Source organism: Equus przewalskii, chromosome 9, assembly GCF_037783145.1.
Source record: "Equus przewalskii isolate Varuska chromosome 9, EquPr2, whole genome shotgun sequence".
Taxonomy (NCBI): Eukaryota; Metazoa; Chordata; class Mammalia; order Perissodactyla; family Equidae; genus Equus; species Equus przewalskii.
Window position 1 is genome coordinate 68905789 of NC_091839.1, and position 144179 is coordinate 69049967.

General features: G+C 37.8%; 2 long non-coding RNA genes across 9 annotated transcripts; both read left to right on the forward strand.

Annotated features, from left to right (window-relative positions):
- The first annotated feature begins 20648 nt into the window (after positions 1–20648).
- LOC103556482 (uncharacterized) lies at positions 20649–82160 on the forward strand. 8 transcript variants are annotated; one of them, XR_011522055.1, is made up of 7 exons: positions 42682–43400; positions 54233–54372; positions 54967–55073; positions 64381–64430; positions 76025–76863; positions 77401–77530; positions 80428–82160. It is a non-coding gene; the product is annotated as an uncharacterized lncRNA (long non-coding RNA). The 8 variants fall into 8 exon arrangements; XR_011522058.1 differs by lacking the exon at positions 80428–82160 and adding an exon at positions 49130–49333 and having other exon boundaries at positions 43065–43400; positions 54236–54372; positions 77401–79249; XR_546222.2 differs by lacking the exon at positions 80428–82160 and having other exon boundaries at positions 77401–79249.
- Positions 27967–28500, forward strand: LOC139073392 (uncharacterized). The gene is made up of 2 exons (XR_011522063.1): positions 27967–28105; positions 28300–28500. It is a non-coding gene; the product is annotated as an uncharacterized lncRNA (long non-coding RNA).
- Positions 82161–144179: the final 62019 nt, after the last annotated feature.

A 144179-nucleotide genomic window follows, 5' to 3' on the forward strand; every position in this document is an offset into this window, starting at 1 on the left:
ACCCCACCAAATTCCTATGTTGAAACTGAATCCCCAAAATGAGGGTATTTGGAGGTGGGGCCTTCAGGAGATGATTCGGTCATGACCGTGGAGCCCTCGTAAGTGAGACTAGTGCCTTTATAAAAAAGACCCTAGAGGACCCCCTCGTCCCTTCCACTATGTGAGGTTACAGCAAAAAGACAGCCATCTATGAACCAGAAAGTGGATCCACCCCAGATATCAAATCTGCCGGCACCTTGATCTTGGCCTTCCAGCTTCCAGAACTATGAGAAATAAATTTCTGTTGTTTATAACCACCCAGTCTATGGTATTCTGTTATAGCAGCCTGAGCTGACTAAGGCATGAACCCTGATTTGTAGCTGTCCCTTTGCATATTATTCCTGCTATGGTATTTTCAAAATAAGTAGTGGTTTATGGCTTTAAAACAATGGGAATGTCCTATGTTAATTTGACAGTCTGAAAGAACAGAAGACGTTTGTATCAACTATTTTCGTTAAGTATCCCTGGCTAGTTGTTACAGTTTTGAGCATTCAGAAAGAGTGAAATAAATATGTTCGAATTGACAGACAAGTGCTGTCCTTCAGGAGAAACTGGGTCAGCAATGCAGCACTTCCAGAATTAAGAAAGAGGAAGGGAGCTGACATCTATTGAGCAGTGTAATCTGATATCTCATTTAATTGTCACCCTGCATCATCTTCTTGTTGAACCCCAATCCTCCTACTTTCTTTCTGTCTTCCTTCCTACCGTCCTTCCTCCCACCCTTCTCTTCTCTCTCTCTCCTTCCTTCTTTCCTAACCCATGGTAATTATGCTAATTAGATCCCAAATGGGCCCTGGAAAATTATAGAGGAGAAGCCCTGAAGCATGAGGACAGGGAAGGTATCCTTTAGGAAATGCCAAATGAAAGAGTCTACATGGACCACAACTTTTTCAGAAATTTCAGAGACAGTTGGAGTGAATGGGAGTTTCTCTGGATGCAAATATTTTTAATGTTCCGTGCAACCTACAAAAGCTGTTTTCTTGGATTTCTGAGTATATTTAATTGACCTTTATGTTTGGAGTTAGAGGAAACATGTTCACTGCTGTCTCCAGGTCCCTCCTGGACATAAGAGGAGAGGATCTCTCTTCTCTCCCAGACAGGAGTGTGGCAAAGAACACATCCTGCTTCTCTCCAGGCTTGGCTCACCCCTCAAGAGGGAGGCCCACTTTGCTTCTGCTCTCCTGTTCTATACGTGATGCCAGGGGCTGCATGACCTAATCTCCTTGTTTCGGGTTGTCCTATACCTCGGTGCGTGCATTAAGCTAACATACTGCAGAGGGGCACTCTGTACCCCTGCTAGTTATGTTCTTCAGAACTTGAGATCCTTACTGATGTTTTGTCTACTCATCTACTCAGTGTGCCCACAGGCTAAGAAAGATGCATTTAAAGTCATCCACCACCATTCAAATTTTAGTGATTTCTTTGTGTTCCCTTCAGTTTTTGTTTTCTATATATTGATACTGTGTTCTTTGGTTCATCAGTGTTCACAGTAGTTTTATGCTTGTAGATTGTACTCATGAATGTTATATAAAGACAGTCTTTGGACTTTTAATAACTATTAACTTCACACTGTTAAATACTGTTATCAGAACCATAACTCTAAGTTTCCTATGTCTGGTATGTTTGCCCGTTTTTAGTTTAAATATTTTAAAATTATTTTTCACAGATTTAGCTCCTATTTAACATATAGTTAAAAAAATTTTTGTGGTTGCAAATGAAAAGTTTTTTCTTTTAATAGAGCATTTTATCCTATTTTTTAAACAGTTGCGTCAGATGTGCTCTTCTGCCATCTTCTATGTTATCAACTCTTAATCTTCTCTTGCTATTTCTTTTTATTAAATTTTAATCTTTAGTTATATAGTTTGTGCTATCTTTTGTCCATTCAGCCAAATTTAAAATATATTGCCTATTTTTAGTTCTACTAAGGATTGCACAATTTTAAATAATATATTTAAACTATGTCTCTTATTTTCTATAATTTCACAAGTGAAATACACTGATGATCCTTTGAGAAATCAGGAAAAGTAGTTGCCTTTTGCTATCAACTTTTCCTTACTCAATTCTTACTTTTTGTTTTCTGAAATTTTTGTTTCAGTTTGTATCTCATCAAATTAATATTATCTTTTTGCACTATATATGTTCTGCTTTAAGAATTATAAATGTGGCATTAGATTTCTTTTTCCTTGTAAGGAAGATTGTCCCTGAGCTAACATCTGTTGCCAGCCTTCCTCTATTTTATATGTGGGATGCTGGCACAGCATGGCTTGATGAGTGGTGCTATGTCCACGTTCAGGATCCAAACCGGCAAAACCCTGGGCCACTGAAGCAGAGCGCCTGAGCTTAACCACTCGGCTATGGAGCCAGCCCCTTTTGTGTTATTATCATTTTTTTTTTTGCAGGGAAATATTTGTCCTGAGCTAACATCTGTTGCCAGTCTTCCTCTATGTTTTCCCTCTCCAAAGCCCCAGTGTGTGGTCGTATATCATAGTTGTAAGTCCTTCTAGTTCTTCTACATGAGCCTCCACCATAGCATGGCAACTGACAGACAAGTGGTGTGTTTCTGTGACTGGGAGCTGAACCCAGGTTGCTGAAGTGGTGAGAGTGCTGAACTTTAATCACTAGGCTATCAGAGCTGGCTCTGTTTTCATTGTATTTTAAAAATTCAGGGGGCTGGCCCTGTGGCCGAGTGGTTAAGTTTGTGTGCTCTGCTTCAGCAGCCCCAGGTTTTGCCGGTTCAGATCCTGGGCACGGACCTAGCACTGCTCATCAGGCCATGCTGAGGTGGTGTCCCACATAGCAGAGCCAGAAGGACCTACAACTAGAATATATAACTGTGTACTGGGGGGTTTAGAGGAGAAGAAGAAAAAAAAAGAAAATGGAAAATTGCCTACAGATGTTAGTTCAGGTGCCAATCTTTTAAAAAAAAAATCCAGCTTCAAAAATCAAAAAAAAAATTTCATGTTCAGTGTGGCTTTATCTAGGGAAATATGTTAAATTTGTGGTGAAAGAGGTTTTGCATCTTTTTCTGCTGAGTATCTCAGGACTATCATTTATCTGACTTTACATTTTTATTTTTATTCCTCAATGTGATGGTACTTGGGCCATATACGTGGTATAAATTTGAACTGCAATCCCCTATGAGGGCAGGTCTATGTTTATCAATTCCCATGAGTACAGGAAGACACAGAAGAGTTTTTTGTTTTCACTAGCTGCCAATGAGTGAATTTGCTATAGTCTGTTTTTCACTGTATTTATTTCAGTTTTATGGATAAGGTGTGTTTCTGTACTAACTTCTCCTTCCTCCACGTGGATGCTAAATCCAAACTCTCCAGCAACTATGATTGACAACATTCCTATCTTCATTCTATCCTCAAAAATGCGGTGCCATAAGTTCATCAATTTATTTTTCTGTAATTCAGTTATTTCTAGAAGTTTTTAGTCAATTTAAATTTCTGTCAATTTCTTGTGAACTTGTCTATTATATCTTCAAATGTTTCTGGTAGTTTTCAGCCATCCTACGGTATTTTCATGCATACTAGTTCTCTGAATATTTTATCATCACTATTTTTCCATCGTAGCTATCATATTTTCTCCAATTTCCTCATTTCTGCTTTTTGCAGCATTTTCTGAAGAAAAATCTTCATATCATTGATTTGTTTTTCTGTAGTGTCTGTTTAGATCAGTTTCTAATTAGATTTTATGTCTTTCAGCGTCATTGCCCTTGATTTCTTTTCTTACTTCCTCCATTTCTTTTTTATAAAGTCTACTTATTGGTAAGTTTCCTTAAAAATATGAAGAAGTTATACTCTGTAGTTTTCTTCTGCTACACGGACTATGTCTTCTAAAATACTGCTCATATCTATATTTTCCAATTGGTATTCATTTTCTTCTTGTTCTGTAAAATTTTTGCTCATACCACAAACATTTGCTTCTGCCTTCTCAATTTCATCTTTTTGGATGATTTTAATTTACATGGGTCTGTTAGTTGTCTAAAATAGAATGAATGGAATCTCCTTGATAGTCTTTTCTGCTTTTCTGGAGATTGTTTTTGTTGAAGATATTTGTTCTATGTTTAATTATCTGGTTGCACGAGAGTGACAGAAAGCCAAAATTGTGGTCAATGTGAAAGCTTTGTGCAATGTCTCCTTAAATTTTTTTGTAACTCTTCACCTGACTCCACTGGGCTGGGGATTTTCCTGTCACTGTGAGAGTTATCCTTTAACATCACTTAGCTTTCCACCTTTAGGGTGAGCTAACAATTTTTCTAAGAATTGAATTTATAGTTTTCCCTCAGCTTACAGGCCATATGCCTTATTAACCAACGTGTATTTTTCTCCATGTCTTTAATTCTGGTCTGCTGTCATAAGGCTATCATGCTCCATATCTCACTCTTCTTGATTAGTCTGATGAGAAAAAAAAGGGAATAGGGGGCTTACATCTTTATTGAACAAATTCTCCTCTAGCCCCACTTCCCTTCCCACTTTGCAAAGGGAAAATGGACTGCCTGTCTGCTATTTCTTGACCTTCTTGCAATCCACTCACACTTCCAGCCTGTGCCTTTCCAAGTGTGGTGTGAACCATTGGGCATTTCTTCCATCCTCTCCTTGTAGCACTGTCCTGTGCTCACAAACTAGGGGATTGTATGTCAGCTTCCAGTGTCCAGTTCAATTTGGCCCAAATTATGTTACATATGATAAATATTCCTCAGAGATTGTAATATTATATTGGGACCTGTCTTATTTTCACCTTAGATGAAAATTTATTTTCCAGTTCCCTCTTTGCTTATTTCTATGTGCATTTTTAAAGTGTATTTTCTTTCAAGATGCACTCTCACTCATGGAGCTGGAATAGTAGTTTATTTATACTAGTGGAAACTCAGATTTAAAGGAATCCTCTGTTAAATACGTGAGACCATACGTTCTTGTCACTCTGGGCAAGTCACTTTATCTTTCTAAGCTTTAATGTCCTCAGCTGTAAAATGGGGATAACAATACATGGGTTTTTATCCTTGGGTTGTTGTGAGAATTCAATTAAGTAATAAATACAAATCCAATGATCACATTGCCTCAGTGTTAATGATTGTTGCTGAATAGTAGTATTTCAAAAATTGAGATTTTTCTAATTGGGGGTCTGTTTTTAATGTAAAGCACCATATATATATTTCTTTTTAAAGATTTTCTTTTTCTTTTTTTTCCCAAAGCCCCCTGAGTACATAGTTGTATATATATTATATATATATATATGTTTTTTTTTCATTGTGGGTCCTTTCTAGCTGTGGCATGTGGGATGCCACCTCAGCATGACTTGATGAGCGATGCCATGTCCCCACCCAGGGTCTGAACCAGCAAAACCCTGGGACACCAAAGAGGGGTGTGCAAACTTAACCACTCAGCTATGGGGCCGGCCCCAGGACCCTATATTTTTGAAGAGACAGAAGCACACTTAATTTATTTTAACCAATCATTCTCTATCACCTGGCAAGGTTCGGTGATCACGGGAGAATCCTATCCAAAAAGAAAAGCTGTGAGCTACTGTTCTGAATCTGCAATAAAAAATAACTATCTCTACCAATGGACGTTGGCACAGTCTGGTAATTACAGCATTTCCATCAGGATAAACGGAGGTTAGAAATGAAAGCTACAAAGTAAACAAAGCAAAAAATAAAAAAGGAAAGCTTTGACTTTTGAGCCATGTCATGGCAAATGTACAAAGCAAGCCCAGCCTATTACCAGACAAGAATATAACCAAAAGTAAAAAAAATAGACAATGAATAATTAACATGTTCTATTGACAGTGTCAAAAACACAACACACATAGCCATTTTAGGTAACATATTAGTAAGAAAGATTCCTTTACTGATGGCTTTGAGCTTACATCATTCATTTTTGCCATCTGCAGCCAGAAAAGATTCACATTAACCTCCAAGAACAAAATGTGCCAGACTATGGTTCCTCCTTTAAATCAAGTTTCAGTAAATCTGAAGAGAGGAATGATGGAATTAGATGTTGTTAAGGAACAGTTAATAATTACTTAGGTATTTCTGGCTGAATATTATCCTTAACTCTGTAACCTAAATATTTTTAACTCAGTACTCAGTGACTAAAAATCATGTCATGTTACATTAGAATCCCAATTGCCATGCACTGGAGTGTCTACCCACTTCCCTTATAGAAATTCCAGTCTTCTTCAGTGATCCCTCGCCCAAATATCTTGAAGTCTCTCAGTGCTCAGGAATCAATTCTCTCTCCCTCTCTTTTTTTTTTGCCCGCTGAATAGGAATTCATTTGACCCAGTCCATACCACTTCCTCCCAAAGAGCCGACTGCTCAGTCCTTCTGAATTCTGGAGGTTCCCAATCCACTGTATTCTGGAGCCACTGAGAGTTCCTGAGGTTTCCATGGCCACTGCCTTCCTTGGGGTGATAGTTTAAGTGCCAGGTCTTGATAATGTCATAGACTTCTGGTAGGTTTCATGTCCATCTTCAGGCTCACTGCCACTGAAGCTGGGGTCTTTGAGCCTGCTAAAACAAAAGTTTGGCGGTGACTGAGTCACTAGCTTCCATTAGTTTAGGTGGATCCTCCGAGAAAAGGGAGGATGCTACTTTCTTCAGTCAAGAATTCCCAACACACAGGCACATTAACTTGGGCCCCAAAGCTTACAAATCTAGTGGTGTGAGCCCAACTTGTCCAGAATCAGCATTCTCCACTCACATTCTCATCTCCATCATCCTGTCCTGACATCTCTCCTTGGCTGGCGCTTCCCTTGTCTCATTGTAAATATGTATTGAGTGCTTTCTACGTCCAAGGCACTGCTCAAGCAATGGTAGATAAAACAGAAACAGTTCACCATTTGTTTTAATCATTTTTATCCTCAAAAAGAAGGCATGATACCTTCCAAATCCTTTTCTCCTAGAAGGTTCTTCTACCTCATCCATATTTATGTATTCAAATAGCTCTGTGGGGTCAGCTAGGTAGTGCCTAAGGCCCAATCAATATGTTGCATGAAGAGTTGTACAACTCCAAATATCTACAGATTCTTAGCCCTAGGTCCCTACTCAGTCAAAAACCTCTTGTACACCTGTGGTACACCAAGGACGGGGCCGTGGCTACACGGGGTACAAGCAGTAAGTATACACCTTCTCTATGGTTGTTTTGCTTTTTATTATCACCAAACAACAGGAATTCTAAACAATATCAGAGTTAAAATACTCTTCCCAGAAAAAAATATTTTAGTGGTCTGAAGTTGTCAGCAAACTTTTTCTGTAGAGGGTCAGATGGTAGCTTTTTTAGGCTTTGGGGGACATAAAATCTCCGTTGCAATTTTTCGACCTTGCCATAGTAGAGAGAAAGCAGCAATGGACAGTACATAAATGAATGGGAGTGGCTGTGTTCCAATAAAACTTTATTTACACAAACAGGCAGCAGGCAGGATTTGGCCTGCAGGCCCTAGTTTTTGGTCTAAATTCTAAATAATGGTTGTGTTTATTGATGAGTTGGTCTACATTCTAAATAATTGCTGTGTTTACTGATGAGTTTTAATCATATATGTAAAATTAGCATTTTTTTAACTTATCTTCCAGTAAACGTTGTAGTCTATGTGCAGATTAATTCAGAGAACTCCCAGTTATACAGAGGCTCCAACATAGACTCAACTACAGGGTTTAATTTCTAGAGTAAATTCTTTTTTTTTTTTAAAGATTGGCACCTGAGCTAACACCTGTTGCCAATCTTCATTTTTTTCTTCTTCTCCCCAAATCCCCCAGTACATAGTTGTATATTTTTAGTTGTGGGTCCTTCTAGTGTGGCATGTGGTATGCCACCTTGACATGGCCTGATGAGTGGCGCCTTGTCCACACCCAGGATCTGAACTGGCAAAACCCTGGGCTTCCAAAGCGGAGCCATCAACTTAAACCACTCGGCCATGGGGCTGGTCCCCTAGAGTAAATTCTTAACAGTGAGGAATCGTTTTTTTTTTGAGGAAGGTTAGCCCTGAGCTAACATCTGCTGCCAATCCTGCTCTTTTCTCTGGAGGAAGATTGGCCCTGAGCTAACATCAGTGCACATCTTCCTATACTTTATATGTGGGACACTGCCACAGCATGGCTTGTTAAGCAATGTGTATGTCCGCACCTGGGATCTGAACCCACGAACCCTGGGCGGACAAAGTGGAGTGCAGGAACTTAACTGCTACAACACTGGGCCAGCCCCAATAGTAAGCAATCTGCTGAGTTTGCTTCTGCCTGGTTCCAGTCTCAAACCCCTGTAGTACTATGTATATTTGTGCATCTAGACATAGATTTAAAATAAAGAATGATCACAGTGGTGAAAAGAGAAGGAACAGAAGCTGCGTCAGTTTAATTTTATTATACTATGTCAGAGTTGGCAAACTATGGCTTCTGCAGGCAAGCTAAGAATGATTTTTGCATTTTTTAATATTTGAAAAAAATTCAAAGGGAGAATAATATTTCATAGCATGTGAAAAGTGTATGAAATTCACATTCAATGTCTATAAATAAAGTTTTATTAGAACATAGCCCCATTCATTGGTTTACGCATTGCTACAACAGCAAAACTGAGTAGTCACAATGGAGATCATATGGCCTGCAAAGCCTAGAATATTTATTACCTGGCCCTTCATAGAAAACATTTACCAAACCATTTATGTTCTATGTGACTACTTGGAGTTTAGAGTACAGTATTTTTGTTTGGTAAATGTAAATTTTTATTTATCCATGAGATGTTTTTCAGGTTTTGAATATTTAAAATTGAAAGTTATTCTTCTCTTTTATTTGGTTAAAAACTAAGAAGGAGGGGCTGGCCCCGTGGCCGAGTGGTTAAGTTCGCGCGCTCCGCTGCAGGTGGCCCAGTGTTTCATTGGTTCGAATCCTGGGCGCGGACATGGCACTGCTCATCAGACCACGCTGAGGCAGCGTCCCACATGCCACAACTAGAAGAACCCACAACGAAGAATACACAACTATGTACCGGGGGGCTTTGGGGAGAAAAAGGAAAAAATAAAAATCTTTAATAAAAAAAAAAAAACTAAGAAGGAGTAAAACTGATTAATACTATTGTACATTGTATTAGTCTCCTAGAGCTGCCATAAAATATACTACAGACCAAGTCGCTTAAACAACAGAATTGTATTTTCTCCCTGTTCTGGAGGCTGGAAGTCTAATATCAGAGTGCTGGCAGGTTAGGTTTCTCCTCAGGCCTCACTCCTTGGCTTGCAGATGGCTGCTGTCTTCCTGTGGCCTCCCTCTCATGGTCTTTCCTCTGCACACGCATCGCTGGTGACTCTGTGTGTCCAAATTTCTTCTTCTTAAAAGGACACCAGTCAGATTGGATTAGGGCACATTTAATAGACTTATTTTAACTTCATCACCTCTTTAAAGGTCCTATCTCCAAATACAGTCACATTCTGAGGTTCTCTGTGTTCCAGCTTCAACATATGAATTTGGTGGGGGCGGGGAGAGGGAACGCAGTTCAGCTCATAACATACACGATAAATTAAAAGCATAGTCTTAGCTTTTTAAACCTGAAGGGAAATTGGATTCCACTTGTCCGTTTTACAGATGAGTGAATAAAAATCTTTCCAACGCAAGCCAGCAGCAAATCCACGGGAGCCCAAACCTGAGCTCAATGACTTTTCCATTAAAGTTTGGAGGATTTTTTTTTTGTTTCTTTTACTGGCTGCCATTGAAATAGCAAATTTGCATTATGTCATTATGCTACCTCTAGTAGAAAGTTTCTCATTTTGGTTTTTACACATTATTGTAGATACTTCTATTATCATATTATGCAAACCATCAATTTGGAAAAGTCTCCATCAAAAAAATAAAAACAAAAGGTCTGGCAGCTCAGTTCTTTGGTAGAAATGCTGATAGGAACCTGACAGAAAAAATTTGTACAGGAAGTCAATATTTTTGATTATTTTAAAGGGCTTTGTCCTTCCCGTCTGTCCCCCAAGCTGCCTTTTAAGGAAATAAGATATATTTGGGAGAGCTTAACAAATACTTCTGATTCAGGGAAAAAAATCAGGCATCATGTGTTTTCCATAAAAGAGCAATTTAAGTTCCATTCCAAGAGGATAGAAATATTTGCGAAACAAAAAATGTCATTTTAATTACTAAAATCAAAGAAATTACACAGTGGAAAGATTATTCTTCCCGAAAGAGGAATATTTAAAAGCTGCGGACATTTTTCCTGCAAGTTTCTTTGCAAATTTCCCAATTTCTGAAAGTCAGTTAGTGATCATTCACAAATGAAAAGCACACATTGTTATCTGGGGCGGAGGCCAGACCAGTTTGTTTATAAAGAGGTCAGAACATTTCAAAATGCTTATCACACACATAGGCTCAGGCAGTAGGCAGTGGGATGAAGGGAGGAATTTTCTTATAAAACTACCAGAAAGTGAGCTTGAAAGCATAGCTAAGATTTTTCAGATAAGGAAGAAGCACGTAGTGCCTTTTTTTAAAGGGTTAGGGTGACCCTGATTTTGTAGAAACCTTTTTTTCTCTACAAATGTCTGAGACCCACTCCAGAGTTTTGAATCTGTTAACAGCAGTGGGCAAGGTGTACTTTAAAAACTAAGGCTGACTGGCCCATTTTCCTGCACGTGTGCTCTCCCAGTCTAGCAACATTTTAGACTCTTGGCCTATAATATCTCGGCTACTGGAATTTTGGCCTCAATTTTGTTCTGTTCTCTGTAATCCCTATGCGGATGGTATAAATTAGGGCGGTTAATAAAATTATGGAATACTTTGAAGCACACTAATTAAATTTGCAACAATAGCTGAAGTTTTGATTTTTTTCTTTCTTTTGGAAATAATATCTCGTTGTTGTTTTGAGCTCTCCTTCTTCTAGGGTTTATTTACACTATCCTATTTTCCTGAAGGATTTGCAATTAGTGGCCTGTAGAAAAATGAAAGAAGTTTCTCACTGAAAGGAATTTTAGAGATAATCTAACTAAAGCACGAGTTCTTAGATTTGAGGCAGCTGAGATGTAAAAGATTGAGGTGATGTCCTAATACCACGTGATAAATAGTGGCAGAGTGAACACTTGGATGCACGTCAGATAATTCTTCATCTACTTGTCCCGATGTGCCATGCAAAATATAAAAATTCAGATGTGGTAATGATCTTTAAAAGAAAATATAATAGCAAGTCTTATCAATGGAAGAGCAAAGGTCTTTTTCTTTTACCAGTTTAGTAGCTGTTTTTTCCCTTCTGCAATTTCACTCCTTACTGGATATAGTTTTGATTTTTTCAATGTTTAAGCAAAGAATTAAGAGGACTCATGCTACCATTTTTGTAGTGAGAGGCCAACTGGTTACTCAGACAGGGCTTTGGCAAAGAAAGAAGCTTTAAAGTGGGCATTGCATTCCAGAGATTGATTCGCCAGCTTTCTAGATCCTTAGAATTTTTTATCAGTATACTTTGAGATGATGAATTGTCTTATGAAACTGACACACAATAAACTTACTAGAAACTGATTTATAAAGAAAGTCCAGTGACTGACATGCAGTGAAAATTATAACTACCAAGCAGACAGCGTATTTGTGTTTACTGAACAGCAAACAGAAGAGATGCCAAATTATAATTGAGAGACTGCTCAGAATGATTCAATCAGCATGAGGCAAATTAGACAGGTTTAAATTGTTAGCGTTGGCAGTCTACTGATAACATGATTTTTAACTCAAGCTTATTCACAAATTTTAGTTCACTTGCATAATGAGAAGCCAAGGCACAGAGAAACTTTTTGAAAATGTATTGTGTATGTGATATTAATAGTTAACATACACTTTTATATCTATAAAATAAAAATGACTGTGCATGTAACTAAGCACATTTCCTCAAATTTATGTTACTCCTTGCAACGGCTTTTGACTCTTTACATCTATGTTAAGAAAACATCCATTTTAAAGAAACATTTGGATATGTGTAGTGGTAATACTTCAGATTCCTACCTTAACAGCAGAAGATTACTTTGAGATCTGTTTTACCCACTGTTAGAATGTTGCTCTGAACACTGATTTAATGCTAGGTGTTCAGACTCTCTGTACTGACCTCTAGTAGCCTCCTAAGATAGTCATGTACATTTACCTGGAAGGTCCACTCACTTTAAATGTTCTCTGTCCATCAAAAATCAGTCCCTCACCTCTTTCAAAATTCATCTAAGAGTTCCTTACCTCCTCAGAAAACTCTGCATGATGAATTCTGTCTGATTCTGACTATGCTATTATTTCAGAACTACATTTATTTTTAACTCTATTAATATGCATTTTTTGATTTTAAATGTGCTTTTTGTCCACTTTATTTAATTACTGTGATAGCCAGCCTCCAGAATGGACACAAACATTGCCCCTCCTGATATTCTTGACCTTAGCAGTACCCTGCCACAGTGAATAGGGCTCAAGTGGATAACCAATTGGATATTGTGAAAATGACAGGCCGTGACTTCTGAAGCTAGATCATAGAAAACATAGAAAGTTCCCCCTTGCTCTGTTGCATCACAGAATCTGGGAGAAACCATCTGCCATGTCGTGAGGACACTCAAGAAGATCTATGAAGAGATTCCTATCGTGAGGAATTAGGGCTTCCTGCCAACATCCTTGTAAGAAAGACATCTTGGAAGAGCATCTTCTAGCCCCAGTCAAGCCTTCAGATGATTGTAGTACAAGATAACATCCTGATTGCAACTCATGTGAGATCCTGAGCTAGAACCACCCAGTTAAGCTGCTCTCGTTTTCCTGCAGCAACTTTAAGATAATAAATGTATATTGTTTTAAGCTACTAAGTTTTGCAGTATTGTGTTATGCACTATAAATAACTAGTATAATGATCAATGGTGTTCTAATATTTAAGCTACTTGAGGTCATAAAATTTGCCATTTATTTCCTTTTTTGCACAATCCTTCAGGCATAGGAGAAGCAGCAGAATAGAGATACAAGATTAAAGACAAATGTAATAGAGAAAGGGTGACCTTGCCACTGTGATTTGCTGTCATAGGGTTTTTCTCTGTAAACTTATTGATGGAAGGGACCACAGTTTACTCGTTTTTATATTCTGTAATCTAAACTAGATGAGCAGGTACCATAATCCAATCTTTTTTTTCCTATGACAAATTCTCAATGGTGGAATACTTCTCTGGTAGCCAGAAAAATGTTCACTTTTTTCTTTGTCCCAATTCCCCACATTAGGTAATAGTCTACTGAAGTTTTAGTAAACTGTGTAAAATTATTTTCAATTTCTCTCTCTCCCCCTCTTTCTCTCTCCTCCCCTCCTTCCTTTTTCAAATAACTAGCTGAGGATGGAGAAGAGGAAATTCCTTTGAATATTTTTATTATTGATGAGTAATAGTTTTAAGAATTTATTGCATATATGCCTTTTTTCCCCTATTTAAAATAGGAATAATCTCCTCTTCTGAAAGAAAATTTTAGAGAATTGCCTCAGTTTTTTATCTTTGACTTGTCATTTGACCTAATCAATCACAATACGTCCAAAGGTGGAGTAACCAATGAGGAATTGAAGTATAGAATAGAAATCAGGTTGATTGGACAAAAGATGAATTAGGGAGTTTTAATTTACAGCCATTGCTGGCTTATAATGAACAGTGACAACCATTTTGCAAATCCGAGGGCTGTTTTCATCCATGTAGAAAGGTTGTATTATTTAGAAGGTATATCAGCCAGTGTTCTTCAAAGAAGGAGAACAAGTAGAAAACATACAAATGCAAGTATATTAAGAAGCTTATTTCCAGGAATTGGCTCATGCTCTCATGGGGGCTAGCAAGTTTTTAATCTGTGAGACAGGTCTGTAGGCTGGAGACATCAGGAGCTGATGCTCAGTCTGTAAGTAATTTCTTCTTCCTCGCAGAAACCTCAGTGTTTGCTTTTAAGGCCTTTCAACTGATTGGACAGGCCCACTCACATTATGGAGAATAATCTCCTTTACTTAAAGTCAGCTGACTGTAGGCCCTAACCACATCCACAAAATACCTTCACAACAATACCTAGTTTAGTGTTTGATTGAATAACTGGGTACCATAGCCTAGCCAAGCCGACACATAAAACCATCATGGAAAGTATGAATTTAGAATCAGGCATGCAGGTCCCATCAACTGTAGGAATTAGAAATTTCCTAAACGAGTTTATGTTGGTGACCAAATGCTTCTAAAAACATTCAAAGAAGTCAACTATAAATTGATTTTTGCTGTTGCTGAATTTAAATAATTTTTTTTTTTTAGTGAACTGGTTTGTCTTAGCACCGTGTCTAAAAAGAGGTCCTGTGTCTTAGATTTCCAACTTTTAACATTAAACTTCTGTTTCTCAAAACAAAATGACCAAGGGCCTCTAGCACGTCATCTGAGTGGGAAGAAGAAAGCGGAGATCTGCACAGTCCCTGTGACACCCACATTGTTTTCTTTTTATCTGCTGCAGATTCTCCACTGGTGAAAAGGTTTGGTTTAATTTTAATCGGAAACAGCTGTTTCAGGCAGATGCTCAGAGTTCAAAGACGTTATGTACACAATTATAAAATCTTCCATTTTGAGACAACAGGAGTAAACCAATCTAAGTTTGCCTAAGTGTGCCAATCCAGCATGCCTACAGATTCAAATTATATCCTTGTCTTTTATTTAAGAATCTGCCTAATATAATGCTTCCCGCCAGCTAAGGAAACAACTCTGTCAATTCTCAAGGCCTGGAAAAGCCAGTGTCGGTCCCTGGGGAGTCTGCCTTTTGTCATCTCTCCAGATATGCAAATTGCTTATCTAGGAGCAGAGATGTTTACTCTATCTCCAAATAAATGTTGCTTATCTTTTCCATTAGCAGCATTAACAACAAATATTACTCAGAGTTACTGACCTAATTACATTTTTCAAAGTAAAATTCTTGGCTACCTGTTCTTCCAATAGGCTGCCAAGAGATACTAGAAAGAGTTTCTAACTTCCGCTAACATTTCCAAACCATTTAAAATCCAACTGAGAATTTGAGAATTCTAAGCCCTTGCCCTGCTGGGATGTGAATGTTTGTCACTTGCTAGGCTGATGTGTGGTCACTTAGCTTCTCTCATTTATTAGGACAGAATTGCCTAATGGATTAGGTATTTCTGAAAGGATGAACCAATACTAAAAGTAAATACAAGTGGAAAGGCAATATTTTTATATTGGGTTCTCTCCTCAAATGTAAGTAATTTAGATATGCATAACACAGTTTTTTTTTTTTTAAAGATTGGCACCTGAGCTAACAACTGTTGCCAATCTTCTTTTTTTTTCTGCTTTTTTTTCTCCCCAAATCCACCCAGCACATAGTTGTGTATTTTTTTTTTAGTTGTGGGTCCTCCTAGTTGTGGCATGTGGGATGCCGCCTCAATGTGGCCTGACGAGTGGTGCCATGTCCACCCCCAGGATCCAAACTGGAGAAACCCTGGGCCGTCGAATTGGAATGTGTGAAATTAACCACTCAGCCACAGGGCCGGCCACCTGCATAATACAGTTTTGATAAGCCAACAAGTATTGCAACTTTTAAAACAATCCATTTTAGGAAAAACGTTCAAAATTCTGCATGGGAAATGAGGTCATTTATAATCTTCAAAAAAGTTATATTAATGACCACTGATAAAAGACTGAAAATGGCTGGTTCCAGGCCTGGCGCTGCCACTGATTAGTTAGGAGATCTTGAGGAAGATATTTCATCTCTCTGGGCCTCAATTTCTTCCCCTGCAAAATGGAGAAGTAGGTTGACAGCATCAGCTCCCATACTTGTGGGATTCTTGGGTAACTAAAATTAAAAACAAAAGAAATCGACATTGGGCTGCCAACCTTTTTTTCTGTTTTCTTTTTGCTAAATAAGGGCATCATAAAAATACAGACTTCTGCAATCTACTATCCTCATCACTTTATCAAAGTAGAATTTGGATACCATAAAGTCAGAACAACATGATCTTAGAATAATCAGTCTTTTAAATGGAATAAACCTAGATTAAAGAAAAAAAACCTACATTGTCCCTATTTATCTCATTTCTACATAGACTTATAAAACATTCATAGCAATGTTTTGGAATGACCAGTGAAAATGATCTCCAAGATTTCCTCTCCCTCCCACTCACAGCCTTCAACGTCAAGTGGAGCCTATAATTCTAGAATTGCACATTTATTGATCACTTCCATGTTGGTTTATTTTTTGTTTTCATCTATTTGCAATCCATTTTCCAACATAGATACTTTTACCTACATTTTTATGTAAAGGCACATTTATAGTTCTATAGATAAACCTAAAGATTTATAATAAGTCATTTCTCTTACTTCTCTCAGTAGTTGTGTTTGTATGTGTGAGATGATACTAGCTCTCCACTGTGTGAGACCTTCTTTATCAGGTCATTATCAGAGTGTATGAAGTGCAGGGAATACATTCAAGAAGAGCTGGTGAGATTCTCTTCTGTAAATGTTGTGTTTGACCTTGGGAACACCATGATTTGTTCCCTATGTATAGCTATATAAATAATCTATCTGACATTTTGAGAAATGACATGTTCTTCCTAAGAGCATTTTACAGGCAAATAAAATCTAGGATTTTTTAAATTAAGAATTTTTAGCAAAAGAATATTCACCTTTCCTTGCCCTCTTAAAGTAAGAACAACATGCAAGCTTTAACTTCTTTTTGATAACTAGGTCATACTGATAAACTCCAAATACTGTGACTCTGAGTGCCATTGAAGTGAATAGCGCAGTTTTGCTCCCATACTGAAAGTGCCCACACTACTATGCTATGCTACCATGACTAAGATTCTATGTGGCAGAAATTGTACTAAGTATTTTGCAAGCATTATCTGATGTGATCTTTCCAATAACTGTATTAGGACGTAGACATCTTTGGGGTTCCTTATTCTGCCAACCACAATGACCCAGATTTTTAAAAAATAAAGACACAGACTGAAATAATTTGCACAAAGAAGGTGGAAAAGTCATACTTGAACCCCACTTTTCCCACTTTGTAGAGACCACCGATCTGCCCGTGACTCTATGGCTCTGTCTCCTCTCACAACGTTCCTGTCTCATCCACCTCCTAGTACTCTAACAATGCCATGCCCACAAACATACTCCCAATTTAGAACTTTTAATGCATATCTGGACCCAAACCAGAACATCAAGGCTGTTAGAATTAGGGTTCAAATAAGGAAAAAGCTTTGACTGAAAAGTTTTTCTTCAAGTATAATTTACAATTTTAACACTTGGATTTCATGACACTTTGTGTCTTCTTAGAGGCCTTCTTGCTTGAATTCAGATCTTTGTCCTTAGGAGAGCATCCTTTCTGTGAAGTACCCGGTGATGAGGTCTGCATATGAGGTAAATGTAGTGCCTATGTTATCCATTTGATGGTCTATTATTTTATGTATCTTCTACTTATCTAGTCATACTCTTTAGCTATATTGCACCATAAAGTGAAACAGGGTGAGCACCTCGGAATGGTCCCTCGTGTTTTGCTTATTCCTGTATGACATCAATGTTTAATTTATGATGTTCCTCTACAAAAAGCAATGACAATCATGATAACTGTGATGTTGTGATTCGTAATAAGAATTATATATTTGGTGGTCCCTGTTTCTGGCACAGAGCTACTAAAATCCTTGGAATTCCCTGAGTGACTCAAGCAACAAGGCTGTCTTTCGTTATGTTCATAAGGGAATTTTGCACCATACCTAAGGATGGGGACTTGTTGCTAGGGGAACGAACCACGTGAGTGGAGGGGTGGAACTTGCAGTTCCATTCTCCTGATCTCCTGGGAGGGGAGAGGGGCTGGAGGTTGAATTGATTGCCAGTGGCCAATGATTTAATCAATTATGCCTAAAACTGAAGTCTCCATAAAAACTCAAAAGGACAGGCTTCACAGAGCTTTCAGATTAGTGAATACTGTAGATACGGGGAGAGTGGCATGCCTGGAGAGGGCGTGGAAACTCAGGGTCCTTTCCCCATAAGTTGCCCTATGTGTCTCTTCTCATCTGACTGTTCCTGAGTTTTACCCTTTTATAATAAACTGGTGATACAGTAAGTAAAATGTCTCTCAGAGTTCTGTGAGCCACTCTAGCAAATGAATTGAACCCAAGAAGGAGGTCATTGGAAACTCCAATCTATAGCCACTTGGTCAAAAGCACAGGTGATATACCTGTGCCTGCAACTGCCATCTGAAGGGGGTGGGGGGTAGTCTTGTGGGATAGAGTGCTTACCTTGTGGGACCTGATGCTGTCTCCAGGTAGATAAAGTCAGAATTGAGTTAAATTATAGGACACCCAGCTGGTGTCAGAGAATTGTTTGGTGGTGGTGAGAAAAAAACCTGCATGCTGGAATTGGAGTCAGAATCATTCATTAACTCAAGCTATATGTCATAAATTAACCTTAGTTTAGTAATTGCACAGGCCAGGATCTCTTGAAAACAGATTCTTAGATGAAAATTGGCCTGTGGATGGTTTTTTGATGAGTCCTTTTTGTGACAACGTTTTGAAAGATAAGAGAAGAAGGATTCGGCACCGAGAGAAGCTGAACTGCAATGCAGTTGCAACAGAGACCTCGGCCAACCCCACAGAGAACTCTGCACTTCAGAGATGTTCCAAAGGCAGGAGGGCTGGGCCTTTGTACTCCTGCATCAACTAGTCATTAGATGCAGGCTTTCTTTGGAAGGAGGCAAAACCTTGGGCGCATCTCCTTTCAGCAGAAAGCGTACTTGAGAAGACTTAGCTGACAGCCATCAGCAGATCACACCACGACCAGCAGCCGTGGGAATGAGAGCCTTGGCCCTTAATGAGGCAAGGGAAGTGCACCAAGGCCTTCATTGTAGTGTACCCTGCACTGTGCAGATCCATTTTGCTTTGTAAATAAGTTCACTCCATCTTGGAACAGCTTTTTCTTGCTGTGTTGCAAGGCATAGTGCTCACCATCATTTTTAAGCATTCACTTTCAAGAGGGAACAGTAGGTTTCCTCTGCTGGCCCACAGGGTTTAAGGGAATCTGGGGTTACAAGATTTTTAAGTACATTGACTCTGATGTCCCATCACAAGTTTCAGGGTCCTGTTCCTTCCTAGTTAAGTCCCTGCAGGAATGTTGAGAACTCATCCGTTCTCTGCAACACCCTTATATAAGGCCTGGACCTGATCCTCAGCTTTTTGTGCCTCTGACTACAGAAATGAGTCTCTTTATATGCTTCCAAGGCCTTCTGGTTTTCACACTTCACTTGTATTTTTAATTAATTGCCCTGGACATTTTATTATGTTTTTCCTAACGTCTCAGTCCCTTCTGGCAACAACCATCTAATTCTACCAGCTGTATAATTACTACTTTTTCTGAACCTCTCAAACATCTGAAATATTTCCATTATCAGCTTCTTGCATCCCATCCCAGTTGCACTGTGGCAACACTCCAGAGACACTCTGAACTCCACCTAATATCGGTGATAGATCCTCATTGCTGCTGGGTGGAAGTTGATTCCGCTCCAAAATCCCGTTTTAGAACAGACTCCTACAGCCAACTCTCTTAGATGAGTTTTCCAGGCAATAGGCTCTGATAGAGGTTTAAGTGCAGGAAAAACGACTCTCAAGGAAAGAGAAACAAGAGTGGGAAGAGGGATACCCAATATGCGATGCAGTGTCTACGGGGGCTCTCAGATGATCCCTAGTTGAGGCAAGTGGGTTTGCGCCCTTGTACCCCAGTATCCAACAATCACTGGATGTGAGCAACATCACCTTGGGTGAAGAAGAGGGCGATTCCTGGGGAGGGACTCAGCTGTGAGCCATCAGTGGGCAATGATCCTAGCAGCGAAGGGATTGAGCACTTTGATCTGGAATGAGAATCTATACTTAGCGACTCAATCACATCTTTCAAAGTAAATTCCTGGCTACCTGCCTTTCGTATAGGCTGCCAAAAGATACTAGAAAGAGTTTCTAACTTCTGCTACCACAATAGCTATTGCAAATAAATTTTTATTTGTAGCCTAGAAATGTTTACATCTATTATCTTCTTCAGACTCTGTCATTTATCTTGCATTCAATAAATATCTAAAAAATAACTAATGAGCACTCATCAAGCAGGATGGGTGATGGGAATACAGCAGTATATCTGACATGCAAGTTCCTTCCCTCATGGAAATTACATTTTTGTGAGGAAGACAGGCAATGAACCACTTATTAATTCATTTAGTTAATATTTGTATTAAGCATCTACTATTTTGATAGATTTTACTCTAAGTACTGAAGAAGTCACAAAGAATAAAACAAAGAATGTGCCCACTCTCAAAGATCTAACGTATTAGTGGAAGAGATGGAAAACTTATAAGTGAGCAAACGAAAGAATAGGATCATTTAGATAGTGACAAATGCTATGGTGAAAATAACACACAGTAATGAGGTGGAAAGTGACAAGGCGTGGACGATGATCAAGAAGGGCATGTCTAAGCAGGTGGCATTTGAAATAAGACCTGAATGATGAGAGCACACCAGTCTCATAAAGGCCAGAGGGATATGTGTTCAAGCATAGGCAACGAGTGAATGCCCTGAGGGGAACAGGAAGAAGCCAACAGAAGCATAGCTAGGCAGAGGGAGGAGGGAAGGTAGATGGGGAGGTTAGAGAAGTGGGCAGGCCGTGGTAAGGAGTTTGGATCTCCTTCTAAGAGCTGGGAAACCACTGGAGAATTTTAAGTAAGTACATGAAGAATCTGATGTAAGTTCTTCAAAAAGATCATTATGACTATTATGAAAAAATTGAATATGAGGGGATGGATGTGGAAGCAGGTCCTCCAATTAGGGGGATATCACAGTAGTCTATTGTAGAGATGTTGGTAACTAGACAGCATAATAAGAGCAGACATGAAAATCCATGAATATTTACTGAATACAGTTTGTAGTTAGGGGTGATTGGCTGGTAGACTGGCCACAGGAGTGAGGGAAAGACAGAAATCAAGGATGATCCCATTTTCATTTGAGCATATAATAGACAAATACATGAGACAAATGAAGTGGTAAGTGCTGTGAAAATGATGTGATAGGGAGTAATAGGAGAAATCTTTCTATGGAGAGAGTATGGTCATGGAGTGCTCTTGGGAAGCTAGTGTCTGAGCAGAGATCTGATGCATGAGAATGAGTTGGCCAGATGAAGATACGGGGCAAGGGTGAACAGTCCAAGGAGGAAAGTCCGGACATCACAGCAAAGGCTTAGTATAAAAGGAGCCCTTTGTGACTGGAGAAATGCTGTGATATGATTGGAGAGGGAAGCAAGAAGCATAAAATAGCTACTGACTACTTTGTTCCTAGACCTGTATTTAAATCAGCAAATGCATTGATTAGATAAAAAGCTATGAGTGGGAACTGCAAGAAGATCAGTATGGCTGGGGGCACAGTGAAGTTTTTACAATTCCCAGTATTTGGCAGAGTTGATTTGTTTTACCACTTATTTCCAAGGGCCACTTAGAGATCTTTTAATTATGCTTCAAGGTTCCGTATGACTGAGTTAATGAAAAATTCATTTGTGGCTTTTAGTTTTAAATTTAGAATTAATTTTCGGCAAGTCTACCAACAATAATAATCTAGAACACATGTCATGTTCAAAACACTCTCTATTTTCAACATTTTTGTAAGACGACACAAACATTATTCTACTCATTTTATCAATGAGTTAAAATGAGTCATAGAGAAGTTTAGGATATTTGGCCAAAATGAATTCCTGATTAATGGAGGAGTGAGGATTAGAATTCAGGTCCCTCATTTCTTAGTGCAGAATCTTTCTAACAGACCCCTTCTCTATAAACGATGAATCATTGCAGAGAACGATGCTTAGCAGAACAAAATTTTGGACTCTTGGTGTGAGCAAGACTACAGGGAGAAGCTGCAGGGGACAGCATTCTGCACAGGAAAGAATGCTTAAAGGCAAAACGGTGAGGAAGAAGCAAGCTGGGAAATTCAAAAACTGAAAAGAGAATATTGCTTAAGCCTTTCTTCTCCCATTTCCAGTCTTTCCCTTTCCTGGAAAATGCCAATTTTTCTAAGATTAAGAAAAAAATTAAACTTCTGGTCTCTCATTCACATCTACTTTACAACTGGGGAAGTTAGTCCTTTTATTACATCTTTCTTTTTATACTTCTATTCGTTTTAACCTTATAGATTGACTTTGGATTTTGTTTAAAAAAACATTTAGATCTTAAGCATCTGACAAGCAGGGACAGGATCATCTGTGCATTCTGTACAGGATACAGTACGTTGGGTGAATACCTAACAAACATTTTCACAAGGCGATTTGGCTTTTTTTAAGAAAAAAAACAACAAGCAATTATCAAAGGACAATGACTACTTACTGTTGGTTCATTAGCTAATAAATGCCTGGCCAAAGAATATAACCATCATACCTGAAGCTGAGTCTCAACACGTTCAAGTGGGTGCACGTGGGTTTGGAAACTCACATTGGTCATAGATTGTGGCTGACTTGACAAAAAGGAGTGTAGACATAGACTAAAGCATGTGCCAACAATGAAACTCAACTCCTCCTGTTTCTCTTGAAGGAAATCTTTAAAAAGCATTAACCTGAAACTCTGTTGAACAATTCTGCATACTTCTGCTATAAGAGCATTAGATCTTTGTGTGTGCATTGGTCTTTCTGGCAGTGAAGGTGTGAGACCCTTACTTCAAAGTGATCCAATGCCTTGAAAAGACGTTATTTGTTCACATGTTAGAAAAGCAACTCGATTCTTCTCAATAGTCTGTTCAGGATAAGTAGTTCTTCCGCAGTATAAACTTTTGTGACATATGGATAATTGTGAAATTCCCTTTAAGTTCTTTAGTTTCTCCATCTGAAACAAAAGAATATATTCCTTCTTCATCTCGACAATCAATTAACTATTACTATGAGGTGAAAGAATCTCAAATTAATAATAACAAAAAAAGATATAACTCAGAAGATTTAGTTCTGAAATTGAATTTTAATAGCATAGGTAAAAAAGCTAGGTGTGTGTTTAAAATATGTTGATTCTAATAATTTGAAATGTTAATGGTAATGACATAATTATTATTATTACATAGTGTATAGTTATATATTTTAATGTCTATTTGATGTGGTTGAAACAAACTCTAAGATGAAAGCCAACGACCTTCCATTTCTTTGCTCTCCTTCCAAACCCTTCTCCACTGATCACAGCTGCTCACCTGACATGCACCTTCACTGGGTGTCCTGAAAAGACACGTTTGAAAATGGCTTTTCTCTGAGGGAAATGAAATTTCACTGTCTATCTCATGCCCCTTTTCCTCTCTCTGCTTCATGAGCGGTAAAATCAGACAGCATGTTTTGTTGTTCCAACACTGTGAAAAATATTCATCCGGTAAACTGAACATTCTTCATATACAAGTTTTTATCAAAGAAAAAGAACGCTTTTTTTGAAGCTGAGTTTTTTTGGGGGAAAAAATCTAAAAGAAGATTCAATACAGATATGCTGAGTAATAATAAAGAAACGATTATCTCTTCGTTCACATCCTTCTGTTACATCGTATGTGCGTTGCACATCTATTTCTTTCTTTACCAGGGTCTGCTTTGAAGACTGATATACTTTGCATAATTCATTCCTGTCAAATAACTATCTCAAAATATACTTTATAAAAAGTAGAAATGAGCTTTGTATATACTGCAGTGACACTCTAGGAAATAGTTTGGAACCTCACTAAGAATATTGTCAGATTTTGAGAGGGATTTGTTCTAGGCGTGACATAAAATGTAAAACCTGAATTTCCTGCACAAACTTGAAACCAAAATGTCGTATAACCTCTCTGTGTTTTGGACCCAACACGTCTCTGTCTATTTGGATAAAAACTATTGAATGCACATTTTTTGGTGAATTGTCAACAGTGAAGCATGAAAACAGATGTGTTTCTGCTATTTGCATTATTAGGGAACTAGAAGCAGCTGTGCTGGGCTGGTGTGCGAGGGAGGTTCTTAGAGAGGCCTTCACACTCTGGGAGTCGGAAAACCTGGCAGTGTAGACCAGGATTTACATCATGTACATCTTCAAACAAGGTCACTGGGGATGGTTCCTGGGCATTGTTCAGGGCCTCAGTCCTTTCTGGAGTTAGTTTTTCTGGTATCAAAGTTTTGTATGGGAATGCATGCTAAAGCTAGGTAAAGTTACTATGGCCTTAATTTGTGTAAAAACAGAAAGGCTATTTCAGAACTGGGCCTTGTCAGAATTTGAGACTCCACCATTTAAAACAGTGACTGTAGTTTATCGCATTTGGGATTAACAAGACAAACTAATGATAGTGCTTCAGTATAGTTCTGCTAAGGCTATCTGGAGAAGCAGGACCAAATATTTCTAGACACAATACACACTGGGGATGAAACCCAGCATGTTTGGTGAAAGAAAAATAAATCAAAGTATAAAAACAGAGTCTTCTTTTAGGCACTTGCTGACCTGACAGTAACCATATGGTAAGGTTTTTGCAATGAATTGATGGTTTTTGCGCAGAAGGGCTATTTTTGGTTCACTTTGGGAAATTTGTCACAGTAGTTCGTTTGTCTCAAGCTGCCTTCTGTAGGAGTCTGGCGTTTGTGTTTGTGTGTGTGTGTTTGTGTGTGGGGTACTTATATATGTGCTTATGTACTCATCCTGCCTTTGTATAGAGCAGAAATTATTCCTTGGCGAAGAGAACAGAGACAAAACGTGAGAAAGATATAACTGGATTTCTCTGCATTGATCTGAAGTTTGAACTGATGTTATGTTGGTGACAAGGGTAAGAAAGATTAAAGTGAAGAGAGTGATATGAGAGGACAGTGACATATTTAACTCTATACAAATTTTCTAAGCACTGCATTTATTAACAGTATCTTGATAAATTTTCTGGAGGGAAGGAATAAGACCAAGAATGAATATGATTATATGGGCTATAAATTATCAGACAAACAACTAAATTCAAAAAAGTACACCTTGAGCTTTCAAATAAAGATGCCGTACTTTCTTTAGGGACCTGTATGAGCACAGCTCAGTGCTGCAGCCTTAGAATGTGCAAGGTAAAGAAGTAGCTGCAGGTGTTTCTAATAAGAAATGAAATTCTGTAGTGTCTTCGCATTTATTTTCACAAACTATCTGTGTGCCGGAATCTCCTAAAACCCTTTGATGTGTTCCCCCTCTTGTTATAGACCTCAAAAGAATCAGATGGTAAAGTAGTTTTAAAAGAAGAAGGAGGAAGAAGAGAAAATTTAGGGATGGGTTCCAAAAAGCCTTGGTTTAAACTCTGAAACTGCTGCCCACACACGCAATCACGGACAGCTACTCAGAGAGTCTTTCTTTCTCAGGTGAAATAGTTTGGATTCTGCAAGTTCAGCTCATGTGTTAATTTTAATTTTCATAACATTCCTTTTTTCTCTATCTCTGTCTGTCTCTCTCTTTTTCTCACTCTCTCTCTTTTCCCTTTTTTTATGGTTTTCAAACCATACTACTACTGGCTTATATTTGACTAAGCTCAGAAAAACTTAGTATGAGAAAATGGTTTAAACATTACAACCATGGAATGGTTATTTGGAATGTCGGTTCAAATGTGCTAGATGTTTGATCAACTATAAAAGAAGTGTTATTTAAAAATTAGCACAAATTTGGTCAAATCCTGTTGGTTTTTAAAGTCCAATTTTCAAAAATAACTATGTCCAGATTGCCCCTCCTGAACATTTTGGACTGATATGGACTGAATGGGAACTCAGGGACCTCCACTCTGCAAGAGCAGGAAGTAATGGCCGATGCCAAGGGAGGGTAAGGAGGCAGCCTCAGACTGTGCTTTCTCCAGTTTGCACCTCCTAGAAGAGAAGGAAATGACAGCAACCTAACCCCACAGCAGGGCCTGCTTGGCTCAACTTCTAAGTTGTTACCTTGCTTCCTCACTTGTGTCCTGCCTTCTTGCCAGACATTTAACCCCCATTTCTTTGGGCTTGATCTAAATCTTGTGTAAGTGCAGAGAAGGCAAAGATAGCAGCAGATCCCAAACCTTGCCCACTCACAACTTCTTTACACTCAGCTGCAAAACTGAGTCCATGGTGTAAAAATCCCTCAACTTACTTTTTCCTAATTCTGATACATTGACTTGCATGCCCACCCACCAGTAGATGTGATCAAGGTCATGGTGACCTCATGTTCAAGGTCAATCTCTCCACTATGCTTATGATTTTCTCTCTTTTTGGAATGGGACCTTACTCCATTGGTTATCACCCCCAACACCTTCAATCCTCTTCTCTTCACCTTTGCCGTTGGTCTATATTGTCAACAAATCTCTCCTAACCTTAAAAAAGCCCAATCTTGACCCTATTTCCTCCTCTTGTTATTGCCCTGTCTTTCTTCTTTCCTTCCGCTGCAAATATCAGAGCAATATTCGCTTACTCTTCTCATCACTTCCCCATTCCCTCTTCAAGCTACTGTAATCTGGCCTCGTTCCCGCCACTTGGAGCAATTCTCTTACACCACTCCGTTGTTTCTCATTTACTTCTCTGACTTTCCTTCTTGGTTTCAGCAGAGGCTTCTTTTCCTCCGCCTTCCTCTAAAATTTTGATGAGCCTCAGATTTTCTTCTTACAATGTAAACTTTATCTGAGAGACATCAATTTTAAGACTTTAATCTTAAAAGCTTTTCGCTAAAGAGTCCTCTAATCGATTTCTCCGGTATAGTCTTCTCCTGAGAGAAAGTATCTTATATTTACCTCTTCTGGATATTTACACCTGGAATTCATACAGGATCTTTCATCTCAATATCTCCCAAATGAAGCTGTCTCCTTTCTCTGCTCCTCGTGTGATTTCCTTGGCTATGCCTTCTCTCTCTCATCCACGCTATTACAACCAAACCACCACCAACTCCTACAGACTTTAAATAGTTCTCGATGTAAATATTTCTCGATGTTGTTTTTACTCTCTCATCATCTCTTACCTGGATTACTATAATAATCTTCTAGCCAGTCTCCCTGTCTCAAAATTTTTGTTCTCTAAATCTATCCTTCATACTGTTATCAGAATGGACTATCAAAAATCAATTTTCTACCACGCTATTCAAACCATAAAATAGACCTATTTGACTTGTATATAAACTTTCCATCATCTGGACTCTGCTACATTTTCACTCCTATTTCCAGTCTCAGTTTGTTCAACCACCACATTTCTCTTGCCTTCATGCCCTTATTTCTGCTGTTTCCTCTAACCGAATCATCCTTCTCTCATATCTTCATCTAACTTTTGCTCACCTTTCAAAGTATCCCTTCTTTACAATGCCTTCCTGACTACCCCTCAAGATCTCCACCCTCCTGGATGGGTATTATTTCTTTTTTTTAAGATTTTTTATTTTTTCCTTTTTCTCCCCAAAGCCCCCCGGTACATAGTTGTATATTCTTAGTTGTGGGTCCTTCTAGTTGTGGCATGTGGGACGCCACCTCAGCGTGGTTCAATGAGCAGTGCCATGTCCGAGCCCAGGATTCGAACCGACGAAACACTGGGCCGCCTGCAGCGGAGCCCGCGAACTTAACCACTCAGCCATGGGGCCAGCCCCCTCCTGGATGGGTATTATTTTTGCTGGTGATTTGGGGCCTCACAGTATCTGCTAAATATTGGAAGCCAGCCAGGTGGCAAAGGTCAGATTAAGGGCGTTTGTTTCTCATCCAAGGCAAATGTTTCAAACAGCTTCTAGGAAGTATCCATTATACTGAGAAGGTGGGATGGGAGAGTAGAACACAGAAACTAGTAAATTAAAAAACAGTAATTTCAGGTTTTAAAATTATGTCCAAAACTTTGGCTTGGTTACTCCCAAATGGAATTGAGTAGGAGCAAAAACATTGGCAACGTATTGAGTTTTTGATGACATTGCGTTGTCAAGGCATCTACGAGCTAAGTTTACAAAGACTTATTGTTCAAGCTGTAAATCAGATCATTCTGTACCAGAAGAAATCATACTGCAAAAGCTCGGCAGCCCTCAAATATACTTCAGAGGTGCCACAGACACAGAAGACAAAGCCATGAGCTCCTTACAGAGAGAAGAATCAGAGGCAATCAGACTGACTATACAAGGAACTTACTCTAAGGTAGGGAATCTTTGCAGTTCTTACCCAAGAGACTCTTGATAATCTCTATGGACAGATGACTGTTTAGTCTTTCCCTTTTTTCCTTGTTTTAAATTAGAGACTTTATGACAGTCATCCTAGTCATATTCCACCATTATAAATTTGGTACGTCGGTGTGTGTGGGGAGGACATATAACTTGTCTTTTATTTTATAGGTTGCCAGATGCTGAATGAGTCTTGGAGAGGGCTTGAATGTGCTCCATGTGTAAGAAATGTGCCACTGATATTTGGTTAGACAAAAGGGTGGACTGTGGGAGAGATGGTTAATTGATCCCCAATACGTGTTCTCTTCATCTGTGGGAATCGAATTTTACCTCTTACAAGGTCATCCAAAATAAAGAGTACATTTTCTAGCTTCTCTTGAGTCTGGTTGTGGTTATGTGATTCAATTCTGGCTTTTAGAGCAGAAATAGTGTGTGTTTCCAGAATTTTCCCTTAACGGGATGTCCTCTCCTTACTCCCTTTGCCTTTTCCAGTTATGGGAAGGAGGGGGTTGGGCCATCAATTGAATACAAGATGGAAGCCACATGTTGTGAACATTAGAGCAATGAAATAGAAGGCGCCTTTGTTTTTGATGCTCATGGAGCTACCATGCAACCCAAGACTCAATTGGTGTCTCTTTCTATCCGAGCACCAAACTTATATGATAACTAATGTAAATTAAATGAAGATACATTTTACAAAAAGAATCTAATATAATTAATTCAGCTTTATTATTAAACCATGTGGTCATTTGGAGAGCTTATGTGTTTTTCAGTTTTTCAAAAGTAGTTCCAAACTTCCCCTGGAATCTGCAACATCAAAGTCATACATGCAGAGTTATTTTTCTCTTCACCCATCTTCATTTTACTTGGAGAGGGGGGTGAGGTGGGATGTGGATTGATGTGAGGCAGAATTAGAGGACAGATGAAAATGAATTTTCAGTTCCCACTCTCCTCTCTTTGGATATGTATTTGTTATGCCTCATTTGCATTGAGATAGTAGGTACTCATATCACTGCATATTTTGGTAAAATTTATGACGGTCAAAATTACCAAGAGATTAACTTTAAGGGAACATAAAAATGATGAAATGTGTAGGTAATTTGAGAGATATAGGGAAAGGGTAGTAGTAAGCACATTTATGAGGGAGCTGGAATAATGAAGGCTGGAATTTCCTTAGCCATGGAAATCTAGAAAATTCTAAGGGCCATTACATTTGAGCCTGGTGGATATATCGCCAGAAAATCGGATATTTCTCTTTTCCTTATCCATGCACTCTCCTTTCCTGGCCTGGGAGGTTATTTTAGATGATCTGGGTGGGCTCTAAATGCCATCACATGTATCCTTCTAAGAGAGAGGAGACGGAGATTTGACACACAGAGAAGATGATGTGAAGACAGAAGCAGAGATTGAAGGGTTGTAGCCATAAGCCAAAGAATGTCAAGGCATGCTGGACGTCACTAGAAGCTGGAAGACTCAAGGAATGGATTTTCCCCAGAGCCTCTGGAAGGAGCATGATCCTGCCCCACCTTTGATTTTGAACTTCTGACCTCTAGAACTGTGAGAGAATAAATTTCTGTTGGTTTAAGTCACCAAGGTTGTGGTAATATCTTGCAGCAGCCGCAGGAAATTAACACAATGGGCAAGTTATAACTGTACAGTATACATTGAATTGGCTTCTTTTACATAAGTGTATATACCAAGTTTACTCACTCATTCACTTTACTCATCCAGCAACTACAGTTGTTTTCTGGTAATTGGCTGTGTGTGTGTGTAGTCATGCTGACTTTGTCTTTTCAGTATTTGAACAGACAGCGTGATGCTATGGTGGCCTTTTCTACGTGCCTCATTCTTTCCTGCTGTTCATGACTTCAGTCTTTCTACTCACTTTCTGTCAAAAAAAATAAAATAAAAAGCTATGACTAAGTTAATTACTTGAAGTAGTTTCATCTATTAGCCCTGTTCTTTGCTGATACATGCAAGCACAATTACTACTCCACCTGGCCTGGCAGTATGACAGACATTTGATGGATGAAAGGTTTTACAGTGTATTTTATTCTTCTAAGCATTGCACAGGCCCTTATTGGGTCATATCCATAACAAATACACCATATGTTTTAAGGAAGGAAATAGCTGAGATTTAGAAGTCAGCAAGCTGGTCTACAGACAAGAGCAGGCAAGGCCTCTGCTGTCATTAACCTATGTTCTACTAGAAGAGAACAAAAAGAGAGGGATGGGTACAAGAGAGGTATGGATAATATTTGACAAGTATTAAACCAAAGTGTTTTTATCCCTCTCCCCCATAAACCATGTTTGATCAGTGAGTCTGTTGGTGTGGCCCATGGAAAAAGGGTGCTGACAAATACCACTTCAGAAAGAAACAAGACACGAGGTCGTGACAGTCTGTGTTACGAAGTAGGCAGCCAGCCTATCGCCATGGCCCAATAGCTTATGGGCAGAAAAAGAGCAAGAAACGATGAGACAGTAATAGGGGACTGAGATAATCAGCCACGGGCTTTTAAGGGAGGAGGGCATGAGGGCTTTGGCCCCACTCCCCATTAGGTCTCTAGGAAGAGCCCAATGAACAGAGTGGCCACACAAAAATGTGGAATGGCCCGCACTGGGTAAGTGGGTGGAGTGGCATAGACGGGCTGAAGCAGAATTTTCCTTTTTTTCCTGAGGCTCTCCCAGGTCCTATGTAACGTAAATGCTGAGTTGGCAGCCTAGTCGCTGGCCAAGCCAAGCAGACTCAACCACAAGCTCATTAGGTATAGATGTTAGCAGTAGACTCCAGCAGAAAGCACAAGGATGGGACTGAGCTAACCACAGCTCACTGATCCAGCCAGGATGCTAACAAAGCAGCATAGGATGGTGGCTAAAGGCACGAGTTATGGAGCAGACTGCCTGGGTACAACTCCTGGCTCTGCTATTCACAGTGTAGTAATTTTGCACAAATAGCATTGCCTTCCTTTGCCTCAGTTTCTCTAATTGTGAAACTACGGTAATAAAAGTATTTACCTTATAACACCGTTGCAAGGATTAAGTTAAGCAATGCTTATAAGCCGCTTAGAACCATGCTGAGATTATAATATTTATTAAAAATGATTGAGTTACCCAAGAACGAGCATGAAGCCAGAGATTCCCCTTTCCATATTGTTTTGGGGTGAGAGAAATCTCTCTCCCTTCTACTCAGGGAAATCAAGGAGTTGAGGAGATACATGTAAAAGATGGCATAATTATACCAAACCGAATCTAAAGTGATATCTAACCAATTGGATCGAATATGTTTTAAAGTGGAATATAATTCAAATAATTTCTTTTTCATTTTTCCTTGCTGCTAGTTGGTGGAATCAGGGACAGGCTCATGGGGAAGACTAGATTAGTTAATAGACTAAGAAAAGAGACTATTTTTCTTTTTTGCCTTTATAAATTATAGTGTAGGTAAATATCTGGCTCTGGGCCTCGGGTAAACAAATGAACGTTTTCTGGTAGTAATGATTTGTAACAAAACCCCAAGTGGGTAAAGTCAGGTATAATGACTGTATAGTAACTATCCCAGCATTGTTCTAAATTGATTACATACGTGGCTTAATTTAAAGTATTTATACTTTACATGTATAAAGTCATGTTTAATAAGAGAACAACAGGACCAGGGAAGAACTCCTTGAGAAGGCAACATTGGGGTTTAAACTTGAAGTTAAGAAAGGGTCAGGCTTACTTATATTTGGAGGAAGAGCTTTTCAGATGGAACAGCAATGCAAAGGTCCCGAGGCCAGAATGAATTGCTGTTGTTTTAGGAATGGAGGGAAAGCCAAAGTGGCCAGAATGATGGAGATCAAGACACATGTCATGGAAAGATTTATAGGGTATGATAGGGAGTCTGGGTTTTATTCTAAAAGGAATGAGAAACCACGGGATGTTTTAAATCAAGGAGTAAGGTGATCTGACATACATTTTTACAAGTCACTTCTTTGCAAGGAAAATGAGTTGTAAGGGGACATAACTGGAAGAGAAGTAGACTATGAGGCAATCTAGACAAGTGAACCTGATAGTTTGGACTAGGACAATGGCAGTGGAGATGGAAAAATGTGGATAGACATAGAATATATTTTGAAGTGGAGCCAACAGTTTCTGCTGATGTATTGTATGTAAAGTTGAGAAATCGAGGACAATTTCTTGATTGTTGGCCCTAGCCTGGATGAATGAAAGCAAATACACTGTACTGGGATCAGGAAGAACCATTTGGGGTTGTGGCCACAGGAAAGGGCAGGCATCAAAGATTCTGCTTTGGACATATTTAGTTCAAGGTGTTTAGTTCATAGCTGAGTGTTGATATCAAATGGACAAGTAGTATGAGTGCGTGTGGAGCTCTGGATGAAGGTCATGGCTTGGGCATATAAAATCAGGTGTCACCAGCCTTACAGAGACATTTAAAACCAGTAGACAAGGAACAATCATTTAGAGAACATAGATAAAGGAGAGGAGAGGGGTTGGAGTCTATTTACGACCAAGCAAAACCTAAAATAAAACACAACAAATAAAGAAAAAATGTTTCTCTAGCCATCTTTCTCTCATGTATTTGTAAATGCACTGGAAAAGTTCATGAAGAACACAAGTGTAACTTGTAACACTGATTCTGTGATGGATGTGGCATTGGAGGTGATTGAAGGAAAATATTTTCTTTTTGCTGTATGCATTTCTGTATTGTTTGAAGATGCCTCACTTGAATATACTAATCATTTCTTTTGTCATTAAAACAAAACACTTGGAAACCATCATAGGTAATACATGTCCATTATAAACAATGTAGAAAATGATACCAAGCCCAAAAAATAAAGGAAAAATCATTCATAACCATATCTCAAAAGTAATCACTTAACATTTCAGCATATGGACTTTTCCTTATGTAAATATATTTGAATGTAGACCCTTAAATATTGTATTTTTGTATTTAGAGGTAGAATCTTAAGTACTTTATTTTCAGTTTTTCACAGAAAATGTTTTCCAGAGTTCGTGTTATTAATCTCCGTTCTAACTCACGGCAATTTTCTTCAACTTCCATGTTTTGATACCACTTATATCTCTAACCCAGACTTTAATCCTGTGAACCATCCCCCTCCGTCCTTTGCCACCACGTAACTTCACTTGGGTATTTTCTAGGAAGCCCGGATTCAATGGATCAGACTTGAAATTTATCAGTTTCTACAATCTCCACATTCTGAGTTTTGGTAAATGGCACTGTTACCTACCAAACTAGAATTTTGGGGCGAGTTCTCATCCTTGATCTGTCTCATTCCCTTGTTCTACATACCTAAGTAGTTACCATGTTCTGCAGATTCTACATCCTGTGTGACTCTCAAATCTGAATTCAACTGTCCTCATTGCCACTGCTTCAGTGCAAGCCTTGAAATATTTTTTAATTGTATGACAGCTGTTTAATTCTTTTCTTATCCTGCTATAACCTAATTGTTTTAGAAAAGTAAATCTGATTATTGTCGCTCCATTATTCAAAGGTCCACACTGACCACCCGTTGCCCTCTGTACGCAAGTTGGACTCCATCCTATGGCACACAAGTCATTTCATGATGGGGCTCCTCTGCCTTTCGTGCCTTGTCTCTCATCATGTTCCTCCTTGCACCTTCAACCCTAGACTCACAAATGTACCTGCAGTTCCCAGAACATATTCCAGCCCCAAATTTGCCTATAGTTCTTGATAGAATACCTGGCACCAAATAGTCATTCCATACATACTTATTGAATACAAGAATATAAGCTTAAGGAGGCTCTCAGAGCTTATAGTGTGGACATGTGAAATGGTGGATTGTGTAGATGAGAAATTCACATGAAAAGGGAGCTGTATCCAAAGGATTCAGAAGAAGGAAGGAATATTTGAAATCACAGAGGTGCAGTGTCCAGAGATTCATATTCTATTCCCATGCTGCCCTACAGAGACGTAATGGGAGCTAAGTAGATTATTTTAAACTTTCTAGCAGCCATATTAGAAAATGAAAAGAAACAGGTAACAGTAATTTTACTAAGATAACCCATTTAAGCCAACATTTTCATTTCAATGTGTAACTGATATTAAAATAATTAAGATATTTTACATTCCTTTTTCATAATAATTGCTTGGACTCCAATGGAATACAGCACATTTCAATATAGAGTAGTCACATTTCTAGGGCTCCATAGTCACACGCAGATAGTGGCTACTGTTGTGGACAGCACAAGTCTAACATCTACAGAGAGGAAGGAGGGGAAAAGTTATCACTGGGGTAAGACAGCATGTGTCCAGAAGTTCAAGTTTGAAGGATTTAGGGACACTGTATTTCACAACCTGTGGGTGAGACTAAAATGAATCAGAGAAGTTGAAAATATCGATGAGAGTAAAAGATAGGAAGAAACTTTATGGTGAAGAGTGACAGTAATAATCCTGACATGGAAATGGGAAATCCAGAACTGGTAGTTGTGTTACTATGGTACAAGAAAACAAAATACAGCTCCTCCAGATAGGTTATCAAAAAGTTTATGTATTTAGACTTTGCCAAAGGCTGAGTGACTTTTCTGTTTTTTCTGGTTTACTTTTTGTCACCTCCGTGGAAAAAATTTACCATTTCAGAGGTTCTTATAATTTCTTATATATTTAATGGCATTTCTCATTTGTCGGAACTCAAAATCCAAAGTAGTGGTTTCCATTTTTGTCACCTTGACTTATGAGTGAGTCAAAATCTCCAAAATAGTACAGGGTGGCAGCGATCACTAAGCAGGACCTGATGACAGTACCTCTCTCTCCCTCAGTAAATAGGCTGTGAGCTCAGAGCACAATGCGGAACCCTGGCACCTTTCTGCGATAAAGACACTAATTATAGTGAGGTGGGGCGCTGTTCGTTTACATCCTCTGCTACTTCTGAAGAAACAGGAGCAACGATGTGTCAGAACCGATAAGAGGCGCTCAGAAACAGGTTGCCTGGTTTTTCTCCATAGGGAGTACACATCTGTGACTGAAGCCATGTTAGACTTCTTGGGAAAAACTCAAGACACAATCTTTATAGAGGAATTTCTTTTTCTTTTTTTTGCTTTTAAAGATTGGCACCTGAGCTAACAACTGTTGCCAATCTTTTTTTTTTTTCCCCTGCTTTTTCTCCCCAAATATCCCAAGTACACAGTTGTATATTTTAGTTGTGGGTCCTTCTAGTTGGGGCATGTGGGATGTCGCCTCAATGTGGCCTAATGAACAGTGCCATGTCCGCGCCCAGGATCCAAACCGGCGAAACCCTGGGCCGCGGAAACGGAGTGCGCAAACTTAACCACTCGGCCACGGGGCCAGCCCAGAGGAATTTCTTATAATTAGATTCTCTATTCGTAAATAAATACTGCACCTGAGTCTCATTATTACTATTATTATTTTCTGGTGGAATGTTTTCACTCTTGGAAGGGTAGTTTACAGATTGTTACAAGTGGAAAAGAAAAAGAAAAAAATGCAAAACATTACACTAAAAGCAGCAAATTTTTTTTACACATTAAATCATTTGGTTATTTGAACAATGTCCTAGTTTTCACCATATCTGTAAGATCTGATGATTTAATATGCAACAACCATCAGCAAATATTCCGCTTCTATAACAGTCTTTTCTTACTCAGTTCCTCCTAATTATATCTGAGATCCCACAAGGATAAACTTTTGTACTATTATTTAGCTTTTCTGATTTTGACCTTCAGTAAGCATGTAATGAGTTTGTTGATGTATCTTTCAATAAGGAAGCTCAATTTTCTTGATTAATTTTAGTGCAATTTTTTTCTATCAAGTTGTATGTGTTTTAAAATTTAGCACTAAAAAAAGAGCAAAACTTAATTTTGATCACAAACAGCAAAAGATTGATTCATATAGGCCATAGAAACTTGGCTACAGAACTAGGCTTTAGAATCTAGTTATTCAAATGATGAACATAGCTTCATGACCTGTATTTGGTCCATGTTTACCCCGCTGCCAGTGAGGGAAGGTGGGGCAGAGAGTGGGTGAACAAGCTGGGCTGTGATTTGTGGGGGAGAGGGGCGCTGGGTGTGTGGGTGAAGAAAGTCTATAGCTCTTGCACAAACAATGGCTTTTGAGCATCACAGGCAAAACTGTAGCTATTTGTTGCAAGAAAATATTTGCCATTACTGCTTTTGTTTCAGGTTAAACAATATTTTAGATACACTTTTTAAAAAAGACATATAGTTGTTTATTGAAACTAGTAATGTTAATTCGGCTTAAAAAAATCTCAAAACAGTTTTCACTTTGTTTTCTTCTTTAACAAACCCATGCTTCCCACTTAATCCTAAATTGGAGCCTCTTCATTACAATTTTTAAACGGTCTAATTCACGACAGTTCGCGGTAAGATCTTAAAGTTAACGGTGGTGAATCTCTGTGCCATTGGTCACTCTTGAATGGTCTCACTCAGCTCACTGGGAATCATTCCTCAGGAGGAAGAGTGCCCGACAGTCAAACGTCTCCAACCCCAGTCAGGCTTCAGGGAGAGAGGACTTTCTCACCAAGAAAACCCTTGGGAAGCCCTATTTTAAAGTCTGCTTCCATCACTTTGAAACTTCAAATTGACCATGAGCCATCCGCTAATGATCTTATACAGCCGAGGCATTTATTTTATTTGGAGAACTGTTTCCCTTGCTTCTTCTAATTTATTTTCTGGAAATATCTTCCATACAACCAGGAACAAACAATTTGGCAAGAGGGAATTGTCCAAGTCAGTCCATGATAATGGAGGAAAGGAGTTTAGATAATTTACATTTGACCAGGTTTTATTTTTACCTAAAGGAAAAGAAAAATATTACTTTTTTTGTTTTGTTTTACTTTTGCTCTTTTAAAGACAAAAATATAGAGGGAATCTGAGGGATTAATACTCCAGGTGTGTTTAAGACAGCTAATTACTGCATTTGGTTAGTCACTCTGTAGATACTAAAAGCACAAATCCGATATATAATAAGACTCTAAAAAGAAGGAATAATAATTAAGGAAAAAATGTAAAATTAATTGATAATACTGAAACCAGCTACAGTTTGGGTATGTTTTATAAAGCTGTCTTTAAAAAAGGAGGGGAGTTATTGCCATGGCCAAAAGAAAAAATTATAGTCAGAGGTTGATGTTCAAAGTTAATAGCACATATAATGTTAAACTCTGAAGTAAGCTTCACAGTCAAGTTGTTAAAGAAAATGACTCAGTCTTCGTGTCTGGGGTAGTCAGTGGCCTGTAGCAATCTGTAAGGATGAGAGAGAAAAAGGAGCAGGATTAACGTGTCACTCTCCCATGCTACCAGACCATGAGACCCGCAAATCCCAAGAAAGAGGGAGACTCATACAAGGTCACTTGGGATTAGGCATGCAAACTAATGGCCTTACTCATTGTTCCAAGGGGTCCTGTGATTGGGCTTGAAGCCAACACACTTCAGCCAGCAAAGTCTTTCAATTAGGTACAGTCTTAATGCCAAGTCTCTCAGTGAGAGCATGTGAAAGGGCTCCTTTTGACTTTTGATCAAATCCATTTAATATCTTTGCCATGGGACCCTGAAAATCGCCATTTAAAAATATGTCTGGAATGCCTCATACCTGGGAACTAATAGTAGGTACTTGTTCTTACTATAGAGATTATGACTGATGCGTTCACAATACTCTCAAGTAACTGGCTTCAAATATTCCTATGGACCACGGTGGAAACAGAAAATTCATTTTCACTTGCCAGCAGTGGTAGGCTGTGAGCTTTTTTAGGGCAGGACCTTGTCTTATACCTCCAAACAGGTGCAGAGCCTGCTACATGGTAGACACTTAATTGATGTTTTCTTGATTGGATGGATGAATTCAACAGCAGTTTTGTCTACTGAGGTTTCACACAAATAGGTGGTTTACCATTTGGAAGACCCCTTTCTACCCTATTTTCCCAGTTACCCATGATGAGACCTGAAATGTTTGTCCTTTTAGGACAGAAGAAGGGCTTTTGACACTGAGAAATCCAGCCCAATGGCAGCGTGCCTGCTTTTGGAGGTTGTTTAATCCCTCCTGCTTGGAATGCTCATTTGTTCTGCAAAGTGAAATCTGCTGGCTTGGCTGTGATCACAGAACTACAGAGAAGGGCTTTTGCTTCAGGCCCCTTTATTTTCTTTTCGAGTGTGAGAAAAACAAGGTTAGACTAACACGCAGTGCTGGATACTTGGTTTTCAGATCTTACTTGTCTTTTCTGTTGAATTTTTTGGTGACGATAATAAAATCACTCACAATCCATAATAACGATTCATCCTTGTTCCCTTTAAGAGGGATGTTCCCATGATTTCAACTCGGCTAAGATGGACACAATAAGTGGACACAGTGAACCCAAAAGCAAGAGAGTTAGGACAGACTCTGGTGAATTCCGTGGCCTGTGCACAGGATCATCTGTCTAATCTGCTAAGCTCCCCTACATGGAGCAAAGCATATCTTCAGAGGAAGGAATTGAAATTGTTTTTTTCCTGAAGAGAAATGCAGGAATTTATGACATATTGAACACTTAAATTTTAACCATGAGGGCTCTGAGAATGGAAACTGTAAAAATATACTTTTACAAATTTAAACAACATTTCCAAACTCAAATGCCTATAGCAACTAAAAAGATATCAAAAATCTGTGAAGTGGGCCAAATGGTGAGGCAGAGACTGTGAGGGAGTGGTAAATTTGTGCATATTTCAAAGTTGTTCTAATTCTTGAAAACACACACACATACATACTCACACACACGCACATCTACATAAACAGATACGCACAGAGTTACACACCTTGAGCTTAACATGTCAGTGCCTATATGTAGCCCTTCGGCCATTATTTTTTAATAATTTTTTTATTGAAGTCATTTTGGTTGGTAATATTGTGTAAATTTCAGGTGTACGTTATTATACTTCAGCTTCTGTAGAGACTGCCTCAGGTTCACCATCAATAATCTAGTTTTTATCTGTTACCATACATATGTGCCCCTATACCCCATTTTCGCCCCCAACTCCCTTCTCCTCTGGTAACCACCAATCTATGTGTTTGTTTGTTTATCTTCCATATATTAGAGAAATCATATGGTATTGGTCTTTCTCTGTCTGACTTATTTTGCTTAGCATAACACTCTTGAGGTCCATCCATGTTGTCACAAATGACATGATTTCATCGTTTTTTGTGGCTCAGTAGTATTCCCTTGTATATACACACCGCATCTTCTTTATCCATTCATCTGTTCATGGGCACTTGGGTTGCTTCCAAGTCTTGGCTATTGTGAATAATGCTGCAATGAACATAGCGGTGAATATATCTTTTTGAATTAGTGATTTCATGTTCTTTGGATAAATACCCAGCAGTGAAATAGCTGGATCATATGGTATTTCTATTTTTAATTTTTTGAGAAATCTCTATAGTGGCTGCACCAGTTTACATTCTCACCAGCAGGGTAGGAGGATTCTCTTTTCTCCACATCCTCTCCACCACTTCTTATTTCTTGTCTTTTTAATAATAACCATTCTGATGGGTGTGAGGAGATATCTCATGGTAGTTTTGATTTGCATTTCTCTAACAACTAGCGGTATTGAACATCTTTTCCTGTGCCTGTTGGCCATCTGTATATCTTCTTTGGAAAAATGTCTGTTCATATCCTCTGCCCATTTTTGAATTGCATTGTTCTTCTTTTTGATGTTGAGTTGTATGAGTTCTTTATATATTTTGGAAATTAATCACTTGTTGGATATATGATTTACAAATATTTTCTCCCAGTTGTTGGATTGTCTTTTCATTTTGTTCATGGTTTCCTTTGCTGTGCAGAAGATTTTTAGTCTGATGTAGTCCCATTTGTTCACTTTTTCTTTTGTTTCTTTTGCTTGAGGAGACATAGTATTCAAAAAATGCTGCTAAGACATGTCAAAGAGCACACTGCCTGTGTTTTCTTCAAGGATTTTTATGGTTTCAGGTCTTACATTCAAGTCTTTAACCCATTTTGAGTTAATTTTTGTGTGTAGTATAAGATAATGGTCTCCTTTCATTCCTTTGCACATAGCTGTCCAGTTTTCCCAACATCATTTATTGAAGAAATTTTCCTTTCTCCAGTGTATGTTCTTGGCAACTTCGTGAAAGATTAGCTGTCCATAGATGTGTGGTTTCATTTCTGGGCTCTCAGTTCTGTTCCATTGATCTATGTGTCTGTTTTGCTGACTCCGGCCATTATTTTTAACCCATGAATTCTACCCTGGTCTTTGGTTTAGTTTGTCCAAGTTAGAATAATTTTTCTAAGTAAGAGTCAAGCCTGGATCTGCTTCTTGTCATGTGAAATTTTTAAAAAGATGTGATTTCAAATGAATTAAAGATTCAGACCTGTGGAGGCTAATTCCTTCTAATTCCTTCCTAATTCACCAAAAACTCAGTCCACCTCCATGACCTATTAAGGTCTTAGACATGACCTTTATTCAGTACTCCTCTCTTAGAGTTCCCCCTAGAGGTGAGAGTCTGCTACTAACAGGCCCACTGCGGCCATCCCTGTCTTCTCAGAGAAGACCAGATCAATATGCAGAAACAGGAGTGGCACTGGGGTTATTGCTAAGAAAATAATAATCAAAAGGAAAATAACAGCAATATTTATATGAATTTCTTCCTCATGTCTTGTGCTCTAAATAAATATTTAGGGCATACTATATGCAAAGAATTCTGATAGGTGTTCTGGAGAATACTGAAATCACCAATAACATAATGCTTTTCTCTTGGGAAAACTAAAAATACACAGAAAGTAATGTTCTTTGTGCCTTTCTGACATCTTGAAATTCTCTTTCACTAATTTTTCTACTATATTCTTCTTTTTTTTTTTTTTTGGAGGAAGATTATCCCTGAGCTAACATCTGCTGCCAATCCTCCTCTTTTTGCTGAGGAAGACTGGCCCTGAGCTAACATCTGTGCCCATCTTCCTCTACTTTATATGTGGGACACCTGCCATAGCATGGCTTGATAAGTGGTGCATATGTCCGCCCCCGGGATCCGAACTGGCAAACGGGGCTGCTGAAGCAGAACGTGGAAATATAACCGCTGTGCTACCGGCCCAGCCCCTACTGTATTCTTCTTAGGTAATGATTTTCTTCAGAATTCTTTTCAACCCCTCATCTTTTTTTGCTTTACTTTATGTACTCCCATTGATTCTTCTGGTTTCAAGCCACCTATTTTCTGAAGATTACCACCTTTATGTCTCTAGACTGGACTTTTCTTTGAGTAACACATTCATGCTTTCATTTTTCTGCTAAAATTCTTCACTAGACAGTTTAAGTCACTTCAAATTCAACCCACTCAAATGATAATTCAAGGCTGTAAGTATTTAGTGCCAAATGAGCATTATCACCTGCAAAGGCTATGAATTTAGAACATCACTGTGGGCTGAGGATGTCTGAGAAAGTCTCAGAGGAAGAGATTGACTTGGGCAGAACTTAGAACAAGAGGTTGTTTGTGAGCGACAGTGTAAACAAAATCAGGAGCACATCTATCACTGTTTCTTTCCACAGAGACTTTTTCTGCTGTTCTACTTTCAAGGTCCAAGCCCAGTGTGACCTCTATTACAACCCAAATTTAAAAAAAAAAAAAGAGAGAGAGGGAAAAGTTGCCTCATGGTGATCTCTTTCTCTTTCTTTATGCGCTTTTTTCCTTTCCAGTTGCAGAGATTGGAGACTGGAGACTGGATAAGCAAAGACGGATCCAGCCGCATTTTGCTCCCAATAGAAATATACATATTTTCTCAAATATTTGTGGATTCCTCTACCCCTGAAAACCAAAAAGGGCAATCTTGAAGCCTGGTTTAGGGTTGGTTCTTAAATACCAGACATTTTTTTTTAATTCATTTTGCATCCACTTAAGAGTGTAGATCTGGCCTTGCCTTTGTCCCAGCCAAGGATTTGAACGCAAGCTGTGAAACTCACGACATTGCCCTGCAGTCTCCTAAAAGGACTGCCTACTTTCCATTCCCTCCCTTGCGGTGGCACTTCCAGCTTAAGTAACTCTCAGCCCAACAGGAGTTTGCACCGTCCCATCAGGCAAGCTCTTTCCATGCTTACTTCACAATAAAATAGATGCTTTCTTCGTTTTATCTTATGCAGTGTTGCTATTTACAAGGAACACGGAGAGGCTTTTCTGTTCCCTGAGTAATCACAGTAGTTGCTTTTCTTGTACAGAATGGTAGTTAATTAAGAGCATGATTTTTTTCAATGTATAACTAGATACACCATAAAAAGCATAGCTATGTGAAACTTTTTCACGAGAAAGAAGTCTCCTTTTTACTGTGATAGCCTCAGGGGTGAGAGAAGTTATACTGTGACAGCTTACAAAAAAGGCAATACAGTTGTGAAAATTCAATCAAAAACAATAGGCTCCATTGAGTTCTAACATCCTGTGGCTTTTTTCTCCTATGCTGACAGTTACAGGATATTTAATTTTTTTTTTTTTTTTTTTTTTTGTAGCCTTTGACTAGAAAATTGTCCATTTGCAAGGCAGGTAAATGCCTTCAAACATTTATCAACCAATGTCATGAAAGAGATCTTTTATAATGGCTTCTATTGGAGTTAATTGGGCTGCATTATGTATCGTGACTTGTTTGCCATAATACTGGCTTTGTTCTTAATTGAAATGCTCTTTGATGAGTGTGTTTAATGAAGGGCTATGTATTTTCTTTTGTAATTCCAAAAGTCACAAAAAATTTAGTCCAGATGAATGAATGAATAAGCATTTGAAGAAAAAGAGAAAATTGCTCAATTTTCAGTAATTTACAAGCTGGTGCTTGCATTGGGAATTAGTAACTAATTCTTTTTGCTTTTAAAGGTAGAACAAGACAATAATGCACTTGGCTTAAATTTGGGGGGAGTAGTCATTTGACTTTTGGGAATGGATCCCACAGAGATGAGAGAGTTCCTGCTCCACTGGAGCTTCAACAGAGTGATGGGCAGGCATAGACTAAGTACTAGCACGACGTGTTTCAGAGTTCGGGATAGAGATTTGGTTATAATAGTTTCCTCTCCACTCCCTCCCTCAGTCAATCGCTTAGTCCCCTACACTTCTTTTTAGAAACAACAACGGCAACAAGAGTATCTCTCTTTAAACCCTCTCCCTCTGAAAAATAGGATTATCCAAGAATCCTAGGAACTCACTTATTCCAAAGGAAGTGAATATGAGGATTTGTCCTGATTCCAACACCAAGCCAAGAGAGAACTGTGCCGGATTAGCCCCCTCCTGCCATTGCTTCTCCCTGGCACATAAGGTAAGGACTCAGCCTGCGCAGCTTGCTGGGCAGTGCTTGTGTACTGTTGCTGAGTATTCTTGCTGATATATACGCATAGCAGGCCATAGAGATACCCAGCATTGTGTGCTAATGTTAGAGCTCTTTTTGGTTCATATTGCTGTGCTCAGCTACTGTTCCTGAAAGCACATAAATGGGAGAAGGAATTATAAGCATATAAAACAGTAAGTGTACAGGCTCAGATGCAGGAGCAGTATGATTGTTTAGCTAGAGAAAAATACTGGGAAGCTACATGATTTGAAAAACACTGGACAACTACATGATTTTTTAACAGCAGTCAAATTTGGTCTGAGATTATGGATGATTTTATTTTCCTTATACTGTTTTCAACTTTCTTAGCATTCTGCAATGAAACCACATTATGTTATTATTTTAAAATGTTTTAAATACCCAAGAGAGTAAACTATCAGTGATGTTGGAAAAAAGTTGAATCTAGGAGTAATATTATTTTAAAAATGGTATGAAATAGTACTCAAGCTGGAAAATAGAAGGGAAGGGAGAAAATGAATTCCAGGTGGTATCTAAACACTGGTGTAAGAATCTAGGTCTACAGTGGAGGGGTCTTGGCTTGAGTGCTGGCAGAGGCTTAATCCTTCACTCTCCATCTTCTTTCGAGACTTTTCTCTTTGTTTTTGGTTTTCTGCAGTTGAACATGATATGCCTGAGTATAACTTTTTTGTATTCATCCTGCTTGGTGTTTTCTGAGCTTCTTGGATCTCCGCTTTGGTGTCTGTCATTAATTTTGGAAAATTCTCTATTATTTCTTCAAATATTTCTTTTGGTCTCTTCTCTAGTGTTCAAATTACATATACATTGCATTTTTTTTGAAATTGCCATACTGTTCTTCATTGCTGTCTTGTATTTTTTTTCTTTCCTTTTCTCTTTGCATTTCAATTCGGGATGTTTCTATTGACTTATCTTTAAGTTCATTGATTCTTTCTTTTTTTTTCTTTTTTGCTGAGGACGATTAGCCCTGAGCTAACATCTGTTGCCAATCCTCCTCCACTTTATAAGCCACCACATCATGACTGATGAGTGGTGTAGGTCCGTACCCAGGATCCAAACTCGTGAACCCGGCCCACTGAAGCGGAGCACACCAAACCCAACCACTACGCCATGGGACTGATTCCAGCTCACTGATTCTTTTCTCAACTACATCCTGGTATATTGATGGGTCCATCAAAGACATTCTTTATTTCTATTATAGTGTTTATGATTTTTAGAATTTTCTTTCAATTTTTTTTCTTAGAGTTTCCATCTTTCTGCTTATGTTGCCAAGCTGTTTTTGCATGCTGCCTGCTTTTTCCATGAAAGCTTTTTAACATGTTAACCAGAGTTATTTTAAATTCCCTCTCTGATAATTCCAAAGTCTATGACATATCTGCATCTGGGTCAGATGCATCCTTGTCTCTTTAAACTATTTTTCCTTGCATTTTAGCACGTCTTGTAATTTTTGGGGGGGAAGCTATAATGCATTGGATAACAAGAATTGAAGTAAACAGTCTTTTAGTATGAGATTTTATCTGCTAGGAGTTAGTTTGGGCCACGTTTAATGTTTGCTGTAACCATAGATGCCAGGGACTTCAAACTCTTCTAGGGTTCTTGACTTTGTCTCTCTTGTTGACTTTGGGCTTCCCTAAGAACTTCTCCTTAGATAGAGTCTGTGTCTTTCAGCTCTTTATCCTGTAATCCACTGCTATTACATGGGAGCCTTGTTTGTGTGGTGGCAATATGTGGGGAGGGAAAGCATTCTATAATCTTACGAATAATTCTCAGTCGTTTAGTGGGCCTGACTCCCTGGGATGTGATCTTCATAAGTGCTTCTTCACCTTTTTCATCTTCTTATATGAGACAGGAAGGTTAGACGGAATAGGAGTTAGGGAAAATGGCCTTTCCGCACTTTGGATAAGGTTCTAGTAAAGTCTTTTCCTTTGGAAGTAGGCCTTTGTTATGGAGAACACTTTGGAGCTCTGCACCTATTTCAAACCGATGCCTTTCTCCACCCCCTGCCAGAGCCACAAGGGGACTTTCTTGACTTTTTACAAAAAGAAACTGGTGGGATTTCTGGAAGTAGAACCCATGAAAGATGTGGGTGATGTCCCCAAGACTGTGCCCCTAAAGTTTTTCACTCTCATGCTAGCCACCCTCAGTCTCCAGTAATTCACCAAAACTACCATTCAAGTGTTCCTATTAGTTTTTGGTTCCAGGGGCTTCCTCCCCAGGTAAACGTATCTTAGCTGTGACTTTCTGGATTCTCCTGTTTTACCAGACTTGCAGGGGGTGGGGGGGGCAGTTTGCCTTGTTACTTCAATCCTCTGATGGGTTCAAGAAAAGTCATTGATTTTCAGTTTGTTCAGTTTTTTGGTTGTAAGAACAGATTCAAAATTTTAAACATGTCAGAGCTGAAAACAGAAGTCTTCTCCTCTTCTTAATCCTTCACAATCAATAAATCAAAGATTGCTGGTTTTATCTCCTAACTATCTCTTGAATTCATCCCTCCTTTTTATTCCCACGGCTATTGCGTTCCTTCAGGCTTTTTTGTCTCCAACTTAGATCGTTTTAGAAACATTGTAAGTCATTCCTGTGGCCTTAGATCCCTTCAAATTATGGCTAGCACACATTGTAGTTTTGCAGGGACAGTCCCAGTTTATGCCTATTTTCTGAGTGGGATGATCATAGTGCTCCTTTTTCGGTCTCAAAGTGTGCCAATTTGACAACAATTATCCGTCACCCTACCCTGAATCAGTCTTGCCCTGAATCCACTTCTGTCCCCAAACAATCTTCCTAAAATTTAAATATCATCATATCCCTTTCTTGTATAAAACTCTTGAATTTCTTTTCTCAATCCTTAATCTTAATGCCTTATTTTACAAGAGCGTCCAAGGTCCTTCATGACTTGATTTGCCTTTTTTGGCTAGTTTTTATCATGCCTTTCTCAACTCCTTAAAGTTGAAGATCTAGCAATATAGAGCTACTTGGTGTTCCCCAAACACAGCATGTTGTTTTAAACACTGCTACCTTTGCTCTGAAACCATCTGAGACCCATTCATCCCCCTGCCAGCCCTTCCCACCTATCTTTCCCAATGGTGGTTGTTATAAATCGTGGTTAATTAGTCATCAGGCATTTATAGTTACGTATCATTATAATCATGGTTTTTCAGGCTCTCTCACACATATACAAACACTACACTACAAAAACATACCACAAACACTAGATTATAAACTCCTCAAGAGCAGAAAACAGATCCTAATCATTTGAATTCTTAACGTCTAGCATAATAGATGCTCAGTGAGGTAGGTGGTACTCAGGAGTCACTCTGTTGAGTTTGCTTAGGAGACAGGAAAGCAATGAACAGTTCTAGTTAGTAGCAAGGGTACACTCAAATTAATGTCATGGATTTATATAGAATAAGGGTCCCTTAGACCTATGATTTTTTTTCAGGAGAATTTACAAGGCTAACTTTCTATAATTCTGAGACATTAAATAATTAAAGATGTAAAGAGCAGGGCATTCAATGATTTAAAAGAAGCAACAAAGAATAATGGGAATAGTAAAAAAATTCATCATTTACCTCTTGGCCCTTTCCTGTTTAGAATTCTGTATTTCCTTGGAATTCCATGCTGGCTTCTGGTACACGGCATGTTCCTTTTTTCTTCCCAATCTCAGCCCACTTTTGGAATCTCTGCTCTCACTTTACACAAACAACTACTGCCTAGCCATCCCCTTGAGCCTAAAGTTGAACACATCAGCTGCATGGTTAGCACTTTTGGAGTATGGCCAGAGGAAGTGGCCTATGCCGGGAACATGAAATGCTGTGGTCCCTGGAACTTGGAGTGTGCTCTGGAAGGGAAAACACAAACATATTGCTTGACCCTATAGATACCCCATCCCCTTGGGAGAAGGGTAGCTGAAAGAGAGCCCAATGGGGTCCTCTAATGGTTAGTGCTCAGAGTAGGGGTTCCTCCTGCCAGGGTCTAAGAGTGGTACTGAGGTGAGGACTATATTGGAAATGGCAGAGGATAGAATGTGCTATCATTATGCAAACAGATTTTTAACAGAGTAAGAGGTGAGAAAATGTTTTGGGGAGCTATAAAGTCTGCACTTAATAGAATGGGGCCCTATAGGACAGAGTGGAAGGACATAGACAAAAGCTATGGGTAGAAGTAAATATAAATTACAGGTGATTGCTAGCTCATCATCTCATTTCCTCCATCTCTGTCTTTCCTGGCTCCCTATGGCTGGGTATATTGGTTTCCTTACCTTAACACAAACTCACTCCCCTTTCTTAAATAAATCTTTTCCTTGCTGATCACAATAGGCTTTGGAATAAGAAATTTCTAGACTCAAGTCCTTCTTCCATTAATGATTTATGTAGTCTTCAGTATTTTGGGTGGCAAGCTCTCATTTCTCGTAAACCTAAGAAGATTAAGATGGATTATCAGAATAGTTTGAGGAGAGCAGAATTTCAAAAACAGGACACCTCCAAGTGTAACCAAATATATATCATAATTTCCCATTGTGTGCTTCAGTGTATAGAGCCTATTTTTGTCAAGAAACTTTCAGTTGCCAAAGACTTTATTGGTTCAATCTCCTGGAAGTCCAGAGAAAGAATTTATTTCAGCCATAGCTGATTTCTCAAATAATTTACCTGTTATCTGCTTTTTTTTCACCTATCACAAACTTCTCCAGAAGCAGGTGCTGAGATGGAGCGCAGCATGCAAGCTGTTTATTAGGGATTAACACTTGTGAAGGGAAAGGCAGAGGGAGAAGCAGAACCATGATGCAGGCCCTGCAAAACCTTGGCCTACCCCTTGGACGGTTCTGTATTAAGTGTTGACCCTGAGGTCTTTCCCAAGATAAGCCAAAATGGCCAGGTTTTATAGTTGACCTTGCTCAGTCACTACTGTAGGCTGAGCCAGCAAGGGCATGAGCTCAGGTGAGGCAGCTCTCCATAGATGAAGCAGAATCTGAAGAAGCTGACAGCTGGAGGCCATCTGCTGCCCAGACTCTCTGTAGCTGGGCAGTCAGTCCTTCCTTGAAAAGAAACCTAGGTGGCACATCTCCATGTCTACTTCACCATCGTTGACTATGCTTTTTCCCCCTATATGCTGGCTTTATTTTGAAGATTTTCCAAAGTTATGGCAAGAGTGTTCACCTGAAGATTCAGATTTCTGTTTTAGCAGCTTGGTATCCTTAGAGGAAGAGTCTCCTTTACAAAAGTTCCAGTTATTGTCCTGAGATTGCATGTTACTCATTTGGCTTGGAGTCAGGACCCCACTTCCAGAGCTAGGGTGCAAGGTTAGCCCCGCCTAAACTGCATGGGCTGAGAGCAAGAGTGGAGAGGTTCCCCAAAGTCGCATCATGGCACTGCTACCAAATAAAGTGTGCTGGGAAGTGGGAACTGATGTCTCCTACCCTGCTGGAGGCCCCAGTACTCATGCACTCTGGAGCCTTTTCCAGGTCCCCAAGGAATTGTGGGACTGCACTTAATTGTAGGTAGAAGATCTCAAAGTACATTACGAACATTCACAGAGACCATCTTTATTTTGGAAGACATGACCTTGAATTCTCTATAAATAAAGGAATCCATAATACTGTAGTGTGCTGATTACTAAAACTTCTCTTCTCCCTTTCTACCAATTCTACCAATTTTCTGAAGCACAGTTTGCTTTTCTTTTATTTGTAATAGAGAATAACCATAGTATTTTGCAACATATTGAATGGAAAACTAGCACAAGAACACAGCAACAAAGAGCCTTTCATGCTGCGAGGGAGAGTATTCCTGCTGGCATGGAGAACCTCCACCAGTGGACTGCTAAGCTCTGAAAATAAAGAGACTTCTATGTTCAGAAATACTGGACACATCTAAAATAGTGTCAGTTTAGTGTGTGTGGTATGTATATATACAATTTGCTTGTGTGTCTATATGTGTATGTATGAATCCTTTATTTAAACCTCTTTGGTTGTGTTTCTGGAAGATTGCTCTACTTTGGAGTACTGAGTCTGTTTCTCTTAAATAGGAGAAACCAGGGCTTATATTGAAGGGGCAAAGATTAATGCAACCACACCACTTATTATGTATTGAAATATTTTTCTACTGGTTGGGATATGGTCTAATAGAAAGTGTGATAAGCACTAAAATTAATTAATGAATTCCACCACTGTGATTCCAAGATTTTTTTCAGTTTGGGCACTAGAGCACAGAACTGGGAGCCCTGCTGAACAGATCCTGTTATACATTTTAGGTGTTTAGGAATTTCTTTTGGGTTCAAATGTCCTCGGCAGGAAGAAGGGAAACCCATGCACCCGCACTGAGGAGAAACTTGGTAATGGATGAGGAGTTTGGGAGAAGCCTGGGGCGCAGGCAGCACAAGCGGGGCTTCACTTTCAGGTTGTGGTAGTGATCACTCAGGTACCATTGGAAACTTTGCTTTATTGTAAAAATTTCCCATGGGAGGTACTGACCATCCCTGCACAGTGTGAGGAAGTTTCTGAGAAGGGGATCTTCCTGGGATCTTATTTAAAGGTCAAAGAATGTGTAATGCAAGATGTGACAGTGAGGGCTTCCTCTCTGACCACTCCCCACTGCCTGTGGCCAGTTCTCCCAATGGAGAAACATCAGGATATCCTGCCCCCGCCCCGTCTGCTCCTGCAGCTCTTCCAAGCACGGGAACTTGCTGAGCCTAGCAGTAATTGCCATTTGTTTCTGTTTTTCTCTTCTTTCCCCTCCTGCATCTGTCCTGCTTATTAACTGTTCTTCAACTAGTTGTCTGCACATCAGCACCAGTTGTTTCCTAACCGGACTTTGAAGGGAAGCAACCATTCTGCCCTTCTTGGGTGGAACAAAGCAGACAAAATATGCAGATTCTTAACTCAGGTAACTAGAACCGGCCAATAACCACCCTCCCTGTCCCCTATTCCTGCCTCCCCTTTGTTTTAATAGACTTTATTATTATTTAGGTATGGTAAGGCCAACAGATCAGGAGACAACAGCCATTGAAAATATAGTTTATTATATGCACAGATCACAAGAGACGGAGTACGTGTCACCATGAGAGGCCACAGGGAAGCATGGGGTCAGTCAGGAGACAGAGGGAGAGAAGAGAACTGTAGGCAAGAGTCTTTATCATGGTTTCCAGGGGAAGGAACAGGTGAGGCGGGGTAAGCAGGTTTGGGATTGGCTAAATTGGAATAATTTCAGTCTATGCAGCATAGGGGCTATGCCTATTCTCACATCTGGTCTGCGGTGCTTAGGGCAGGTACATAGTGGCAGAGTGTGAGAGCCTGATAAGGGAGGTTGTTGTGGGTGTAGACTCTGAACTGGATTGCTTGTATTTGAAAAATGTGCCCCTGGGAGGAGGATTCTTCCTGAGGGGGAAGGGAGTGATCAGGTCAAGGTAAGGTGACTCAACCATATCATCACATTGTCTGGAACAAGGTGTGCCTGGCGCAAGGTGTGCTTTTGGCATATGCATCTAGGGCAGACGTTAAAGCATCAAGTTTACAGAAGCTAGAAATATGCTGAATACTCCGTCCCCCCACCCATCCTCTTTGCCTCTCTATTTAACTTCCATGCTCCTGTCAAGAGGCTCACGACAAAGAGCCAGTGCCTTTTGCTATTGGATGATAGGTGGAAAGAGATAGGGAGAGTTGAAATTGAGAAGGGGCGGCAGGCTGAATCTCCACTATCTGGTGCCTCATAGTATCCTTAGTTGCCTTACGACCTGTACTTCAATGGAGATTTTTTGGGGAGAATTTTATATGTAAAATCTCTGCTAAGAAAGGAGCATCATTTAAGCTAGTTATCACATTGTCAACCAAAAATTACACTAATGATTTTAGAATCATTAGAATATCTTGATCAATGATTTTTACTATAAATTTGAACACTTGGTAAGCAAGATATACCAAGTTTAGACAATACATATTTAGAGAATAAAAGAAATTTTTTATAGTCTTGATTTATATATTATAAGTAAAAGCTGTATTATATATTTTATACTATAAAAATTCATAGATATTACAAATTTTATATGAATTTAAATGACCCTACCTTTGTTGCATATGGCATTGACCATTCTTGTTACATCCAACTTTCCAAATTGTGATGCTCTTTCAAAGTCTATTGAAAGTTCTGTCTCCTTCTCACAAACTTGCTCATGATCCTGGCTTGTATTCTTGTCTGTTGTTGCCTTCCCTGGTTTTTATGGTGGAAGGATCACTAATCATTCTTTCCCTCAGTTCCCGGAGCAGTTGTACCTTCCTAGAGATGGGTGCGTCTCCAAATCACTCAGAGGGGTCTCCTCTGAAGTATGTATTCTTAGCACAGCCCCTCACCCAACAGCACATACAAAATGTATCCATCAAGGAGATATTTGAATGTAAAGCAGTGTTTCTTAAAATGTATCAAAGTCACTTGAGGGCAATATTGACTGAAAGCAGAAAAATCTAGTGATTGTCTATCCCTACTTTCTCTTCCAAACTGGGGAACTTGGTACTAAGCAGTGTTCCTTGATAGACTGACCTTGGTCATGTGCTCCAGCATTGATCACACCTACTAATCTAACCCAGATTGTGGCTGATACTGGCCATTGGACTTCTACAATGTTCTCCAAGTCAAAGTTGTTCCTGAATATTCCTGATAGCAAAGCTTCTATGGCTGGGTTTTTATCTTAGGTCTAATCATCCCTCTCCCCTTCTATGCCTCATTCCCCCACATTCTGCATGCTCCGTCATCAGACCTGTCTTAAACTATGTTTCAGTTTTTTGCAATGGTATACAGTGTTGATATTTAGAACTGCTGAAGGATCTCTGCCAGTATAGAAGCCCAGTCTTTGTACATCGTAGATTTCCTAGATGGTGGCAACAAGCTTGTGTCTATACTGCCAAGTATCTCCTCCTGTTATTATTGGGTGGGCCTGCCCTCCACCAACCCAAAATTCAGTGCTAGTGGAGGAGTTTATTCCTAAAACCTGGCCGCTGTCTAAAATTAAGTCTTGCTTTGAGTAATTGGCCATGTCTAGATAATGAGTCATGATCATGTCTACATAATGTGGCTGGGATATATTAAGCATCCCAGCAACATTTGCTCTCCTCTCACACACTTTATACCAAACACATTGGCTTGTTTAGTAGCTATTTGGATTCAGGGCATCACTCCTCCTGTTATATTCAGAAGAGTTGTACCTCTTTCTGTCTACAGCTCATCCTTCCACTTTAACTTTGAATTCTCCCTGCTTTTTGCTCCTCAGAATTCTTACCTGTGATTATTTGATAAATGTCCACCTCCCACACTGACTGCAATTTCTGAGAAGTCCGTGATCTTATTCCATTTTTCATTCCCATTGCATCCCTAGTGCCTGGCAGAATTCCTGGCACATAGGAAGTGCTCAATAAATACCTGTTGAATAAATAGATGAAAATACTAGCGCCCTTGAAAGTGTGGGACTGAATAATGTAAACTCCATCTGAGAATCTACTATTATGTTACTGAGACTCTCATAATATATTTAAATGATGAATGAAGATGCTCTTGGAGAAATATATAACTTAATGTTATGTTAGATTTTATGGGCTTCAGAAGATTAATGTTCAATTTCAGAGCAAAGTACTCTGCATAAAGTTTTAGACCTAGATATAAAAGGACATATCCCTGAATAAAAGTTAAGACCAGCTCTCATTATATAGAACATTCTTAAGCTCATTTTGATGGTCAATAACCACATTCCTATTTAACAATCAGTTTAGATAATTTCCTTCTTTTCATGTTGGAGACAACAGAAGACTCATTCTGGGTGCATTTTGGGATTAGTCCACATCTCCCTCATTTATTATGGAATGTAACTGGTATTTCCTGCTTCCACAAAGAAATTCAAACCCCAATTGATATATCAAGGACTCAAAAGGACAGGGCTGTTTTCTCTCTCTTCATCTGTGGAACAAGGAATCCTTTCCTCTCCCCACAAACAATCCCAAGTAAGACCAGAGGGACTAACAACTTCCATCTCAATTCTGTTTGTTCTATAACAGTACTGTCCAGTGGAAATGTAATGCCAGCCATAAATATGAGCCAAATAAGTAATTTTAAATTTTCTAGTAGCCACATTAAACAAACGATAAGAGAACCAGGTGGAAATAATTTTAGTAATATATTTTATTTAAGTTAAAATACCAAAAGTATGTCTTTTCAACGTATAATCAACATGAAAAGTTATTAATGAGACATTTTACATTCTTTTTCTGTTCTAAGTCTCTGAAATCTGGTGTGCACTTTACACTTATAATACGTCTCAGTTCAGGCTAACCATGTTTTAAGAGCTTAAAGCCATACACGGCTGGCACATTGGGAAGTTGATTTCTAGAATGTGCTTTTGTGCTATAGTTTCCCTTATGGTCCAAAGAGATGTCCCCATTCATTTTCACTGCAGCCACTGGCACCCTAGCGAGAAATGGCAATCTGCTGAAATCTCTGAAGAGTTTTAAGGAGATGTAATAAGTAAGACCTGTCTAATGCTTTGGTTGTGTCCAGGCCCAGCTTACCACAACTGCAGTTGCAGGTTTAGCTCAGTTTTGATACAGTGTAGAAGGGCTCACGCTATTCTCCTTGCATCTATCATTACGTGTCCCTGTCTAGGCTGCAGTGTGGCCCAGGCACACGGGAGGATTCTTTGCCTTTAGGGTTAAACATGGCCAAGGGTGAGCAAGCCAAACTGATGCAGCATCTCAGCACCATAGCTCTTTTCAGAAGCACTCACATTTGTTTTTTTCTGTTTTTCTTACTCGGATAACTCAGAAGATCAGCTGTCATCCTCCCAGGCTGGGTGCCTGCAGATGTTAATGCTTAGAATGATATTGTTAATGAAGTTTCTCACAGAGAGGACCAATGAATTTGTGGAGAATTCATGAACCAACCCTGACTGTCGTGAGAAGTGCGTAAGTTTTCTTACATTGTAATTGGTATGTAGTCAATGAAGATTATTCAGTGAATTCTGGTCATTTCCAGCTTATCTTTGTTAGGGAGTGGTTGATGATAAACCTTAACATAAGAGGATTTTCTTGATTTTCCAACTGTGTTTCTTAGACCTCACGCTTTCGCAGGGCCTGCTGCAGGGACCCCTGGGGCAGGAGAAGTCAGAGAGCGCAGACCAAGGGCGGCAGGCAGCAGAGCTCCAGGCCCTGTCTCTGTCTTCAGCCAGAGAAACTCTGTTTGTTTTTCTTTTAATGCTTCTGGGCAAGATCTAGTAGGGGTAAGTGGTTTCTGTGCCAAATTTTTAGAAAACCACCCTCCTAAGGGAATTGTCTCTGTTTTGGTTCAGTCTGAATCTTCCTCTGTGCTCCCCATATTGCATTTTTATCCTGCCATCTGTGCTGGGATCGCCACTTTTTCCTTGGGGCCTTTACTACTAAGAACTTAGTCTTTGCTTATGCAATTGCTCAAAGAAAAGCCTTTAAGTACCACATCTTTTAAGCTCATTTTTGTTATTTTTATTGTTTTCTGTTTATTAACCTAATTCATGCTTATTGTAGGAAAATGAAAAAGAAAACCAGAGAGAATAAAGAAGAAAATGAAAATCATCCATAATTGCATCACACAGAGATAAATGATGTTAACATTTCCTTCTGAGTTTTAATATGTATGTATCTTAAACTAAATTGGAATTGTACTTTGTGTGGTTTTATGTCTTGTTTTCCTCAGTTAGCATCACATTGTGGTCGTTTCTATTTCATTAAAGCATCATTATTGTTAGCTTTTTAATTCTGAATCCTATATAGGTCTCATAATTTACTTAACCATTCCTCTATTGTTGGAAATGTTGACCATTTCTCATGTTCCTTTATTAAAAATGATGCTTCAACTATCATTCTTGAACAAAAATGATGCTGCAGGGGCTGGCCCTGTGGCTGAGTGGTTAAGTTTGTGCACTCCGCTTTGGTGGCCCAGGGTTTCGCTGGTTTGGATCCTGGGCACAGATATGGCACCGCTCATTGGGCCATGCTGGGGCGGCATCCTGCATGCCTCAGCTGGAAGGACCCACAACTAAAATTACACAGCTATGTACCAGGGGGCTTTGGGGAGAAAAAGGAAAAATAAAATCTTTAAAAAAAAATGATGCTGGGGCCGGCCCGGTGGTGCAGCCGTTAAGTTCACACGTTCCGCTTCTCGCTGGCCTGGGTTTCGCTGGTTTGGATCCTGGGTACGGACATGGCACCGCTTGGCACGCCATGCTGTGGTAGGCATCCCACATATAAAGTAGAGGAAGATGGGCACAGATGTTAGCTCAGGGCCAGGCTTCCTCAGCAAAAAAGAGGAGGACTGGCAGTAGTTAGCTCAGGGCTAATCTTCCTCAAAAAAAAAAAAAAAACCAAGATCATAAAAAAAAAAAAAAATGATGCTTCAATGAACATCCATGCATATAAATATTTAACTACTTCTCTAAATTTATTTTCTAGGAATCGAATTACTAAGTAAATAAACTTTCTAAGTGCTTACTCTATATATGCCTTGAACATTGCCCTCTAATATCAAAACACAGCCCTCCCATAGTACATTGGAGTGCCAATCTAACTGCACTCTTTCTGGCTTCGAGTTAAAACTTCAAAAGAGTCTTTTTCAGTTTGGTTTTTAAAAAATGTATTTGCAGATCATTGATACATGTTACCAAACATTTGTATTTCATTGTCTGGAGAGATCTATCTACCTATCTCTATCTATCTGTCTATCTTTCTATCTATCTATCTATTCTTTTGACCACTTCTGATATGTTGTTTCAATTTTATTCATAATAACATTTTATGTGTTGAGGCTATCAGATCTTGTCCTATCATTTTTATTGTAAATACAAATGACCCATTTTGTCTTTACCTTTTAATTTTATTAATTTTTGGGGGGGTAGCATAGGTTTGGTCATAAGCACTCTTCTAATCTCCATTTATGCTTCCACTGTAAGCAGTTTCATCCCCATACGTGGCTTTAATTACTATCTTTACTATATTGATAACTCACAAACTTACATCTCCAGCCCAGGGAGCCCAAGAAGATATGTTGAAGATATATGTTGGTACAGCTTTTATCTAACAGAATGGAAAGTAAATTGGTAAGAAGGAAGTCCATGAAGTTTTCAAAGACCTTGCATCAATTTGAACTAAAAGAGATGAAGATGGTACAGAATTAAGAGAGGTCTTTGGAACTCCAGAACATGTACATACGTATACATAAGATGTATGCACATCCTTTTGGTTCTGTTTCTCTGGAGAATTCTATTACAGGGGGTATATAATTTGTGTCTTTACTTCATAGATCTTCAATACAGAGGAACTATGTGAGGGGTTGTACCCAAGGAAGCACACTTGAGAAGCCTCATCTGCATCTAGATCTAATTTAGAGAATTTAGGCTTTGAGACTAAGCCTGATGCCACAATGAGAAAAGATTTATCAAGGGTCTTGGAAGGAGGTGAATATATTTTCCATGTGGGAAGAATGTAAATAATTTGGGGCCATACATTATTTGACACTTCCCATTATGAGGTGGAACTATATTTCTTCTCCTTGAATTGGGATGAACTCGTGATTTGCTCATAACCAAGAAGGTGGCAGAAAGGTGATAAAGATTCCACCTTGTTCGTTAGAAGATTCATTTTGGAGCTCTGTGTCATCTTGTAAGAAGTCTGACTGCACTGAGGCTACCATGTTGTGAGGAAGCTTAGCCAATTGACAAAACCAATATGTAAGTTGTCTACCCAATAGCCCCAGCTGAGCTCCCAACTGACAGCATAACCATGAGACATACTGAGTGAAAACACCTCCAGAAGATTCCAGCCTTCAACTGCAGAGGCAACTCCAGCTTCAAAGTCTTCCCAGCAGAGGCCCCAGACATTGCAGAACAATAGCAAGACATGTTTGCTGTGCCCTGTCTGAATTACTGACCCACAAAATCTATGAGCAAAAGAAAATATAAATTTTTTTATGTCACTTAAATTTTAGGCTCATTTGTTACACAGCAATAGTAAATTAAATACTCTTCAAACTTAACATGTCTAAAACCAAACAGATGATTTCAATTTTCCAATCCATCGAAAAGTCTTGTCAATTATACCTTCTACGTTTCTCTTGCTTCCATCAACTTCTCTCCATCTTCACTGCAGCAACCTTCATTCAAACTACAAGACATTCTTGCCTAGATTATTATGGTGTTCTTCTAGCTGATGTCCCACTTTGCACATTGAAGCCAGATCATCCTTTTCAGTATAAAAACCTGCTTATATTTCCCGCCTCCCATTCCTCACCACGACTTCTGCATAAGTCTAATGTTTCCCTTTTATTCTTAAGGTAAAATAAATATTTTTAACTTGAATTATGACATCTTGCATGATCATCACCTACCTCTCCAGCCTTATCTGGTTCCATTCTCTGACCCTTGATCTCTGCATTCCAAATACCCCCTCACCTTTTCTACCTAGCTTCCATGATTACATCTGTAAAAATATCTTTGATTAATGGATTAATTATTTTTTTCTATCTTTCAAATGTTGGATGATTGCTTCAATATTTTCAATATTCTTAGTTCCTCAAATGTACCATGGACCTCCTTTCCTTTCCTTCACCAAAAAGGCTATATATTCTTCATAGAAAGACTAGGGACAGGGCACTGATGGTGCTTAGACTCCAGCCTCCAAGGACGGCTGGCTGTGGTCCAGGAGTTACGGGCGTACATCTAGGGCATAAATGTCCACCAAGCCAGGATCTGCCCAGTGTGGGACAAGTAGAGAAAGAAGGAGAGAAGGACCAGGGGTAGGAAGATGGACGGGGTCAGCTGGTGCCTGCCAGGAGTGACTCCTGCCTTGGCTGTCCACCCCAACCACAGTGTTTGTGCCTTGAGCTGAGAAGGCAGCCCTTGAGACCAGAATCCTTGGGACAGTGGTGATCCAGGACCCTGAGAAAATGGGTGAGAAGAATAACTTTTGCATCTCAGGTCTCTCCCAGAGGACACTAAGATCAGACATCCCATGGTCCTCAAACTCCGGACAGAGATGAGGGATGAGGCCTGAGGCTCTGCCCTTGCTGCCTCCTCGCTATTTGCAATAGGTGTAAATATGAACAATAAATCCTTTGAAAACAAACAAACAAAAAAAAAAAAAAAAAAAAAACTGTTGGCCACACTGACAGCAAGGGTCAAGGGCTGAGGACACTCTTATGAACAACTCCCAGTTCACCAACATCTTTCCTCCTCATCCTTCAGATAGCAGCTCAATCATCGCTTCTCCAAGGAGGCCTTTCCTGAGCGCACAATTTAGAACAAATCTTAGGCTATCATAGCACCATGTACCTCCCTTGAAATATCCTATCATATTTTTAATCTTACATTTATTCTATGATCCTTTAATTTATATTTGATACTTCTCCTCCCCCTAGCTTTCCTATACACACACAAAATTGTAAACTCTGTGAAGGCAAGGGTTCTATCTGTTTTTGCTAATCTTTGTATTTCTAGTGCTTGGAATTCAGTTAGGACTCATAAATACTTACTGAATATATGAATGAAGACAAAAATGCATACAGTGAGCATATAGATCTTTGCTTTGTTAATTTCCTTGATCACTCTGGTGCTTATGATCATGTGAGTTATTCACTTAAAGCTCTCCTAATTGTTGTATATGCATACATGTGTTCAAACCCATATACACATATTTAACCCATTTGGAAGTATTGTGGTGTTTGCAAGATGAAGATACAACCCATAGTTTTTCTAAATATTTAATTATGCCTTGAAACATCATTTGCAGAAAGATATACTTCTTGTCTACTACTTTGAGATTCTTTCTCTAATTAAAACCATGTGTAATAATGTCTTCTAACTGATATTGACCTCTAACTGACTTGAGCTATTAATAGCTCTCACTCTACCCATGGCTTGGTCTCTCCTTGACCATCTTTCTAGGCTTGGCCAAGCAAATCCTCAGCTCTATTTTGCCTTTTATACGTTGCATACCCTTTTATTTGGATCCAGTTTTTGTTTTCAAGGACTTGATACTTCAGAGCCCACCTATACCAGCTATTTGGGGTCCAGATCCTCTTTAGTCCAAGACCACAGAAGGACCTGCCCCACTCACCTTCATGTCAGACACTTAGTCCTACAACCTTAGACTTAGTTATAGTCCAGAAGGAAAGGTTGAGTCACATATAGGAAACCTACTGATCTGTTCAGTCACATTTATAGATTTTTCAAGTTATACCATGTCTGTTTAAGTGAATTTAAATAACCTATATTGTGTAAAAAATCTTTCATGTTATTGAGATATTCACATCTCCAAAGATCCTCATGGTAATCACTCCAAATTCATTGTTTATCCCTCTTCCCATTTCTGATTTTGTATGTTCACCCTACTTTTGGATTATACTCACAAAAGTTTACAATTTTTCTTTAAGGATTCACATCTTGAGTTTGCTTATTAATATTACTGTCTTCTGATTTTCAAATGCTGTATTTCTGGTTTAATATCTAAAATTTTCTTTCCTAGGGTTTATTTTGTATTTTTCCCCTGACTTTTTGGAGTTGAATGTGTAGTGGGTGCATTTACATTCTTTCAGTCTCTTTTCAATATTAAAAACACTATGTATTTTTTAAAGTATATATTTAAAATAGAATTCTTATGTAAGTGCTTCCCTAGACATATCCTATGAGTTTTGATATACAAGGTTTCTATTATTTTAATTTTCAAAATAAACTGTGTTACTATCTTGATATTTATTTTTATCCATATTTTCGTCAGAGAATATTTTAAAACTGGATTCTTTTTTGATTTTGGTAGTTTGTCATTCATTTTTGTGTGTGTGGTTTAATTTTATTGTAGCCAGCTACTTTTGTCTATTCACTCTCAACTTTGGGGAATATATAGTTTTCTTTATGGCCTCATATATGATTAATCCTCGTGCAAGCTTTAATACAGATATGACACCCTAATTCAACTGTATTAAATATTTTATTGCAATTATCTTAGTTTTTAATTTTTTGCGGTTGCGATCAAAGTCTGAGGAAGGATTTAAAAGTCTTCTACCACTTATATTTCTAAGTTTTGGCTTCTTATAATTTGATGCTATATACTCATGTTTGTTGTTATTGTTATAATTTCATTGTGGATTGTGTATTTTTCAACATGTGAAAAAACTCTTTATTGATAAATGCTTTTCCCTTTCTTAAAAGTAATCTCTTGGGACTCGCCCCATGGCTGAGTGGTTAAGTTCGTGCACTCCACTTTGGTGGCCTGGGGTTCATCGGTTCGGATCCTGGGCATGGACCTAGCACTGCTCATCAAGCCATGCTGAGGTGGCGTCCCACATAGCACAACCAGAAAGCCCTACAACTAGGATACATAACTATGTACTGGGGGGCGTTTGGGAGAAGAAAAAAGTGAAGATTGGCGACAGATGTTAGCTCAGGGCAAATATTCCCCAAAAAATCCAAAACTCAGAGTTACTTGAAATAATCTCTTGATTTGATAGTTTTAGATTTATAGAAACATTATAAAGATGATACCCCTAACCCAGTTTCTTCTATTATTAACATTTTACATTACCACGACACATTTGTCACACTACGAAATCAACAGTGGCATGTTACTACTAACTTAATCTTAGAGTTTACCCAGATTTCACAAGTTTTTTCTCTAATTTTTTTTCTCTTCCAAGATCTCACCCAACGTAAGAGATTATATTTAGTTGTTGTGCTCCTGTAATCTTCTCTAGTCTATGACAGTTTCCCCATCTTTCTTTGTTTTTTGTGATCTTGACAGTTTTAAGGAACACTGATCACATATTATGTAGAGTGTCCCTCAAGTGGGGTATGTCTGATGCCTTCCTTATGATTTTGTTGTTAGTGCCAGTTGAACTAATTCTGAGTCCTAGTGATCCTGGGTACAGCAGAGGGGAAATCTGTCCAGTCTTTTTGCACCATCCTCTCACCATCGGGTGCTGTATCAGACAATTCTCCGCTGCTATTCATAAGGTTTTCAAGGCCAGTTTTTTCAGAAGTGGGTGTCCAGGTCCTTCTTCCTAGTCTGTCTTATTCTGGAAGCTCTGCTGAAACTTGTCCACTGTGGGTGACCCTGCTGGTATTTGAAATACTGGCGGTGTAGCATTCAGCGTCACAGCACCACGCAGGCACCACAGTGTGACAACTGACAAATGGGTATGTGGTTCCCTGACCAGGAAATGAACCCGGGCCAACTGTGAGAGTGCTAGATCTTAACCACTAGACCACCTTTCTCCTATTTAGACTGGAGTTATGCATTTTAGGGAAGACCGTCATAGAGGTGAAGGGCCCTTCTTCATTACGTTATATCACAAGCACGTGCCATTGACGTGAGTTATCACTGCTGATGTGGACCTCCATCATGTGGGCTGAAGCAGTTTTTGCCAGCGTTCTCCACTGTAAAGTCACTCCCCCACCTCCCACCTTTCCTGATTTTATTATTTGGAAATAAATCATTAAAAGCATCTACATTTAGAAAAAAGAGTGAGGGTAGATTAAGTCCCACCTCCTAGAAGGGAGATGCCTTTCACATTTAATTATACTTTGAGATTTCCTTTAGTTTTGTATCCAACACCTGAATTTTTGTCTGTCCATCTTTTTTTTTGGTGAGGAAGAGTGGCCCTAAGTTAACATATGTTGCCAATCTTCCTCTTTTTGACTGAGGTAGATTGTTGCTGAGCTAACATCTGTGCCTATCTTCCTCTACTTTATGTGGGATGCTGCCACAGCATGGCTTGACACGTGGTACTAGGTCTGCGTCTGGGACTGGAACCTGTGAACCCTGGGCTCCGGAAACGAACATCTGAACTTAACCACTATGCCAATGGGCTGGTGCCTGTCCATTTTTTTTATTTCTGTTGATCCTATGTCATTTTATTTTTGGTCTCCTGGTTTTATAGTTGGATTTTATTTTACAAGCCAACGTGTGACTCTGTGTTTTGTCAGAGAGGTTTCTAAGGACTTTATCTTTACTGACTGATTCTAACTGGCGCTGCTTGCTTCTAACATGTTTCTCAGAAATGCAGCCCCTGACATAGCTCATCAACCCTGGGAGGGGCAGGGAGCTGCTGTATGTGATGGTGGAGCACTCGACAGTCTTCTCTTTGTTAGCTGAATTCTCTGGATGGGGTCAGCTTTCTTCACATATTGCGAGGAGAAACGGGGCACTTTAAATTCTTTTGACAGAGTGAGTCACTTCTAGCTAGGAATGTGACCTAAAAAGAAATTTCTCATTTTGTAACACCATAATCTTTCTGGTTCAAATTTTAATAGCTACCATTTGTGTGTTTGGAGTTATCCTTAATGCTTTACATATAGCATCTTACTTTACCTTCCTAATGTCCCTAAGAGTAAACTTTGTTCTTCCCATTTTGCATATGATAAACCAAAGGTCAATGAACAGTTGTCATTTGTCCTAGGAAATAGCAAGAGTTTGAAAACAGGCCCATTTTACTTCTAAAACTGTGTTATCTTCTCCTCCACCAAATCCCCCAGATGACAGAAAAATGCCTGACAGCGCATTCCTTCTGCTTCCCACCCCTTTGAGGAGCTCTCCAAAATTTTGCCGTTTATTCACCTAAGGCTCAGAATCAAGTAGGCAATTTTAGTGCTATCTTGCTCCCGTTAAGTGATGCAAAACGCAGTAAGCAGTGGTCTAATACAGAGACACACCACACGGAAGACAAGATGGATTCGCAGGGTAAAATTTTTAGGAGAGAAGAAAGCCCAGTTTAGATGAATTCAACTCAATAAACATTGGATTAGCCCCTGCCATTTGGCGATCCTTGGGGAGATACAAAGATGAATTACAAATTATTTGTACATAAGGAGCTCCCAGATTCTGATAAGTAAACACGATTTGAATTTCGTAAGAATGGGAGTATCCAAAATATGAGACTGTATCATGAAAATAAGGATTACAGTTAGAAGGCTATGTCTTCACTGACATTTAAATGCCAAGCTCTGCCCCTGAGTCAGTGGCTCAGTTGGAAGGAATGGCCTCGAGTGTCATGGGTTTTTTTAGCTAAAAAACTTCTGGTTTCGAAAGACTTAACAAGTTTCATAGACCGTTCAACTTCTTCTTAGGATACAAGTAAGATTTTTTTCAGTTTTAAAATATCTACTTATAAAAATGTTTGTAAAAACATAGACCTTTCAGAAAACTACTAAATATTAGCTTGTCATGTTAATTGATTTCTAATACTATTGTCATAATTTTGCCTACAATGTCTTTGATTTAAAAACATAATACATGTCAGGGAAACAGACTATGTTCTTGGTAGTTTGGTTAGTATTTGCTGAGTATATGCTTACTTGGAAAAATTAAAACTCAGCATGCTGCTTTCCATAACTTAATCTTAAGCACCCAAAGTGTGTTTAAGTCTTAGCCTATAAAATGTGTTTGAAGCTAAAACGTTACAGATTTTTGAAATCAAAACTTTATGTGCAATCTTCTATCTGATATGGAATATTGAACTTCAGATTTCAGTGGGATTATCTTCAAATCTGGTATTTGTTGAAACTGTATTTGTTGAGAAATTAGACATCCTGTCACACATTATCTAATTTGGTAGCATTAGAAGCGATGCCAAGTTTTCTCCGTGCAGTCTCTGTCCCTCTGAAAAACACATAAGGAGACTTCTAGCAGACGCTGGCAGCACTAAGATTTTAAAATTCTTAGCGTACTAATATTTAAAAGTGGATAAGTTCCATCGACGAAGATAGGTAGGAAAGTACTGTACTTATTTAGACTAATGGAATGATGCAAACCTTGCCTTAAACGTTTTTATTGCATCTCAAATTGCAACAAATCAAAAAAAGATAAATCTTTATGAGACTCCAGTTATTTCTTGCATAGACACTTGCTTGTAAAAATTGTTCTCTGCCTTCATTTATTTTTATTTTATTTTAAAAGCTAAAGCCAAGCCAGGAAGAGGCAGACAAGATGAGAAACCCGGAATCAAGGTAAACATTTTTTTACCAAAACACAGCGTTATGAAGTAAACTAGAAAGAACATTATCATGCATGTCACACTAGGTGGCCCACATTCCCTCCCCCACAACAAAACTTACTTTACCTTTCTTAGGGAAATTGTCTGTATAAAATCGATGTCATTAGAGAGAATATTTCTGCATACTTGTCTTTCAAAAATGTGTTTCATATGGAATGTGTTTCTTTTTCTAACTTCCAGCTGATAGAAATATGAGAATTATCCAGGCCCTGCCTGGAGGTTGGACAGTTTTCTGTAACTGATACCATAAAAACTAAAGAGAAAAACTAAAACAGGGCTTGAATTTGCCAAGCACCCATATGTTTGGGCGTATATCTGAATTATCCAAACCCCTTGAGCTTGCAACTCATGTGAAAGTTTTGTGAAGAAAGATTCCCTACTTCTCACTTTCAGCTGAATAGAAGATCTCAAGAACTTTAAAAAAAAGATAGGGGGCCGGCCCGGTGGCACAGCGGTTAAGTTTGCATGTTCTGCTTCTCAGCAGCCCAGGGTTTGCCGGTTTGGATCCTGGGTGTGGACATGGCATGGCTTGGCACGCCACGCTGTGGTAGGCGTCCCACATATAAAGTAGAGGAAGATGGGCACGGATGTTAGCTCAGGGCCAGTCTTCCTCAGCAAAAAGAGGAGGATTGGCAGTAGTTAGCTCAGGGCTAATCTTCCTCAAAAAAAAAAAAAAGATAGTCACTTGGCAGTTTTCATGTGGTCACATGCTCAACAAATTAGTTGTGTGTCCAAAGAAAAAAAAGGAAAAGACTTATATGCCAATATAAATTCCATAGAAGCTTAGGAAATTATAAAATATAGTAATAATAGTAATAAGTGCATAATAATTAAAAAACTTAGCCTAAGATACTCTAAAAGCTAGAAGACTGGCTGAAATTAGATTAATTTGATTGGCTTCTGTCTTGCATCTTCTGCTTTTTCCTTCCCTCCCCTGCCACTCTGTCCCTTATTGGCCACATGCAGACCTAGAGAGATAATCAAGGTAGATTAGGAAGTTTTCCAGGAAGCTCAGCCCACCAGTGGGTGACACTTAACATGAAGTCATGTCACGTCACCAGCAAGATGTGACGTTTTGTGTGCCAGGGATAAGCTGTGTTTACTAACTAGTTTGTGAGTTTCACTATTGTCTTCTGTCCCAATTTGCCTGAGTACCTACTTGTTCTTTAAATGAAGGCCTTGCTATTGGGCCTCATTCAAACTATCTTCCCTTTCTAGAACTGCAGGCTGGTTGTTAGATCCACCCGCTGAATGGCACATTGTTGTGTGTGAACAGAGATCTCCCAGAAATCAGGACGCAGCATCTCATCTGAGAGGCAGTGAATCAAAAGACATTTTGCTGCTGTGCTTTATTCATTCATTCGTTCATTCACTCATCCATGCATTAATTAGTATATTATAGATTTGTTCAATGTGTCCAAGAGAAATTTTTAAGATAGAACCTCCTGGATTTAGTAACTGGTTGGATGCAGGGAGAGATAAAGGGGAAGGCTTTACCAGTTCTGGTTTTATAAAAACTTTGCCAAGTGAATTTCTACTACCAGGGGACCAGATCATCAACTTTGTACCCCGCTTCCCCTTGAGTCCACTGAACAAAATGTACCCCAGGCAAGGGGTTCCTCTGTCCTGAGCCTACTCTCCTCTGTCCTCCGCTCTTACTGCTTTAACAGGCTCGTCTTTCCTGCTACCTGGGGAGACTGCTCCCACGATGGCAAATTTGACCTTAAAGGTCTTTTAAAAGTGACGATTTTAAATTAGAAGCTAAACCTACTTAAGATTTATAACCTTCTTTTTACTATTTAGCGCAAATGACTATTTAATCTCTATATTCCAAAAGTTACCCTGAGAAATAATTGCTGGATAAGCTAAATGTCTTTAGATATGTTATGAAGCATAGCACAATATTTAATAAGCACATGGAATTTGGTACATATTTCTCATCCTCAGGAAAGCCTTCTTTCTGTGACTATGATGTGATTTTATTATTGCATCTTTTAACAGAAAGGAAAGATTTAATTTGTAAAATAATGACACAAAATGTGATAAAGAAGTTACATTTTTAAGAAAAGTGAGCTACTTTTTAAAAATTAGGAAACCAAGAAAATGAAGGAAGACAGGCTGTTTTCCATGCGCATCTTGTATTTGTGTAAACTGTATCAAAGCAAAGGCTTTGTATGTAAAACAAATGGCTTCCCATGGAAGACCTGTGATTGATTGCCAGACAAGTGATAAAGACTAGATTTGACTTGATCGCGTTTTTTTCTGTTCTCATACATGAGCAAACTCTGTGTTTGAACTCGTTAGTTCAAAGCCCACCTTTGACAGCTAACAATTGGTGATTAGAGGAGGTTTAATCCTAACGCACCTCCCAGAGATATGCTGGCAGAACGCAAATGCTGGTGATTCTGGGCTTCCTTCACAGAAAAATTTCTTCTAAAGAGATTATTTTAAAAGTCTTTCTTTATCCTCCATATCTTTGAAGAACTTAGGAATGGTAAATATCATCTCTTTGATTACGAGCTTGCAAACAAGTGCAAAGTGGTTATTTTCCTGGCCTGGTTATGTTCAGACGGAACATAATCTTTTCACACTGCTCTGAACAAAGGCCAAGTCTTTTTTCTAAGATGTTGGGAAATGAAGTGAAAAACTATTTTAATAGTCCTTGTTCTGATTTTCTCTAGGTCTTCTTTCTTTCTTTCTGAAAATATTGGAAGCTAATAAGAAGACAAGAAAAGTTTGACTTTAGTTGCAGAAAAAGTAAACTTGTGACTTCATACATGCTGTTTATTTGGCACGTCCAGTGTGCTTTAATGATATTCACATTGGTCAATGTCATCTCTTAACACTGATGTTATCCAAAATTTCTGTATTCTCTATGTCAACCGAGTAAACAAACACAAACATATGTTGAGAGCAAATATACAGTCTCTCTGTAAATATATAACTCTATGGAAACAAACAGAAAGTTATCAGAAGGAGAAATGATAGCGTCTCAGTATCCTGGGGGGTGACAGCGCGATTACCCCAGCCCTGCCGCTAGATGTCTAGGACAACTGATTTCTTTCAGAACCTGATACTGTCTCAGGCTCACAGCTACATACGTATAATTGTGTTAGCACGTCAAAGGCATTTGACACATCATGAAATCATAAACTTCATTAACTCTCAAGGTGCGAACGTGCTGAGATAATGTAAATGGATTAGACTTTTAAAATATAAGACATTTTCTAAAGGTGCACACAAAAATAATTTTGCATTCTATGAAAGAAGTGGTTCTTTTTATTTATTTATTTTTTTTTCCTTTTTCTCCCCAAAGCCCCCCAGTACATACTTGTATATTCTTCGTTGTGGGTCCTTCTAGTTGTGGCATGTGGGACGCTGCCTCAGCGTGGTTTGATGAGCAGTGTCATGTCCACGCCCAGGATTCGAACCAACGAAACACTAGGCCGCCTGCAGCAGAGTGCGCGAACTTAACCACTCGGCCACGGGGCCAGCCCCAGAAGAGGTTCTTTTATGTTATAACAAGAATCCTATTAATTTCTTTTTTCTAGACTGTCTTAAAATATACTTTATTTTTTAAGAAAAAACAATCTCATATTTCTTTTAGCAATAATAGTGTTTTCTGTGTTGGTTAATGATATGGGTATATTCAATTACCTAAAATATTATTTCCTTGTCTTTAAGTAGACATTCCTTTAACTTCTTAAAATCTTATTTTCTTGAAGAAATAAAATGAAATAAAATGTTTGCAGGAAATGAAAAATAATTAGCCTAGTGATCTTCTTTTCTTCCCAACTACAACTTTTTTCTTATAAGTAATCTGAAAATAAATAGGAAACATTTGTCTTCTCCCACGATTTTGAAACATTAATAAATAAGAAAATACTCTTTAAACAATTTTTTTAAAGTATGGAATTTCAAAATATATAAAATCTAGTCACTGTTGAAACATGAGGGAAAGAAGATAAGTAAAAGAGTAAAATAACAAATAATAATGTTAAAAAATCAGAGAAAAAAAGATTAGAGAAAAGAAAAATAGTAAAATAACTTTCAATCCCATGACCCAGGGTGAACCAATATTAACATGTTGGCAGGCACCCCTCAGAATTTTTTGCATGTATGCATAATCAAGGTCTGGTTTTAGCAACTTTGGGAATTAAAATAATGTTCTGTTTCTTTGTTTGTGCAATTTAAAGAACTCAACTGTGGTCCAGTCTTTCCTAAGGGTCTTTTAGCCAAAGACTCTCAAAAATCCCTGGCTAATTCGGACTGTTGGAGATCAGCCCTCATGCTAGCCTCTGCTTTCTTTGAGGAGAAGAAAATCTCAGATATGACCCTTTCAGCCAATCTCGGTAGTCCTCAAAACAGCGACTATCCCAACTCCAGCGGTCTGTGGTCTGTGGCCTCCTGTAGCTTTTTCCTACCATCAGTTTCCTCTGAGTACGGCTGATGGAACCAGAATTCAAATTAACTTCATTTAGATCAGAGGTCAGCAAATTTTTTCTGTAAACATCCAGAAATAATTATTGAAGCTTTGTGGGCCAAGAGGAAAGCTCAAGGATATTAGGCAGGTACTTATATACCAAGACAGAAAACAAATTTCTATACACTTTGTAATTGATGAAACAAATATAATAATAACAATAATTGAGTACTACAGTAGTCAGATTATTTTGAGTACCACAAAATAATGTTTTGTACTACAGGTCTACTAAGAAGAAGAATGGAATTCTCGTTTTGGGGAGTGGGGTAACATTTTGCTTAATTCGGGTTCAAAGTCTCAAGTCTATTGGAGTTCAATATTTCTTATCATCGAAATTGATTGCAAATATTCATCTGTTAATGCTATCTGTAATGAGAGTTTATGTATTTCATTGTTGAAAATGTCTTTTCATAGAGATAGTGCTGCCAAATACTGCTATCAATCCACCAGCATATGATTTTAATCATATTTAAAACTTGAAATGCATTAACAAAATTCTGTTGAATCTTTCTTTAGATATTTGCCTTTTAGAGTGTCATTACATTTCAGATTAATCATTTTGAATGTTAGGTGAAAGCTTCTCAATTGCAGTTAGGTGGATTTTGAAATAATGAAATTTCCTTTCTACTTGCACTGAGGTTTGAAAAATGCTGCTAAAATCGCAGTTTGAGCTCAGAAAATACTCTTGCTGCAAAGTTGTATGGAGATGGAAATCTTTACTCTTGTTTAAACTTTTGCCAGCACATAATGTGTATAAAGCAGCTTAAATTTGTCATTCAAGAAAACATTAGTTGTCAAAAAGGACATTACGGCAGTATGTTTCACATACAAACTCTATTGCTTTGTAATTTTGGATTTAATTCATTAAGAAACATTATCAAGGCTGCAGCGAAAGCAAACTTCTAAAACTATTTAGTATTCAGTAATGCTGGTCGAGGGCAGTTCTTCTTGTTTAAGAAAATTTCACAAGCTTAGTAAATTTGTCCAACAAGCCATTTTCTGCATCACACATGGTTATTCCTACCATTAGTTGTAACTCATCTTAGCAGCTTCCACTGCAGAAGGTACTGAATTAACGCTTCCTCAACTTTTTGGAAAACTATTCTCTCCTATAATTCTCCCACACAGGCTGTTCATTGACATTAATTCTTCAGTCATGTCAAATTCGGCCTTAATTCTTCAGTTGAATAACAGTTGAGTAGTATTGATAACATCTGTTAATTTATCAAGAACCAAGGAAAACCACTAAAAATAATTTATTTCATTTTTTATTTGACTATTGAAGTTGCCCACTATCTCCTCAACTGTTTGAACAAATGTTCCCACTACAAGGCTTATAGCTAAAAGCTGTAGTAAGCCTTCTAAAACTAAAAGGCTTAAACAAATTCATTTTCTCTCCATAGGTTTCCTCAACTGCCGCAATCAAATACAATCTAATTAATTCACCATTTGTAAATAGCTTTCTTTGTTTGGCTAACAAATGAGCAATCTGGATACTTACTTTGGTTGCAGCTTTGTATTTTTGTGAAGAAATTATGCTGTGATGAAATATTCCACATTAAATTTTCTAATTTTTCTGACCGTTGCTTTTCTTTGGGTTGGAGGTATTGTGTAGAACGCTTAGTCTGGTAATGTAGATGTATGTTGCATTGTTTTAGCATAGCTATGTTGTCACTACATAGTAAACACTATCCTTCATCATCTAATTTGATAATAAAATAACCCATAATCCACTGTGCCTTAAAAGCACAACTTTCAAAGTCTAATTTTCTCTTCTTTCCTTGTGTTGACGTGATAGGTATGCACTGGTAATTTATAAAGATCATGTTGTGGTGCAGCAATATGCGTGACATTGGAAAAGCTGTTGAGTTATAATTACATCACTGTGATTTGTAGTGTACTGAGCAGGAGATGAAATGATGAGAGTGTCCCATATGGTCTCTGTTGTGACTACTTAACTTTGCCCATATCGCATGAAAGCAATGATGTATAACACATAAACAAATGAGTGGGGCTGTGTTCCAAAATTATTTCATTTATAAATGCTGAAATTTGAATTTCATATGATTTTAACATGTCACAAAGCATTATTATTCTTTTTAGTTAATCTCAACCATTTAAAAACATTAAAAACATTCTTAGCTCATGGGCTGTACAAAAACAGGCAGAAAGTCAGATTTGATCAATGAGTCAGACTTTGCCAATACTTATGTAGACTGAAAACCTTAGATTGCTGCCATTTCTGCCTCTATTCATGAAGAGAAGGAGGAGGAGGAAGAGGCAGAAGGAGAGAAGGAAGGTATTTTATGCTATAGCTCACTAAAGTCTACTCCTCGTGGTCAAAGTTAGCTCATTTTCTGTCTCTAGAATCACACTTGGACCTTTCCATGACTCTAGTTTTGTATTGTGAATATTGTACTGCCAAGGAAGTACTAGCTGCTACAGTCCCAAGGTCAGATTTAGGACTAATAACTTCCTAGGATTATGAGAGGAGAAAATACTCACTGACTTGCCCTTCACGCCATAAGAAAAATCATAAAATAAGGCAGTGCAATGTTGGTAAATTTTCAGATATCTGAGCTGCTCAATCTTGTTTGTGTCCATGTTGTTGGTGTAAGTTCTCATGCACATATTATATATAAACTGGAGCTCTCCCCAGCTACATTCAAACACAGACTTTTAGAAGGAAAAATCATAAAGAATTCAATTGGAACTTCTCAAGAAGGGAAACTAAGGCTAAGGCACTTGTACTTAGTATGATGTCTTTTATAATGATATCAGACTCAGTTGGGCATGGAAGGGTCAAATGCTTCTTAGAATATTAATGGCAGAGGGTATTGATCTGAAAAGAACAGGCCAAAGTAAGGCTAAAAGATAAAAAATAGCCTTTTGTTTTCACACACACACATGTGTTTATGTGTGCATGCATGTATTTTGAATTTGAGATTTGGTTTTGAAATCTTAGTGTCCACCTTGATGAGCATTACCTACCCGATGACCTAGTGTGAAAAGAAGTCATGATGCTTTCCTCTGGAGTACATACTGAACCTGTATTGAAACAATTATATTTACTTTTAATCATGTAATTAGAATACATCTCCATCTCCTGAACAGCAGAGATCCTCATAAACATTTGACCAAAGTCAGAAGTGCCATTAAAATTTCCAGACATAAAATAGACCAAAAAGAGAAATTTCTGCCTGCCGCGGAAAGTGGTAAGATTTCCCACCCAAAGAATAAATAACTCAAATAGAAAGATGAAGGATTTCTTTAGGGAAACACGATTCTGAAAAAAGAGGGAGGTTAGGAAGAAGGAAATTTTGTGGGGATCTAAGTGTGGTAGTATAAAGGAGTGACTACATTAACTACATCAGAAGGAGTTCCAATTTTCCTTACTTCTCATTTTATCACCATCCAGAAATTTGTCCAAATCATGAATTTTGCATATGGATGTCTTTAATGTGGTGGAGCCTAGTGATACAAGGTGGTTATGGGAAGGATAGATTGAGAAATGCGCAGAAGAGATTATAGGTGTCCTTTTGGACCCTTTAGGGGGTGATCCAAGTCTTTAAGAGTGTGTATCTTTGATTGCTGAGGCTATTTTGCAACTCCACAGGGATAGGAAACTGATAACTTATGGGAAGCTACAGGTAATGCAGATGAATCTTTTCCAGAGCAACAGAAATGAAATTGTCACTTAGAGATAGAATTGACTTAAAGAGTAACATTACCCCATAAAGTGGTTCTCAAAGTATGATTCGGAGTCCCCTTGATGTCCCAGAGATCCTTTCCAGAGGCCTAAATAGCCAAAACTATTTTCAGAATACTAGGATATATCTGCCTTTTTCACTTTTATTCTTTCATAAGTTTACAGTGGAGTTTCCCAGAAGCTACATGACATATCGTATCACCACAGATGAATGCAGAAGCAGATATGAGAATTCAGACGTTTTCTATTAAGCCAGATATTAAAGAGATTTGCAAGAACATAAGACAATGCTACTCTTCTCACTAAATTTGTGTTTGTTTTGGAAAGTACAGTTAATTTTTTAAATATATTACTTATGATTTAAAGTACTATCTCTCACCTCAAAATTATTCAACCATTATGTTTCTTCTAGTATTTCAGGGCTTTAACTTTTTACGTTTAAATTTTAGTACATTTTTCATTTATTTTGCTGCATGGCGTAAGGTAGGGATGTAATTCTTTTCTCAAGTGGTTGGCTAGCTTATTGACTAAACAAATTTTCTTTTCTTAATCATTTGAAATGGTACCTCTGTCATATATTAGACTCTTATATATACTTGGTTGTTTCTAGATCTTCTGGAATGTTACATTAATTTATCTCTATTTTAGTACTAGTTACTGAATTTTTAAAATATTAAAATTTTAGAGTATATTTTAAGGTATACTACAGTAAGGGTACCCTCATTATTCTTTTTCACATTTCTTTTCCAAAATAAAATTCTTAAGGAAAGCAAATATGTTCAAAAATAGTAAGTAAATATATGAATTATGTGTAAACTCTTAGTAAAGCATTGAATAGTCTTTTTTTCCCATTCCACAAAGATTTTATTTTTTTCCAGTTTTATTGAGATGTAATTGACATATAACACTGTATGAGTCTTACGTGGACAACATAATGATTTGATATGTGTATGTATTGCAAAATGATTAGCACAATAATTTTGTTTGCTATCCATTACCACACATAGTTACAATTTTTTTTCTTTGTGATGAGAACTTTTAAGATCCACTCTCCTAGCACCTTTCAAACTATACCAAACTGTGTTGAATAGTCTTTAGACAGAGTTGAAACCGAGTCTACTAAAACCCGAAAAGCCATATTGAGCAACTACAATGTGCCACATACCCTACAAAGTGCTTTGCATTGACATATGTGCTAGTTTTGGCTAACTCTTCTTGCTTAGGCAACGTCTCAACTCATGTTTTCTTCTTAGCTGGAATATAAGGCATCCAGAAAATAATAATGTATCTATTTAAAATTTACCTATATTTACTATTTTTTCTTTCCAAATCACTAGCCACTCTTTCTTATAATTAATTATTAGTTTGAAAAGAAAAAGAATTCTAATATATCTTTCATTTTCAGCAAGATTGCAAATGTGCTAATCAAAATGTCCATTGCTGGCCAAAAATAAGGTAGCACATTTTCCTTTCCTCTGCTATGGGCTATGAGGTTGTCATGATTCTGTAGATATTTGCCTGGGGAGTTTCCTCTCATCCTCCTTTATAACAGCAGTGAAGAATGACATGACAAGAGATAACACACATTGGCAATGTCATAAAAGATTTCATTCCCTAAAACTATCTGCTGTTTTTTGGCACAAAACATGGTAAATATTAACAACATTAACTACTATGGTGGTTAAGGTTATCTGTCAACTTGACTGACCATGAGGGGCCCACATTAAACATTATTTCTGAGTGTGTCTGGGTCAGATTAGCATTTGAGTCAGGGGAGTCAGTAAAATAGATGGCCTTCCCCAGTGTGTGTGGACATCATCCAGTCCATTGAGGGCTTGAATAGAACCAAAGGTGGAAGAAGGAGGAATTCACTCTCTTTTATTTTTTTCTGCATCACTCATTGAGCTAGGACATCTCATCTCATCTTCTCTTGCCCTCTGACTGGGATTTACTCCATTGACTCCTCTGGGTCTCAGGTCTTTAGACTTGGACTGAATTCCATCACTGGCTTTCCTGCGTCTCTAGCTTGCAAATAGTAGATTGTGCGACTTCTCTCTTCCGTAGTCGTGTGAACCAGTTCCTCATAATAAATCTCCTGCTTTTGTTTCTTTTTCTCTGGCAAACCCTAATACAACTACCTTTGGTATAAAAAAAATCAAGAAAAGCAGCAGCAGTAACAGCTGTGGCATTTTAGGAACATGTTTGAGTGGCTACTCCATAGTTCCCTGTCATTTTAATTATTCATCCGTTTATTTGTGCTAAATATTTCCTAATCATCCCTTGTAAGAAGATTTAATTCTTTTCTCTTCTCTTTTTTCAGTTTAATTTGCATAACATGAAGCTACGTGTAAAATGTCTATATGGTTCTTCATATGAATGCTTCTTTTCTTTACTCAGTTCTTTAGGCTTTCTACATAAAATATCTTGGCATAGTTAACTTATTCCACATGTCACTGCCTTTGAAATTCCACGAGGGGTTTCCTGTGCTCTGTTGGCCTTTCCCACTTTCTTTCTTCTTTTTTTCTCTCCAGATTCTTCTGGGCAGTAATATCAAATAACTATGAGGACATCTGATACTTCCAGAGAGAGGATTTTCTAGCTGAAAAAAAACTTTTTGGAAACAGGAAATCATTTTTAGTTGACCGCATTCAGAGTTCCAAAGCTTTCAGCTTTGGAAAGTTTTATTTTATTGCTTTTTTATGTTAGCATAATGTAGGCTCCCATACTTAGTCTGGATGTTTTTCTTGGAATTATAACTCTAGAAAGTGATACATAAAAATGTTCTGCAGAATGTAGCCTGATATGTGTGCCAATAGTTCTTTCTTTCTTTCTATCTATCTGTCTATCTATCTATCTAAATTGTCTATCATCTATCTATCACCTCTGTAAAATAAGAAATGTATGTAAAACAACAGAGTTATATATTGCAAACAAATAAAACTAGCGTTATAAGTAGTGATGTACAACGTAGTATGAAGGAAATTATTTTGGTACTCTATAAAGAACTCTTATGAAATACATTATATTTGAATTTATATGCTTGCTCCTGAATATGCAAATTACTTTTATAAATTATAAAAGGTTTAGAGGAAGACAAGGGCTTGACAACACAATTATAGTGTGTTAATTTTGTTTATATGGAGACAACTGGCAATAGCACTACTTTGACCCAAAAAGTCCAGGTTAACCGATAGAATCTACAGTAAACCATTGAAGTTGAAGTAAACCAATCGGAGCTGGATAACATTCCCTCTCCACTTTGTTCGCCTTTGTCTACTCAAAATGTTAATTTCCAAGCAATAGAGAAAAAAATTAATACATTACCTCTTTCACAATTTATTTTTGGTTCCATTAGGTAAGACTCAAGGAGAAGATTGAAACATAGGTTAAGTGCTCACCATTTTTTAAAGGCCATCAGTTCATTTTGCATAACCGTTTTTGGAAACCAAAGGAAAAGCAAAGCTACTTCAGCATTTCTTTCCTGTATGCATCACATATCCTGAGGCACATGAAGAAGAATCAGCACTTCCTCTGGTGACCTGAGTTTGGGGCTACCTAGCACAGAATGAGTGACTTTGCATAAGCCATCATGAGGCCTGAGACTCTGGCCTCATCAGTAGTCATGGGAGCCCACGCTAAGGAAAAGTGGAGTCCAGGGCCACGTAATCTGCTTGAAAAGCTCTGAAGAAAACATGATGCACGGATCAAATTCCCGATGCTACTAGGAGGAGTGCTGAATATGGTTGCTTAGAGAACTTCAAGGGGAAGTGCCTCTCCTTACCCCTCTGTATGCTTCCTGTCACAGAGATCCATCTGGAATATCCACTACTGTATCTGTAGTGCTCACGACATTGTAGGTGTTCAATGAATGACAAGAGAACATAAAAAGTGTTATAAACTATCCCATAGAAATGATCGCACTGAGCGTTCCAGGCTCAGAGGGACCCTGGGCCACACTGAGGACTTTAGAGGACACCAGACATACAGAAAGCTCTAGTGAGAGATGACTGTCACAGGAGCTGCTACCAGGAGAGAAATCACTGGAAACCATAAAAATCACAGACAGCAGAGCGAAGTGTGAGCAGCAGTAGAAGGAGAGCTGCCTGGAGTTGCATCTGTTGCTAACAGGAATTGCCATTGAAAGCATCAATCTCAAAACTTCAGCTCCAAGCTGTCTGCTGGGTCACAAAGTTTGTAAGTGGTAGATTTAGAATTTAAGGGGCAAGGGGAAAAATGTAAAAAACAGATGACTCATGTTTTATCATTCAATTTAGAGCAATCTAGCATGCACTTTTTTTTGCGGATTCACTGCAAGCTTAGCACAGTTGCTAAGCCTCTTATCTCTTTGAGTCTTAGTTTTAAACATCTATAACTTCAGTTGTCATCTCTTTAGGATTCAGGGGGAAGAAATGACTCACATGAGCATAACTCACATATGCCTGGGTTATACCAGAATCAATGACACCACCACTGAAAAAAATTTTAAGCACCCACTTATGTTTGATAAATTGCACTGGGTTGGTTGCAAAAGGGAATGCCTAAATACGGTTCAGAGTGTCCCATTTCATAATTATTTTCCTGAGACGGCTCACCTGGCTGGGAACTGTACTTGTGTTCATTTTTTCCAGTTCATTACTAGGTACCTCCATTCAGAAAAGACCCATCTACGTAAGGGTTATTTTAATCGTATTACGGTGAAACTCATGCCAGGAATTGCTGGTATATTCACAGAGTGCTACGGCAGGTGTCGTGAGTGGATTTCCTGCTGAAGAGCCAGATTCCTCCAAAAGAAGATTATCAATTCCAAGGAAAGCAAGTGTGGCCAGCTAGACTGACGACTCCTGCACGTGGGTGTTGCCAGGTGAAATAATCTTCTTCATTCCAGACCACTGCTTGCCAAAGGGCTTGGACAGCCTGTTTAATATCACAGCCTCAGAATTTCCTTGGACTGTGCTAGAAGCATCTTTTCCAAATTCAGTGTTTTCAGCGCGCCAACTTAACCTCTCGTGTCCTTTATACTTAGCTACTCTTTTTCACTAAAATACTCAACATCTTTACACCTGAAACATGAGTCTAAAGAGATTGTCAGTAGTTGGACCATTGGAAATATGTTCCCAAAAGTAATTGGAGAAAACAAAATTGATTGCTAAAATGAGTTCAACATAAAATCTTAAGTGACTCTGTCTGATTTCTTCCAAGTGGATGGAAGTGAGATGGATACCAATGTCAACTTCTGTGTGCTGAGATCTCTTGCTACTGCCAGTAACATGGTGTCTTTCCTTAGCCACTGACTGTAGCAAAATCCTATCTTATTTTTTAATGAAAATTCTGGAAGATACACAAAAGTAGAATAAAAAAGGAAAAAGAAAGAACTCATGATTTTATATTCTCCTATGACTATATTGATGTATTCATCTGTCTAGAAAAATCCATTTTCTATATATGTACTCAGTTTTCTTGGCAGTTATTTGTTAATATTTATGGACCATGTGTTAGCCATGATCCCTAGATTTTCTACTTATTACTATATTTTATCCTCACCCAAATCCTGTGAATTAAGTAGTATATTTTACAGATGAAGAAACTAAAGTTCACAGAAGTTTGGTACCCCATACCACACAGTAAAGGAAAGACTGAGATTCGCACCAGATCTCTCTAATTCCAACAGCCATTGTTAGCTCTTAGGATTTGTTGTCAATACTGCAAGGGAGCTCACAAACACAAGCGTACCTGAAAATGGATCACCCACAGGGGTAATAACCACCTTTTTAAGGGGGAAAAAATCGGGTTACGTTCCCTGAAAATTGTTAATCTATGTATTTATGGTTAAACTCCACAAGGCTGGAGACCACTGAGACCTAGACGTCCTCCTAAAGCCAATGTCACCTTTTACAATCGGGGACATTTGGCAATCCTAGGCGAGCCACATGGATTTATTTCTTACATATGTGGCGGCAGACGAATGTGCAGACACTGCAAAGCTCAGAGGAGCTCGTCCTGTAGACAATTTTGTCCCAGACGTGACATTTAAGTTCTCTCAGGAAACGTTAACTCGTTGAAGTTTTATGCAGTTCTAGCAAGAGCACAAGAGGTTTTAATAAATTTTTTAAACAAATGGACAGTTATTAAGAAACACAAGGCAGCGTAAACATATTTACTTTAGCTTAAAATGCACTAGAAAGGTTGGATTCAGATTTTCTTGATCACAAGGGTGATTATACACAGCTTAGCCAGGGTTTAGGAGTTAAGCAGCATATATTGAAGATCTCACCTGTGTCAACACCTGTTCTTTATCTCAGCTCCTCTGAAAAGTTGGGGTAATAACACCTCTGAGTGCTGTTGTGAAAGACAGTGAATGAATGATGGAGGAAAAGTACTCAGGCCTCTGCCTGAATCGTGGTTTCCATTCAAGAAAAGTTAGCAATTCAACACTAGAACAGGTTATTGGTCGATAGAATCCACAACTTGTAAATATATTCTTTTCTATTTTTCAATGAATTTTGCACAATGTTCCTTTTTATCTTGTAATAAATGATTTAAAATTCAGGAAAAAACTTCAAATATACGTAGTTAAAAACCATTGTTCCTAGACTTTCGACTCCTTGTTCTTTATGCCATACTTGCTCAGTATTCATGATTTAATTCAATATTAAGAGTACTCCTTCCTATTTTACATCAATTGCCAAGTCATTTAAAGCACTAATCACATACCTTTATTATATTGATTAGCTTTGTATCGCTGTGATCTCTTAGTATCAAGTCATTGTTTTCTCTACCATTTTAACGATTTATCCAAACTCTAAATCACAATGTTTAGAACTACAAAATTGAAATAATCAGGTAGAGAAAAAAACTATCAAGCCCAATAAGCTTTAGCAAATGAGAAAAGACGGGTCTTAAGCCCAGTGCTGCCCTTTAGTCAGTGCAAGCTCGGGCAATCACTCATGAGTCCCGGGTTCAGCTTCCTCAACTGTAAGATGATCATCATGTGTCAGGCCTTCCTCCAAGGGTGTTGTGAAATAACATATTATATGTGAAAGTCATCTGCAAACTGTAGTCTGAGAGGATGAGAGCTTGTTTATTTAAACTTTGCCGTGAGATAGAAGATAAAATACGTGAAAAGCCCCTATCAGCAGTACAGTGCGTATGGTACGCATAATGTCATGTGAGAGCTTATTTATTTAATCCCTCACAATGGAGGCTCTGTGGTGTGAGCTGAGGTTTTGTAACATTGTCAAGGCTTTCCAGAAAAGACGGCAGACCACACTAAGGAGAATCTGATAAAGATCAAATAAGTGGTCTTAAGAGAGTGTACTGTGGGTGTTCAGAGACGGAAACAAGAACTAGGGAAACAAGAACTGTTCTTCAGAGAACAGCTACAAAGAGGTGCGTTTTTGACAGCAGCGTTGGATTTGGGGTAGGATTGAAATAAACAGAGGGCAGAAGGGGGAGTTCCAGATGGAGGAAGAGCCCAAGCCATCACGTGTAGAGGTAGGAGCGTGCAAAGCCTGAGCGATGGACTGATTTGGATACAGCAGAACCTTCCTGCAGGGAAGCAGTGGGAGATGGAACTGGCAAGACCCAGCAAGTCTAAGTGGAATGCCAAGAGAATGATGTACTTTGTTAACACAGCACATTTGAAAGGAAGGCCACAGAAGGATTCTTGAGCAGGAGAATGATGTGGTAAAAACTGTGAACTCCAGATTCAGACAAACCAATTTCTAATCCAAATTGGCCTTTTACTCAATGTTTTCTTAGGCAACCCTTCCTGGACATGCATGGTGCACTGGGAAAAGCGTGAGCCTGGGAGTCCACGGAGGACCTTAGGAATGTGAGGCCTCTTTTCTGGACCTACCTTTTGGCCAGCGTGGCGGGCAATGCCATCCTCTCGTATCCTGACTCTTTATCACTTCTGAAACCGTCTCGGCCACATTTTTCCTTCACTGAATTTCTATCACTGTTCTTCCATGTTAAGAGTACAAAAGCAGATTAAGAAATGTTTTCTCCTAAAAGTCCTCAAAAAAGTTCCAAACTGTCCTGTCTGTTATTAATTCTTTTTCCATCCCTTTATTTCTCAATCTCCTTTAGTTGGTCACATTGCCTTTCAGCATCCAGTGTATTACTACATTACAATTAGAAACACATGATTATATTTTTTATTTAATTATTTTACCCAGGTCACGTTGGCCTATAACACTGTGTAAGTTCAGGTGTACATTATTATATACCAGTTTCTGTATAGACTGCATTGTGCTCACCCCCAATAGTCTAGTTTTTATCAGACACCGCACATATGTGCCCTTTTAACCCTCACCCTACCCCTGCCCCTAACCCCTTCCCATCTGGTAACCACTAATCTGTTCTCCTTCTCCAAGAAACACAGGATTACATTTTAAGTGATCATTTCCTACCCAGATCCATCACTAAAATGCCCTTTGTCACTAACAAATTCTGACTCATATTTAATACTGTTTTAACATCAGAAATGTTCTTACTATTTAAAATTATCTTAAGCCAAGCTTTATGTAGAGAGCTTGAAAACTATCTTTGTGTCTACTGAGGCTCATGTCAATCATATTTTTGGCAAGAAAGAAAAATATTTGGTTCTTGAGTTGGGTCCCACATTGATTATTTAGGTACTGACATGCTAACAGTAAGGTTTTGCTTTCCTTTTCTTTTTTTAATCAGGGAAAATAAAGTCAATCTACTCATCTGCCCTCAGTCTCTCAAAACTGGAAGGAGGAGTGAACTTAAGTTTTCACATATTCCTTGATTTTTATCTTGGCTTCTGGAGAGTGGCAGAAGCCTGTTATCCTACAAACGTATGTAGATTTGGAACCGCCATTATTTGAACCATGCTCCACAAAACCTAACTAGTACACAAAAGGCAAGTCTGCCGTAACCACTGAACCGGTAAAGAGGGCTGAGTAGAAGCAGTAAAGTTATCCCACTGAAGCATGAAATAGAACTATAGGAGCCTAAATGGCCACAGTAGAGAATCAGAACCACAATTTCTAAGTTTCTATTTCTTTCTTTTTCATAGACATGGGATATGATTTGAGGTAAATTGTCTCGAATTCAAGAATGTGTTTTTATTTTGTTTTTCACATTGTAAAATGATATAGATACTCTATATCCTAAATAATAATGGTCTATCTATGGATCAACTTGAGATCTTTGGAAAACAAACATTAAACAATGATGGAAATGCCCAATGGTGATTTATGAGTCTGGAAACCATGATAATATCATTATCATCTGAGTTTTAAGTTGTTATAAATGAGAATGGACTTAGAATGCCATTACTGGGAATTTATTCCCTATGTCTGTACATCAGTAACATTTTACAGATATAAAATGATCTTTTCAAAATGATGTTTCATGGTGTTTGCCTTCTAGTTTATTACTGTAACACTTAAAATGTTTAGAGTTGAAATTATCTGGAACTAGACATTAAAATGGTAAATATATATCCCTGGCTTTTCAACTAACTTGTTTGTGGTCTGTTATGATCTCTCTTTGGAGAATTATTTAGATAAGGCTGCTCTTTTTCAAAAGAAAATTTGAGATAATTAAAAGGGATTTTTATAAACAACTCTAATTCCTATTGAGAAAATCAGAATTTATCACTGAAACAAAACAAAATGCATGGACTCCTCATAAAACTAAAAATATCTCTTTCCACTTTTTGAAAGCTATATTTTCATAAATTGTATTTTCAAAGACAGCACTTCTCCCAGATGATGAAGTAAATTGAAAACTCAATGTTTTAAGTCAAAGAAAGAATGCTTGTGCTGAGGGGAGTAAGGGGGAGGAAAAGATGTAATCCTTAGACCTATACTTAATTCCAAGTACAGTTATCAATTCTCACCTTTTAAACTCAAGAAGCCATTAATACTTGTACAATATCAATTGTGCACATCTATGATGTGATCCAAATGATATGCGAGACATAGTCACTGGTTATATCCAAATGGGAGAAATAAGTGAATGTGTATCTTTGTGTGTACTTGTGTAAGAGTATTAGAATATACATGTAAATATCAGAGCACATTTTAGGAAACACGAGAATAAGGATAGATTTTAATACACTGTTACGGGAATGTGCACATAAATGGGAAACTGGAGACAATAGATTAAGTAAATCAGATAGTGCAAGGAAAAGGTGAGATTGCATAGTTTAGAAGGATAGGAAGGTGATTTGGCAGAGAGGAAGCAAAGAAATACCACGTGTCACATACCGCTATGTGACCTTCCAGAGCCACTCCCTCGTTTTTCATCTACTCTCTGCTTTAATAATGGGCCTGTGTCAACTACATCAACAGGACCCTGATGTTCTCTGGCTTCTGAATGAGTTGGGGACTTTATTTCTTCCAAGTTCTGCTAGTTTCCTCCTTTCCTCTGCCCTTTGGGATTAAGAGTGATAACGCCTCATTGTTGCTGGCCCCTATTCCTGCCCTATCTATGGTAATGCACTTCCACTCCACTCAAACTTTTATAATATGTCACTTTGTAAATACATACTCATCTAATGATCTCTCTTCTGTGGGGATCTTGGCTGATGCATTAGTTGATACCAGTGGTGGCCCCAGGAGACAGACTCACTGAAAAGAGATTCTGGGATTGGTACATCGTATACATGAGGAGTGCAGGGATGACCTTTTTGCTGGGGGTGTGAGGAATCAGATAGCTGTAATCATTGGCATACTATAGCATCATCAATATTCAGGTTATCACTATGGTTGCATGGGATGATGAGCTAGCAGAGATCAAGTGGCTGTGGCACTTAGCTGCTCCAACAGTTAAGATTTTAGATTCAGGGCCAGCCCAGTGGAGCAGCGGTTAAGTGCGCATATTCTGCTTCTCGGCGGCCCAGGGTTTGCCAGTTCGGACCCTGGGTGCGGACATGCCACCGCTTGGCAAAAGCCATGCTGTGGTAGGCGTCCCACGTATAAGGTGGAGGAAGATGGGCACAGATGTTAGCTCAGGGCCAGTCTTCCTCAGCAATAAGAGGAGGATTGGCAGTAGTTAGCTCAGGGCTACTCTTCCTAAAAAAAAAAAAAAAAAAAGATTTTAGATTTACTTACCTTCTTACACTCCTAGAGAATACAGACAGGGAAAAAGAGAATTAAAACTATGAACATGTAATTACAAATGTGCACAGAATCACAAGGTCTCCTAAGTAACTCTGAAGGAGCCCCTCTCTCCTATAGTCACCTGAAAGATATAGCTGACAACCAAGCTCGCATTATGATTGTAAGGGTTGCAGAGTCACAGCACTAATTATAAACGGGGCCTTCCAGATCCCTCATGCTAAGAGAAAGGCAACTATCAGGAAACAATGGAACCCTGGCTCATTGGTGGGACATATTGATATAGATGAAATTAAGAACTCTAGATTTCCAAATTCCCTTGCTTTACAAGCAAATATTGACTCTTATCCAATAGTGGGCCCATAATGAGAGTTAGAACACAGCATAACCTGGACTGAAGGTACAAGGACTATTCAAAAAAAGAGGAAAAAAGTTTCAAGTAACCTCCCCAGTTAAAAAAGTCCTAATCCAGCAGAAGTGCTTGCAGAGGCTAAGGGAATACAGAATTGGATGGTGGAAGTAGGCAGTTATGATACTCAATTTATGCTAGTGATTGGCTACAGAGGGAGAATTTAGAAGTTGTGTCTTATGGTACCCCACTATTTTTTTCTTCCCTTTCTACCATTAGTTTCTTATTTGAAAAATAGCAGTCATAGCTAACATTTTAGACTTCAGGAAGGAATATAACTGAATTGATGTTACCCCATGATGATATGATGGCTGACAAGACTGTGTTCTCTCTGATTGCAGACACAGGCTTTCCATCAGGACAAAGAAAATATTAGGTGCTGAAGGCAAAATAGGCTGACTCTTCTTTTTCTACAACAAAAAGCCCTCGATATCCTCTGATTTCAAGTCAAGGGGAAGCCTAGCAGAAGGTAGGAAGTAGGGAAGAGAGTGATGTCATGGAATTTACTCCCTTGCTTCCCTTTTGGTGAAATTACCTAGGACTGGCTGTGCCCTCCATGGGAAGCCCCTGCTCCTCCGCAGATGGCCTTCTGTTCCCATCTCTTTCCTGGTGAGTCCCCTTCTCATCTCTCTGGATATGTGGTAGAGGGCAATAAGAGGTCTATTGTGGTTTATCCTGGGTCCCTGCATAATTCAGTTGTTTCCTAAACTCCATTCACACCTTGGTCGTTTGCCCCTTCATAAATAAACCTTCCTTAAGCTACTTTGATATGAATGGGCCATCTGTTTCCTGCGAGGAAGAACCCTGACTGACACTTAGATGACTGATAACAAACATGCCAAAATCAACTTTAGAGTATGCAGAGGCAAATTTGGCAAGCTTCATTGTAAAAAAAAAAAAAAATTAAGTTCACTGAGAATTTTCCTCTAGTGTGTATCTTTTCTGAAAAAGACATCTAAGAGAACAAAGGTTTTAAGCTCCAATCATTTCTGAAATGATACTGACATTTTCCATGAAGGATGCTAAATGTCCAAGTCATGGAAAGTCTGGGATCTAGAGTAATGCTTTGGAAGCATTTAGTGAAAATGATCTCTTCTAGGAGCCTTAAAAAGGTCTACTAAAACACAACCGTTTACCATACCACTAATACAGAACTAGTTACCATAATTATCTTTCTAACCCCTCCTCTTCCCATTTTACGTCTGTATACTCGGTCTAAACAAACATGACATCATCATGTAAATCATGTGCTTTGAGAATTTTCAAGTAGTGATGGTAGACTTTTACTGATCCATTCAATTTCACTTGCTTATTTCTCTCTGGGGACTAATGGTGAATAGTCAGAGAAGGTAACTCATCTGCCATTAGGTTTCCTATCTGGTTACCTATCTACTAATGGGTTAAAAAACTTCCCAAAGAGTAGAAACACATTCTAAGTAATTAAAATCCATTAGGTTTGCTGGCTCTTACCTAAAAATCTAAACCAAACCAAACAAAAATGAAGCCAAACATTGTCCTAAGGCGGAATTAGGTTTGTTGTTTTTCTTTCATTATCAGACACATTCATTAATTCAGCCAACACTTGAACATCAACAAATGTTAGTTTAGTTACCGGTAATTAAAAGAAAAAATAATACGTGAATCATCGTTTTGGGGAATGTCTAGTCCAGTCGGGAAGAATAATGTGAGACAATGTGAGATAAGTAACAGTAAGTCGTGGACACACATAGGAGAGGCATCTAAGTCAGATGGGAGATGGTCCAGAAAATCTTCCTAGGGACGTGACAAAGGAGAAAAGTTTTAGAACAAATGGAATTAGATAGACCAAGAAAATGGGCAAGAACATTCCTAAGAGAGGGACAAACACCTACAAAGATTTGAAATAGCATCATGTGTTCAGAAAACCACCAATGGTATTTTTTACTGGAGAAAAGGGTGAATATGGGAAGGTGACTAGTTTTAAAGCATGAGAAGTAGGCAAGAACCAGATCATAAAGCCAGGAATAAGGCTACAAAGTTGACACTTCATACAGAAAGTTATAGTGCTATATCATTTAGAATGCTGTTGGTTATAAGGATCAGAACGTCAGAACATGGCAAATGGCTTAGAAATAAGGAAATGTACTGGCTTGTAACTGTAAGTCTGCATAGGGTTGGCTTAGGGGTTAGCTCAATCCAGGACCTCCCAGTGATTTTCTGAAGTTTGCTTCCTCTGTGTGTTGGGTCCAATTTCAAGCTATGAAAATGCCCCATGGAGGCAAAATAAATGTCACTGTCCTTGGACTCCTGTGTATACACCACAAGGTCCAGAGGGAGAGAAGGGGCTTCTACCCCAGCATTTGAAGCAAGAGTTCTGAGATTCACCCAGACTGCAACTTTTTAGGTCACATGCCCACCCTTACACCAACCAGGGTTCAACCCTGGGAGTGGGAAAATTTCCCATGAGGCACATGTGTCAAATTCTCAAAACTTAATCATTTCACAAGTAATGGAACTAGCCTCTTTTTAACGGTACATTTTTCTAAAAACCTTAACTAATGCTATCTTAAAGAGATGCTTTACTTTTTTCCACCTGAGTAGGCCACCATGGTCAAATGATACTAAGTCTTGGAGAAAAATGTGACACGTTATGAGCCAACTGGAATTTCATTATGTTAGTTACATTAACTATGTGGTGAGCACCATAATTTCAATATCTGTTCCCCTTTTCTAAGAATTTAATGAAAAGTTTTAATTAACCAGTATCAGTATGGCCAAAAATAGTGTCACAGAGTCTAGCATGGATTCTGTGAATGTGCTCTGTATATTATTTATTGACCAGTCCATACTGAGATGTCCAAATTCTGCCTCTGGCATTTATTACTGAATTCCTACTTCTTTGTAGATTTTTCTTCAACATACAATCTTTGAGGATGGCATCTTTGTCATTTGATTCCTTGAAGAAACTTCTTCCCTCTAATGTGCTTTGCACAATATCGCCTGTGCCCTTTTGACACATTCCCTTTGGTGGCTGCATTCTCTCTTGGGTGGTCTGCTTCTCTCACCTCAGTGGTGGCAGGTGCGTTTTAAGCCCCTTTTGTGAGAAGTCATTTTTTGTTAGGAGTCCGAGTTGTTCACAATGCCATGACACTTCCCAAAAAAGAATATTAAACACAAAAAGATGAAGCCACTGATGAGCATTATTTAATGTACAATATTGTGTAGTATATACCTCTACCAACTAATTAATTTTGTGAATGTTTCTATTGATGCTTATTAAAGTTCATTTCACATTTGTGTTAATACGAGTAGATTTTTCCTTCCCCTTGAAACTGGTTTCTTTGGCTTTCAACGGTCCTTAATGTATCTGGTGAACCCTGATCAACTTCTTCCAGGGTATTGTCTACTTTCTAACAATGTTTGGGTCAACTCTTGTACACAACTCATATTAATTATACATCGGTTGTATTATCTTCTCCATTAGATGATAAATTTCTCAAGGGTAACATTAGTGTTTTCCTTCTCAATTATTCTATATACTTTCTAGTGCTTGGAGTGCTAGATCTTCAATGAATATTCAATTTATAATTGGTAAGTAAGACATGCTTTTAAAACCAAGTTAGGAAAAGTGCTCTTAACTATGATCCTTTTATTTGGGTAAATGATTAAACCAAGTATCTTGTCTAAAGATGAGCTATCCAGAAGTAAGTTATGTGGGATCCATTGATGATGTTCTTCATAGGAAAGGATACTCTCCTATAAAGATGGTTTCCATTAGCCATTTCTGTTGATGACTTGAATTATAGAGTTTGGAATTTGTTTATGAAATTTGTAGAGAATTCTAAATTTACACAAGTAACAAAAATAGGTAGATATAAACTGGCCTTAATTCTTTACAAAATGACCCTATAAGAATCTAATGGATTTTGTTATGTTCTAGAATGTAAGATATTTTTTAAGGTCATAAGTCGTGAGGTTTTGTCCAAAGCCGACCAGTATAGTAAATAATGGAGTGCAGAATCAACAGAGTTATATCATGTAGAATTTTTTATGGCTAAGAGAAAAAAACTTATTACTTGTTTTGAAAGTAGTAATATTTCTTTATATTGATCTAATTTGGGATTTTTAAGGAAATACATATTACTTTAAGATGGAGTACTTGGGGCTGGCCCGGTGGCGCAGCGGTTAAGTTCTCACATTCTGTTTCTCGGCGGCCCGGGGTTCGCCAGTTCGGATCCCAGGTGCGGACACCGCAGCGCTTGGCACACCGTGCTGTGGTAGGCGTCCCACAGATAAAGTAGAGGAAGATGGGCACGGATGTTAGCTCAGGGCCAGGTTTCTTCAGCAAAAAAGAGGAGGACTGGCAGTAGTTAGATCAGGGCTAATCTTCCTCAAAAAAAGAAAAAAAAGATGGAATACTATTTCATTGTAACATCAATTTTACCCTCTTGCTTCAAAGAGTGTATTTTATACTCTGAAAAGCTAGCTACATATCCTAAGGCATAAGTTTGCCACCCTTAATTTGGATAACCACCCGATGAATTCAGTGGATTTTCTGGGGTTCTTTTCAGGTCACTGTTCTATTATATCTGTGAAAAAAAAATCATTACTGTGTAGAGCAGCAAGAAATTGTGGAAAATTTCTCTTTTCCATCCTTTGAACCCATAGAGGTTTACATCTTCATTTGCTTCCGTGTTACAGTTAGCTTTATACTTGTGTTATTCCTTCATTATTCTGTCTTTAAAGGTAGGGATTGTGACTTATGTATCTTCTCATCTGTTGCATCTGTAAGAAAAGTTCTTTTCATATCGAAGGTAGGCCCCAAAGTTTAGTGAGTTGAATTGACGGTCAAGAGAAACATGTTAAAATCCACTCTTGCTGTTAACTAGCCATGTGATTTTTTTTTCTGTGTGTGTGTGAGGAAGATTGGCCCTGAGCTAACATCTGTCCAATCTTCCTCTATTTTGTATGTGGGATGCTGCCTCAACATGGCTTGATAAGTGGTGTGTGGGTCTGCACCCAGGATCTGAACCTGTGAACCCCTGGTCTGCTGAAGTAGAGCCCTAAAACTTAACCACTAAGCCAATGGCCAACCCCTTGCTGGGTCTCAGTTTCTTCATCTGTAAAATGAGGGAGTTGAACCAGCTGATTTTGAAGACCTATTCCAGTTCTAAAATGCTACAGAGTGTATGATGGTAAAAACTAAGCATTAAGTTGTTGCTATTAACGTAACAGCACTAAAAATCTGTAGAACATGTTTTATCCCAATATGTGTGGATTTCATCTGCTACTAATCATCTCCAACCTACAAGAAGGTTTGGACTCCAGTTTTATTTAGGCTCCTTTCGTTAGCAAATGCACTGAGTAGTGTTTGTTTAATGCATTCTGATAACTGCTCCTACTCCGTGCCAGGTCTGAGTAAAGCAATCCTTCCCGGTGGGTTAAGTCACTCTAGAGAGATGCTGCACCTCCTGGAAGAATTTTTGGATTGCAGTATTTGCATTTCTTTGCCATGTTCCCTCAGGCAGAGACTTGTCTGGTGATGCAGGCGAAAGAATTCAAGATGAAAGTTTTGTTTCGCTCTCCTGTTTTTTATCCTGACTTTCTAACCTGTACTGAAGCAAGTGACTGAGCGCTTTCTTTTCCCCAGTTTACCTAATTAGGAAAAAAACAAGGGAGGGTAAAGCTGCTGACTCTTGGGTGTATGTGGTAAAGATCAAATGTTAGTAAGCGTTCATTGAAGAGCAAATGTATTCTGAAATAATGAGTTTCCCCCATTTCTGAAACTACATACTTTCTTTAGCTCTACTTCTGAAACAAAGCACACACATACCCCCACCCACACACACACTCTGCTGAGCTGCACTTTGGCACTGAGGGTGTGACTATAAAGTCATAATAAACAAAGTAGCCAACACAAACTGCTTAAGCAGGCCCACCTATGCAGCAGGACTGAGCGGGGATGAGCCTCGCTGAAATAGTCCACCTGGCGGGGCTTCAAGTTTTTGAAGTTGAATGAGTCTGCTTTTGTTTCTCACTAAGCCCCGAAGAAAGCGGACTTGTCAGGGAGGAGGAGGGAATGGAAGAAAGGAATGAGTTAAGTCCTCGGCATCTTCAGAAAGTCCTTTTTCTTTGCTTCTTTTCAAACAAGCACACCACATTGACTAGCATGTGGAAAATTGGCATTTCCAGTGAATAAAAATTAACTGGCAAACAACAAAAGGAAAAATGGAGGAATGCTGTTCGATGCTGTTTGGCTTGTCTTGTCCTGTCAGAGAAAGAACACGTGTGAATCAAATGGTTTAAGACGAATTTTACCTACATGTCTGGCTCCTGTTCAAATGTCTTAGATTTCTTAGGCAATTTTGTTTACTTGGTGGGGCTTTTTAAAGTATGATTTTTCTGTAAGTTAAGGATAAAAAAGGAGAAGACTATAAAAATAGTAGTATAAAACTGTTGAAATGTTCCACTTCAGAAAACTTGCTCACTTTTGTTTTCTTTTGGAGAAACATTTTTAAAAAGTTATTTAAAAAGCAAGACAACCAACAAAAGGATCTGTGGAGTTGGAGAAGACGGCTAATCTGAAATTTTCAAAAGAAAGCATGTCTTTTGATGGAAACACACACACATAAAACTTTCTTCAATATAAAAATAGTTTTCTTCATGTGCAGTAGTTTTGACCCCCCCCCCACCCCAAAATGCTGCATGTGCTTGAAATGTTTGAAACTAAAACCTCACTTAACCCAGGGAATCTAGAAGTGTTCATTTGCCTCACTGCGTTGTGAAGTTACCCAGTGACTAAATGTGTTTGGTCTTAAGAAAAGGCCAGAAGCCAGCCTCATGGCTGTCTTGCTCCTTGCTGTCTTTGGAGCAGAAAACCATCTGACACAAAATATAGTTTACGTTTTTATTTAAAGAAATAATCTTCTGAATACAAAACAGATACCCTTTGTCATGCCAACTGTTATCATGCCTTGTGATTGAATCCATTAAAGCAGGTATCTGGTGAAAGAACATATGTTCAGTGACAGAGATCAACTATCCTGAAGAATAGCTTCACGTAAAGTTGTACAAGTTTATATTTTAGTGACAAGGATGTCAAACAACTCATCGCATATGTAAAATAACTCACAACCAAGACCTTTACAACAATATCAAGGTCATGAGGTTTTAACTGCTCTCAGACAATGTCATTAAATTATAATGACTGATGGTGCATTTCAAACAGTGTTTAACTTTCAAAATAATTGGACATTAACTTCAAGGGAAAATATATCATGAGGAAAAAAATTGCCTACAAACGATACTGCTCAGTAAAGCCAGACTTCATAATTTGATATTGGGCTATAGCCATGTGAAAGGCAGGAACTTTCAGAATCACAGACGAGTTGAGTTGTAAGGGAACTTCGAACCCTTTGAACTTGAGTCCCTTCGAACTCAAGATAACTATATTACTTTATGAATGAGCAAGCTTAAGTTCAATGACACCAAGTCACTACACAGTAAGTTATGAGCAAAGCCTGGTCAAGACTCAGTTTTCCCGACCCCCAGGCCTATGCACATTCCATCACAACACATTTCACATAGTTTCTGGGGTGATACACTTGTCTCCATTTCATATCAGTGTCTCTGACATCTAGAATTCAAAGAGAGAAGTACCTTTGTTGGAGCTGAGGAGACCACAGTAGAATGTCTAAACAAGTTTCCTTAGGAAATAGTGGCGGTGTCTTCTCTGAGCCTAGAAACACCTGACAGCTCACTTTAAATAAGCATAGAGTGAAAGGAATATTCTACTCTCTTTTGAACAGAACCAGAAGCTCAATTCCTTAGAAAGAAATGAAATTATTTTCCCCAGGGATTTTATCATTTTGATGAGTCTCTGCTAGAAGTTGACAATATCTTTCTGAAGACAAATATTCCTACAAAACCAAAATAAGAAAGAGAATTGCTGTGATGGCTTTTTCAGTGACCTCTTTTTTCGATTTCGTTTCTCTGTGTGTGTGTGTGCATACAAACTAAGTTGGAGTATTTTTAAGTGTTTGAATCATAAGTGAAGAAGGAAAATTTTAGAAGTGTTCATTATATCAAATATTCCAAGTGTAATTTTTATGTTCTAAACAAGATTTACTTTATGACTGCTTTGTTTGACTTTATTTGTTCAAAATAAAATTACAGGATTTAAAGCAGAGCATGTTCAGCAGACTTTGAAAGGTTGGTAATTATTGACTGTAGCAGCAGGTGATTCAGAAAGGGTTCAGAAACTGTTTTGCATGGGCCTCCAAATTAGTCATCATTTGAATCAGTCCAAAGTGTTCAGCTTTCACAGACCAGCTTAGCATTGCTGCCAAATGAAAGTTGGCATCTTGAGACCTTATTGAATCTTTCTAACCAAGGGTTTTGTTGTTTAGAATTTTGCAAAGTAAGAAAGAATAATTACTGAAGCTGGAGAAGTACTTGCCTGTGAAAATAAGTTTCTAGCACTGTTCCTCTAAGAAGATTGTTCCATTTTGATACCTCATGTTTCTCTTGCATTCTGGTGAATATGCAGCTATGCCTCAACGCTTATCTTCCTGGAAACTTCCCCCTCTTACTCTGTCTCACAATGATTGACTTCCAGAGCTATAGCGTAGGGTAATTTAACTCCCCAGGAAACTGTTACTTCTGATTACATTTTTCTTTTAAGTTCACTTTTAAAGTCTCTTAATAAAAGTCAGCTAAATCAAAAGTTCTTACATTCCCTTTCTCTATAACTAGTTTAATTTTTCTTAGAAGACATTTGTTCATAATGCTAAAATAGAAAACAATGATCTACCCTCTGAAAATGTGAGATGCACAAATGGTGAATTATTTATAAAATTTATGTTACCTGTAGTATAACATGTTATATATCCTTCAAGGATCATCAAAAAGGCTTTCTATCTCATGAGGAAAAAAACTGCCTACTCTAAGCAGCAAGAAGAAAGCCAGATGGAACCTTCAACCTGGAAATCTTAGCTAGATCACCCAGTTCCTTAGGTACATTTTCCACTTTCCATGTTACTATGGACAACTGTGTTGTTAACCTTCTGCCACTACATAGCAAAGATCTCTGTCTTCCAGTAACCCACGAGATTCCCTCACTTTTCTTTAGTGCTCCCAACAGCCTCTTCAAAGGTGGGCAGTCTTCGCTGAAAGTTCTTCAAGGCCTCTTATTTTTCATCTAACACTTTCTTGGGTGCCTCCGGATTCTTCCTACTACCTCATCCCAAAGTCACTGCTATATTTTCAGATATTTGTTGTGATAACACACCACGGCCAAGCACAAAAATTTGTACTGGTTGTGTGTTACTGTGTAACAAATTACCTCAAAACTTAATGGATTACAACAACAATATTATTCTCCTTCATAATTTCTGTGGATCGGGAATTTGGGAACAACTTTCTGGATAGCTCTGGCTTGAGGTCTTTCATAAAATTCCATTTTCTATCTTTCAGCTGGGAAAGCAGTCATCTGAAGATTCCCCTGGGATGGGAGGATCCTCTTTCCAGGTGGTTCAGTCGCTGGGCTGGTGGAGTGGTGCTGGTTGCTGGGAGAGGCCTCAGTTCATCACCACGTGGATCTCTTGATAGGGCTGCCTGAGTGTCTCGTGGCTTTCCAATATTGGGAGACAATTCTCCATGGTCTCTCACATCTTGTGAGCGGAGGAACAGAAAATTCATGCTCTGAGTCATCCTTTCAAGGGTGTTTGTACAGCACACAGCCATGGTAGATAGAGATAGTCTCCCTCCAGAACAGAGGGCAGTTTATTTTTCTTCTTCTGTATTGTGAAGGTAATGTCTCCTTAAGGCAAAGATCAGGCAGATTTATTGCTCGTTATAAAAAATTGGGTTTCCTAAACTTGGGGTTCATCTCCTTTAACACAACCCACTGCATGGATAGGCATCATTTGGCCCACTTTGCACTGGCTTATGGGAATTGGGGCTTAAAGAACTTGCACAGTGCTGATACTCTGGCTACTTCTATTGTTTTGAGTAATAAACTGTTTTTTGAGCATGATCCAGGAGTCTCATGTCTTCTACTACCATCCATGAAGCTGTGGCAGGGTAACTTGCTACCTTGCAGGTAGGGTAAAATCTAAGATCATGCATAGTTCTTGACAGGCAGCTGGCTTCCTCCAGAGCAAATGATCCAACAGGCCAAAACAGAAGCTGAGATGGCTTTTTGATCTGGCTGAGAAAGCTACACATCATCATTTCCATAGTATTCTATTGGCCAGTCCCAAATGTGGGAAGTGACAAATACAAAGGTGGGAATACAGGAAGGTGAGGATCACTGATCATTGATACAAGGCTACCAAACTGTCTTAAAAACTGTAAAAACTTAAGCTCAAGAATAACATATTGATTATCTCTGTCCCCTGCGGAACTCAAATTATTGTCTTCTATATAATATCTACTCAAAAATAGTACTTATTGAATTGTATTGCTCTGAAAATGTTCCATTTGGTGTAGGGAGCAAGGTTTCCATATGAAATGTGATGAGTAGGCCCATAAAAATAGAAAATATTTCTTAGTGTACCTTTTATTAACTAATCAACAGAAGAAATCGCAGCATTGAATTAAAAGTGGTACACTACCCTTGTGAAGACTCATAATAAGATATAATACTGGCAGATTTTAATTGCCTAATATTTTCTGCTTTATCAAAATCCTCTTGAACATTATAAAGTAGAATCAAGAAAATAAGATTTCTGGAATTTGTGGCCAAATTTCAAATACTCTACCCATCTGAATTTTCAAAGATGAAGTAAGGAGAAAGGACAAAAAGGATAAAAATAGTCTAATGCATTTAAATAACTTAATTGGAGAAAAATCAGTAAAATTAAAGATTTTCTTTTAATTCAAATTTTAAATTTAAAATCACTTTTAAGAAAATATTATAGAATTAGTAATTTAACCAGAGAAAATAATTTGTATTAATCCTTAGATTGCTTACAGTTATAATAATGGAGTTCAACTGAATTTTTGTGGAAAGATACTAAAATTCCCAAGAACAAGTGAATTTGGAGTAAGTTGGAGACCTACAGTCATATTCCAATCTATGTACATTTAAATTTATAAATTGAACTTTGTAAATTAAGGGAAAAAAAGAAGAAAAGTGGTTTTCACAGAACAAGCCCCTTAGCTATAAACAAATTACTTCCTCTGATGCTCAAAGAAACAGTAATCTGTTCTTCCTCTAGGAAAAAATGATTTACAGTAATGAACTTCTTTAGAGATGGAATGATACCCAAACATGTTTCGTCTACTTCATGTACAATTGAAAGGACTTTCAAGGTTAATTTTGACATATACAATCCTTCCCCTATAAATATCTTCAGAATCTAATCACTAAATATATTGCAACTACATCATGCACTATTTTTATGAGATTTTAAGACAGAGTGGGGTAACAAAAGATTGGAGTGTGGTGATGTTTTTCATCTAAACACATGTAAATCAAACTCTCGTCTTTAAGTCCTGCCCCATTTTGGTCCATGTTATTAATTCTGCTAATAGCGCAGGCTTCTCTGAAGCACAGTGACTGAGATTTATCAAAAAAACCTGCCACGACCTCTGCGGAAACAATTTCCAAATTCTTATGCACTTATTATATTTCCTGGCCTGGAAGCATAATGAGTTTAAAGCATTAATTAGGAACACATTCCAACTTTTGCCTCCCATGGTTAAACTGTTTAATTAAAGGCCTGGAAGTCTTCTGGGCAAAACAATCAGCACATGGTGTGATCACCTCCCTCTTATTCTCTCTGCTTTGTGCTTCTTCATCTTTTGGAACGTAATTCGTTTATTCTAGGACTGTTTGGCACTCTCCACTTAAGCAGCAGTAGACAAAAGAAGTCAGTAGTAATTTGGTTTTGTAGATTCTCAGAGAGATTGATTTCTGGTGGTTGAAGACAGTCATGCATTGCACAAATATTTATTGAGTGAGTGCCAACCAAGGTTCCTGACACTGCTGGTTGTTTTGAAACAACTGATGAATCAGATGTGCTCCTTCTTTACATGTGAAGGAGTGTTCAGGCGAGAAGGGGAGACAAGACAAGGATGCGGCTGTCTACAACCCAAAGAAGCAAGGGGTAAAGTGACACGGTAAAATGTTACGACAGCACAGACAATGAAGAAATTAATTTCTTGATGGGAGGAATTAAAAGAAGACACGTGGGTGAAGTGGAACTTCAGGTCTGTTAGAAAGGATTTAGACATGCAGAGGTTGGAGAGTGGGAACACATGGAAAAAAAATGAGAACGGGTAGGCAAGGGGGGTGTGGATCAACAAAACAAAGCATATAAAAGGAAATAATGAGGAAGGAATGTGAGTTAAGGTCAAGTAAGGAAGCTAGACTTCAAATTCTACAGGTAATAGGGAATTACCGAAGTTTTTTTAGCAGGGTTCTGACATAATCTGTATGTGCTTGAATGCATGAGAGTGAAGGCAGTGAGACCATTTAGGAGGTCAAATCATGCAGGGTCTTGTTATGTCATCAACTGTTCTTTTTTATTGAGTCTTAAGTTTAGTCTTTTATCCTCACAAATGCAAGGGTCCATCTCAGTACTGGAGTCATAGAGTTGAAGCCAGATGCAGGAAAGTAAGAGGCTGGCCCATGAATGCAGGTGCAGGACAAAGGGAATCAGAATTCGTGTCTTAGGCTCATCAGTCTCAGGAAGCTAGAACTCTGAAACTTTCAAGTCTGTGGGAGTAGAAGGAGAGCAGGTACCGTGTCCAAAAGGGCTGATTAACATTCTGCCAAATAGAGTGAATGCTGAAGCACCCTGAGGCAACAGCAGACTGGAGAAGGGAACCTTTGTACAAAGAACCTTTAACAAAATCTGTGGGAAGAAAGGGGATTGGTAAGGCTGCAGCAAGTTAGAACATATATGGCTACTTCCCCACTTACTTGCTTAACACAGGAGAGCAGGGTCTATGGTCAAAATCCTAGCACCTTAAATGCCCTATGGGTAACCAGTGTTGATAATAAAGATAGTCGATAATAAAGATAGTTGAGCATTTTTGTGAGTAGAAATGTATCTTCTAGGGAGAAAAGGCTATAATTTAAAGAATTCTCTGTTGACCTCTTTCCACGTTGTATTGACTCTAAGACCCTGTGACTAGATCAACACTTCCAGTGTGGTATGGGATAAAAATATTAAAAATGCACTTTTATGAATGGCAAAACATGGCATGACAAGAGATTGAGTCTCTTGCTCAAAGTTACATGGCAAATTGATGTGGTGCAATCATATAAACAACTTATGATCAGGTCACTGGGTGGGTTCACATTTGTGAGGATAAAAGACTAAACTTAAAACGCAATAAAAAAGAACAGTTGATGACATAGATGAGAAGATGGCTTGCCACCAAAGTAGCGTGAGTGGCACTGTTTTTATGATTTTCTGTTTTTATATTTGATCCAAAAACTCCACATAATGAAATGTAAGGAAACATTTAGAACATTCAGCTTACGAAAAGTATTTGCTTTCCTAAGGTGGCATGCCCATTCATGACACTGGGTTCAATGTAGCTATCTAATTGTGAGAAATCTAGCTTAGAAAATGGTAAAACAAGGAGCCGTCAAGGCCCAAGCCCACAATCCTTCTTTAGATATTGTTAAAGGTTGTTTGCATCATTTAAAAAAATATTTCATGTGTCTGTCACTGAACAATTATATACTCAATCTCGTGTACAAATATTTGCAACAGTTTGCAGTCTGAAGTAAAAATAAAACTATTCAGCTAGAGAAACATTGCAAAATGTTTCATTATTTGCCTATAATTGATTTTATATTGATTTTGTGACATTTGCTCACTAATTTATGCACTCAGGAAGCATTGGCAGTTTTATCCAATGTCAGACAGCAGGTCTCTGTGCTCAAGCAATTTATAGTTTAAAAGGAAGACAAATGAGATATATTTATTTATTAAGAAACTGTGTTAGTTATTTCTGTTAAAAATATTTACCCACTTCATAAATATATGGAAAAGTGATATATGGTAGAGTTTTTTCCCACATTTTCAAATATGTATATGTATTTACATAATACATTAATATGTAATACATATATGTATAAAAAATCATTTTTTAAACGATTTCAGTCTTTGAAATTGGCTTAAATTTTTTATTTTTATTTATTTATTTTTGGTGAGGTAGATTGTCCCCGAGCTAACATCTGTGCCAATCTTCCTCTGTTTTGTATGTGGGATGTCACTACAGCATGGCTTGATGAGTAGTGTGTAGGTCCATGCCGGAGATCCGAACCTGCGAACCCCAGGCTGCCAAAGCAGAGTGCTTGAACTTAATCACTAGGCCACCAGGCCAGCCCCTTAAGTAATTTTCTCCTATGCTAAGATTTAAAAATGATTCTCCTATATACTTTCATAGTATGTTATGATTTCATTTCTACACTCATATGATTAAACTTTCTAGAATTACTATAGTGTTAAAGAGAATTTTTAAATGCCTAGCAGATCATTAAGCACCATATAGTATTTTCTCCACTTAAAATAATGAAATAGACAATATTTTTACTCTTGGAAATTTTTATTTTTATTATTTATTATTTTAAATTAATTTTTATAAATATTCTTGATAATTTTTCTGACTGTACTTATATGTTTTATTAATCTGACTAGTCATTCGAGTCACAATTAAGCCATGTTTTAATTATTGAAACTTGAATTGGCCTAGTGATCTTCACGGTGTCTTTGTGATCCCCTCGGTTGGACCCACGGCACTGCCGAATAGCACTGGATCAGTTGGCACTCTTTCTCATTCACCTCGTGGATAGTCCACATTTTTAGCTATTTCATCTCCCAAAAGCTTGCGTTTGATCCAAGAATAATTGCCTGGAGGTAACAAAGGGAAAACAAGGTGATAAAGGAAACAATTTTCTCTCCTCTTGAATTCTCCCCTAGAGTAAACAAATAAGGGAAAGTAAATGTTCAGATCTTGAATATTGAGTACCCTCATTTTCCAGAGTAACCATTTTTTATTCTTTTGTTGTTATTGTTTCTTACAAGGACCACTCAAGAATCTTATTTAAATTATCTTTACAGAGGCAATATTATGGTATAGTGTTTAAGAGGGCTGGATCTGGAGCCATACCACCTGAATTTGAGTCCTTGTTCCACAGCTGACTGTTGTGTGACCTTGTGCACAATGATTAACCTCTCTGAGACTCAGTTTCCTCCTCTGCAGAATAGGGGTATAGCAGTACTTGCCTCACAGGACTGATATGAGGATTAAATCAATTCGTATATCTAAAGGATCTTCAGTCTTGTCTGGAACACGGTGGAAAGCTGATAGATATCATTAATGTTAACACTATTATTACATCAAAGCAGCCAAAGTTACTTTATTGAGTGAAAAAATGGTTTAAAGTTAGTTATATAAAATTATTTTGATATTGTCCAAGTGAAACTATCAAGTCATTAATTTTTTTGTTTATTTCACATTCAGCCAGTTACCACAATGTGGAGGTGTAAACTGAATGTCCCCTTTTATTTGTATTTCTCACTTGACACAGCTAGTGCTTTAACTCATAATATTTTCTGGACGTTTTTTACCCATGATAGTTAGTTTCAGCTCATCACTCTTTCTCATAACCTCTTGAATCCAATTTTTTTTTTGTTCCTCACTTTTCTTGTTCTTATTGTCTGAACAGAGAGCACAAGTTATAAAATATGTGGATATTTGAGTTGAACTTGAATTTTAGTTTGTGTATATGTCATTCATCAGCAATGTTTGACTTAGTGGGCAAATGATTTAATTGCTCTGAGCCTGAATATCTTTATGTCTAAACTGTGAACTATAAAACCTACCTTATAAAATTACTGTTAAGCATTAACTATTATATATTTAAAATACCTAGCAAGGTGATGGCACATAATAGATAATCAATGACAACATAAAGTTAAACACAAACAGCAGAAAGGGAACAATATTCCCAACATATAATACTCAAGCTATAAAAATTGGAATAAAAATGAGATGCCACTTTTCAACTTTAGTTTGGGGAAAAACAATAAAGATTTTTTAAAAAAATATCCAGTATGGCAGAGAGTTGGAAAAAATTGGAAAGCTCACAAACGGTTGGTGATAGGGTAAAGGGTTACAATGCATAGAAGACAATTCTGTAGTAACTATCAAAGTTTAAAAGACAGTCTTTGCCCCAACAATTTCACGTTTATGAATCTCAGGTAAGAAAAATCAATAGATGCAAGAGGCTGGGAATCCAGCAAATCAGCCCAGTCATCAGAAAAGTGTTAACCAAAACTAAAGTGCAGGAAGAAGCACCTTGACACTGAACTAAAGGCCACGAGGTGCTGGGAAGTCAATGGCTCTTCTCATTTCAATGGGAATATGAATCACCAGGTGGTTTACTTAAAGTGCAGACTCTTGGATGAATTTGCAACAAGGTTCCACGTAATTCTGAAGGTGCTGGTCCTCAGACCACACTTGAAGTACTAAAGCTCAAGTACTTCCCTGCTAACGCAATACTTTAAACAAGAGAGTAAGGAACTGACCGCTTCTGTCCCCCTCCACCCCTCCCCACCAGGGCCCAATAGCATTCAGACTCAGAACACTTTTTCTGATGATCCCATACTGTATCTCAGAAGCCAGCTCAACACAATGTCCTATCTTTCAGGTACTAATTGCTCAGTTCTACTTGCATCATATTCAAATACTAAGCCACTTTTCATATTATTTTATGCCAGGGATTCTCAAACTTCAGTATCCATCAGAGTCATCCCAAGACAGATTGCTAGGCCCAATACCCAGACTTTGTGATTCAGTTAAGTGTGAGACAGGGTTGAGAATGTGAACTTTTAACAAGAGCTACAGACACTGCTGGTCAGGGACCACACTTCAAAACTACTGTTTCATACAGTAGTTTACATGCAAGAAAACCAAAAACAAACCAAACAAACCAAGTCATGCCAATACCAAGTGATAAAAAAAAAACCCAGATGTTCAAATAAATGCAAAGGAAATATTTTTCTTATTTGAATAAGTCAAGCCGGAAAAGCAGGTTCTTTGAATCTTCCCAGAAGAAAAAGGAAACAGGATTGGAAAAGCTACTCGAAAGGCAAGAGCACTCCCTGGAAAATGCCCCACATCCAAGTGAGAACGCTAGAAGGGTGGAAAACCTCTTAGTCACCTTCTGACGCAGGAGAAGCCTTGATTCATAAGACGTGTGAGCATTGCTCTTAAAAGTACCACTGATAGGGATCCATCTCATGAATTATAAGAGCAAATATCTGATATGTACCCATATTAAAATATTTCTTAACTATTTCCTTGATAGGAGTGGTAAGGTGAAGTACTCTAGGTGTAAGCATAATCCTTTATGGAATAGAAGAAAAGAATAGTTTTGTGACTTTATTACCTTCCTCAAGCATTAGGAGTATAAAAGTGCTGAAGAAATAATCAAAAAGAAGCAGATGCAGAAATTTTGTTAGTAGTAATCATTCCTTTATTCGGAGTCTGTACGTCTGATTCTTTGGGCTGAAACAATGCCTTTAGGAATAAAGTTAGGTTTTCTTGGCAAGGTTTATCCAGGGGAGGATTTGGGGAGTCAGTGAGCTTGTAAGTTGCCACTGTTCCTAATGTGACTTTTAGAATACTTAATGTGAACATCAATAAGCTCCTAGACAGTTTGAATTCTTTCTATTCCTAATGTTAATTGAACTAAAAATGAACCGAGAGCTTATCCAGAATGATTCAACCACATCAATTAGACATTATGTTTATGAAATTTGCTCTTACATTTCAAAACCTTAAATTCTTTTTTTCAGATGAATTAACATCTTGCCTTGAGAAAACATCATTTACACTTGAAAATTTGAAGTCAAGATAGCCAATAATAATGACAAGCTTGGCCTGAAAAGCACACCAGATTTCAGGGGTTATATTATAAAATACACTCGTTAAAAAGGAAAACGAGTTACTAAATTTAGAATAACTTTTCCCAAAGCAGAAATCAGGGTTCCAAAAAAGCCTTTTAAAGTTCTCTAAGTTTGAGTTTATTTTTATTGTTTTAATTATTGTTACTATATAACTCATAAAATTCAAGAAGTGTTGACATACATAAAGTTCAGAATAAAATTTCCTCAACCCCATTAAGAGGCTTGTTTCTTCCTTCTAGAATTATGTTGTTTAACAATCAATTTATATCTCTGTGTGTGTGTATGTATTGTCTATATATCTATATGCATAAACATATAGTTTTTTTTAACAAGAATTGGAACATTACACCTATTTCTCCATATTCCCAATTTCAATATCATGGAAATTTTTTTATTCTGCATCAGGATGTATAGATCTATCTCATTCATTTTAGTAGTCGTATTGAATTTCAAAATACAGACACCCGCTAATTTGATTTAATACTTTTCCCATTGATAGCTTTAAGTTTTTATCCACTTTTGCTACCACAAAAAACACTGCAACGAACGCTTTTATAAGCATAACTTTGTTCACATATAGAACAGCTTTCTAGAGGCAGTGTTACTGGATCAAAGACTGCATGCTGTTAAAAGTTTGATTGATATGCCAACTTACCCTCCCAAGGGCTTGTACCAATTTATCCTTTCACCAACAATTGTGAAAGTTCTGTTTTCTACATCCTTTCTCATAGTGAATATTGATTAAATATTTATTGCTTTCCAAACTAATAGGTGAAAAATGACATCTCATATTCTTTAGGTTTGTAACTATTTGATTGTTAGTTGAGTTGAAGGGACAGTGAAGAACTCATCCTGGTTACAGTGCGAGGAAGAGATGGATGGGGACACACAACATTGTTTTCAAAGTGTATTACTTAAGGTTAAGGCTTAGCTGGTGACATAGAGGCCCCAGAAGACAGTGGCTAAAATACTATGTAAGTTTTTATTCTCTCTCCTTCATGAAACCTTCTGGCTAGTCTGGGTTGGTGGTGCAGCTCAGCTCCATATGGTCACTCAGGGGCTCAGGTTCATAGCATTTGCTACACATAATATATTATCTTCATCTGCATAGTGGAAGCCGGGTTGTGAATATCTACATTCCAGCTCATGGGAAGAGGAAAGAGAGAAATTCCAGGGCAAGAAACTTCCTTTATGTAAATACAGTTGATATTGCACACACCACAGATTCTCATATTTCAATGTCTAGAACGTAGTCGACTAGCCATATGTAGGTACAAGAGAGGCTAAGATATATGGTCTCTAGCTAGACATCTATATGTTTAAAAACAAAAATTATAGATTTTAGCTGTTTTCCTAACAGCAGCTTCTCAAATGGAGAAAAAGTTGCTTTGCCCCTAAATTCTATAGGTCTGCCCTGTCGGTGCCACAGACTTCATGTATCATCCCTAGGGATTGAGAAAAAAATGTTTGCCAGGTGAAGAGTTGCTAGCCTAGGAAGCTGAGACTACGTTAATGTTCTCCAGTAAAGTTATCACTCTGGAACAGAAGCTACAATGAGATTGTGTTAACTTTCTCCAGGAAAGATATCACTTCTGAAAAAGCAGTTACAGTCAGATTAAGTTTTTGATAATCCAGACATCCTCTAAAACCATCTTCCCACTGGCCGATTTCCTGGGTCCTTCTTTAAGAACTTCCTAGGTCTGGAAACTGAGTGGGAGACTAGAAGTGATGAATTCCCTCTTTGGTGACTCAAATCAGGTTTTTGTTTACCAGAAATCCACTTTTTCCAATTATATAGATCAAGTAATACCTCGTTTGGCTGCCTGTCCACTTTATACCAGGGAACATTGTCATCAATTAGCCACAGCCACAGAATTCTGCAGGTCAAAACACTGGTTGCCACCCAGTCCCTGTGTCTGATTATGGTAATTGCAACCACCTTTTCTCTGAGGATTAAGCACTACCACATGGTATGTCCCACTCCAGGATTATATTATTCCCATTGAAATGAGAGGTCCCAAGAAACGAGAAATCCTAATACAATAGCAGCATCCTTCATCTTTATTTTCAGTTTTCCAAAGACAGCCACCACAGAAGTTTTTGAGGATGCCATTCTCTTCTTGGTGAATTTTCTTACTTTTTTATTGCCTTGATGGAAAGAGTGTTCTCTTGAATCTCTTGATGGACGTAGAAGGAAGGTGTGTAGGTTGTCTATAATAAATCTATCTCAAGAGTTTCAATTCTTTAAACCTTTGCATTCCTTCCTCCACATTAGAGCAAGGAAGTTCTGGCACCTTGACATCATGAAATGTTGGTTTTCCTTGAATCTAGGCTTCAGCAGTTAACAAAGGAAACCATTAGAGGTGCTTAACACTGCTTTGGCTGGCACACTAAATTCACATGCCAGGTAAGTACATGCCTTTTGATAATTTGGCCCAATTCACACTTATATTTTGTCTGCCTCAGCATAACATTCTTAGAAATCATCCCCACACAGCTCATCAGGTTCCTACTGATAGAATTTAGAAAGAGTTTCTAAGTCTTATGATACATACTCTGCCTCTTCTGAAAATAGGCTTATCAATTCTCCACCTGAGAGATGCTGGCATCTAGCTCTAGTACTGAGTATAGAGGCAATGTGAGATGGTGAGTATGAGTATTAAGAAGAGCTGACAACCCTTTGTGAGACAAAATCCCAGATGATGTCATTGCAAGTGATAAAATGCATGGAAAGATTCTTTTTCTCATACAGGGGAAGAGACGATACTCCTTCAAGCAAAAGAATCTCAGGGTGAGTTGGAGGATCAAAGTTCACACCCTCAAATGGGTCTATCCAAATATCCTCATGCCAAGTCTCAGAGTCCAGCTTCTCAAACAATGCTTTAACCTAATCCTAAGGGTCTTGGTGATGTTGTGCCTTTATATAATGCAGCAATTCTACAAGCTACGAAATTATATTTTGGTCTCAATCCTCAGGCATGTCTGCCCCATAGTTACTAGAGAGAAAGGGTTCTTTTAAGGTTACCACAGAAGCTTTTTTGTTCTCCACTAGTGCTTTGGGTTTGAAATTTAAGTCCTATACTTATTTTCTTGTTTTTGTAAGCTCCCAGCATAGTCAGAAACATCTAGTCCACCCCATACCCTTTGCAATTATCATTATTGTCATATAAACCAAATGCAACAGCCATTTGATATCTGACTCTCCATCCCACAACAGCAATGAGTAATTATGATGCTATGACATGCCATTATCCGCCCTCCCATTGTCCTGCAAGAAGACCATGTGTTCATCAAATATGTTAACAAAGCGGTCCCAGAATATCATATTGAGGGTCTATTTTGTATGGCTGCTCCAGGACCGTATCAGTCAGAATCCCTACAGGAGCCAGAATACTCCCCAGACAGTTCACATGAAGAGATTTTAATGAAGGGCCACCTATGAATGTGTGCGTAGGGTGAAGGGACAGTGAGGCACTCATAGACTAACACATGCAGGACAACATACCACTCCCAGAACCCAAAGGTCAAGGAGGAAATGAAGTTACTTGAGCCCAGAGCGAGCTAAAATTGGAAAAGAGGCCACCAGCCTGAAGCTTTGGTCTTGGAGGGATGTAGCTAGTGCTGAATATACCTGCCAAGACATGGAAGCATCAGGGGAGAAATACTCTTTCTTCTCTCTCCTTGTCCCCTCCAGTCTTCTGCTAGTGCTTCCACTGCCTGAACTTAACTAAGAAGACAAATAAAAAGGGACACTAGAAGATATAGTCCTTGGGAGGCAGCCTCCTGGCCACGTAGCTAGGCAGAGGAAGGGAGAAATGGAACGGTGGAGGAGTACATGGGGATTGGCGGCAGAGGATGCAAATGGAGAACTAGCAGCAAAGGTAACTATCTCACGGGTCATCTCATTTTATCCTTTTGTTCGTATTATCTCCATTTTCCCACATTTTATGAATAGGGAAAGTGAGAGTCAAAGTGGCTAAGTAAATTGTTTAAGCTAGCTAGTAAATGGTCAAAGCAAGGTCTGTCTAGTGCATATTTATATTCCTTTCTCTTCTACACAATATCACAACTTAAACATATAGATCTGAATGTGGAAATGAAAGGAGACTGAAGTGGTAGAGTTGGAAAGAGCACAAACAAAACATGCATTATTATTTTTTTTTTGCAGGGAAAGATTCACCCCGAGCTAACATCTATTGCCAATCTTTCCCCTTTTATTTTCCTCCCCAAAGCCCCAGTACATAGTTGTATATCCTAGTTGCAAGTCCTTCTAGCTCTTCTATGTGAGCTGCGACCATAGCATGACAACTGACAGATGGGTGGTGTGGTTCTTCAACCAGGAAGTGAACCCGGGCTGCTGAAGCAGTGAGAGTGCCAAACTTTAACCACCAGACCATCAGGGCTGGCTCCAAAACATGTTTTGTTTTTTGTTTTTTGGGTATTTTTTTAGCAAGACTAGCCCTGAGCTACCATCCACTGCCAATTCTCTTCTTTTTGCTGAGGAAGATTGACCCTGAGCTAACATCTATGCCTATCCTCCTCTATTTTATATGTGGGACACCTGCCACGTTACGGCCTAATAAGCAGTGTGTAGGTCCACGCCCAGGATCCAAACCAGCGAACCCTGGGCTGCTGAAGTGGAGCATGTGAACTTAACGGCTACACCACTAGGCTGGTCCCCAAAACATGAATTTTGACATCCTTGAAACAAGTAATTTTAAAGACACTTATTTTCTTCAGAGAATTTAACACAATCTGAGATTATTTCTTTACAAGTTTATCATCTGTTTCACTGACTAGAATGTAAGGCTCATAAAGACAAGGATTGTGTCTTGTTTATTGCTGTATTCCTAGAGCCAAGATGAATATGCAACATTTAGCAGATTCTCAAAGAAATATTTGTTGAATGAAAAAGTAAGTAAATGAATAAATGAGTGAGGCAGCATATAAGCATATTCCTTTGGAAAACTGGGAGCGTAGAGTTGCATACTGAAATATTAAATTTGCAAATAATCCTGAATACCATTTAACCTTTCCTGAATGTTACAGGAAAGAGATATCAAACTATGTATCTATTCCCTTGTTTCAATACATCAAGAATTATAGTTATGCCTATTCTAAAGGCAATCAGTTCTATTTTCATTCCAAATTTTAACCCTTATAATAACAAAGGTAATACCTTGACCACAGCAACCTTTTAAAGGTGTATTAAGAAACATGATGTAATTATTGTTTCTCTTAGTTAAGATAAAGCCACTGGTTCCTTCAGCCTTTCTTCAAGTAAACTAATTTCTAGATATGTTACCCTCTGGATGCCCTCTTCTGTGCACAGTCCAATTTTGCAATAGTTTTCTTAAAATGTTAAAACTTGAGGATGTGACCTCAATTCCATATGTTAACTAACTGGTCAGGAGCAAAGTGGGGTAAATGCCTCCCTTGTTTTGGGAAATCCATCTCTACTAATTAACCTATAAGTAAAAACTATTTTCCTTTGAAGCCACATCCTGTTGTTGATTCAAACTGAAGCCCCAGGGAAAGAAAACCACTGAGTAGTTTTCACAAAAACCCCTCTGAAATCAAATTTATTGTGCACAGGTCCAGTTGATATTTTAAAAACAAATTTGGAGCTTACTGGACAATTTACACAAGAGCAACGCTATCTGTTTTGCTCACAGTCTATCGTAACACTTGGCACACTACCTAGAATACAGTAATAACAATAACAACCACACAATAATGATTAATACTAATGAGCACTTATGTATGTTCCAGGCACAGGATACAGATTGGGTCAAATTGTTGTTTCATTTGCTAGAGTTAGCTCTTGCTCTGTTAGTGGGACTTTTGCATTACCAGCTTTGCTTACCCATTTAAAATTCTAGGTTTAAGATGATGGTGCAAATCCATTTCATTGTGAAGTTCTTTAAGGTTCATTCTATGCAGCATATTGAGTCTGCACAGGCTCACACTGGGTATCACCAGTTACATAGGCCCTATACACCTAGCACTCACATTTTCTTATACATTTTTCCTTTTCTCATTTCCTAATTTTTAACTGTCTTTTTGTCTAACTTGTCTGATTCCATGCTTTACCTAAACTATAGCAAGGTAAATGGAATAAAGGAAAGGCATTGCAATATCCAAGGATATACTGGGATTTGAGAAGAGTAATTATGTTTGAATGAATGTGAGAGAATGACAAATGTTTGTATAACTATCTGTTTGAATGGCTGTGAAATCCTCTATTTTTATCCATAATTGGCATTATGACATGGGGTTGATAAAATGAATACAAATAATTTTCTTAAATAAAACATGTTTTTTTAATGGTACCATTTTTCATACTAACACCGTGACAAGTTACATCAGGCTAATGTACAGCCTGAGATGGAGCCAAGAGACCATGAGATGTTTTACCCAACCATATCCCTTCCTATTGGTCTCTGTAATAGAGTTGATTATTTTTCTCAATTCTCCCTCCTGCCATGTGCCTGGCAGGGCACGTGCACGGGTGGAGTATATTTCCCACTCTATTGACGTTGAGGTTGGCCATGCGAAGTTTTTGGCCAATGGATCTGGAATTCTGAGCCAAAGTCTTCAGAGGCATCACATGTTTCTGCTTGCCTTGTTGGCCCTCTTTAAGTCACCTTGAGGAGACCACGGCTTGGGGACTTCCTGGTTCTAGTATTATGAAGATATACAGAGCCCCTTGCAGTCAACCTGAAGCCTGGGACCCAAGCCCAGCCAACCTACAGTCCACAGCTGAGCCCCCCCAGATAAACTACGGACCTGTGAGAGGGAAAATAAACACTTGTAGTTACAAGGTGCTGGAATTTTGAGTCATTTGTCACCCAACATTTTAGTAGCTATAGCTACTTTGTATAGCGACGTTTGATTTGGGGACAAAATTGATATCAAGGGAAGAGAAAAGAAAAAAACAAAGTCAAGGGTGATATCAGGAAAGGAGCACAAGAGAACTTCTCTTGTTAGAAGTTGAGAAAAGAATAGAAATCTAACCTAAAAGAACCTAAGGCCCTTTTGCCTTCAATACCTGGCCTCCTCTCAAATACTGCATTAAATGAATTGTCATCTTGCCATACTGAAATTTCAGTTTGTATGGTGTCTACTAATGTGAGTAGTGGATAAAAAATATCTAGAAGCAAAGGAAGAGTTTGGTTTTCTAGGAAAGGATAAATTGGGGGATGGATGGTAGGCACAGATGGTCTGTGGCTCAGTGTAAATGAATCACCCTTTCCAGTGAAATTCTGTGTGCATCTCAATTAGATTTAAACATAAGAGATCCATTTATAGAATACAATATGTCTGCTTTTGATATCCCAATCCCATGACAGGGAAAAGATAATAAGGACTTGGAAAAACCTAAAAGAGAAAGACAACTTTCTTCTCTTGGGGGAAAAAACATTTCTAAAACCTGCTGCAAGTGGACTGAAGCCTTGTTTAAGTATCTTTGTTCCCATCCTGCTATGAGAAGCTGAATGGAAAAACTGACCCACTATTTTTAAAACTGGGAAATTAGAAAGTTACTCTTCAATGCTTTTATGGATATATAACTAATGAGAAATAAATCCAGTTATATTCTTTAACTCCTGCCACCTCCCAAGAGTGGTGGCTCTAATTTAGCATGACCTGCTGTCAGTTCAGGAAATTTCCACCCTGAGATTTTCCAAGCAGAGTCAAAATCAGTCACAGTCAGAAACAGATAAAGATTGTCTTTATGAAAGTGTCTGAAACTGCATTTAAATTCTATCTTTAAAAGTTGCAAAGGACTTGGCTAATGATTTTCCATAGTGTCATTTTTAAACTATTTTGGCATGTTGTATGAACAGTATATACATTTACTGTTCAAAAATTAATAAAAAGGCATTATATTTCTTGGAACAGAGTATCATTGAGAAAGCAAAAATCCATCCCAGTACACTGACATTATCCAGCTTATTAGGGGTGACAGACTTAGGCCTGGGTAGACCTTGGCTTGGCAGTAGATTAAAAAAGAGGAATTGGGAACAGGCTGAGCTCTCAGGCGAAATGATGATGTGGGTTCCAGGTGGAAGGAACACTGGGTGGGTTTTGGAAATGTCTTCACTCCTTTTCCCCAGCTGAGTTGACAGTATATTCTCCAAAGAAATTCTCTTTGTGCAGTTCTAGGGCTACACTAAAGAAAGTTCCAGATCCACCCATTCTACCATCATTTTCCCCCCCTTGAATTCTGTAAGACTGTTCAAGAAAATCCAGTAAAGAGACGGGGGAAGCACCTTTTGGAGATGGAATTGTAAATGAGGGAGGCATTCATAATGTAGTCAGTTATTAACTACATGGTGAGTCGACTAAGAAACAAGCATGGAACAGTCCATTCCTGATCATTGCGATAATGGAGATTAGGGGAAGAGGAAGGAGTTTACAGACAAACCAAATTACGGTTGAAGCAAATTGGTCAAATTTAATAATAAAAAAAAAGTTTATTTAGGGCATATCTAATATTTGGGAGCAAATATTCTATTCTTCAGACATCATTTAAAAGTGTAAAAATAATATAAATGTATTTCAAAGACACTAACCTTCAAATAATATCCAAAAGGTTTACTGTTAAATAGCCTAAAATGAACTGTTTACATTTTAACCTATCTATCCTTTATCAATTATTGGAATAGGATCTGAGTTCAGCAGAATTGGAGTCCAGGCTCCCTTCCCTTCTCTACCTAATTCCTCCAGCTTCACAGCCAAGATACTAGCTTTTACCTGGGTTACATGCTGACCCTGTAATTCACTCTCAGCAGTTAGACATAAGTCCATTAGAGCAGAGACGGATCCCACCCTCTCACCATCACCAGCTCCTAGCTCAGTACCCAGCATGTAGCAAAAGCTTCATAAATATTGTCTGTAAATGTTGTCTAAAAGGCATGAAAGAGAGGCTGTTGGCCAGGAGTGGAGTGTTGGGAGCTGAGGGGCTCAATGACCAACACTTCTCTACTGTGCTTGGTTCATGAACCAGCTGAAAAGTAGGACAAAAGAGTAAGACAGATGGAGAACAAAATAATTCATGATAAAGCAGTATATGGCTTAAATATGTGGGCAAATGGACTTCAGAATACTGATCCTCAGAATTAGATAAACATCTCTACTCAGATACAAGCAGTGCTGGACCACAAAACACCTTCTCCTAAAAAGAGAGTGGGAGAAAAAGGGGCTAGTTTATAGATTTCTAGTTTCTTCCATATTCACACATTGAATTGAATTTCTTTTCTTCTTGAGGAGGAATAAATGAGGGTTGAAGAGAGGCTCATAGTATCACGTTAGTGGAATTCCTCCACGTGGAAAGTAACATTAGGAATGCAGAGGAACCATCCTCCCACCTTCCAACAGCAAGCACTGTTACAGAGCTGAGTGGTGAGAGGCGGGGCATTCTTGTTACATAAAATAGTGTCCATTGGTTACTTTGAGTTCCAGACAGCAAATGCCTTCCAAAATGTAGACTTTTTGATAATTTGTAGAAATTATAAAAGTTCACAAAGGAGTTCTCAGTATTTGCCTCTACAAATTAGTGTTAATCAATTCCTAAGTCATCAAGAGCTGAATCTAATTTCCCAAACTGCCCTTTAAGCTCAAAGACAAATCCTGAGCATATCCTTGTCCCTCAAGGGAGGTGTCACTAAAGGAGGCCACTGATGGCACTCCACATGAATCACAGGGAAAATCCAAATGCCAACTTAAAATAGTTTGAGGCTATCTCAGGATTTGTGAAACATGGTAGGCTATAGGAAATCCTTTGGTTAATTCTGTATATAGTGGTATTTTGATATCATAAAATACACCCAGGTAATTCTTCAAAGTATGCAAATACGGATTCGTATCTCAGTTCCAAGAAAAACAGAACCTCACGAAAATCCAAAACGAACTGATTTTAGGGTCCAAAGTCTTAGAAACTACCAAGCAGCACACGTGATTCCCATGAGAACATAACTGAGTCTGGTCAGCCAAAAATTCACCTTGAATTGTCAAATGATTCAAAAGCCACTGAGAACTTGGTCAAAATTATTAAATTATACTCAAGGAATAATTTCACCTTATTTCACTTTTTATAATGGAATTTTTTCTGGTTCTACTTATGTAAAAGCTGTCAAATGGGGCAAATGATTGAAACTTATCAAATGCAATGATTTAAATAAATGAAAGGATTACAAAGTTAGACCTACCTGGGAAACTTGGGAAGTAAAGAGGAATGGTTTAAAAGAGGTAGAGAAAAAGATTAAATAATCAGACCTAAACAATGTATTTAGAGAATTACATTTGTCAGGGAATTGTTTTCTTGAATTGAAGCTAAGTCAGTGGAAACTTCTGATAAAAATCACAGATTTTATAAAAATTCATGACTAATTCTGTTTCTGTTTCTAATGAAAAAATATACAAAATAGGCACTTTCAGGGTCCAACTACTATGAGTTCTGATTTTACATGGGTCGATCACAAACAGATATTTCTGAATGGTGTAGACCACCTCATCCTTGCATTTTTTTCCATGAGGTTTTCACCGAGGAACTATCACAATCTCTCGAAATTTTTATATGTCTTTATCAATTTGTAGTATTGTATTATCATATAGCATATCATTTTGGCTAATCTGTTATAAGATAGTTTTAGAGAAAAGTTTAAATAGAGAGTCACATCAATACATAGAATATTACAGAAATAAAGCTTCTACATTCTCACACTTCCTTACCTTTTCTATTTCTCTCTCCTCTGTCCCTTGTTTTTCCAACAATTTACTTATAAATCTTTGCCCAATCTCCCAATGCATGTGTTAACCCAGAAAGCTTCCACTCCAATCTAGTGCTTTACACCTCATATTTCTTCAGTGATTCCTAAATTTCTAGCCTGGATGTTCTCCTCTCACCTGTGGTTCAATCCTAATTTTGTACTTAATAAGAGAATATTTTTGGGGGGAAACTATGTGATCATCTAAAACTCAACAGTATATAAACAAAACTCACTGTTTCTACCTCACACTTTTTTCCACTCCAACTTTGAGCTGCATTCAGGGGCACTATGTCTATTCCAGTCTCTCAAGTTAGGAACTTTGGAGTTATCTTCTTGTCCATCTTTTCTCCCTCACATCTGCTCCAACCATCCTTCTCACTACATCTAATTTATCATCAAGTAACCAAGTTTTTTTTCCCTTTGACATAATTCTCTGATATGCTAGATCTTCCACAGTGGGATGCACAAAAAGATAGCTGTTTTAGAATACAAATATTAGTTCCACTAGTAGAGAGATAACTCTGACTAGAAACTGAATTGCTACAAGTTTGGTCTTATTACTCTTTACGTTCACAAAGTCCAAAGACAGACCTGCCTACCTGGAGCCAAAATAACCATTCCAACTATAGATTATGAGCAGCCTGATAAAAATAGACAATTACAATTTTTTTAAGGCACAAAGTATTTGAATCCACCCTACAGCACTTACTTTGGTATTGCCTTAAAGGAGCTCTCAAGGCACCACATCTTTTGTCCCGTCTTCTGGGACTGAGCCTGTACTGGGGGGCATCACAGTTTCTGAAACTGTGAGAATCAAGTTATTGGCATCCACGACTCTTTAACCCTGGTGGTCCTTTGACACAAATATCGTAATATTGACCATTCACACTTCTTCCTCTAACTTCACCTCCTCATTTTTTTTACTGCCTGCCAGCCAACAGGAGAGCTGGCCATCTTCTGAGACAGCTTTCGATTTAATCTTTTCAGAAGCAGAAGGATGGATTAAAACCGATTTCAAGACCCTTCCATGCCTAGAAATTTTCCTTACCTATTTATTTATTTTAAAAATTATTTGACGAGTAAGTGCAGTGCTTCTGTGTTGGTGTAACCATGTGAAGATGAGCACCAACAAAAATGTCCTCACAGTAAGCAGCTTTAGCCATTATATGATTAGGAGAAGATAGTTGTAAACTATCAGTTTATTTATAGTTGTTCACGTATCAGTTTATTCATACCTTTGTAGGCTTTGCTTTTCTTTGAATAACAGTTCTTTGTCAAGTAATATAAAAAATTTACAAAAACTATGCCAGATTATTAAACATACCTATATAATTTAGTTGATTAAAAGATGCACGGATGCATTTAATTGATCAAAATGCATGGTTATCTTACTAACTGAACGTATTAATCAGTCAGCAGTGGAGTAATCAGTAGTAATTAGCCATCAGCCTCTTTTTCATGGTCATTTTACTAATTAAAATGTTAGCTTTAATTTGGAGCTTAGGAAATATAAATTGAAAACTACTTATTCTAACTACAGGTTACAGTGACCAATCCATTATTGGTTTGCTTATTAAAATTTCTGTGAGATAACATACAGATCCTGGGAGTATTTCCATCTTATAGGACTTGCATGTAAAATTACTTATCAAGTAAGTGTTAGATCAAATGGAAGAATTAAAAAATGCATTAGGTCTTACTACCATCTCATTTTAAAAAATAAAAGGAAAAAGTTTCTGCACAGTTAAGGAAACCATCAACAAAATGAAAAGACAACTCACAGAATGGAAGAAATATTTACAAATCATATATCTGATAAGGGGTTAATAGAGAAAATACATAAAGAATTCATACAACTTAATAACAAAAAAACAAAGAATCTGATTTAAAAATGGGCAGAGGAACTGAATAGACATTTTTTCCAAAGAAGACATACAGTTGGCCAACAGGTATGTGAAAGGGTGCTCAACATCACTAATCATCAGGGAAATGCAAATCAAAACCATAATGAGACAGCACCTCACACCTGTTTGAATGGCTATTATCAAAGAGACAAGACATAACAAGCCTTAACGAGGATGTGGAGAAAAGGGGACACTTGTGCGCTGTTGGTGAAAATGTAAACTGGTGCAGTCACTATGGAAAACAGTGTGGAGGCTTCTCAAAAAATTAAAAATAGAACTACCATATGATCCAGCAATCTCACTTCTGGGTAATTATCCAAAGGAAATAAAAGCAGGATATGTTTTTCATTGCCTGCACCGCATGCTCATTGCAGCATTACTCACAAAAGCCAAGATATGGAAATAATCTAAGGGCCCATCAACGGATGAATGTATAAAGACGACGTTGTATTTATATATACATTGGAATATTATTCAGCCATGGGAAAGAAGGAAATACTGGCATTTGTGACAACATAGATGGACCTTGAGGGCATTATGCTAAGTGAAATAAGCCAGACAAAGAAGGACGAATATTGCTTAGTATTATTTATATGTGAAATCTTTTTGAAAGAAAAGTCAAGCTCATAGAAACAGAAAGTAGGAAAATGGTTGCTGAGGGCTAGGGGCTGGAACAACTAGGGAGAAGTTGATAAAAGGGTACAAATGTTCAGCTATTAAATGAATAACATCTGAGGATCTAATGTAAAACGCGGTGACTACAGTTGGTAACCCTGTATTACATGATCAAAATTTGCTAAGAGGGTAGAACTTAACCGTTCTCACCAAAAAAAAAAATGTGAGGTGATAGATGTGTTAATTAACTAGATGGTGAAAATCCTATAATGTGTACTATATGAACTTACCACGATATTAAACTTTATACGTCTTATGATTTTATTCATCAATTAGATCTCAAAAAAGCCGGAAAAAATTTAAAAATTAAAGGACAATTTTATGCAAGCTTGTAAATTATTCCCTATCAGCCATCATCTTGTTGAACATCTGAAAAGTGCCAAAACAGAATGTCAGCCCATCTCGAGATCAAGATACATTTATCTTAGTTAATAAACTTTCTGTCTCTAATACAAAAATAGAAGAATTCCATGAGTGGAAGGGTGTAATGGAGGGATTGTTGTTCTCTTATCACTGTAATCACTATGTTTATAAACATATGTGGAGAACTGGAAAGAGGGTAGAGGAGAGAAAAGAAGAAAATTTAACTTTGTATTGTTCATTCCGGTCCTTAAAGCTATGGGGTCCAGGAATGACCAGCAATGGGGCTTCCAAGAGGTCTTTTACCTTATTTATCTGAAAGGCTGTGATACAAAGAATGCTCATGGACAGACTCCCCAGACACTGCTTCCTTAACGCCTTCTGCTTTAGGCAAAGCTACACACAAATGCTCATATTAGACAAAGATCTTATTTTTATGGAGAATTCCATGGACTCCATGGACACCCCATTCCAGTGTTTAACAACTGTCATAAAGTTCTGCCTTATCCTATAAGGTTATTTTTTTCTCCCTGCTCTGTGCTCTGATGAGATTGAGAACATCTGGTCCTCATTCCTAATATAATGACATTTCCTGCTCCAGAGTTCCATTTTAAATCGCCCTCAACCTTCTTTCTTTAGGCTAAATTCCAGGTCCACTCACCCTCTTTCAGTCTTATGTGCCAAGGCTTTAAGCATCCTTGCCCTCCTCTGAACCCAGAAAGAGCCACTCTCCTCCAGCCCTGAGAGGAGCAGAACTCCTCACCTCATCCCTGCCGAGTATGTTCACATGACCGACCACCTTCCACATCTCTGCCAGGCAACTGCTCATTCACTCCGGTTCTCGAACATGCTCAAGCAAGAGGCACTATTTCATTTCAGGGAAGAGACTTTCTCCATCAAGTTGCTCTCTGTCTCTGTCCCAAGGGGAAAGAGCAGAGAAGATTGAGTTTGGGGAGTCAAGTGGCAGACAGCTGTAGTTTCAGCTTCCAGCGGTCACACAACTCCAGAGGGACCGGAAGGTCAAGGGAAGCATGTAGAACTGCAGGCTGTTCACGTGGCTCAGAGGAGGAGATGACCAACCCTTAATAAAACACCGTCTGCCGGACATGCCATTGGGACTGGCATGCTAATTGAAAACAGCAGGCGTGGGACTGCAGCTCTTCGACTTTAGCACTCAGCTTGGAATAACTTTTCCTTCCACAGAAAAGGCAGTGGTTGGCCAGTGAAGCTGTGCTGTTATAAAAAAGATCCAAACAAACCAGCACCACTGCTCTAGTAGAAGATAAAGAAATATTTCTCTGCGTTTACTTTTTTAGGAAGTTCGTATCTTATTTATCTTCTTTCAACTGGGCCAAAGCCTGACACTGCTGTACGCAAATATTTTGTTATCTCAGGATACAAAATATATATTAATCCAATTTATCTTTCAATAATATGAGTGTCCTGTTATTTTTTTTATAATTTTTATTTATTTTTCTTAATAAAAATGACATGGGCACATAATTCAACAGTTGTATATTATTTTCGTTGAACGGCGGCACACTGTCTACCTCACTCTAACCCATGATCTTTCCCAGAGCAACTGCTTTGTAGTCTTTTGACTTTTTCTTTTGTCACTCACTTCTGTTCCTTTAAACAATGCATTTGGTGTTAGTTTTGGTTTTTCAATTTTAGGCACTATATATTGACTTTCTACTGTGGAAAATGAAAATTTAGCTTGTGTCACTCCACACCTTCATTCATTTTCTGTTCCCCAGCCTCTCAATATAATTATATCACAATTTTGACTAAATAAATAAGTATTCACATTATTATGAATAGCATACATATATGAACACTGTTATTTACAGATAAACTCTATGGGACAACATCGCTACTCTTCACCACTTGCACTACTTTTTATTTTCCCTAGGATTTACATTTTATCATTTTTCATTTGTTTGGTTTTCTGTGTACTTATCACTAATTTATTCTCACACTCTTTCCCAGTCACCTGTATCTCGTTTTTAAATATGCAAACATATCAAGAATTTTATCAGTTTATTTTTGCGGATACATTTCTCCTCTAGCTATTTGATCTGCTCCAAATCTGGACTGGTTTCACCCTTCCCCATTATCCTTGGGATTCCATTTGTTTCTTTTGAGTGGATCTGCTATTTTCTGGATTCCATCTCTTCCTCTTTATGGATTTATTCCCTCATTTTGATGGAGACATGCTCTCAGTAACTTCCCGAGAAAGTATAAATGAGTGACATTTTTGAGATCTTACAAGTTTGAAAACATCTTCAAATTCTGACATCTATTAAATTGATCATTTGTCTGGGTATAGAATTCCAGGTTGATTACCATTGTCACTCAAATTCCAAAGGCTTTGCTCCTCTAGTTTCTAGTGTTGTGATTAAGAAGTCTAAAGCCATTCTGATTCTGGATCCTTTTTATGTAATCTATTTTGTTATTTTTCTAGATACTCCTAGGATCTTATTTTTGTCCTTAATGTTATGAATTTCACTATAGTGTGCTTTGGTAGAATCCATTATTAGCACTGTGATAGGTACTTATTCGTCCTCGCCAATTTTGCAAATTTATCTTGAATTATTTACTTTGTGTTTCTTCTACTTGATTTTCTCTGTTCTTTCTTAAGTGTTGTTTTCCAAATGTTGAAACTTCTGGATCAATATTCTAATTATCTTTTTTTTCCTTTATTCTATTTCTTTTACCTTCTACTTCCTGTTCTTTCCCCCTCCCATCGTTATCTTTCATTCTTTCTGTTGGACTTTAAATTTCTACAATCACATCTTTCAGTTTTGGGAAATTCTTTTTTGTTTTTGATTCTGTTTTTAGAATTATTTTAGGGTAGAAAATGTCTACTAATCCATTTTCTATTTGACAGTGCCCTATTGTTATTTCATAGATGCTACATATTCTTATATGTCTAATGACAATAATAATTATTTTTTCTTTCTTTTTTTTTTTTGACTTTTCTTCTCCCTGTGCAGACTCTGGATATCCAAGTTGTTTTTAGTCTGTTTCTTTTGGAATATTTATGCCTTCTTTTGCTAGCAGATTTCTTCAAATGTTGGCAATCATTGACAATCATAATCTTAAATAATTAAGATTATGACACAAATACATTGATTATAAACTTAGTTCTCCCTGTGTACTTTAGTCTTTGTGTGATCTGACTGGGCCATTTCACTGGAGCAAGCCTGCATATAACGACTGGGGCATTTTCCTTAGGCTGATCAAATTCCCCAAAGAATAATTCTGCAGTCTTCTGCTTAGGAGGTAATAGTCTGCCTGCTAGTATTCTGGCAGCTACATAGCAGAAGAAAACTGGTGGCTCAACGTTCAATATAAAAACTTCCATTGAATTCTTCTGTTATCTGTAATGATCCCTAAATCTCAGCTCTGCCTAGTATCTCCTAAAGCATGTCTGCTTTATTTTCTCCAGAGGTAAATATCCTGTATAGAGCTAGAGTGGGAGAAGGGAAGTAGCAGGGGATGACAGAGAGGACCTAGGGAGTGTAGCATTTTCTTAAACAAAACTTCAAATGATACTCTTTTCAGCTCCACCTTCAACTGACTTTCACAGGTGCTCTATGTCATTTTACTGAGCCATTTGAGACATTGTAGTATAAACTGGGTTACTTCTTGTTTTCCCAACTATTGTCTTGAAAAGCTGTTTTTTCAGTCTTAAAACGTCAATTACTATTTATTCCGCTTTTGAGCTTTCCAAATTTTCTTACTCACGTATCATTTCCATTTCTTTGACCTTGTAGATTTCATTTAGTAAGCTCTATTTATTTTGATATTTTACTGAGTTTTTAAATGAGTGAAGGAAAATTTATATTTTTAGTATGGCATCTTAAACCTGAAGTCACCTTGGTTACCATTCATTCTTTCACTTATGCATTTAAAAAGTCTAAACCAGGGATACAAATGAACAGATAACATGGGAATAATCATGCAGGAGACATTAATCCACATCCCTTATACTTCCTATTGCATTCTGTCTACTAGGTTTACAGATTTATATTATCTCCTTGAGTTTTGTAGAGATTTCAGCTGGTAATCTCTTCCTATAGACAGAAGTAGCTTTGGATTCCAGCCACGCAATTTGCTAGACAGTTGGCTTTGGATAAACAAGCTAACCTCCTTAAGTTTCAATCTCATCTCTAAAGTGGGAATAAAATAACTTCCATATATGACTGTTGCATGAAGAGATGTATTATATGCAAAGTGTCTGGCATAGGGCCATTATTATTACTTGATGACTTTCCAAAAATTATTCCTCTAAACTATTGCTTAATCTAAAATATCTAAAATGTTTAGTTGTCTTAGTTAACTATGTTCTTAGCCACAGCTACCACTTGATCAAAATCAAAGAAACTTCCCATGGATATTGATTACAAATGATGTATTCTGATCTGAAAATTTTGAGATAGAAATAAACATTATAGTAGTTGTTTTACAGTTGCCTTGTTCCTGATCTTAGCAGAAAAGCTTTCTGTTTCTCCACTGTTTATACGATGCTTGCTGTGGGGTTTTCATATATAGTCTATATATGTTGAGGTAATTTTTTTCTATTCCTAGTTTGTTTAATATTTTTAGCATCAAAGGGGGTTGAATTTTGTCAAACACTTTTTCTGCATCTATTGAGATGATTGTGTGATTTTTATCCTTCAGTTTGTTAATATAGTGTATCACACTGATTGAGTTTTGTATGTTAAACCATCCTTGCATCCCAGGGGAAAAAATCTCATTTGGTCATGTATGAGCCTTTTAATGTGCTGTTGAATTTGGTTTGCTAGTATTTTATTGAGGATTTTTGTATCTATATTCATCAGGGATATTGGTGGGTAGTTTTCTCTTCTTGTAGTGTCTTTATCTGGCTTTGGTATCAGAGTAATGGTGGCCTTATAAAAATGAGTTTGGAAGTGTTCTCTCCTCTTTAGCTATTTGTAAGGGTTTGAGAAAGGTTGATGTTAATTCTTCTCTAATTGTTTGGTTGAAAGGAAGCTATTTAATCCTGGGCTTTTCATTGCTGGGAGACTTTTTATTGCTAATTCAGTCTCCTTACTAGTCATAGGTCTGTTTGATTTTCTGTTTCTTCATGATTCAGTCTTGGTAGGTTGTACATTTCTAGAAATTTTTCTATTTTTTCTAGGTTATCCATTTGCTAGCATATAATTACTCATCGTAGTTTCTTACAATCATTTTTAATTCTGTTGCATCAATTGTAATGTCTCTGCCTTGATTGCTGATTTTGTTTTTTGAGTTGTGTCTCTTCTTTTCTTATTTAATCTAAAAAAGGGTTCATCAGTTCTGTTGATCTTTACAAAAAACTCTCAGTTAGATTGATTTTTTCTATTATTTTTCTATCTCTATTTCATTTGTTTATTCTCTAATCTGTATTATTTCCTTCCTTCTGCTAACTTTGGGCTACGTTTGTTCTTCTTTTTCTTAGTTCCTTGAGGAGAAAAGTGAGGTTTATTTGAGATATTTAATCTTTTTTTAATACTTGTGTTTACTACTGTAAGATTCCCTCTTAGAACTATTTTTTATGTAACTCATAAGTTCTGATATGCTATATTTTGTTTTTGTTTGTCTCAAAATATTTTCTAATTTCTTCCTTAACCCATTGGTTGTCAGGAGTGTACTGTTTAATTTTCACACATTTTTGAATTTTCTAGCTTTTCTTGTGCTATTGATGTCTAGTTTCATTCGTTTGTGGTTGAAAAAAATACGATGATTTCAGTTTTCTTAAATTGGTTAAGACTCGCTTTGTGACCTAACTGTTGAAGTTCTGTTTCCATGTTGATCTCTGTCTGGTTGTTGTATCCATTATCAAATGAGGAGTTTTGAAATCTCCTACAATTCTTGTGTTGCTGTCTATTTTTGCCTTCAGTTCCGTCATTTTTTGCTTCTTGTGTTTGGGTGCTGTGATGTTGGGTGCATATATATTTATAATTGCTATGTCTTCCTGCTGAATTGATCCTTTTATCATTGTATAATGTCCTTCTTTGTCTCTTGTGACAGTTTTGACTTAAAGTCTATTTTTCTGTCTCTTAGTGGTTATTATCATTTTGTCCATGCATCATTTTCCTAGCTCATTTAACATCTTTATGATATTTATTTTGAATTGTCAGGTATATTTATATATCTCCATTTCTTTAGGGTCAGTTTCTGGCAATTTATTTTGTTCCTTTGGTTGGGCCACATTTCCCTGCTTCTTTGTGTGACATTACTTTGTGCTGTGATCTGCACATTGAAAACAACCACCACTTCTCCCAGTCTTTATGAACTGACTCCATACAAGAAGGACCTTCACCGATTAGCCTGGCTAGAGATTCTGAAGGCCTCTCAAACCTTGTCTGTGGATGTGTCTTCTCTGGACTTGTTTGTGCATGTGAATTTCTAGTTAGAGAGTTTTGCAGGTTCTTTCTTCAAGAGTTTCTAATCTCTTTTTCCCTCTGGTGTCTGTCTGTGGTACTGCAGGTTCTCTGGAGCTGCCATAAACCACCCAGCTCTTTTTTGTTCTCAAAGACCCTCAGCATCTAGAGTATCCCAAGGCCTGGCAGCACTCCAAGTCAAATGAGATGGAAACCAATCGTTTAAGTGGAAATTTCACCCCCTTCAAAAGCCAGAACATTGAACACTTGATCCAACTCTTTCCCTCTCCAGAGAGAAACCAGGAATTGGGGGTTTTCTTCCATTCACTTCATGCTAAGCCAGGGGGAGGGGCAATCACAAGGGAGTGTGTGCCAGTTCAAATTTTGTTCTTAGTGGCCCCCAACTTGACATCCTTTCTTGTCAGTGTTTAGATTCAAGCAAGAAGGAAACCAGTCCCTCTCGTGGCCCCCTGAAAAGTCTGAATGTTAGATGTATGTTCCAGTCTTTTCTTTCCCTCCCTTGGGGAAGCTAGGAGTTGAAAGTTTCCTCCCGATCATCTCCACTGTGCTGGGAGGAGGAACTCTGGTGAGTGAGAGCCAGGAATTTTTCTACCAGCTTTGATGTAGTTGGTTTCATACTTGTTTAGGGTAAAGGAGCCTTTTAACTGGTGTCTGGATTTCTCACAAAGGGAATTGGTCTGTGTATTGTTGGTGAATCAGTATCTCCAAGGGGGAGGAAGGGTTTGAGGCTTTCTATTCTGCCATCTTGCTGATGTTCTCATTTGAAGCATGATTAATTTCGTAAATAACGACAAAAGTTCTCTGAAATGTCAAGCAGTTATTAAAGCACACAGGTCTGTTATTAAAAAGTGTTTTTGATAGAGCCAACTCCCAACTCTCCTTTCCTACCTCTCTGTCTCCAATTCACACTGTGACTGAACTGGAGATTTAAATTACAAAGAAAACTTCTGAAGGAAAGGGACCTTACAAGGAAATTTTACATGAGGTCCTACTGATATTTTTAGAGTATCTGAAATAAGTCTCCTGTGAAGTAAGTTTCTAAAATTTCATGTCTTTTCTTCATCACTCAGCCTTGAATTTGGAAAGCCACATGTCATATTAATAGTCTTGCAGAATGAGTGTCGGAACTTTGTGTCATAAGGAGTCCAAATCACCTCAATTCCGCTGGGCTCTTTCTCAAATATCTTTTGCATAGAGAGATGAGTCCCAACTGCAAACTTTTTATTAACTGTCAACTTTCCATTGACCAATGGTTCATTTTTTCGTTTAATAAATCACTTCCACTCTGCTAGACAGTGGGAAACTTCCTGGTGTATTTCCAGCATAACTGAAAATAGTTGATGTTCTCAACTTCTTCCTGAATACTTGGATGAGGATATTAGAGAACCTGCAAAGTCTTTGTGTGCTGTACATGGAATCGTCACGTAGTTGTCAGCTCGCCAGAGAGACAAATAGAAGCAAACTGTAGTTGAAGGAAAAGTATTCTTCTGGTCAAAGGAAAGATGAGCACATCTGGGTCACACATTCCCGTTCCAAAGACGGCTCAGCTGTATGTATGGATATATATACATACCATAGAATATCAATAATAAGTTATTCATAAATGGTCTACGAACTTTTTTTCTGAATTTCCTCCCTCTGGAATAGAGTATGTTACCATACAAGATATTCCATTGTCTTGGAGCTCTTTGTCTTACTTCCATTTTCTGAAGTAATTTATTTCATTCACCAGGCACAATGATGGGGGCTGACAAAACACAGAGTGGAATAAAATCTTCAGCCAAGAAAAGGTGAACAATAGAAAAATAGTTAATTTAAATACATCTACCCAAATAACTTTCCTTGGTCGAATAAACAAACCTAGTCTAACAGGCCATAATGCTATTGCTGTATATTTTTGGCTCTTTTGCCATAATGCCTTTGGTGGAAATTTATCCTAATACTAATTTTAGGAATAGTATCAGTAAACAAATAATCTTCAAGTAACATTTATTGAGCACTTAATCTGTTCCAGGCACTGTTCTAAGTGCTTAACATGTGTTGTCTAATCACAATGACCATAACAGAAAGGAAGATGTTAAGTAACCTCCTAAAAGTCACACAGCCAGACAGTGACAGAGCTGGAATTCAAATCCACTCTGCCTAACTACAAAGGCCCATGCTGACAAGCATTACCTTATTCCATCTTCATTCTTGGTGTTCAATGAGTAATAATACAAGCTACTTGCCTTAAACAATGAAAGGATGTAATAGGAAAGAGCTAAATTATAGTAACATCATCCTACTATGTTTTATGGTAAAGCAAATCAGTCATCAAGAAAGAGAAAATCACTTCTTTATATAAATATATGTGTAATATAATATATATTTCATTGTGAACCTAGAAGAATTCTTATTTTTTGTCAATATGCTAGTCAAAAGACTTAATTGTGTGCACCATACATTCTTAAAGCTATATCCAGGGAAGGGTAAGAAAGTTTATATGCTTTTTTTTCTTTCCTAAATGGCAAAAGGCCCAGACATTTTGTTACCATTCCACAGTAAACATTTGTCTCTCCAGTCACCCAGATTCATGATTCATTTGTTAGGGGCTTAGTGGGCACATTTTGGCCAGCAGCCTGCCATGTGCCCATGTCGGGCCTTGAGTGAGTTCTGTACAGAGGAAGTCTCCTTTTGACCATACAAGAGCATGTGCATAGATTTCTAACCAGAAGCAGCTTAGCAATGAGAAAGGTATGCAGCACAGGAAAGGCCTAAGGAGGCACCTCGCCCATGAATTACCACGGGAACCACACTCAGCATCGAGCATCGTTGTCTGTGAACTACAGTCGCAGAGAAGCAGCACTGTAGCTGCATTGTTTTACCATGCCTCTCTACAGGTTGGATAGGACAGAGATGTGACTGCTTTAAGATCTCATCACTGTTTGGAACACATGTGAAGCAAGTCTAAAATTACTGTACCTCATGATGACTGTGTGCTTACCTTGTTTCATCGTGATTCAAAATGGTCTTTTGAGCTATGCAGCCTCACTGTTTAAGATAACCTCATCATTTAAAAATAGAGTGAGACTTCCATCAACACTGAATCTAAAAATCTGCATAAAATTATACTTCCGCCCTCCCACCCAACCTTTACTACACTGCTTGGAACTCAAGCTCTCTCCTCAAAGTAGCCATTGTGCAGAAGAACAAACCATATGAAACTTTGAAAATAGCTGAGAATAGAATGTAAATATAGGGAAAGTGAAAAAGCTATAAAATAAAAGATCAATTAAAGCCATATCTTTTTCACTTTCTATGTTTCTTATTTTAATCATTCTTTCAATGAATAATTATTGAATGCCTCCTATGCACAAGGCACTGTAGTAGGGACAAGAAGGGAGAGAGATCATTTTGAGGCACAGAATATTTTGGGAGGTAGGCTGGTGCTGTGTCGTGTGCCAACAATGTAGTTTAAAACAGGAAATGAGTATAGCATACCCAAAAACCTGAGCAGCAGGCAACATTCAGGTGAGAGAGAAATCAATACAAAGAAGTCAAAATATTCCCAACATACATTGCCCCAAATTTTTTCCACAGCCAGCCCTATAACCAGGAAAGAAGGAAATGTGTGTTTTCTGCCTTATTCCTCCCTGAACTCAGAGCTGAGTCTCAAATAAAATAACGACAGTTCAACTTAATTATACATTCAATGAGTTTCAGTTGGGAGAGGCTATAATTTGAAATATTTTTCCGTGAGAAATTATGTTTAAGAGCCAAACTATTTACAAGCAAATTTTGAGAGCTGTGTGTACCTACATGGAAATCATGGTTTTCCTCCTTCACAGGACTTAACTCGTCATATAACTATATTTGCAACTCTATACCATGTAGAGTTTAATTATGTAGGTAAAGGCAGGCTGAGTATGTAATAAAATTTCTTTCTTCACAGTTAAAAGTTCAAGATGTATTTATGGCCAGTATCTTCTCACCTGTAATAGATACAGGGTGATTTTCTTTTGGATTTCTAAGTATGCCACATTTTTATCCTAGATATTCACTAATAATTTATTAACTATACATTTAAAGTGTTTTCCTCTGGAGTTTGTTTGTGGTAGAATTCTTCAAACTTTAGAAAGTTAGAATTCACCTATTCCTTCTTGAGTGCAGTTTTCAGTGAAAGGAATGATTTTTTCAACTCTGAACCAAGGTCATTCTGCCTAATAGTACAGACTTAAATTCTTGTGAGTAATTTTAAGTGATTTGCCGAGAGGTCAGCTTAGTTACTTGAAAAAAAAGAATCTTTGAATCTGAGGTTGCTGTGCAATGACACAGGTACATTCTTGTTATAGTCTTTTTCTTCTTCAAAATTTCTCAGACTCAAACAGTTTATCAGATTTACTTACTTTTTAGGAATTATATTGAAAGACATTTCGGTCATGCAACTTCATCCTTAGTTTTTATGGGACCTGAATCTGAAGAGATAAATCAGAGCGGTTGTGGAAATCTGAATGAATATTCTAGAGCTTCTACAGGCAGTACAACAGCCAATTTGGAATCTCTGTTGTGACTTTAGTACATTTAGTCATAAAGTCCAAGTGCAAAATATTATAACATTTCATAAAACATTGAAGAGTTTATTTGGGGTCACTATTGTGGTTCCCATCTGTTTTTTTCTGGATAATGCATTCAAGAGCAGAGTAAATGTCCCATATGACTGACATTCTGAGAAAAAGAACCGAAAGGTATTTGAAATTTTATGAACAGAAAAATCCCAAGAGAATCGAGATATCCCAGAAATGTTATTAAATATTAAGGTAGAAATATGCTCTCACTCTGACAGTGCTGCACTGAGAGTTAGTTCACAGAGAAGCACAAATCAGAGAGGGGTGAATCTTGGCTCCACCAGCTCATAACTCAGAACTTGTGTTTTTGTGCAAATGACTTAAACCTTCTGGGCCTTGATTTCCACATATGTAGAAGAGAGAAGTAAATGGTACCATGTAGATTTGTGAGGGTTGAGTGAGATGCTGAACAAAAAGCACCTAGGACAGTGGCTGGGACGTAGCAGCTTTTCAATAAATGCTAGCTACGTAGTTACATACCAGGAAAAACACGCTGAGTAATAATGAGCAAGTAGATCACCACAACCCTGTGAGTCCTAGGCCTGAGTCCCCAAGAACCTGGAAATTTCAAAGGCCTGGCCTTTTCGCTGACCACTGTGTGTGTGTGTTGGGGGGGTGGTGTATAGGGAACGCATGTTTATGATGTATGAGAGATTTGAGTCCAGTTCTCTTTCCTTTCACTCAACAGGCAAAAGAGTCTCGTGCACTCACCCTCTTCCTTCTTCCTGCTTATGTGAAGCATGGTCTATGTTCTTTCAGAGTATGTGGTTGGTAGTGGGAGTTAATCATGTAAACCTGACTCTGCACATGTGTTAGCTAATGCTTTACCCTTCCTGAGTGTAGAAATGTTTTGACTTTGTTAAAAACCTAGCTTCTTAAGGAGGTACTAACTGAGAAATTGCATTGTTGGAAATTTCAGGAAAGATTGCTGGGGGTCATTTTTAGGGAATGTCCCATAAGTTATCTTTGCAGACTTCTGGACACTGTTCTGAACACAAGGCCGGTGGTACATGTGGCTTCTCTGTCATTTGCACAGTCCACTTCAGGGAGAGCTGTGCTATCTAATCACAGCACCCTATAGGACTTTATTCTGTAGTTATATGATGGAACTTCTTTGAAAACAATTTAGCAAAATATGCTATGATCCCTGTTGACATCTAAATATTTATATCCAATTAAAATTCAGTAACATAATTTATCCATGGAAAAATAACTCAAAGAAAAACAATACACAAAACTAATGTGCATAAAGAAATTCCCTGAGTGTTATTTATAGTAATATTGGACATGACCTAATTGCTCAACTAGAGGGAAATGGCTGAATAAATATCAAAACAAGTCAATCAAATATTATGTAGTTGCTAAAGTAATAATTATGAAATTATATAATAACAAAAATGTCATGATATAGTGTTAATTAAATAAAACAGAAGAAAGATCACATTACTTCATCATTACAACTTCAGAAAATATGTAAGCATGGATAAGTATTAAAAGTAAAAACTGCAAATTGTGTATTATGATGCGTTAAATTGTGGATGTTCTTCCTTGCTTTTACTATTTTCTATATCATCATAATTCTGTTTGTACAACAGAAATAAGTATTGTATAAGCAATAAATAATTGAACATGATCTAAAAAATGTATAACAATATACAAAATATGTTCAGGCATAATTCTGTATATCAAGGTTTACCTTGGTGCTATTTACATTAATATTATATGAATAGTTCAACACATATAGTCACTTTTGTTTCTCAGTTAGTATATCTGGAAAAAACAGAGAGTAAATGTAGTGACTTGGAAGTAGAAGATATGTCTTGTTTCCTCAACCAAGCCACTAACTGATGGTTAACCTGAGACAGTTTATTCCTCTGAAACTGAACTTTCTCGCCTATAAAATCTAGGAGTTGAACTGGAAGATTTTTCAAGTAATTTTCTAGTCTGAAATTCCATGAGCTTATAGTTCTTCATTCAAATCCTATCTAATGCTTACCCCCTCAATGCAGGCACCATCTCACATGGTAGTAATAATATTAATTATTATTATTGAATTTATTTAGCACATCTGCTGAAAATATGACTTCGTTGAATCTCAAATGATCATAAGTCTTATCCACTGTTAAAAATTTCTTCCCAACTCCCTATCTATCTTAGAAATTTTATCTTTAGAGTTGCACAGGGTAAAAATTATACATACAGATCACCCCATCTGAAAATGAAAAATAGAATCTAAGTATTTTCTGCATACATGCTTTTTCTTTTTAAACTTCTTCGACATAAAATAACTTTTATGACCAATTTCAATTTTGTAGTTTAATTAGGAGATAATAGAATTGTGAAATAAAGTTTTTTCCATAAAAAATATGATTGAGATCAGGTACAATTTTCTTGTTAATTGCAACTGCTAACTATAATTAAAAATTGGTAAGTTAGAATTAGGAGTGATCAAATCAATTTGCCTATGAATATAAAACAACTACTGAGGATATTTAAAAGCAAGCTCCAGCAAGGAACCTCGAAGAATCTCTAAAACAAAGTATATTTTAATTCCTACCATCTTAGAACTGACTCGAATCATCACGAATGAGCTGTAGAGTGAGGGCCATCCAGAGGCAGCTTGTGTTTTGACATTTTTGGCGTCAGGAAGGAAACCAATTGCCTCTAATCAGAGACTTGGGTAATTAGTGCAATTCAGGAGCTCACCACCTACAGGAAATGAAAAGACAAAACACAAAGTCCGTGAAAGTAACTTGTTTTCTTTGATCTTCAGTAAAATTCTGTTGGTGACATTGCCCTGGCATCCTCGACTTTACCAAATGTGAGGATTCACAATGGGCACAACATGTTGGCGGACGATTTCAGTAAGGAAACTCCACCTCTTTCTCTCTACTCCCTGTCTTTGTGTTTGACAAGAAGCTCTTCCTTCAAGAGATACACTCATGAAACTTTATCTGATATGGCATGACGTAAAACAGTGTCTGTTTGAGAACACGGACGTTTCAATGAGCTACAAAACGTTTAGGCTTTGTGGGAACCAGCTAAATTCTATTATAAAATTTTTAAGAGTTTACAGTGTACACCCAAAGTTGGTTATCCAGTAAGTAGCTATGGAATATTTATTTGTACCAGTATGTAGAACCTTTTAAAGTGAAAGGAAGGACAAAAATCACAAAACATTCGGCACCAGCAACCCCAAATTTCAAAATTCCATGGGTTTTGAGGTTTGATTATTGAGCTCAAGTTGTGGGTCGGAGAAGAGACATTCTGGTCAGAGGACTTATTATTTTAGATGCTTTATCTCCTGAGTAATATTGGTGATGTAGAGATTCCAAGAATGTATGGTTAGGGAAGGTGCAGAGAATGAGGTTTTCATCGGAGCTGGTTGAGAGGTTGGAGAGAGAGGCTCAGCAACAACTTACATAAACGAATCCCATAACCCCTGTTTGCCCCTTACACGAAGGACGCCTCACTCAGAAAGCAAGGATAGAATTGATTCAAATAAAGCCTGTTCAGGTGTGTCTGTTCATCAATCCAACTTTGACGAGGTTTCTCCCAGGCAGCCAGCATTATGCCAGGCACGGGATCAGGCAACGACTACCAAGACAGCCCCTAACAGGAGAAAGCACTCCTTTCAAAACCACCAGCCTAAAATGGCTCCTCAGGATTTTATCCAGTGACTATTCCACATAATTCCTTACGGTTCTGCATTTCAATGTTTGGCTTTTGACTTGGGCCATTGAAACAAAGTTGAGAACATTAAGATTGACTAGGATAAAATGCTAGCAAGGACCTTCAGGTTTTTATCTTCCAAGTTTGTCCCATGAACTCCTCCTCAGTGACATTTGCCTAAACTGAAATAGCTACAAGTATTTACTTCTAATTGGAAAAAAATGTTTGGTGTGGCTTCACTGGGGGTGGGAGAGGAGTGGAAAGGTAAAGATGTTGCCCCATTTTTAGAACGCATTTTTTCCCATTTCTCCTTTTAATTAAATGAGTGCTTACACCTAAGCTACACACCTTTTTTGACTATAGGCTTTCTAATTACCAAAAGCTTAGATGTGGAAAATGCAAGAACTATGCACATTTCAGATAGGTTTTACCCTAGAGGAATTTTCCCACAGCTCTCCTTGCTGTTTCCTTACTTTGTCCCCTCCAGTATAACTGTGATTTCAAGAATGGCCGTGTGGTTTGAAATCCAGTTTCTAAATTTCAAAGGTGACTTTTCAGTCCATATACTTATTGATTCATTTTTAACGTTTTAGTTCTAGAATAGGGTTTGAGAGCTTAGTTTCACTGGGGTTGATGCAGTCAACTCCATTAATTTATACTAAGGATGAGAGGATTTTTCTGATTCACACACTTTGTTTTAATGGAAATTGAATAGAACCCAGGTTTCCTGACTCCTATCAGTATCCTTTCTGCCACATCTTTTTATTCTGGCTTTTAAGATGCAATTTTACATATAAATAAGACCTAAGGTTTTTTTGTTTGTTTTGTGAAGAAGATTCTCCCTGAGCTATCCTCTGCTGCCAATCTTCCTCAATTTGCTTGAGGAAGATTGTCACTGAGCTAACATCTGTGCCAGTGTTCCTCTATTCTATGTGGGACACTGTCACAGCGTGGCTTGATGAGCCATGTTAGGGCTGCGCCCGGATCCAAACTGTGAACCCTGGGCCACCAAAGCAGAGCATGAGAATTTAATCACTACCCCACTGGGCCAGCCCCCAGCGCTTGAGTTTTTTAAAAAATAAATATCTATACTAATAACAAGAAAATTGAAACACTGGAACCCAGCTGGTGAATTTTAATGAGAAGTCATAATCCCTGGCAAATTGAGACAATGGGAGACAGAAAACAAGAGTCTTCCATGTCTCTTTCCATCCCAGTCACTTCTCGAGAAAATAATTCTCCTCTATCTTTGCCTGTCTCTTCTGAAGACTAGATCGTCCTTGTGGGATTGTTTCAAATTCTGGATTGTGGATGGAAAAATTCTCTGAGAAACAGATCAAAAGTAAAATCATGATGTTGTCATGATGTATTTTAATAGCACCCCTGAAATTGGTTACAGAACATACATTTTGTCTGATTCTAATTATGTGGAACTCCAAAGTCATTTTGGTAACAGAAACTGCTCTAACCTGTCATTAAACTCAGCACCTATTTTTTTTTAAAGGGATAAAATTGCTGTGGTAAGAACTTTAAAATTCAAAAAACCTGTTAATGAATCAGACCAATAAAGCCTAGTAAAATGAAAGACCTGTATCTTTATTCATGATTCAAGCATTACTGAAACTTAATTCAAAATGAATATATCTTTAATCTTTTATGGTTATAGATAGCATAAAAAATTATTTCTGTCTCTAAACCCTACTTGATGAAGAATTAGTGAGATATAGACATTGATATATGTCTCTAAAATTAATTTCCCAGGGAAATATCTATTCAGCTCCTGATTTTTTGGTCAACACATTCAATACGTAGGAAAAGATATTGGGGCTTTCCAAATTAAAAGCCAATGTATGGTCAGCAATGTGAAGGGATTTTGAAAACTACAAAATGGTAAAAATGAGATGGGAAAAATTAGAATCAAGCAAAAATGAAAGAAAATAAATCAGCTGAATTGTCAAGCTTTATTTATTGAAGGAAGCATTTAAGAGACAAGTGTTGATTCTTACGTTCTCATACTTGAAGATGAAATGATGTTGGCGTGGCCATGTAGGGCCCTCCCTCTTGTCTACATTGTTTCGCAAGCTCTAGGTGGATGCTTCTGTAGTACAGTAATACCTTCTCTTTGCATATACTTTTCATCTGAAAGAAATATATAAACATTACACCTCCAGTTCTAGACCTTGAGGCACAAAGTAAAAGCAGGATGCATGTGATCATGGAATATCCATAGTGAGGTGTTAACATCTACAGTTAAATATGTTAGCATCAGACTTCCTGCTGTACCACCCACCATTTCACACAATTTAGCAAGCTGACTCATTTAAAACCTGTGGGATAATCAGAATAAATTAATGAGTCATCAGTAAAAAACCTGGCAGATAAATAAATATCCCTTTATTCCTCACTGGGGTAAAATAACCCTCGAGTACTTCTGGAACAAATGTATATCAAATACTTAGTCTTTTGAATTGCTAAGATTGTCTATAATAATTTATGTACTTAGGGAGGACAGGAAATTTTCAGAGCTCTGGGTTACTACTTGCCAGGCAGGGAAAATGGTAAAGAAGAGATTTATCATAAATCTATGAAGAGAAAAATAACTGACTTTGTTATGATTCTTAATAATAATGACTCATAGTTTTATGTGTATGGTGGAATGAAGTAGTCAGAGGTCTGATCCTGGCATTTCTGTCTACGTGTTCATAATTCATCCAGTGGATGATGCATTCAAAGAAAGCCCTTTGTTTTGCTATTTGTTTGAGTTCAGAAGTCACGTACTGTGCATAATAATATTTTTCACTTCTATCAGGTGATGTAATGATAGGAACGTTTTTGAGATCAGCAGATGAGATTTTATACGTAAATACAATGAGTTATTGACAGAACCCAAAATACCCATTTAAGTGATCAGGAGAAAACAGAAATTCATCAGGAGTCAAAATCCCAAGTAAGACCTCCATATTAGTCTGTGCTTATTTTAATCATATTAACTACTTTAATAAATTTTTTACTTTGCTTTTTTCTATTAATTTTTAAAATATTTAACAGCTTTATTCAACTACAATTTACATACAGTAAAATTCACCCATTGAAAGCATGCAGTTTGATGACTCTTAGTAAAATTTAGCATCGTGCAAGTGTCATCATAACCCAATTTTAGATAACTTCCGTCACCCTAAGAAGATCTCTCATGTCTGTTTTCAGTGAAACCTGCTCCCACTCCCAGTCCCAGGCAACCGCTGATCTAGTTTCTATGTCTATAGTTTTGCTTTTTCTAGAAATTTTAAATAAAAGGTGTGGTAGGCAGTATAAAAGCCCCCCAAAGATGTCCACTCCCTGACTCCTGGAACCTGTGAATGTGTTCCCTCACATAGCAAAAGGGACTTTGCTGATGTGAATGAGACCTGCAAGATGAGGAGATTTTGCTGGATTATCTGGGTGAGTCAGTCCAACTCCTGAGTCCCTAAAAGCAGAGAACTTTTCCCTGCTGCGTGAAAGAGATCCAATAATGGAAGAAGGGTCAGAGAGATAAATGGAAGAAGAACCTGACTCATCCTTGCTGGCCTTGAAGATAGAGGAAATGGGGATGAGACAGATGGCCGCTAGAAGGGAATAGTCAAGGAAACTGATTCTTCTCTAGAACCTCCAGAAAGGAGCAATATCAAAAGAAATAGGCAATACACAAAGAATCAGTGATCTCTTTTGAAAGGATTGCTAATTATTTATTGGTAGCATAGAACTTGAGCACCACATATAGCCTTAAAAAGCTGGAGCTGTCCTTGTTGGCACTCAAAATGGTAGAACCCAGAGAGGCTGGACAACGTTTTAATTTTCTACCACCTCTTTCCTCCCATGGGATCACATAATAAAGGTTTTCTTCCTTTAATTTCTATTCTGCTGTTGCACAAATATTGCTAGTCTAGGAAGAGCCCTTTCAAAATTTGTTTAAGTGAAACAAACATTAGATATTAGCTAGTGCATTCCTTTTGCACAGTGTGTATGAACAGGTGAATTTTCTCTGGTGCTCAATCTCTCCTTCATTTAGTCAGACCATTCCAAAATATGAGTAAAAATGTCAAACGCTGAATATTCCTATTTATTTCGGATTCTTAAAGAGCCAATATGGCATACGTGGCACTTAGCATAATTGCCATAATCGAAATAAATCATGTAGGAAAATGTCAGGGAATCCAAAATAATATCCTTCTTTTCATATTAGCTATGAAGTAGCTAGTATATAGTTTAGTAGTTTTCCCCAAATCTCTAGTTATGGGGAAAGATTTGGAGAGTCCTCTCATTGTCAATTTGTACATGAGTTGAGTTGTGTAAATATATAGAAGAAGAACATCTAGACATCTAAGATAACTGAATTTTGGGTTAGGGCTAATCTCAATTCAACTATTTGGCATATGGAGTTATATATTATTGGAATTAAAGAAAGCAAGACATAGCCCATTTACAAATTTTTATTTGTATAAATTATAAGAGGAAGCTTCTAGACATGGTTAGGCTATGTTAAACCATACATGTTACTGGGTAATAACCCATTCCTTTTGGGGGGGGGGGCAAGATTAGCCTTGAGCTATATCCTGCCAATCGTCCTCTTTTTGCTGAGGAAGACTGGCCCTGAGCTAACATCCATGTCCATCTTCCTCCACTTTTTACGTGGGATGCCTACCACAGCATGACTTTTGCCAAGTGGTGCCATGTCCGCACCTCGGATCTGAACCGTCAAACCCCAGGGTGCCAAGAAGCGGAACATGCAAACTTAACCGCTGTGCCACCCGGCTGGCCCTATCCATTCTGAAAATTATTTTCCTATGAGGGCTAATTGCTGAACTTTAGTTTTTGCTAATATATCTGGCATTAGATGAGGTGAGTCTGAATATACTACCTAGAGTACAGGCAGCAGTTACTGTGTTCAAACATTTCAAAAATTAATAAATCTAGGTGTATTTCATAAAATAAAAATGATTTGCATCTCATTTAATCAAAGAAAAAAGGTAAAGACCAAATCACAGTAAGTTCAATACTGAGATGAGCTCAGATTGTGTTCTACAGACAATTCCGTTTCTGACTGTGACGTTACCATGCTTTCAGGAATCACAGTACTTGCCACCATAACATTAAATTCAAATGCTCTTAATCTTTACTGACTGATCCCTTTTCTCTCATCTTTCTACACTTTTTCTAATCCCAACTTTTATTGTGTATGTATTTATAAACCTTGAAATCCTGACATTTGTAACCTTATTTTATGCATGTGTGTGTATATATTACATATACAATATATCATGAATATTTTAAAAATTTTGTTAGTGAAACAGATAACAAAAACAGAAAATTAGAAGCTATTTTCAGCACTTATCTATCAGTCATGAAATTTAGAAACTAAAATTCCCATAATGTTAGTGGCATATTAATTATTCTCAGAAAAAATTTAGAGAATACTTCGTAAATTTCAAAGAATGGTCTAAGATTGCTTTCGTACCCTTTATCACTAACATCTTGATACTTTCTGGATTTGGTTTGTTTTGCTTTTCATGAGAGGGTACAAATATCAATTGAATTAGACTTTCTTATGTGTCATTTCTAAACTGTTTAAAATAGTATCTGATGGAAGTTCTTGGTTCATCAAGACACTATAAAAAATTGACAGTATAATCCAAAAGTAAGGTTATTTTTATTACTGCTATTCTTATTTATTACTTAATTTGGGACATCTTTAAATAGCCCTGCTTGAATTGATCCCCCAGTTTCTCATTTATTTATGCTACACTAATCTTTTTTTACTTTTGCAAAACGCTGTCTTTTAAATTTATAAATTTATGTTCCACTCAGTACCTGGGACAAATAATGCAGCAAGAGTGTCCTCTTCCATTAAGTGAAAAGGGGCACGCAATAAAAAGGAGGGAGAGCTTGAGTGATCAAGGGAACTGTGGGAATCTTTCCACACCTCTCCATGTCCAAGGAAATCCAGAATTCCTTTAAGGACTTTTCGCTGTGCACCATATCTTAAGCGAGGAGAGAAACACTATGATCCTATTTTGAGTAAAGTTTGAAGATTATGCTGTAATTCATTGAGGTCTCCAATAGTTTCCAACCTTTTTTTTCAAAGTTACATTTAAAGCATATAGTTTGAGATGAAATCAAAATATGCACAGTTATTTTAATGAAAGCTGGGAAGGTATTTTTTGCAAAAGCAACATTGTTAATAAATGTAACCCTTTTTTTGTTTGTTTTCTCTGGTGACGTTCTTAGATTTGAATAAAAATGGGAAATGTAAATAAGTACTCATTTTAGAAACTGATGATTCAAACTATTACAAGGTCTAGAAATATAATTCCTGTTATCAGTATAGGAAAATGTAATTTTCCTAGTTAACAGGATAAGGAATGTCACTCCTGATAATCTGCCGTCAATTACTGTATTCCGTGTGGGTGGCTGAGGTTAATGAACTTTTTTCTTTGTGTCTCAGTTGACATGGGCTTTGTCTTAGTCTTGACTGGCATCCTGAGACATCTATGGGACATAGCTGTTTCTCTGCCTTTCCAGTTTATTCTTTTCTCTAATTTTCGTCAAAAACGCCCACATTCACATTCCCCAATGTCTCCACCTTGACTTCCTGAGAACATTGAGTGTTGTAGATATTGGTAGTAAATGTCATTTTTTTTGCTTTCTTTAATAGTTTTAGGGTTTTTGTTTCCTTTTTTTAGCTATCAAAGTAATATATTGAGTACATATGCAGTTACATTTTAATATAACGTCAAAATAGAAAAAAGAAACAGAACATTTTGCTTTTTGGATTCATCATGAGAATTTTTAAAACTGTTGTTTACAAGGAATGTTTCTTAAATATCTTGAATAATAGCATATGCTCTTTGTTGGCATACCCAAATCTGAATTTGAATGTCAAAATCCACTTTTTTATTTCTCTATAATTTTCAGAAAGATTCCTAGATTAAAATGTAGGTCAACAATCAAAAGGAATAAGGACAATACGTGACACAGTATCCTTTATTTATTTCAAAAGACAAATTGATATCGTCAAATCCACTTAGAAGTATCCTGGCTTTTCTTTTTAGTGACTTAGTGGCCTCATAATAATTTTAATTCTATTGAAGATTTTGTGAATCAGTAATGAATTAATGATTGACATAATTTTTACTACATGTGGACATTAAAGAAAATTTGTATGTCAGGAGTTTTTCATCAGAAAAAATGAATTCACTTTCTTTTATAATTATTTGTGATTCTCTGTGATCATATGTGCATTTAGGCCTACTTATATACTAGCACTTAATTTTTTAAAAGATGAGATTATCATAAATTTTTCAACTAAAAGGACTTAATTTGGAGCTTAAAACTAAGACAATTATGAAAAATAAGGATTGTCTTCTGGATTTACTGGGGTCAAAATGCAGCATCAAATATCATGGACACTGTCCTTTGCAATTCCTGGTATTTTTTTATTTTACCTTTGAGGATATTCTGGTGTACCATTTGGCCTCTTGTTTTACCTTCTTATTTGCCAAGACAAGTCTCAATGAGGTGTAGAAAAGATGTTTGAACCCAAATAATACAGTGTGGTTGAAAAACACTTGCCTCATGTAAATACAGTCTTGGTGAGAGAATATCTAAGGTTTGCCTCTCCAACAATAATACCATGTGGTCTTGAAAACATCCTGGTATGGTTGCATTAATTTGTTTATATGTAGAATGTTAAGGGCTTAATATTGTGGAACGTGAGATGATCCTTTATTTGTTAGGTTGAAATTGTTTGTAAAATAAAAATCGGCATAGTGTTTGGTTTCAATATAGCATTTTAAAATAAAGGATTGTGGCGGAAATAGTTAACTAGAAGAAAAAAAATTCTTAATGTAAGAAGAGGCATCCTACAGAGATTTTCATTAGTGCCACCATCCATTACATTGTAACTCATTGACTCTTGCCTAGAAAATGAGTTTCCAGGGTATGACTTTAATATATTGCAATAAATCTTTGCTTCAATCTTACGTCTGCTTGGTTACGATGAATTACAAAGTAGCTATTTCAATGGCCCTGCTCTTCTTCATGTTTTGCGTCGTGGTCAAAGATTATAAGTGAAGGTTTTCTTCACTGCATGATTTAGCAGTGCTCTTGCAGATAATGTGGCACAAGGTGAGCTTGCTGAAATCAGCCAGTCAAGGACTATTGCACGGCTCGTAAGTGTTTTGTGTATCCTTTCACAGTTCGTAACTACAAAACAAATTTTGTTTTCAAGCTTCATATAACACCTAATTTGGAAGTCCTGGAAAATAATTCACATTAATTCTCTGCATGCTTGTTTCTTCCTAGAATTATATTTTTATGGCCATCACCTTTATGCAACGTTCTGCCATAATGCTGATATCTTCTCTCATAAAAAGATGGCAATGGTATTCTTACATCCTTAACAGTCACGGCACTACCTTTTCTTTTCTATTATTTATCAAGTACTAAAGGCCCTAGGGGAGCCAGCAAAGCGAAAGCAGAGTTTTGTTATCAGACAATCCAGGCTAAAATTCTATTTCTGAAACATTTTTGCTATGACGACAAGTTTTTTACACTTTCTTAGTCAGGGTTTGCTCATGTGAAAAATAAGGCTAAGAAGAGAGGCTAAAGAAATGATAGTTGAGTCTTTACCTCAGACTATTTAAAATGAAGATAACCTGTAAAAATCTGAGCAAGAAGATTAGAACAGCAATTAAAATGTACATAACTGTGTCATGAAAGATCCCATGAGAACATCCTTTAGAAACAGTGACTCTCTCACTTATGTAGGATAACTTGTAAGGTAGGAAAAAAGATATTATTTTCTCTACTATCAAAACAACCTCTGTGATGGGTGGTGGGGTGTGTGTGGTTGCTGAATCTTCTATCTGCCTATGCATTGTGATTTGTGAGTGTATATGAGAATATGTGTGTGTGGCATGGGTGTAGATGAATTGCTAGGATTCAGGAAGCCTGGAATCAGGACTCAACACCCACACTCACTTGTTCTGTGATCCAGACTCTTAACTGTGATTTCCTTGTATTTAAAAGAGGACCATAACAATTTCTGTCTAAATGTCACCAGGTTATTACAAAAATCACATGAGATACGTATATGCAAGTGATTTGTGAACCATAAAGCACCATAAAATGTGAAGGACTCTTATTCAAGGTGTGCGTATGCGTATTCAGATAAAAAGCAAATGCTTCATTGCTTTATCACTCTCTTTAATAATTTTTATTATAAAATAAGGCACAAATAAAGAAAACTTCACAAAGTAAGTATATAACTTAAAGTATTATTATAAAGTGAACACCCTTGTAAACCCCACCTGGATCAAGAAATAGAACTTTGCCAGAGGCCCCAGAAGCTCCCCTATGTGCCCCACCCCAATCATAACCCCGTGTGTCACCCCAAAAGTAACCATTACTTTAATTTTTATAGTGATCAATTCTCTTGGATTTCTTTATAGTTTTATCATTCAAGTGTCAATCACTAGACCCTACAGTTAGGTTTTACTCATTTTTTTAAAAAGCAATATGTCTTTTAAGCCTCTATTAATGTACAAATTCTCTCCTTTATTCCTCTCCCTTCCTGTTGAAGAATCTAAGTAATTCACGCTAGGAATTTTCCACAGTCTGAATTTCATTGATTGCGCTCTCATCGTGGAGTCCGTATGGTTTCTCCAATCTTTCTGTTTCCTGCATATTGGCAGCTGGATCCAGATACTTGATCAGAATGCTTATTCTTTTGGCAAGACTATGGTTAGTGTGTCGGACTTATTGATCAGCGTTTCGTTGTCCCTTTTTCTGGATGTTATCAGCCATTGATTCTAAATGCATGGATCTACTAATTCACGAGACATTGCAAAATAGTAATATTCCAATTCTATAATTTCATTTTCATGTATTGGTTGAAATACTCTTATAAAGCAATGGTTCCCCTCATATACTTTTGTTCCTCCAACGGTATAGTTTATACAGGTAAGACAAGATAATTGCTTGATTGTTTCAAGACAATGAATTGCAAGTATTATCCTTTTTGAGGTTCAGATTTTTCCACGGAGCCTTGACCAGTTGGTTTTTAAATCTTTTTGACATGACCTTGTAGTCTTTGATAGTTCCAGATTTATGTTCTACACTTCTTCCTTTAGTTCTGGAATTATTCACTTCTTTTTGAACCCCTGGTTTCTTCAGAGAGAAATGATATTTCAAAACCACAATTTGAGTGCCAAGAGCTTGTGATGATTTTTTTCTAGGCCTTTTCAGTGGATGGGACTAGGAAGTATATGTATATGTGTTTATGTATGTATATCAAAAATAAAAATAAAAAACTACATATATAAACTATCTCATGACTTCATATTGATACTTTCAATTCATATTTAGTACTACTGTGTTTTTACTTAACCTCTTCCGAAGTATACCCATTTCTTCACTCTTCCATACCAAGAACTATTCTAAAGACACAGTGGATAATAAAATTAGGATTTCTCATAAGAATTAAATTGTTTTATTTCACAATACACACACGACATCCTCAGAATAATACTCCATATGATTACTGAGAACAGGTAATTGCTTGTTTTCCATATGCTCTCCTAATCGTTTCCTACGTTGTTTTTTGTGGAGGAGGAGGATTAGCCCTAAGCTAACATCTGCCACCATTCCTCCTCTTTTTTGCTGAGGAAGACCAGCCCTGAGCTAACATCTGTGCCCATCTTTGTCCACTTTATATGTTGGATGCCTGCCACAGCAGGGCTTGACAAGTCATGAGTAGGTCCACACCCGGGATCTGAACCAGCGAACCTCGGGCCACCAAAGCAGAACATTCAAACGTAACTGCTGTGCCACTGGGCTGGCCCCTCCTACTTTTTTTTAAAAGTTGTACCATATTTACATTGTCAGAGCAACCAGCTATTACGAATGCTCTCTCCTTTTTAACTCTCATTCCTCAAAAAAATATTTATTTAAAAGTATAATTATAATTTCTTTCTTTTACTTCCTTAAATATGTTGTTGCATTTTCTTATGGCATAAAGCATTGCTATCAAAAAGTCTGAAGAAATCTACTTTTTCTTATAAATTATCAGCTATTTTTGCCTATATGTCACTCATTGTTTCCTTCCCTTTAGAGTCCAGTATCTTACTAGATGGAGATTGACAGTGCTTATTCTGAGTCCATATTCTCAGATACCTAGTGTGCTCTTTCAAAGCAGCTTACAGAAAGTGTAAACAGATTACACCATCTCTTTTTAAGGAAAAAACCCTGAGAGCCTTTCCGAAAACAAGGGTCTCAGACTTTTCTGCCATTTAATTATATTTAATTCATTTTACCCTTTGAAATATGTTCACTACAAGAGGTGATCCTCTTTGGTGTATTTGATGTTTGCTTACATCATCTAGGAGGAAAGCTGTTATTTGTATTTACACTTCTCTTTCTATACAAAGAGGTTGCTGTTTATATCCTCTGTTAATAGTAGCTTTCCTTATTACTAGTAATTATTTAATTACAATAATAATTTACTTAAAATAGCCGATAGACTTATGTACATTCAACCATCTGGCACTAAGTAGAAAAGACCAAATGTTTGTTGATTATTATCTATTTTCTATTTCATTAAAATTTGCTCTTATCCTTATTATTTTCTTTCTTCTATGTTCCTTTATTTACTTTGAAATTCCCTATCTAACTTCCTAAGATGGAAGACTAGGTCATTGATTTGCAACTTTTCTTATTTTTTATGTGAATTTAGATGTATAAACTACACAGAGAGCACTGCTTTAGCCGCATACCAAAATTGTTCACATGTCCCATTAGCTTTCAGTTCAAAGTATTTTCTTATTCCTTTGTGATTTCTCCTTTGACTCATTTAAAAGTATGTCACTTGGTTTTCATACATTTGGGGATTTTCTGGGTTTTGTTATTGACTTTTAGTTTAACTCCATTATGATCAAAGAAATATTCTGTTTTATTTAAATCCTTTGAAATTTGTTGAGACTTGCTTTATGGACCAATATATGGTCTGTTTTGGCAAATATCACATGTATACTTGAAAATAATGTGGGAAGTGCAATTATCCAGTGCAGTGTTACCCAAGTATCAATTGAATAAAGTTAGTAGTCATGTTGATCAAGTGTCTATATTCTCATTGTATGTTATCTACTCGTTCTATTAGTCACTGAGACAGGTGTGTTAAAATCTCTGATTATTATTTCCCTATTTCTCTTCATGATCTCTCAAATTTTTCTTTATTTTTTGAAGCTATACTGTTAGGTAAACTCAAGTTTTGGATTGTTGTATTTCTGTATTGAATTGTCAATTCAGTTGTCATTATGAAACTTTCCACTTCATCTTTACTTCTTGCCTTACAGTCTACTTTGTTTTCTATTCATACAGCTACATTAACTTCTTTTTCATTAGTGTTACACATTGTGAGCTGATTTTAGTACATGGAGTGAGATAAGGCTCCAATTTCACTCTTCTGCATGTGGATAGACAGTTTTCCCAACACCGTTTATTTATTTATTTATTTTTTCCTGAGGAAGATTAGCCCTGAGCTAACATCTGCCAATCCTCCTCTTCTTTCTGAGGAAGACTGGCCCTGAGCTAACATCTGTGCCCATCTTCCTCTACTTTATATGTGGGACGCCTACCACAGCATGGCTTGCCATGTGGTGCCACGTCTGCACCCGGGATCCGAACTGGCAAACCCTGGGCCGCTGAGAAGTGGAACCTGTGCACTTAACCACTGCATCCCTGGGCCAGCCCCCCAACACCACTTATTGAAGAGAATGTCCTTTTCCAATTGCATGTTCCTGACAACTTTGTCGAAGATCAGTTGATCATATGAATGGATTTATTTCTGGGCTCTTTATCCTGTTCTATTGGTCCAGATGTCTGTTTCTACGCCAGTGCCGTGCTGTTTTGATTATTCTAGCTTTACAGTATATTTTGAAATCAGGGAGTGTGATGTCTCCAACTTTGTTGTTTTTATTCAACATTGCTCTGGATATTTGTGATCTTTCACAGTTTCATGTGAATTTTAGAATTGCTTTCCCTATTTCTATAAAAAAAAATACCATTGGAATTTTCATAGGTATTGTATTACATATGAGGAAACTGGGCCCACAGAGCCAGCATGAATCCTGGGTCTATAGGGTGTGATCTGGTGCTGGAGTTGGCCTTAAGCCTGAATCTGCAGGGACTGGCCTGGCACCTGAGTCCACAGGAATGGACCTGATCCTAAGTCTGTGGGAGCCAGCCTGGGCCTGGGGCCCAATGGGGGCAGGTCTGGTGCCCGACTCCATGGAAGCGGGCCTGGTATTTGGGACTGTGGTTTTGGGCCTGAAGCCTAGGTCCATGGAGATAGGCCTGGAGCCTGAGTTCACAAGGCTAGTCCTGGAGCCTGTGTCTGTGAGGGCTGGTCTTGTGTGGATGTCTATTAGGGAGGCTTAGACTCTGGGTCCCCTAGAGTGGTCCTGGACACCAGTTCTGCTGGAGCCTGGGTCCACAGGTGTTGGAGTGGACCTAAAGCCAGGGACTGCAGTGGCAGGTCTGGAACATGGGTCTATGGGTACTGGCCTGGAGCCTGAGGCTGTGGGGCCCAGCCTTGCCCTGGGAGGGGAGCCAGGATCTTGTGGCCAAGAGAGCTCACCTGGCAGCTAGGCCTGCAAGG